The sequence below is a fragment of the Phoxinus phoxinus genome (assembly GCF_949152265.1).
Source record: "Phoxinus phoxinus genome assembly, chromosome: 4".
Classification (NCBI taxonomy): Eukaryota; Metazoa; Chordata; class Actinopteri; order Cypriniformes; family Leuciscidae; genus Phoxinus; species Phoxinus phoxinus.
The window spans coordinates 33,401,380-33,535,604 of record NC_136879.1 but is presented as its reverse complement, the minus strand read 5'-3'; the positions used below and the strand labels follow the sequence as shown (position 1 = coordinate 33,535,604).

At 37.3% G+C, this 134,225-nt stretch overlaps 9 protein-coding genes across 20 annotated transcripts; 6 read left to right on the top strand and 3 right to left on the bottom strand.

Moving 5' to 3' along the window:
* The first annotated feature begins 16,373 nt into the window (after window positions 1–16,373).
* diabloa (diablo, IAP-binding mitochondrial protein a) lies at window positions 16,374–19,530 on the top strand. Its single transcript, XM_079610649.1, has 6 exons — window positions 16,374–16,914; window positions 17,038–17,161; window positions 18,122–18,247; window positions 18,352–18,462; window positions 18,667–18,763; window positions 18,852–19,530. Exons 1-6 carry the CDS (start codon window positions 16,787–16,789, stop codon window positions 19,055–19,057), a joined length of 792 nt encoding a protein of 263 aa, XP_079466775.1. The 5' UTR covers window positions 16,374–16,786; the 3' UTR covers window positions 19,058–19,530.
* Window positions 19,531–21,068: 1,538 nt separating this feature from the next.
* Window positions 21,069–53,546, top strand: nectin3a (nectin cell adhesion molecule 3a). Of its 2 annotated transcripts, XM_079611544.1 has the most exons (7): window positions 21,202–21,329; window positions 41,698–42,045; window positions 45,954–46,253; window positions 47,697–47,814; window positions 48,542–48,693; window positions 50,097–50,721; window positions 52,129–53,546. In XM_079611544.1, exons 1-7 carry the CDS (start codon window positions 21,239–21,241, stop codon window positions 52,130–52,132), a joined length of 1,638 nt encoding a protein of 545 aa, XP_079467670.1. In that variant the 5' UTR covers window positions 21,202–21,238; the 3' UTR covers window positions 52,133–53,546. The 2 variants fall into 2 exon arrangements, with proteins under 2 accessions (XP_079467669.1, XP_079467670.1); XM_079611543.1 differs by lacking the exon at window positions 52,129–53,546 and having other exon boundaries at window positions 21,069–21,329; window positions 50,097–51,488.
* An 8,044-nt stretch (window positions 53,547–61,590) lies between these two features.
* Window positions 61,591–79,499, top strand: LOC306997915 (uncharacterized protein). 5 transcript variants are annotated; one of them, XM_079611511.1, is made up of 15 exons: window positions 61,641–61,686; window positions 62,327–62,382; window positions 71,140–71,463; window positions 71,956–72,264; window positions 73,461–73,748; window positions 73,830–73,977; window positions 74,136–74,305; window positions 74,398–74,685; window positions 75,055–75,366; window positions 76,294–76,581; window positions 76,688–76,844; window positions 77,843–78,003; window positions 78,100–78,175; window positions 78,509–78,539; window positions 78,639–79,499. In XM_079611511.1, the coding sequence occupies exons 3-15, from the start codon at window positions 71,286–71,288 to the stop codon at window positions 78,783–78,785; spliced, it is 2,553 nt and encodes an 850-aa protein (XP_079467637.1). In that variant the 5' UTR covers window positions 61,641–61,686; window positions 62,327–62,382; window positions 71,140–71,285; the 3' UTR covers window positions 78,786–79,499. The 5 variants fall into 5 exon arrangements, with proteins under 5 accessions (XP_079467636.1, XP_079467638.1, XP_079467637.1 ...); XM_079611510.1 differs by lacking the exon at window positions 62,327–62,382 and having other exon boundaries at window positions 61,591–61,686; XM_079611512.1 differs by lacking the exon at window positions 62,327–62,382 and having other exon boundaries at window positions 61,601–61,686; window positions 78,642–79,498.
* On the bottom strand, window positions 77,610–85,367 carry rrp8 (ribosomal RNA processing 8). Of its 4 annotated transcripts, XR_013797474.1 has the most exons (10): window positions 84,626–84,671; window positions 84,326–84,420; window positions 83,978–84,245; window positions 82,860–83,898; window positions 81,476–81,605; window positions 81,282–81,388; window positions 81,075–81,171; window positions 79,761–79,885; window positions 78,275–78,359; window positions 77,610–78,172 (listed from the first exon to the last, which is right to left on the bottom strand). XR_013797474.1 is itself a non-coding variant. In XM_079611518.1 (8 exons), the coding sequence occupies exons 2-8, from the start codon at window positions 84,407–84,409 to the stop codon at window positions 79,772–79,774; spliced, it is 1,839 nt and encodes a 612-aa protein (XP_079467644.1). In that variant the 5' UTR covers window positions 84,410–84,420; window positions 84,626–84,743; the 3' UTR covers window positions 79,426–79,771. The 4 variants fall into 4 exon arrangements, 3 of the variants coding, with proteins under 3 accessions (XP_079467644.1, XP_079467643.1, XP_079467645.1); XM_079611518.1 differs by lacking the exons at window positions 77,610–78,172; window positions 78,275–78,359 and having other exon boundaries at window positions 79,426–79,885; window positions 84,626–84,743; XM_079611517.1 differs by lacking the exons at window positions 77,610–78,172; window positions 78,275–78,359; window positions 84,626–84,671 and adding an exon at window positions 85,028–85,367 and having other exon boundaries at window positions 79,504–79,885.
* Window positions 84,659–88,031, top strand: med29 (mediator complex subunit 29). 3 transcript variants are annotated; one of them, XM_079611540.1, is made up of 5 exons: window positions 84,659–84,780; window positions 86,171–86,358; window positions 86,454–86,524; window positions 86,863–86,947; window positions 87,063–88,031. In XM_079611540.1, exons 2-5 carry the CDS (start codon window positions 86,200–86,202, stop codon window positions 87,285–87,287), a joined length of 540 nt encoding a protein of 179 aa, XP_079467666.1. In that variant the 5' UTR covers window positions 84,659–84,780; window positions 86,171–86,199; the 3' UTR covers window positions 87,288–88,031. The 3 variants fall into 3 exon arrangements, with proteins under 3 accessions (XP_079467666.1, XP_079467664.1, XP_079467665.1); XM_079611538.1 differs by having other exon boundaries at window positions 84,754–84,910; XM_079611539.1 differs by lacking the exon at window positions 84,659–84,780 and adding an exon at window positions 85,520–85,658.
* Window positions 88,032–88,654: 623 nt separating this feature from the next.
* On the top strand, window positions 88,655–106,787 carry c2cd3 (C2 domain containing 3 centriole elongation regulator). Its single transcript, XM_079611507.1, has 33 exons — window positions 88,655–88,843; window positions 89,134–89,400; window positions 89,961–90,118; window positions 90,249–90,439; window positions 90,942–91,069; window positions 91,554–91,680; window positions 91,787–91,924; window positions 92,084–92,231; window positions 92,965–93,050; window positions 93,224–93,418; window positions 93,530–93,639; window positions 94,286–94,404; window positions 94,500–94,631; window positions 94,737–95,186; window positions 95,337–95,488; window positions 95,804–96,035; window positions 96,119–96,296; window positions 96,379–96,562; window positions 97,254–97,426; window positions 97,538–97,673; window positions 98,054–98,322; window positions 98,739–98,819; window positions 99,139–99,759; window positions 101,403–101,714; window positions 101,814–101,952; window positions 102,085–102,149; window positions 102,264–102,469; window positions 103,140–103,273; window positions 103,356–103,499; window positions 104,207–104,397; window positions 104,472–105,297; window positions 105,594–105,702; window positions 106,450–106,787. The coding sequence occupies exons 1-33, from the start codon at window positions 88,792–88,794 to the stop codon at window positions 106,579–106,581; spliced, it is 6,585 nt and encodes a 2,194-aa protein (XP_079467633.1). The 5' UTR covers window positions 88,655–88,791; the 3' UTR covers window positions 106,582–106,787.
* A 634-nt stretch (window positions 106,788–107,421) lies between these two features.
* On the bottom strand, window positions 107,422–110,155 carry LOC306997924 (vacuolar protein sorting-associated protein 37B-like). Its single transcript, XM_079611527.1, has 5 exons — window positions 110,062–110,155; window positions 108,631–108,828; window positions 108,236–108,407; window positions 108,051–108,133; window positions 107,422–107,966 (listed from the first exon to the last, which is right to left on the bottom strand). Exons 2-5 carry the CDS (start codon window positions 108,826–108,828, stop codon window positions 107,508–107,510), a joined length of 912 nt encoding a protein of 303 aa, XP_079467653.1. The 5' UTR covers window positions 110,062–110,155; the 3' UTR covers window positions 107,422–107,507.
* Window positions 108,679–119,138, top strand: camkk1b (calcium/calmodulin-dependent protein kinase kinase 1, alpha b). 2 transcript variants are annotated; one of them, XM_079611523.1, is made up of 18 exons: window positions 108,679–108,857; window positions 110,237–110,340; window positions 112,586–112,930; window positions 113,482–113,529; window positions 113,636–113,689; window positions 113,868–113,919; window positions 114,014–114,147; window positions 114,256–114,292; window positions 114,388–114,409; window positions 114,490–114,578; window positions 114,684–114,883; window positions 114,970–115,023; window positions 115,114–115,187; window positions 116,477–116,564; window positions 116,638–116,766; window positions 118,652–118,749; window positions 118,842–118,868; window positions 118,983–119,138. In XM_079611523.1, the coding sequence occupies exons 3-18, from the start codon at window positions 112,685–112,687 to the stop codon at window positions 119,053–119,055; spliced, it is 1,425 nt and encodes a 474-aa protein (XP_079467649.1). In that variant the 5' UTR covers window positions 108,679–108,857; window positions 110,237–110,340; window positions 112,586–112,684; the 3' UTR covers window positions 119,056–119,138. The 2 variants fall into 2 exon arrangements, with proteins under 2 accessions (XP_079467649.1, XP_079467648.1); XM_079611522.1 differs by lacking the exon at window positions 108,679–108,857 and having other exon boundaries at window positions 110,218–110,340.
* A 7,036-nt stretch (window positions 119,139–126,174) lies between these two features.
* Window positions 126,175–131,702, bottom strand: ywhag2 (3-monooxygenase/tryptophan 5-monooxygenase activation protein, gamma polypeptide 2). Its single transcript, XM_079611535.1, has 2 exons — window positions 131,457–131,702; window positions 126,175–127,812 (listed from the first exon to the last, which is right to left on the bottom strand). Exons 1-2 carry the CDS (start codon window positions 131,541–131,543, stop codon window positions 127,156–127,158), a joined length of 744 nt encoding a protein of 247 aa, XP_079467661.1. The 5' UTR covers window positions 131,544–131,702; the 3' UTR covers window positions 126,175–127,155.
* Between the last annotated feature and the right edge of the window lie 2,523 nt (window positions 131,703–134,225).

Below are 134,225 nucleotides of genomic sequence, written 5' to 3'. Positions count from 1 at the left end.
GATCAAATTTCATTATTTAAATACATTATGCAGCATTATGGTTCTCTAACATTTAATGAAATACAGTCTATGACAAAATATGCAGGACCAGGGTTGAGAACCACTGCCCTAAGTGGCCTTTTCAAAGTCTCATATTTGTGATTTTGGACCCCCAAGCTCTAAACCCTTTGGTTTATGTCTTTTTTCCCCCCTCATTATTACTTTTTCACGTGAACTTGTTGAACTTTCTTGAAGCGTTTTATCACTCGTGTACAAAGGGATTAAAGGCATTGTGATGTTGAATGTAATTCAGGATAAGGAAAGAAGAGGACAGGGTCGGCTTTACTGAGGCTCATGCTTTATTCTACCCTGGGAAAACCCTGATGAACTTCCGGCAAATTTGAGATTTGCTCTGCAAGTCCGTCTGGCCAAGAGCCCATTCAAGCCCATTTCCAATTTTTCCAAATCGAGGCACCAATCACAAAAGTTGAGACAGGCTTTACACGATGACGATCGCTCTGATTGATTTTAGTTCTCTCCAATTGCGCCCAGAGGCTGTGAATGAACCCTCCCCTGACCCACTCTCAGTTACAACTGAGAAGGGTCTGGTGTCAACCAGGTTAGCTTTATTCACTTTCAAATGGTCAAAACAAAAGTCACGCTTATGGGGCTTCAATAAACTGAGTCCAAATACACAATCAATGATGCAGCTCTCCAGAACATTCAGCGCATACACAGTCAGTCTGTCTCTCTCTGATCAGCTCCCTGTTTCCCAGGCTTATATATAGTCTCTCCATGCTAAATGCTGCAACAAGACACAGGTGTTTGTCATTTTGCACTTGACCAACTTAAGGCAAGTTCACACTACAGGATTTTAAAACGTTGGGCTGAACTGTGCGGTTCACACTACATGACTTGCTCTCTGTGAAATCAGGGTTCAAGTTTTTGAGCTGTTCACACCACGCGACACAACGTGATTGATCCGCAACAGGAGGTAACTCACTACACGAGTTGACAACTCTGTCATCCAACGATTATATCTTTTCTACAAACCACGTTTTGTCACAAAAAATCATGCGATAAAACGAACCGGAAATGACGCAATACAGCACGCGCGCCACTACCCAGCGAAGAAGAACACAAGTACACAACACGCGAGTCTTTGTTTGAATGTGGACGTCAGACCGAAATTAGTGCTGCAAACTGTTTGTGCGCTGATTTGCTCTGAAAAAAAAAAATGCGTATTTTCCCGGTGACCTCAACCCATGCCTTGCTCTGATTGGCTGTAGCTCATGACATCACATGTGGTTGAGTCGTGCGACAGCTCCGGATATCTACATGCTAGGTATTTTTAGGGCTCTGCGTTCATCGGCCGCTAATCCCCCGCGATTTGCACGCAATAACAACCTGACCTGTCGGCGAGCTCAACGATTTGCAAATCGGCTTAAATCGGGCTTAAAATCCTGTAGTGTGAACTAGGCATTACTCATCGCTCGTCTCCAGACTTTCTCTCCTGCTGCAGACCTCGCTGAACTATGCCCCCCCTCGCTACATACTCCCCCCGCCTGACTCAGGCCAGGGAGCGAACTGATCGTCAAGCATCACAGCATTCACCTTGTATCGTACAGAGCCGCCCGTTTTAGGCACAAAAACTATCGGGCTCGCCCAATTACTGTCGGATTATTCTGTTACCCCCATGTCTGGCATCGCCTCTAATTCAGTCTGAACCACCTTTTTGTGTTCAGGTAAATGATAGAGCCGGCTGCCCACCACCACGCCCGGCTCTGTCTCAATATGGTGCTGAATGAGATCCGTTTCTACCAGGCATAGGCGAGAACACGTCTGAAAATTCTGCTTGCAAACTGGCTACATCAGTGAGCTGCGAGGGCGAGAGGTGATCTCCTCCTGGGGCCAGAGCGAGAGATTGGACTCACTTCTGGGCCAAGATCTTCCCTGCTCACTGCCGTTGCTTAAATCACTGACTCCGCCTCACTCTATTTTGTTTGAGGAGGTTGAGGTGATATATCTGACGTGTCTTGCTCCTGTCCATTTGAACCACCTCAATATTGATATCCCCACCCCACCCTTGCTGTAAGAGGGATCCACTGATGGCAAGTTTAAAGATGATAGATGCAAGATATGCAGCTATGGCTAACTATTTCAGATGCAAAAACTACTCGGTTACAAACGTGAGATGAGGGAACTAGTATTGCGTAAGGCTAGATTACGCTATGGGAAATCTAACTTCAGGATACTGAAGCATTTTTTTCAAAACGCAGTGTAGCTGCACAGCAGACACAGATGAGTGCGAGCGCGGTCATTGGCTTTGCTGCTGCAACTGCACAAACCTATGGCGAGGCGACTTAGACGCAGAAACCAATCCCTGACACGTCAGAGCCCAACAGAATGGCCGTGGTCCATGACTATAAAGGGACCAGACCTCGCCTAGGAAATCCAGGTTAAATCGACTGAAGCGGTCCTAGATCACAGCACAATAGCATGGCGGGTTACGCAATACTCGTTCCCTCATCTGGGTTACGTTAGTAACCGAGTAGATCCCTTTCGAAAAGTCTCTCGTATTGGATAAGGCTAGCTTGCGCTATGGGAACACCCTTCAAAATGCAGTGCGTGCTAACTTCACTCCTACTATAGCCCAAGGCAGCTGCCTGAGACTCTAAAAGAGTAAAGTATGAGTCCTAATATAAGCCGGGCTTCATATAGGGAATGTATATAATAACCTTAATTCAAGTGGCCATAACCAGACATGTGTTGAGCCCTATGGCTAGGGGGAATGTGTTTCACTGTTATAATGAAAGAACCCTCGCTTGCAAACCAGGCACTTCCAAGTTATAAAACTTTATAAATGTTGACCGCGAGGCCGCCTCACAAATACCTTGAATAGGTATTCCACTTGACCAAGCCCATGACGAGGCCATACTTCTTGTGGAATGGACTCTGACGCCTAAGGGGCAATGAAGGCCCTTAGACTCATAAGCCAGCGCGATAGCATCCACTATTCAGCGCGATAGTCTCTGCTTTGTAACAGCAAGCCATCTAGTGCGGCCATAGTAAAATCACGTCTCTCTCGTCGTCTGGCGAGGAAAGAGCTACCAGCAAAATAACCTGTGCTCTGAGTCGAGAGCACTTTAGGAACGTAACCATGCCTTGGCTTAAAGGTGAACTAAGTAACTTTTTTACCTTAACTGATCAACTTCGGAGTCGCTGGAATGGTTATATTACTTATTTTGGGTTGAATGGTGGTGGTTTCGCACCCCCCTGGTGCCCGTGAGCGGAAAAACAGCGTTTGCAACTTTGGGCCGGCGGCCCGCCGGCCTCTTCGTCTGGAAGTATCGTGTGATCCAAAGTCTCGCGAGGTAAAGAATTGCTTTACTGCAAAAAGAAATCTGCTATAATGCTTTCATTATTGCGCTCCCTCACGCTGTTGGAACCCGAATGAAGACGACGTTGCAAAGAGTTTCCCATATGCTTTGATGTCGTTGATCTACTAAGCCTCTAGTGTCTGAGAATAGCCAGCGAGTTTTTAATAGTTGTTGTCAAATATCTATTCCGAAGCTGCGGGGGGAGCTCTAGAGAGAAACCTCCGAGCAAAACGTGAGGATACAACAAAGAAATCCCGATCTTACTGAGGGCTGCTTTAAGGACGACTCTGGAGTCGTTAGGCCCAAACTCAAGGCAGGAAGCGCTAACTTACAGCGCTTGCAAGTCGCCCACTCGTTTGACTGACGTGAGTGCCAACAAGAAAGCGGTTTTGAACGAGAGGTGCTTTAGGTCTGCAAACCTCAGCAGCTCAAATGGGGCACCCTTCAGGACCGTGGAGAGGTCCCAGATATGTACAGAGGGGGGACGTGGAGGGCTTAGCCTCCTTGCCCCTTTAAGTAGGGAAAACACTAAGTAGGGAAAACACCATGGACGCGGGAACTAAGGGTGCTGCAGGTGCTGCAGCACCCCCTGTTGGCGCTGCAGCACCCCCTTTGGCAAACTGTGATGACAATAAAATGATAGCTTATAAATATTTCTGGTTGTTGTTTCTGTTCCACGACATTTTGTATGTCACGTTTGGTGTGTGGGATGAAGAGATGGATCATTTTAGTTATTATTTAATTAAAAATTATTTAATTTATCTTCAGTGTGTAGTATTAGCCAATCAGATGTGCCTTGACGCGCCTACGCAGCATGCACACTCACGGCCCACACACAAGTTGCGCAACTACTACGAGCAGGACAAGCTACTGTAGTTCCCGCCGGCGAACTTCCCGGTACCTTTGGTGTACCGAAATCATCGTAAGGTAGAGACACGGTGTCTTACATCTCTGCATCTTTTTCCTGCCGCCATGCAGGCCCAGATTTATATAAAGGATCGTTAAGCGTTTAAAGGCTATGTTGCAGGTTAGAGTACCCAGTGAGCCAATGTATAGAAAAATAATGTAGGAACTATATTTAAATATGAACATATACTTATAAAACGCTATTTAGGCTTCTGGAGTCGTTTTTGTGAGAAAATTTTACTTCCGCGTTTGAAAACCGCCAAACCGGAAGTGACGTAACATGAGGCAGAGCGGTCAAAGTAAACAATAGGAAAGCAATGGATCGCAATGACAGATCGGACGCTGAGGAAATTAACAGTGTTACTAGCTTATAGATTTATTCACGTTAGCCGACGATATGTATAACACTATGCTCAGATCACAATATTGTACAGATTATTATCATGTATCAGGCAAAAGTAAAGCTATTATTTAGACCCTTACCTGCATGTGTTGTGTATGTCAGCCATTAGGAGACAGTTTCAAGAGGAAGAGGGACTTTATAAAGGCTTTGAATGGCCCCATTTGGTGACAATGAATACAAAAATAATCACAATCACAACTGTCTTACTGTATAAAAACTTTATATGTAGAAACAGCCAACACAAACATTAAAATTCGGAGTACAGATTGGAAATGAACTTAATATATTATATTTATAATAAGATCGGCTGCAGACTAATAACAAACACATAAATGCATTACATTACAAGTTTATGTAGGATATTTAAATTAAGACAAGGCACAAGACAGGTAGGCTACATGTAGCCTATGCATTTTGTAAAACAGAAGTACAATAAGTGATCTCTGACGGATCCGTGACCGTCATGTTTCCCGCCCGCGGCCGAAACACAATCTGACGGCGGACCGCCGGGCGACCCGATGAAGGAGCCGGGACAGTGTGCACATATCGCCGTCATCATATAACTCCATGTCGCCGAGATTAAACACAAGATTTTGACGCGTATCCGAGAGTGGAGCGGAGTGTGAGCGCGCACTGCATGGCACGGACGCGCGGGCGCGAACACTTATCAACAGTGAAACAATTTAAAATATCATTTCTGGTCATACAGAAAATAATAATACATTATTCGCAACTACTTTTATTTGTGTAAACTCGCAATAACAAGAAAGCGTTGTGCTTTTGTCAAATAAAATAAAACAATCAGGCGCGCTTTCATGATCTCCGTGAACTGGAGCGCGAGAACTGAAACTAAATATGTAGGCTAAAGCTTGAAATGTCCACTTCAAAACGAACAAATTCGAATCGAAAGCTAATACCTTCTGATTATGTAATGCGTATGAAAGGTGCATTTCTCTCTAAAAGCGCACCCGCTTAACAGCGCAGATGGAGATATGTTCACTGCAAAAAATGCGTTTCTTACTTAGTATTTTTGTTTTGTTTCCAGTCCAAATATCTAAAAATTATTAAATCAAGAAACATTTACTAGAGAAGTAAAATGACATAAGAAATTCTATTTTGTTTTAAGATAAAAAGAAAGTAATTTAAGTAATTTTTGCTTAAAACCAGCAAAATTATCTGCCAATGGGGTAAGAAAAAAAATCTTAATTAGAATGGAAAACAAGAAAAAAAATCTTAATTAAAATGGAAACCAAGAATTTTTTTCTTACCCCATTGGCAGATAATTTTGCTGGTTTTAAGCAAAAATTACTTAAATTACTTTCTTTTTATCTTAAAACAAAATATCATTTCTTATGTCATTTTACTTCTCTAGTAAATGTTTCTTGATTTAATAATTTTTAGATATTTGGACTGGAAACAAAACAAAAATACTAAGTAAGAAAGTATTTTTTGCAGTGTTTTTAACCGACACTGATTTAGAAAACAATAGTTTATTAATGAACAATTAAAATGCCTCGTTATTTTTTCAGACACATTTATCATTAGCCTATAAATCACCTTTCTGTAGGCTGTGGTTCCAGAGACATATGGCTCTTCTCATTCAGCACTGCGGGATTAATATCATTTCCAGGTTCTAATTTTGTCTCAGAAAAATAAATCAACAACAACAAAATCCATATTATTTTGTGAATATTTTAAATGTTTAATTAAGGGGCAACAAGTAGCCTAATAAACAAAAATTCGTCAATATTAATTTTTTTGCGCAGCATTTGGTGTAGCCTAGCCTACAGTTCAAATTAAAATTTTGCCTTTTAAAAATACAACAACCGTTTTTGTTTTGTAATTACGGGTTAAAAATATTTTTTTTACCACTACACCTCTGACCACGACGATGATTAATAGAAATACAATAACCACCGAAAACACACTGAATCACGACCGCTCCAACTGAATACCAACCTATTCTGCACTGAGCGAACGCACAACGCAGAGCCCGGCGGCAAACGACTACCTCATGTGACGCAATATGACGCGATGGTGAAAAAAAACGGTTTTTCAACACGGTCAAGGAAACGGTCACGTTTTCTACTAAATTTGTGCCCTTATGTCTTGCAAAACGATTTTAAATCCTGCATTTACTTTTCATATGGTATTTTCATACAAGGTTATATATTAATTTTGAAGAAAAAAAAAACCTGCAAGATGGCCTTTAAGAATGTCCCTCGGATAAGACAGATTTGCATAGTCTGTTACTTTGTGGCACTTAGGCCTTTTTTTGGCCGTTATGCGGTTTATGAACACTTAATCTACTTGTGGTTGTTTTAAAATAAACATTCCTGCGCGACAGAAATCCATGTCCGTGCGCGTCTGTGCATGTTTCCTAGCGACTGCAGTGCGCGCACATCTGAGCACACCGAAACGCTATTGAGCTATGAAAACATGACGAAATAAAAGTTTGTACATAATACAAATAAACGTATTTTTATTCATTATTTGCTTCTATTGTATTCCAATTTTTTGGCCTTCAAACACCTTATAATGCACATATGTAGGTCCGAGAAATCCAAAATTTCTCGGGGGAGCATGCCCCAAACCCCCCTAAGCTGCCTAACGACCCACCCTGTTTTATAAACAAACGCCCCTGCCTGCAGAACTGTATAGCACAGGGAATAAACTGTACTGTCTTTGATTATGTGTCAGTATCCACACCCCGCCGCCGCCGCCAGCACCCCCTGTCGAAAATGACTTCCCGCGCGCCTGGAAAACACTGTCCATTTCTGAGCATAGAGGCCTTGTTGAAGGTGCTCTTGCTTCAGTGATGGTTTTCAGCACCCTATCTGTTTCATACTGTTCTGTTATTCCCAACTATACAGTATGGACGATTAAAGCAATAGATATGCTTACTGTGTTTATTAAGTCACAAGTGCTCACCGCATTACATTACATACATGCCAGTCTGGCGCTCTGTCTTCACATAACAACATCCGTTCGTGCGTCACTCTAATCTGTCCCCTTGGGAACATGACAGTAAGTTAAGACTTAACAATCCTCTTGTAACATCTTTTCTCTTTTTTTTTTTTTTTTTTTTAACAAGTTAAACATTTTCTTTGTAAACAAAACCAACCTTTTCTTTGTAAACAAAAATTACAATTTCTTTGTAAACAAAATCACTTCAGACAAATGCATGTAATTACCTACTCAAAAGTAAACTTAGGCTATATGTCCTCTTAGGACACTAACTTCAAGTGCATATTTTGTAAACTCCTTGACAATGTATTATTTGCAAATTAACTATGCAATCAATAACTCGTTTATCCTTTTTCCCTCTCTTTTACAATGCAACCGCAACTCACCATCAAACCTAGAAAATGACCAAACATGTCATATAATACTCTCACTTAGTATAATCCTTCAAATATGTAGGCATTTTAACCTGACGCCCCGACCTTGTAGTAACAGTGTATTGATCACTACCCTGACCCCGTTCAGCAGCAACAGTTTGTGTGTTTGTCAAAACCTCTGTTTGTGCAGATGTTGACGGTGGGCAGTAGTTACGCCTGAGGTGGCGACGATTTCTCCTCAGAACACTACCCGACTCTAGCTCAACCTCATAAGATCTGGGACTCACTGGTCTAATCACTCTTGCTGCTTTCCAGGTTTTACAAGGCTCGAATGGTTGGACTCGAACACTGTCCCCTGATGTGAAACAGTCCAAGTCTTTTGCTGTACGGTTGTAATATTTCTCCTGTCTTTGTCTGTTGTTAATCAGTCCCTGTTTGTTGTTTGACACTTTAGGCTCCAACAGTGTTTCTTTAGTAGGAAGAAGAGTCCGGGTCCTCCTGCTGAGAAGTCTCTGTGCTGGACTGGTGGTGAGACCTTGGCTCGGTGTGTTGCGATGGTCCAGCAGGGCTAAGTATGGATCCTGTCCAGCTGCTGCAGCCTTCTGCATAAGACGTTTTGCTGTTTTGACAGCTGACTCAGCCTTTCCATTGCTTTGCGGATACCCGGGTGATGATGTTCTGTGCACAAATTCCCACTTTTGGCTGAACTTTTTAAAGTCGTGCGATGCGTACTGTGGTCCGTTATCCGATATGAGCACATCTGGAATCCCCTGACGAGCAAAGTGTGCTTTCAGTTTGTGAATCACTGTTGTACTTTTGGTGTCCGGCAAATAATCCACCTCCCAAAAATTTGAATAATAGTCCACAGTTACTAGGTAGTCCTTGTTGTGAAAAGAAAACAAATCAGTTCCTACCTTAGCCCATGGTCTGTAGGCAATGTCATGGGGATGTAATGTCTCTTTTGGTTGCTTGGGGTCCACTGACCTGCAGATGTCACATTTGGAAATAAACGTCTTTATTTGCTCACTCATCCCTTGCCAGTAAACACATTCACGTGCTCGTCTGAGGCAACCTTCCACTCCCAGATGTGTTGAGTGTATGCGGCTGGTCAGATCGGCTCTTAGTGTGTCCGGAATAACTGCTCTTTCACCCCTGAACACTATGCCATTCTGAAAGCTCAGCTCATCCTGAAAAGCAAAATAGTGTTGAATGTTTTGCTCCATGTCTTTTTTGTTCCGTGGCCATCCTGTAAGAATGCACTTAATCACTTCCTGCAACTTTGTGTCCTCGCTGGTTGCATCGCGAATGGCTGACAGTCTTTCTGCCGAGATAGGTACGTATGTAATCATGTTAACAGTCTCTAGATCTGCCTCTGTGTCTCCCTGTTTGCTGTCAGGTAGATAAGCTCTGCTGAGTGTGTCAGCTAGTAGCATGTCTCGGCCTGGCACATAGATCACATTAATGTGATATTTCTGCAGTCTGAGTAGCATTCTCTGTAGTCTCTTTGGTGCACTCAGTAGAGGTTTTCTCACAATATTCTCCAGTGGCTTATGGTCACTTTGAACAGTCACTTTTCTACCATAAGTATATTGGTGAAACTTTTCCATTCCAAACACTATGGCCAGACATTCTTTTTCTATCTGTGCATAACCTCTTTCTGTAGGGGTCAGCGCTCTACTAGCAAATGCCACAGGTTTGCCTTTCTGTGTCAGGGCTGCTCCTAGTCCTGTCTCTGAGGCATCACATTGGAGGGTTAACTCCTCATGTTGGTCATAGTACTTGAGCAGTGGTGCGTTTGATATTTTTTCTTTCAACCTTCTAAAAGTGGTCTCGTGCACCTCAGTCCATTCCCACATGTTGTCCTTGTGTGTAAGTTGTCTCAAAACCTCACAGTCATCAGAAAGATGGTCACAAAACTTTGAAAGGTAGTTCAGCATACCTACAAGTCTCTGTACCCCCTTAACATCTGTAGGCCTCGGCAGCTCCCGCACTGCCCGCACTTTTTCCGGGTCAATGCGGAGGCCTTCTGCTGTCAGCAAGTGTCCAATGTAGGGTACCGACTCTCTCCTCAGTTTAAACTTGTCTACATTGAGTTTAATGTCTCTTTCTCTGCACCTTATTAGAAAACATCTCAAGTTTTTTTCATGATCTTTGTCTGCTTCCTCTAGTGTGTCACCTTCCCCTGTGATCAGTATGTCATCTGCAATGATATACAAACCCGGTAAGCCCTCTAGTGCTTGCATGAGTTTTCTTTGAAAGACTTCCGGAGCTGGGCTTATCCCCATTGGCATCCTGAGCCACCGATACCGTCCGAATGGGGTCGCAAACGTGGTGAGGTAACTTGACTCCTCATCCAGCTTGACGTGCCAAAATCCGTGCTTCACATCACAAACCGTGAATACCTTGGATTTTGCCAGTCCTGGCAGGACGTCATCAATGGTTGGAAGCGGAAAATGGCTCCTTTTAAGTGCTCTATTCAGTGGTTTGGGGTCTATACAGATCCTTGTCTTTCCATTTGGTTTTGTCACTGACACCATACTGCTTATCCAGTCAGTGCTGCGCTCCACAGGTGCTATTATTTTTTGGCTTTCCAGATTCTTTAATTCCTCTTTAAGCGGGGTCATCATTGCAACAGGCACTCTGCGTTTAGGCAGTTTTACTGGTGGTACACTTTTGTCTATTTCAATGCTGTACTCGCCTTCTAAGCAGCCAACGCCTGTGAAAACATCTACGAACTCTGACTTTATTTTCTCCATATTTGTCAGCTGCACACTGTTGTCAGTCGTTTTGTCTGTACATTGTGTTTTCACTATACTGTCAATCGCCAGTATGTTCTCATACTGCACTTTAATTAACTTCATGGCTTCACTAGCCTTTCTTCCCAGTAGCGGGATCCGGTCATCCTGGTCCACCACTTGAAACTCAAGTCTGTATAATTTATCATTTCTTGGATTTCGGAGTTTGACTTTACATTTTCCAAGTGGGCGTAATCTGCTTTTGTTGTACATGACAAGTACTTTCTCTGTGTCTTCCAGTTGTGTATTTGGGTTTAACAGTTGCATTGGGATAACGTTACAAGTAGCACCACAGTCTATCTGAAAGTTAACTAGCTTTTTGTCCAACAACATACCTGCAAATAGATGCTGGTTTTTGCTGTGTGCTTCTTTGACTTGATTTATTGTCTCTTGGCTTTCTCTGATGTCTGTAATTGTCATGATGTCCTCACATGAGTCACTTGACTCCGAAATTGTGTGTACCGGTCTGCCTTTTTTATTTTTCTCCAACTTGGACTTGCATTTTGCAGCGAAGTGGTTCTCTTTTCCACAATTCTTACACTTCTTTCCATAGGCTGGACATTTGTGTTTATTTTTCTCATGTGTGTTGCCACAAAATTTACAGTTAATCTCGTCATTTTTGTCTCTTCTTGGATTCTTCCTCATTGCATGTATTTCTTCCACCGTTTTACCTTGTATGGTTTTACTGTTCTCTTTTGAAAGCTCAGTAGCTCTGCATATTTGTATGCACTTATCCAGCGTTAAGTTTTCTTCCCTTAACAGTCTTTCCCTCATCGCAGGGCTCTGTGTACCACACACAATCCGGTCTCTTATTAGCGAGTCTTTAATGTCACCGAAATTGCATGTACTGGCCAATACTCTCAGATCTGTGACATATCTGTCAATATTTTCGTCTTGTGCTTGGTCTCTGACAAAAAACTTGTAACGCTCAACAGTCTCATTCAGTTGTGGATTACAATGATTATCAAACTGCGTCATCATTGAACTCACTGTCCCCCTTGCAGATGTATCACCGCTCGTCAGCGTTGCTAAAAGTTCTCTCCCTCTCTCTCCGAGGAGGTAATTAAACAACTTAACTTTAGTTGTCTCCTCTGCATCGGGCATCGTGAGCTCCGTATAAAGCGTAAACTCCTCCTTCCAACTTTTCCACGTTTTCGCCACGTTGGCTGAATCCAGACAAAGTACTGGAGGCGGCTTGAGACCCTCCATCGCGACGTCTGGCGCCCTTTTTCTGCTCCGGCGTAGTGAACACTGTCTCTTGCTCGAGCTCGCGAGCTAACGTTAGATTCGCGGCACTATTAACTCTTCACAGCGCGGTACTAACTTCGGCTGAATTCACGACCGCTGCCACCATGTTTCATACTGTTCTGTTATTCCCAACTATACAGTATGGACGATTAAAGCAATAGATATGCTTACTGTGTTTATTAAGTCACAAGTGCTCACCGCATTACATTACATACATGCCAGTCTGGCGCTCTGTCTTCACATAACAACATCCGTTCGTGCGTCACTCTAATCTGTCCCCTTGGGAACATGACAGTAAGTTAAGACTTAACAATCCTCTTGTAACACTATCCGCGAGACACGGGGGTACCCATTGAGGGGCCATACATGGAGGGCCCACAAGTCGGGACGGGGATGCCAAATCATCCCGTTTGCCTGCGTGAGGAGATTCTTCCTCAGCGGTATCGATCGGTCATGGGGCTGTTTTCATCATCTGCGCCAACTCGGAGAACCATAATTGGGTCTTCCAGAGGGGGGACTATTAACAGCACTGCGCACTTGCTCTCTCTGATCCGTTCGATGACTTGTGGTAGCATCGTGACCGGGGGGAAAGCATAGCGGGCGACTAGGCCAATCGAAATTAAAGGGATAGTTCACCCACCCTCACCCTCAAGTTGTTCCAAACCTGTATGAGTTTCTTTCTTCTGTTGAACAAAAAAGAAGATATTTTAAAGAATGTTGGTAACCAGACAGTTAACAGGCACCCTTTGACTTCCATAGTAAAATACTCATACACATAGTATTCATACAGATTTGTAACAACATGAGGGGGAGTAAATTATGACAAATATTTCATTTTTGGGTGAACTATCCCTTTAAGAGTGACTATATTCCATGTAAATATCATCCAGAGTTTGCATTTGTCTGGCCAATGGTGACATAAGGTCTTTGGACGGTGCCTCTCAGAAGCAGTATATTGCTTAATAGTGACACCTATTGGCTCGATTGAGCCAATACACAAATAAGCAATGATTCAAGCTCAACAAATTTACATTTTGGATTTAGAATTTCTGTTGTTTTGGTTTTCCAAATGTATTTCATGTGTGATGTCTGTAATGTTATGCAGCACACATAAAATATGAAATGTGAATATGAAAAATATGAATAGGCCTATCAGCAGTTACTAGTGTCACATGTCCTATTGAAATATTGAAACATATTTTTTTTTTACAAATATTCCAAAATGTACATACATTACACATGCAGCTTTGTTGTTAAGCAACACTATCAACTCAGTACAGTTTATGTGATGCTGCAATATCTCCTTTAATATAAACACATATTACTCACAAAATTGTTTAACACGCTACTTTGTAGGTATGTTCATTGCAATCATTAGATTATAAAATTACAAAGAAACAGCCCTTAAGTATGAACCAGCGTGGTTTCAGCATCTCAAACATGTACTGTATGCACAATACATAAACAAATACCCTAATAGAAACGTCATGCAAATAAAACTTAAAAGTGATAATGCCTAAATGTTTGCTACATGTCTATAATGTTTTGTGGCCTTTGTATGCCACTGTGACATGATGCAATCCTGACTTCCAAACAGCCTTTATTGTGATTTCTGTGTATTCTTGTGGTTTGAACCCTGAGCTCTATAAACTCTTTGTTTATGTGTACATTCTTATACTACTGCATGAGATAAGTGCTTTCTGAACTCGCTTGAGAGGTTTCATCACTCTCTAAGGGTCTTCTTTTTGTTGAGTATATTTTACTTTTTTTTTTTTTGGAGCCAAATGGTTTTGTGGGATAGTTTTTTTCACCATTAAACTTACAGACAAACTGATCTTTCTATATGATAAAAATGTAGTTAAAAGTGCAGCAACAATTATACTGCTAAAAGGAAATATAATTGGGACCTAGTTGCATTCATCAATCATCATAGTAAATGAAACTTATAACTAAAATTGCAAAAATGTCCAAACACTCACACATTTAATATGTAAATAATAATAATAATAATTTGTTACTTTTATATAGAGCTTTTCTCTCAAAGCGCTTCACGTTGAAGGGGGAATCTCCTCAACCACCACCAATGTGCAGCATCCACCTGGATCATGCGACGGCAGCCATATTGCGTCAGAACGCCCACCACACACCAGCTTACTGGAGAGGAGACAGAGATGAAGCCAATCAGTATATGGGGATGATTAGGAGGCCATGATGGACAGATGCCAATGGGCAAATTTGGTCAGGATGCCGGGGTTACACCCATACTCTTTTTCGAAGGACATCCTGGGATTTTTAATGACCACAGAGGTTTAAGGACCTCGGTTTAACGTCTCATCCGAAGAACAGTGCTTTTCGACAGTATAGTGTCCCCGTCACTATACTGGGGTATTAGGACCCACATCAGCTGAGTAAAATGTCTATATGGAGGGAAGTGTGAGTAGCCTAGATTATAATATTATAATGAAGAATCATGTGACACTGAGAAATGAACACATTTTAAAATATAGTAAAATAGAAAACAATTATTCACCAAGTGCTGATTCGCATGAAAAGTTTCCAATGCTCAGCTGATACCCATATGGTAAAAAAATATATATTAAAATATATTTTCACATATATTTCACATTTGAAGAAAAACTTTATTTGTCTATAACACATGTGAACATTTGAATAAAAATCAGTAAGGAACATACTTTATAATGTAAAACTAAAAATTACAATATTTTTATATATAAATAAAAAAATTATTTCAAGCAGCGAATTTCCCCATTTTGGACACATTTGGCTTTCCATGGTTGAGCCTCACATCACCAAGTACAATGCTAAGCGTCAGATGGAGTGGTGTACAGCACGCCGCTACTAGACTCTGGAGTAGTGGAAACATGTTCTGTTGAGTGACAAATCACGCTTCACTGTTTGGCAGTCTAATGGGTGAATCTAGTTTGGGCAGATACCAAGAGAACGTGACTCCATTGTGCCAACTGTAAAATTTGGTGGAGGGGGAATAATAGTATGAGAGTTTTTCAGGGGTTGTGCTAGGCCCATTACTTCCAGTGAAAGGAGATCTTAATGCTTCAATATACCAAGACATTTTGGACACTATGCTTCCAACTTTGTGGTAAGAGTTTGGGGAAGGCCCTTTTCTATTCCAGCATGACTGTGAACCAGTGCACAAAGCAAAGTCCGTAAAGGCATGGTTGGAGGAGTTTGGTGTGGAAGAACTTCACAAAGCCTCGACTTCAAGCCCATCAAACATGTTTGGGATGAAATGGATCCCAGATTGTCTTCTTGTCCAACATCAGTGCCTGACCTCACAAATTTTATACTGGATGAATTGGCAAATATTCCCACAGAAACTTCAGAAAAAAATAAAGAAAAAAGAAATCTTGTGGAAAGCCTTAGAAGAGTGGAAGCTGTTATGGCAGCAAACAGGGGACCAACATATGTAGATTGAACAGTCCATATTGGTGTCAAGTTTCCCAATATTAATGCCCATATATATATATATATATTGTCATGACAACAAGGACATTAGCCTACAAATCGTCCTGATTAATTGTGTCACAACTTGCTAGATGAGCAACTTGATGGGAAAGAGCCGAGAAACTGTTCTGACCAATTCACTACTATTCAAAGCTGAAAGATAAGTTGTTGGTTGAGGTCGATTGAATTGGTTTATCAAGAGCTTTCTTCTGTTATCTAACCCAAAGCAAACACACAGTAACTATGGCTCCTTATGTTGCCTTGATAGATTTTTGCCCACTAAGTATTTTTTTCTTATCATGTGGACTTGTTTTTCTGCCACACCCCTTTGAGACGTGTAGGTAGGGTTGCCAATTGTCCCGTATTAGCCGGAACGTCCCTTATATTGGGCCTAATTGATTTTTCCCATACATGACCTCTCTGGTCACGCTCATTGAATCTAACCACCGATTAAGTGGCCGTTATTTGTTATTTTAAATGTAAACGAGCAACAAGCGTGCTTAAATTAAAAGTTCAAAAGAACAGCATTAATCTGAAATAGAAAGCTTTTATAATATTAAAATATCTTTACTGTCACTTTGATAAATTTAATGCATTATTATTATTTTATTTTTTTTATTCTTACTGACCCCAAACTTTTGAATGGTAGTGTATAATGCTTCAGTGATTTGTTAATGCTACGTGACATTTATTTCTATGACGTTAAAATTATTTTTAGGATTAGCCTAAGTTGTGTATAAGTAGGTTAAGCCTGTTTAGCCTCTACCTAACACTGAGCTGCGTGGTATTTTGATTGTCACTTCTTTTCCCATAAAGAACCACGATTGTCTATTATTTTACTTTTCTGAAACTGGCAACCCTAGGCTACTTACTGTACGTGCAGTGCAGGCCATGCACATCAATGGCCTCTGTTCTCAATACACATTGTTTTGAGATAGCTAGCTGCATCACTGCAAAACAACCTAAGAGCTCACTGTTTACCACAGCCTGTTATACAACCTTTGTGCTGACGCAGTGTGTAATGTGCGTCAAACCCTATCTTTCCTTGAACTTAAACGCTAAAATCAAGATTAAAGGTCCGAAACGGATCAATGCATGCAGGGCAGAGTCCTTTAGCAGTATATAAATACTGGTGGGCAGTGCTGTCAACTTTAAAAATAGCAAGAGCTTTACTTTAAGACAAACACCGCCTTAAGGGATAAATCTACGAATATTATTTTATTTTTTATTAGTAAAAGACTGTAAGGCAATATGCAGGCTTTTAGAAACTGTGGTTTGTGTGCTAGTGGGAATCTTCTTAAAGGTCGGACCGACTTCCTGGTTGCCCGGAGAAACATGTCTGTGCTGCGACTCAGCGCTGCCTGCGTTCAACTTCTCAAGTAAGATTGCGTGCAAACATTTTTTTTTTTTGCGATTTTATTGTCGTGGTGGATATATGCATGTTAGGGTGTTATTTTAAATTAAATCCTATGCTCAGTCTAATTTATTTTGTTATATCAAAGGGACAAGAATGTGTTCTGCAGAAGCCCCGTTCACCAGCGTCTCCTGCGCCTGCCGGGGATTGCCCGATCCAAAGCAGTTGCGTTCAGTGTCAGCAGCGGCCTCTGTGCGGTTCCTTTCACACAGGTAATTAATGTAAATATGGTTACATTTCGCATTTACGCTATAGACACTGAGCAATTGACAAACTTGTAAAACGCACATGGAGAGCCGAGCGTTGGCAGTGGCAGCATGGGGTCGTTAGGGTGAATTCAGGTTGATTGGGACACTTTTCCAAGTTATGTCCCAATCACCCTGAATTCACCACTACCTACAATTTTAAATGTTGACATTCAATCACCCTCAAGTTTTTCCAAACCTGGCTGTATTAGTTTATTTTTTTTCTGTTTAACACAAAAGACGATATTTTTTAAGAATGTTGGGAATCAAACAGTTAATGGGCCCCATTGACTTCCATAGCAATTTCCCCCTGGAAGTCAATGGCTACAGTTAAGTAAACTGTTACCAACATTCTTTAAAATATCTTATTTTGTGTTCAACAGAAGAAATAAACTTGTATAGGTTTGGAACAACATGGGGGTGCTTAAATGGCGACAGAATTAAACATTTTGGTTTATTTTTAACTATCCCTTTAATGATTCTCTACTTTTTAAATAATTGTTGCCAAATCAAATGGTTTTCTTATTTAATGCTGCCTCTTTGTAATTGGTTTGATTTAAGCATAACAAAATGGTACATTTGAAGTCTTGCAAAAGTTTATAAAGGGACATTTTAATCAAATAACTGCCCTAGCTGTGTGCTTTATTATATATTTATTCATCTTTCCCTGAGAATACCACTTTTTAAATGTGTGGTTATGCGAGTCATGTTAAATCAGTTCCGCTCTGACTCAGTTTTATGTGTTGTTGATTCACTATAAATAATCGTATCAAAAGAGTAATTTGTCTCGCAGCTTGTCACACTACATTTCTGATTCATTGAAAAGAACCAACTCAAGAGTCATTTACAAAAATCAAAAAAAGAGTTCACGGTCTTATTCTTGACCATCATGGCAAGTGTAATGAAACGCATCCCTTTTTCCTCCAGCAAGCTGAAAACCTCTCGCATGAATCCCTGATTCGTCGGGCCTCTTGTCTGGTCACAGACAGTGCCAACACATACCTCTCTCAGACAACGCTGGCCCTTGTGGATGCCCACACACAATATGCAAAGGTAATATTTATAAACACTGTATTTTAAAACTATAGTCCACTCAGTAAAACTTCACAATGTGGAGACTTGAATGATGTCTAAAATATTGTTTAAACTTTTCTCAGGCACTACATACACTCATTGCCCTTCAGAAGCGATACATTACCTCAATAGGAAAACTGACCCCTGTTGAAGAGGACAGCATTTGGCAGGTGATCATTGGCCAGCGAGTAGAGGTATTTTCTGTTCCTTTAAATGTTTGTTGACATTTTGTAGAACAAGGTCTGCTTTCGTTTATCTAAGTGTTGTTTACCTTTTGCAACAACATGACTAATGATTAGTAAGACTGATTAGCAGACCTTATTGATATCGGAAGTAGTTCTATCTAATCGAAGACGACTCCATTTCAGAGATTTCACAAGGTTTCTCTCTTTTGTCAGGTTAGTGATAGATTGGAAGAATGTAAACGCTTTGAGTCAAACTGGATGAATGCCATCCACATCTGTGAGTTGTCAGCAGAGGCAGCCTACAATTCAGGTATGTTTATCAATTGGCCTTATTTATTACAATCCATTAAAAAAAGCATTTCCTGTACGATATTGATTAAATCCTGATATTTTTACAGGGGCAGAGCATGCATGCACAGCAACAAAGACTAACATGCAGGTGGCACAGTCCAAAGTGGAGGAGATTAGAAAGATCTCAAGAGAAGCAAAGAAAAAACTGGCTGAGACTAAAGCAGAAGAAATCCAGAGAATGGCTGAATATGTGTCCAGCATTGACATTAATGACCTGGAAGATATTCCAGAGGCCTACCTTCGTGAGGACTAGAAAAAAATACAAATGTTTTTGCAAGCAATTCTGTTGCAAGCAATGAGAATAACTGAATCCAGAATGCACCTTGAAATTAATTTGCATTTTGCAATGAGTATTGGTTATGGAATTAAAAAGTCCTGATTTTAAAGGCCTCATTTAATCCATATACTGTATGTGTTCATATAGAACAGGTTAAAGTCCAACAAAAGTAATTTATTTAAAATAACTTGTATTGCCTGTTAAAAGTTGTTAACACAGCTTTTAAGATCCATAGTTTGCTTTGGAAATAACACTTGTTTTGGTATTTGTATATATTTTCATATTGTTTATTTTTTGATGCAATTACATTATGTGAGTTGCAACATTAAAATTATATCACAGGATGATGTGATATTACAATGTATTCCTACAAAGTTGCAATCAATCTTTTTATATTTTAAAGAGATCGTGCTATTTATTATCTTAATAAATGGAAAATGTATTCAGAACAGTTTTTGCACATTTTTTTTTTAAATTCCATTCAATGGAACTGAATTATGGTGCTTTGCTGTTTGACAGTGAATTGATTTGTACATTTATAATATTTTGTGTCATTCAAACATAAACTTGTTTAATGACATAATTATGTGTTTTATCAATAAATTACAGTTAAATATGCTTTAATTTAGTGAGTTTCATGTTGAAGTTCAAAGTTTAAACCAACAGAGGGCGATGGCATGCTTTATTGTGGAAAAGAATGGGAGAATGATGTCAGAAATAAACATTGTTTACAATTGTAAACAATTACAATACAGAAGTCTGTTTCTTCAGTTATTAACTTTAATAAAGATGTTGAAGGGATACTAAAAAATTGATTAGATTTCCAAAATCATTTACTATGTGTTTTTTTTCTTTCTTTCTTTCTTGTTTTGGACACAACAATAGAAGTTATACAGAATGTAATGTTATTCACTTTCATTGCATTTGCCCATATAATAAAATCATATATAGATCAGACATATTAATTGATTCTCTAATCATTCAAGGGATAGTTCAACCAAAAATAAAAACAATTGTAATTTCTACTCACCCTCAAGTTGTTCCAAACCTATGAGTTTTCTTCTTCTGTTGAATACAAAAGACGACATTTTAAAGAATGTTGGAAACCAGACAGTTGACAGTCAACTTTTTGATAACCAACATTCTTTAAAATATCTTATTTTATGTTCAACAGAAGAAAGAAACTCATATGGGGTTGGAACAACTTGAGGGTAATGACAAAAATGTACTTTATTTATGAACTATCCCTTTAAGGCTTAATATCCTGTATTTATTACTGAGAATTAATACAAAGAGTTTTCGACCTTTACGAACTTTCCCTCTAACACTGTAATAACTATCTTTAAAAAAACATTATTTAATGTCCTGCAGATCGAAGTTAGAAATTATTAAAAAAAATTGCTTAAAATGCAGGCTAATCAAATTCGATATGTTCTCTCTTCTCCAAGATTCACGAAAATATTTGTCTGTATGTGTATCAAGTTCCAGAAGTCTTTGCATTAGAGTAACATACATTCAGAAGACTGAGGACCAATAAAAATGATTGATTGGTGTAAATGGCACCACTCAGCTGGGGATTTATCACTCTTGGAAGACATAAATAAAACACAAGGATCATGGAAAGCGTGCCCAGCATGGCTCACTCTTTAATCTGAGTGAACTGGGCGACATCTCCCAGCACCCCATTGAGCCAAGCCATTCCAGTATGTCCAGTTTTGTAATATTACAAGCAACATTTTAGTAAATGCATTCCAGCACGACCAAATGAAGTTGAAGGAGACAACTCTAATGCACAGCGTGTAGACTATTGAATATAATATCAATTGCTAAATACCCTAAATATATCCCGGGACACTCTTTTGCTTTTTAACTTTGCGCAGCGTTGTTTTTTCCCCCCATTAATTGGAAGCTGTTGCTATTATAATTCCATCAATCATTTGCCTCTGAAAGAGTGTAACTGCATTGCAAGCAATGCCCTGCGTTTTTGACGAGTTTATTTTTAGTCGGAAACAAACCACTGCTGGACTGAAGGTTCCGCCCACGCGCGGTTCGGCTGCTGTGTGTGTGTGTGTGTGTGTGTGTGTGTGTGTGTGTGTGTGTGTGTGTGTGTGTGTGTATCAGACACCGAGGAGGAACTCACTACTGCAGTCAGAAACCATGGCTGAGGAAGTAAGACACATCTTTGGGAATAGCACGTTTTTCAATGGGCTTCTACCTCTCCTCGGACTTCTATTGAGCGTATGCACCGGTGGGTACTTTATATTTTCCAGGATGATAACAAGTCATCTTGAATTGGACTTACCTTAAAGTTTAACATGCAAGTTTTGCGGTGAAGTTTACCTAGCGAGCTTGGATTGGATGTCTGTGATCTAGTAGCCTATCCCCATGTGTAAAAATGCTCTGTTAGCAGTTAAAGTTAAAATGAACTATTAGCCTATTAAACTAACAATAGCCTAAGCTGTTTATTTTATTTTCAAACAGTTCAAAATTTACCATTTTACCATTTAGGATGCTTGGGTTTATGAAACTGTGATTTATTATTAGCCTATACAAACGTGTGTCCAAGTACTGATATTAATTTCGTTAAAACGCTTTCATGATAAAAATTTTTTTATAAATGACTTATTATATAAGTTTTTGTGACATGGCAAGATAGAAACATGGCTTAAAATTACTTTAAAGATGCATTTAATGGCTAATTCTTTTTTAAACACATTTTGTTATAAATTAATAGGATTTTTATTTCTCTCTCTCTCTTGAAATAAATATCACTATCATATTAGCATTCAAAATAAAATGTACAATCACAATGAACAACGTTGTGATGTGGAAACAGTTAGTTAGTAGGCTAAACCAACTTAATGCATCCTGGCTGGTAGGTGTCAGTAGTATGAAGTTCAAAACGACTGGTAGCCTATTATGGAGAACTAAACATAAACAAAAACCTACTAGGTAAGTCCTTTAAATACACTGTCTATGGGTAAGTCCCAGTTCACTTTTCTATGTTATTTTGTAATCTAAATAGTGTGAGTAGTTTGTTCACACTGAAAATTCCAAATAAAGAAAGCACACTTCAAATACCCGTATGATGCATGTAATTAACAGAAAAATTATCACTTTGTGCTCTTAACTGTTGCAGCTTTCCTTACATAACATATGGGCTATCAGACTCCTGGATCAAAAAATAACCTTCTCAAATTCATTCACACTTGATGGAAGAGTCAAGTAGGTCATTTGGGACACAACTTCTATGTTCAGAGAAGTTTCAGATTCTGCGGTTTCGTGTAAGTTATGCTGAAACACACCGAATGATGAACCAGAATGGAATGGTTGTAAAGAGTTTGAGTAAATGGCGAAGAACAAGTGAAAGGTTGGGTGTGTTTAGGCAAGGGGGTGGAGGGCATACTTTAGTGCCTGAAAGGAAAAGGACCGAAGCCGCAGAGTCTGGACGTATTGACCTGTTATTTGGCACCCTGCCAGTGGGACCTTCCACTTTTGTTGCCTTAAATATTAGGTTAAAATAGGAGAAACTGTCTGCCTGCCCCTTAGTAAAACACTGCAAGAGGAAGTGGTACTGTATGTCACACAGAAAGACTATAATCATGTCGTTTGTAGCCCAATGGGAAGGGTGGAAAAATGGATGCAGCAAGCAACTTCAAGCATAAATAAAGCATTTGCTAAATGGTAGGTTTAGGTCATGGGTCTTGGTAGTTCACTTTAACACTTTAAGATGCAGTAAGATGTACTATATGCAGATTCAACATTAGCGTAGTCTGTCAAAGCAAACTACCATGACTTTACCCTACCATTTAGCAAATGCTTTATTTGTGCTTGCTGCATCCATTTTCCCACCCTTCCTATAAGCGATTTCTGAGAAACACTGTTGAAAGTGGATCGGACCAAGCACCACAACACACTTGTAGCCAATCAGCAATAAGGGGCGTGTCCACTCATGATGGGGGAGGAGACAGAGTGAGCAAGAGGGAGATTTGAAGAAAGACTGTAGAAAGAGAGATGGCTGAGAGACATTACTAAAGAGAAAAGGTCAGAGAAATATCACTGGAAAAAGGGTTTTGATCAGGAAAGAGCTTTGGGACCCTCGTTAATATTAGAAAAGCTTTCAAGCGCTGGAAAAACTGAAGCAGGAAGGCCTTAAAACGGATGCCAAGGTTGCAATGTTTTTATGCTCCATATGTGAGTAACATTGGTTTTGCTGTGTTTCACAGGACCAAGATATGCTGTTGTTGTAATGTTAGCTATAGTAGATGGACAGTTTTGAGTGTCATTGTTTGTCTGGAGCTGGTGTGCTGCTGGCAACTAACAACCAACTCTTGCTTGTATATACCCTGTATGTTCTTTTTTTTCTGTATCATCTTTGCTTTATTTTTCACAAAGCAGTATTTTGCTTCGTTTTAGCTATGATAAAGAGACATCCAGTATTGCATTACATGGTCATTCATTTTGGGGACAAAGCAATGAAGGGAGGGGTGTGTTTGTTTTGGGTTGATTTCAGTGTTTCTCTGATATCACTTACTGCACCTTTAAGCAATAAGGAACATAAATGGATGTAGAAATACCAGTTACCAGACTATATCACAGACTATTAGCCTAGAAATCTAGACGCACCCTAGTCGCAGCAAATTTGATTTTACAGCCAGTTACGTCTAGCAACTCTTCGTTGGCTTGCGAGCTGGAAAAACCAAACTCTAGTCGGGCCAATCACATCGTGTATAGAGTCTGTGGGCGGGCTTAAGATAATGACTTGAATTCCCTGCTATTTGAAAATGTATGGCTGCTGCTGCTGGCGAACAGCGGTCTTTCGAATCGTCTTTGGCCCAGCTCTGGAAGACTTGGAGTTAAGCTTTTCTTTGAGAAAAGAACAAAGACCGTCTCTGAAGTCATTCTTAAAAAAGGAAGATGTGTTCGTAGTTTTGCCGACCGGATACAGCAAAAGTTTCATCTATCATCTAGCTCCGCTGGTGGGATAACGAATACATAGTGGCTCTTACTACGTCACTTTCTTCGTTGCTCTGGTTGGTTGTAGCATTTCCTATTGCGTGTAGAGGGAATTTGAAAGACAACCGTTTATCCCGCCCCTCGGATTGAGCCCTGCCAATGGTGTGTTCCTAGACCCAACATCTTGATGTGGGTCTGGCTTGTCAGGCTGACTATACTGGATTGAATTTAGTCTACGGTTATTTTTGTTGACAATTTCAAGGGATTCTGAAACGTTTTGTGTGGTTTTTAATATATCAGCCTGGTCCATTAATGATATAGCCTATGCATATAAATGTATTACATTTATAAAAAATACAATGATTAGAGACGGAGTAGAATGAATAACAAATAAGTACACTATTTGTTCTTTTAATTTCAACAATTTTGCCTGGGTAAATTAATCTTTTTAGACGATGAATGTCTTTGAATCATAAATCCAACGTGTATGTAATTTGAAGAGAGAATGAGACTTGAGGCTTTTTCAAATCAGCAGTTTACCTCACGTGTTTTTCTGTATTCTGCAAAGTGATTTCATAGGGTCATTTCAAGTATACATTTAGTAGACAGGCCATTCACTGCAGTCACTGTCGGCAAATGACATGCAGGCTAATCCAGGGTCACGTAAGGACAGAGAACACACACACACACACACACACACACACACACACACACACACACACACACACACACACACACAGGGTGTCTGTGATAGCCTCTCTGCTGTAGATTGAGAGAGATCTATGTTATAGAAATGCAGTCAGCAAGTGTCACCCTGACCGGGCAAATTAGACCAAGGTGAAAGCAATGCAAGCTCAGCTCCTTCATCATGCTGGTGATGCATCACAAAAAATATAGGTTAGCCTATGTTATTTCATTGCTGCATGCTAAACGGATAAACCAGAGTGTGATTTAAGCTAATTGTTTTTTTTCTGTTGGCTTCCCTCTCGAAAAGATAGGCTAAGTTCTTGCTGCTTTGTAGAAATTGCCAATGCATGTCAATAATGATCCAGAATGCATGCATACTTTCATCGGCCAATTTAGACGGGCTGAGTCTTTGTTATGTGTACCGCATCATCCAGCCCATCTTTGTACTTCAATTTAATCTCACTTAGTCTACATAACTGCAGGCTGAAATCTGACAATCACATTAAAAGATTCTTTTGAAGGAGGTCCATCAGGAAATGACTGTTAGACTTTATTGTGAGCTGAGGCAGCACGGAGGGGAGCAAGCCATGACCGCAAAGAAGCATTTTGCTGTGAATGTCTTCCATCCTGGAAAGATGTGATAATCAGAGTCTCTGTAACTGGGCTGCTCTCCATTAAACAATGTAATGCCGTAACCTACAGTCCTGGGAAAGTGCTGTTCCCTGTTATGTGCATACTTTGTTGAAAAGAGCAGAATGGCTGATTACCAGCATATGTTGTGTTTTGGATGCTGGTCTCCCAATCAGGCTTCTTAACTGGTCAACCAGCTTCATCAGAACATCACTGTTAACATTTGTTGCTGGTGAATATGACAATGTAGCTGGTATGATGTATTGCTTTTGCAGTTTTCTGTCCAGCAAGACTTAGGTCAGTGACCTGATGCTCATTTTCCAGATATATTGATTAAAACCGTGACTTCTTCATTGATGAGCATGCTTTTATTTTCTGAATTAAAATAAAAGGAAGGAAAAATTAAGAAAAAAAGGCTCATTAAAATAAATTATAGATGAAAAAAAATGTATAGGGTGGTTTAACATCTTTAATTATTAGTATTATATAAGAAAAATATATATTATTGTTTTCCGCTAAAAGTCATGTGGCGCAACTAGCAGTCATTTGTGGTCAGTAGGTCTTTTAAAAATCATATTATTTTAAGTTGGCATTAAATGAAGATTCACATGTATCTATTTTCCAAATGCATATTATAAGTCTTATTGTGAACAATTCACCTGTGCATGTTTCATTTAAAAAAAATCTGATAAAAATGTCATGGGATATGATTAATTAAGAATTGATTAAAAAACTTTTTACCTTGTAAAAATAAATAAATAAATAAATATATATATATATATATATATATATATATATATATTATTTTTAAAAATCATCAAAATATATTTTAATATTTTAAGAATTTGGCATGTTTTTATAAAAACATTTTTTTAAAGATATTAAAATGCAATTTATACATACATTGACTGAATTCTCTTTTTGCCATTTTTTTTAAAGTAAAAAAGATGTCGGGGTGATATAATTGTCCTGACATCATAGAAAAAAGTCGTTTTTTTAGAAAAAAAAAATAATTAAATTATTGTTAAAAATGTATATTAAACAAATTGTCCGCAAAGTCATGCAGAAAACTTGCAGGGAAAAAAAAACACAGAAAAATGATATCATATAGAGGACCCCTGCAGACCATTATAGCCTGTGCATCATTTGGGTTTGTCAAATTGTCATTTACCCAGTTGTTTTGTATAAATTCATAGCATAATTTTAATAATTTGATGTTAATTTCCCACTATTGCGATACACGATGCTTACACAATATATATTGCTTACACAATGATATCAGATCAGTGCGGTTTCCATTTTCAATTATGGGATTGGTGCTGAAGAACGTCCTCTAGTTTCCTTACCGAACCAAATCCATCTGTTCTCCCAGCGCTGAGAGCCCCCTCTGTCTGGGCATTGGAACAAAGAGAGCATTTTATGTGCAATGATCTTCCATGCTGTCTTTGTAATTGTTAGTCGCTGTGGAAGTTTTTAACAAGGGCTACCGGGCAGGTACACAGTTCATGTGCAGTGATGAGGATGAGGCCTCAGCTGCGTTCTCTTTAGCTATTGATGTATGAGGTAATCCAGATATATGAAGGTGGTTCTGCTACATTATATTTCTATCATAAATATGAGCGCATGCTGCCATGAGAGCACTAGTCCATGATTTTCTTATGTATGACAGGGCAGTTATATTGGAGAACTTGCAATGAGTATTCAGCAGCCTTATAAGGATCTCCTGTTGAACTTCTGACAGGAACAAGCTTTGGTTCATGAGTGAAGTGTCCTGTAATACCACCATTTGAGATAATGTGATATGGGTCAATGACATAAGAGTGTCAACAATAAAGAAACTTAAAAAATATGAATGTATAATAAATAAAAATATATAATAAGTTATAAAATATATATTTTTTGAAGATAAAATTTATTTTTCAAACATCATGAATTATTCATTTATAAATATCATAATGTCTTTCACAAGTCATACTCCAAACTTATGACATTTTACAGCCTCAATTAACGTTCTTACATCATCAGAAACATTTAATTAGATTTTTTTAAATACCTATTGACCTTGACATACATTATGCTCTCTGATATCATTACCTGTTTTATGATACATTCATTATTTTTAGTTGATATTATATTTCTTAATGTATATGTATCTGCCTGTTGGTTGGACCACATGATTATTGTTTCTCTTTATATCCCTCACATTTTTATCTTTATGCTCAGAAAACAATATCTTAAAAAAAAAGTATGGAAAACAAGCGTCGTTGGCCTGGTTCTTGCTACATTATCATTTTCATCAGCATGAATTGTTGGCCAATCAGCATGGTGGGTTTTTTTTTTGTGGAAGCTTTGTCATCTATGTCAAATGTGTACCAAGTGCTTGATTTGTTGGGCAAACTGACTCTATAATGCAGAAGAATCTTTCTCACCTGTGCTAATATTGCTTGTTGACTTTATAGCCAATGGTCACACAGGTGGGGAAGGTATTAAATCGATGGAATTTGATATGCAAACAAACTTAAGGACAAAGCCCTCAAGGTGGGTGGTATTGGTTATCAATACAGATTAGTGTTCTGGTCTGCCATTTCGTGGACAGGGTGAAGAAGAAAAGGGGAGTGTGCAGAGAAAGTAAACTAGGCCTCTTGTGTTTCATGTTGACCAAACTGCTGCATTACTTTCCTCTTTAAATCAGTCTTGTTTGTGTGTCCTTCCCTTTGTGACATCTTGAGTGTTCTGTGTCTTTTTTTGGCAACATTTCAACCCCCTGAAAGCCTTGAGGAACGACATCTCATGCTTAGATTTTTGGCACCTCCTAGACTTGTTTCAGTGCATTTTATGGAGGACATATAGAGGGTTTTGACATTTCTGGTAATGTTGCATAAACTGAATCATTGTGCATGCAGATCCTAATAATGAACAGATTTTAACACGTATTTAGTTGGAATAGCCCTATCAATCGAGCTCTGCTTCCTGTTAGTGTATGCATGAACACTGAGACTCAGAAGGGAAGGAAAACAATTCTCAGGGAGTTTGGGAAGAAAGTCAAAAACCCAGCCCTTGTATGTTCGGATAGCGTGCTGTTCTGTGAAGCCTCATTAACAGCTCACATTCCATACCATAGTCACCTCATTTCGAAACTCTCATTTTAATTCTAGAGGAACTGCCTGATGCTTAATGTAGTGCGTTTGCAATGGTTTTCCAGCTTGGATTTCAAATTGGGATCTATTTTCAGAACAAAGTGGTATTCTGAGAAAAGTTGTTGACTCAAGCAAGAGAATAGTGCCTCTTTAGAAACTGCTAAAGGATCTTATGGGTCTGGAAGGTGCTAAATTAGAAGTCTCCACCATTATTGAGAATGAGCGCAACTATACTTAAGCTTAACTTTGGTTGCTGTCAATATTTTATTTCATTCGCAGTCACTAAAAACATACATTAGTAAAAGTTTCATATTTAACAAAATGTTTGGTGTCTGTAAGATATATATATATATATATATATATATATATATATATATAGCAGATCTTTAAATACTGAATACTTATAAAAGTATAAATAAATTAAGTATTAAGTATAAAAGTATTAATTTATTCTTTAAAAAAATATATATATTTATATATTTATTTTTTTAGAGAAGAAATTAATACTTTTATACTCTAAAGATGCATTAAATTGATCAAAAGTTACAGTAAAGACAGCATAAGCAGATGCAAACACGATCATCAACAATAAACAGCATATAAATCAAAATCCCTAACGGTAGTACGGTACCGAATGAAATGTTGACCTAGGAGGATGAGCTACAGGACTGTGCAAGCTTTGAAGGATGTTGATTATGATCTACTCCATCAATGTTTTAATCATCACTTTTTGCTCAAAATGTTGCTTTTTTAAAATAAAACTTAGCTCAACACTTTGAATTTATTCAAGTGTTGACAAAAAGCAGAGAGTCCGTTCTTTCTTTTGATACATTGCATCTTCAGATGGCATGCAACAAAATATTTTTGGGGCCATAAAACTTTTGTGAAAATTATCAAAAATGCTGGCACTGGCTGGCAACTTTTTTCAAAAACACTGGCGGGGAAAGAGTTAATTATGGAGAGTAGATACAGTATATTGAATATTTGATATTTGGCAACAAATTTACCAAGATACCATTCGTGCAGAAGCTACCAATTATTCCAAAACGAAGGAAGACACCAATCCTAAGTTAGAAAGGCCTATAGGCCACAGAAATCAGCTTCCCTAAACGGCCGAACAAGCTTTTTTAACACAGACATTTAAAAGGTCAGAAGGATGGATTTTTGCTTTGACTTTAGTGAAATTATATTTATATTGTATTGCTGTATGTGTAATTTTTGCATTTTATGTCTAAAAGTGACACAAAAAAAATATATTTTAAAACGGTTTATAAAAAAAAATTATTTGGAGAGGATCCCCAGACGCCAGAATTAGTGGGCCTGCTATTTTATAATCCACGAGCTGCCCTGCCACTGGTAATAGTGGTGCAGGTATTACGTCTAAGCTCCGCCCCCTGGTTCATTCGAGATTTCCCAATGGAGTTTTATAATAGAGTTATAATACTCAATTTATGAGTAAAATAGAGCCTGTGGTAAACATAACTTGATGATATTTTGATGTTTTGCTCTACAACGTAAATTACACGCACCCATATTAAAATGTGAATTTTGAGGCAGTTGTTGAAGCAAGCTGACCAATCTGAAGGATTTGTTAGAGTTTTATCAACACAAGGAAGTCACAAGTGTAAAAAAAATAAAGAGATAAAGTTCAGAAGAAGCATAAAATGTGTGTTGCTATGGCAAAGTTACATTGTCTTCTGGAAAGATAAACTGTTGTGAACCATTGAGAAGTCCCGTCCATTTCCGAGCTTGGTACTAGGGGATTCCTTGCCCTCTCCGAGGTGTCTGGCAGTTGTCCTAACATCCTTATCTGATGGTTTTGGACATTTGTTTGCATTAGTCCACAATGGTCCAATCAAAACATTTCTCCACTGTTGCCGTCAGAGAAATACCCCCAGAAAACTGTGCCCTGGAATACCTTAGGATATGCTGTTCACTACACACCTTTAAATCAAACATTGCTGTTTCTTTTTTTGCTTTACGTGCTGGCCTTAAAGGAAAAAAGACTTGCAATGGAGAGGGAGAGGAAGCGTTCCTCAGGAAGAAGGAAATGTTCAGGGAGTCTGACTGAGGAAGGAGGCCTGTCAGAATGTTTGTGTTTTATTTGAATTAAGTTGGAGGCTTTCTTGGCACTCTGAGAACTGTTGCATTGTTTCCAAGGAAGTAAAGAGATCTGCTTTCAGATGTTTTATGACTAATAAGAATATGATTAACATATGTTACCAAATATCAATAAACACAGGTCAAGTGGCCTTGAAACATTGATTTGTTCTGTCAAAAGTGTATGACGTATTAAGCAAAAAGGTGTAACCTACAAAAAAATTACTTAGTTCTTATAGATTAGTTCCTATTACCTAGATAGATTATTATTTTTTCAGGTTAAAAATAATAATTGTGATTATGTTTGGAATAAAATGGATTTGGTAAGCAATTTTAGGTAACACTTTATTTTACAGTGTCCTTATTACACATGTTACATGTACTTACTATAGTAATAACAGTAAATTATGCATAATTACATGCAACTAACCCTCAACCAATTCCTAATCCTAGCCAAACCCTATAGTAAATACATGGTTATTTTATATTACTCAGTACTTAAATTTGCAATTACACTGTAACAATGATACCTTAAAATAAAGTGTAACTCAATTATATATATATTTTTTTATTTATTTTTCTGACAAAAATACGAAGCGTTTTAACAATAATGCAACAAAATGAAGCCCAAAGGCTGTGAATTAAGGTCTGTAATTTTTGTAATTTTAGCATTTTGCTTTATATAGGTTTCTGGGTAATAAAGCTTTATTGTTATTCTTCAATAGAGGTACTAAAAAATGCATGTAAAAAATAGTATGATCATTACTTTACACCATAATTTAATTAGCAAACCCCAACTTATATGTTCACCACCATTGTGGATGCGTGCCTGTTTCATAAATATTTGAATAGCCTAATAGTGCACTGCAGGTTCAGTAGACTAAAGTTATTCTTAATTCACAGCGTGTCAACATTTTGTTTTTGAGCAAAACCAGTTTCAGCTTTTTTTTGTTTTTTTGTCAGCCAGTAGTTTTATTCCCCAGTAGAATGATTCTTGGGACAGAGAGTTTTCTTTGGGGCATCCAACCACAAAGATATTTAAATATTTATGATTTCCTTTTGGAACCCATTATAATCACCCTTAATGCATTCAACATTTGTAGGTCCAGCAATCAGGTCCTAATCGGGGTCATGATGAACTATGATAACTTTTTTCCTTTTCTTTTTTGGCAGTATATGAGGACTGCGGTTGAGCTAGTAAGACCCTAGCAGAATGGTTGCTCTCACTAAACTCAATGACCATAGCACATGGCCACAAAACAGCACAACTAATTACCATTGGTATGTCAAGTACAGCTGTTGCATGTCACGTCTCTTTAGTCTCTGACATTCTTTATTACACTATTGGCAATGTGACCAAAGGTGAGGCAATTCCATTGAAGTCACTCTGTCCTCTCACTCAAGCTCCCATCCAATGAAGACTGATGGCAATAGTGTATCCGTCTCTTATTCAGTATAGCTGCTTTAGCGACAGTCACGGATTCACAGTCGGTTAACCACCACTATTTCTTTGTTTTTGTTTTTTTGTGGTCAAATTTCTTTTATTTGTTGGTTCTTCTCATGTCACCCTTTTTTCTGCTAGGAAATGAGCCACTTCTTCCATATTTATTTTACCTTCATATAGTTCCAAATATGTATTATTTAATCAGTGTTATTTTAGTGTTATGCTACAATATCATTTATTAATTTAGAATTAGCCTTTATTTTTAAAGTAATTTTTAAGTTTTAGTCATTTTGTTATGTCCTTTTGTATTTTTTATAAAGTATTATTTATAAGTATTTCTATTTGTAATTTTATTTATTTTTTGAGCTATTTTAGTACACTCTAAAAAATGCTGGGTTGTTTTAACCCAATTTTGGGTCAAATATGGTCAAACCCAAATGTTGGGTTAAAAATGTAATTATAAAATGTAACCCAACGGCTGAGTTTGTCCATATTTGACCCAAAATTGGGTTAAAACAACCCAGCATTGTTTAGAGTGTACTTAAACTTATTTGATCAAATTCTAATTAGTTTTTCATCTAATATTTATATTTTATTTTTATTTCAGCTTTATAACACTTTACAATATAGTTTTAGTTCACAATAACAATATTTAACTGTATTTTTTTCTTTTTTAATGTGGAAAGTAACTGTGTTGCAGTCAATGCAACATTTATTTTAATGCAATACTATATTTGAAATCATTTACAAGTCATTTGATAGCTTTGTTTAAGGAACAGTCTGAATTTTAAGCCGTTATTCACTAAATTCTAGCTTTTTCTTGGTCCCCTTTCACTTTTATTGTATGGAAAAGAGAAGTGTGAACAAAGTGTTCTTTTGTGTTCCACAGAAAGAAAGTTATACATTTATGGAACAAGATTATGATGAGTAAATAATTTTTTTATTCGGGTGACTTGATGACTTCACTCAAGATGTGTTGTCAAATCTCACCCTACCCTACCTCAGTTTGATTTCTCATAAGATGTCTTATATCTTTTATAGTGCACTTCTGGTGAAGTCACCTCTCCACTGCTATTATGACGTTAACAAAGCCTTCATTTAAAATCCTCTCATTGGTCACGTCCTGCCACATCACCGTGGTCCTTAAAAACAACTCTAATCTGAGTGCGCTGTTGCGTGCGAGAGAGGAGTTTGGCCTCATATGTTTCCTGATGTTTTTTGAGAATCTGAAAATAGGGGATGCATCAGCCGGTTCTTCCCTCCCAGTGACCTGACAGAAAGACCAGGGGCTCTGGGACAAGTCTCCCCGCACCAAAATCAAGTTAAGATGTTTCACAAGAGGGTGAGGTCAGGTTCACATCTCGGTTCACGCTGGGGCATTTGGCGTGTGAGACGAGAAGTGGAATGCGTAGTGGAGGGCTCGAATGTACAGTTGGACCCCGTGAACAGCTTGTTGCAGTTAGTGATGTCAGGAGAGAGAAAAACAAACACGGGGAAAGCTTCAAAGACCAAGCATATCTCTTTCATTAATTCATTTCTGATTTGTTTCCCCTCATTTCCTTCTTGTTCTCACTCATCTTCGCCGTTCCGTGTAGCGACCTTTCAATTTGTTCCTCGTTACCTTTGCCAATTTTTTTTTAATTTAATGCAGTCATAGTATACCTCTCATTTCCTATTGAGTTTCTAAAATCTGATTGGCAGAGCTGGGCTGGCCCTCAGATGACTTTCGCCAGGCCTAGATGCTTTTTGAAGTTTTTTATGTATTGTTAAGCCAGGCCTGTGTTGAGGTAATGATACAATCCTCCACATTATGGTGTCCTCAAGCAAACTTTGCATGCTTGCAAGGGAACAATGGTAATTGTATCCATTAAATGGTTACATTGCCTTTCAATAACTTGAATAACAGATCAAAGACTTTGTTCGTAGTCTTTGTTTCATTTTACAGGTTTACAACAAATGCAATGAACACAAATTTGCCTCGCTGGCCTTGATTCAGGTATCTGAGGCTGAGGCCATCTGTTCATCTCTACTGAAAGAGCACGACGTCTATAGCTGTACTGTTTCTGAACATAAGACTGCATTTAAATAGCTTTTTACCGGCACACAAGTTGGTTAAATGCAACTTAGGTGTTATTGACAGCATTTTTGGCCAGAAAAATAATAGAAGTCTAAAAGGCAAATATTACAACAGTTATTATAATTAATTCTAGGGCTGCACAATATATCGAATTTATTGAAATATCGCAAATGTATAAATCACAATATGCATATCGCAACAGCTTGCAATAAATGGGGTCATGAACAAATGACAAAGTTTTTTTTAGCTTTAATAAGTATCAGGATATATTTAATTAATACAGTGAAAACTAAGCAATGTTTTATTTTTATATTTTATGATTCAGTATCTTTTATTAAATAAACCTAATGTAAGATAACCTGAAACCCTGTGGTTTACACTGATGTTAAAATAACACTTATTATGCTACAGTAAAACGCTGATGTTCACTTTCCTTATAAGTTATAAGGATGTTTTCTTGTCATAAAAAGAATGTGAAACACATGTAGGTTATATCATTTTAAATATATTTTAAAGATAATAAGTTTATTTTACACACTTTAAGCATTATCGTATCGCATATCGAATATCACATTATTTAAGGAGTTATTGCATATCGCATTTTTCTTCAATATCGCACAGCCCTAATTCCCATCGTTAATGTCAATAGAGCCTAGCCTGCAATATATTCCTTTAATTCTGGTTTAATCAGGGTGGTTTTGGGGCAGAATTCAAATACACTCTTTTTCTGAGATTCTAGACATGTGGAACATGTGCCATTTGTGGATGTCCAAGCTGTGTGTAGCATGCCACGCATTTTATCATGGTGGTGATGGGAGGTTTTTGGAGTTGTTTTCGCAGCCGACTGCGGGCCGATATTTTTGTCAGTGTGTGTTCGCTATCCTCCCTGATGAGCACCATTGGATGTTGTTTGTAGAATGCATGTGTGTACGTGACAGGGCAGGGTTGCGAGGTCAGTGGTGGGTTGGCTGGTAGACAGGTGACAGCTGCTCCCACAGCTCAGACTGCAGTGAAGTGGAGACAGCACACACTCTGTGTTGTTCTGCCCTAAACACAACAAACATGCACAGGGCAAACATAAACGGAATTAACAGGCCCAAACTTTGCATATGAAATGCTGCCAATTGACTCTGATTTTTCATTGATAAAGTAATATAACTGTATGCAGTTAGATATGAGCATCAGGGTTTACACATTCATGCAGCTCGAGTGCTGTTGTCATTGAAGCAAAAAGGGGACCAAGAGTACGAATTATGTTGCCATGCATCCTAAGAACTTTAAATCCCCTTGCTCTTACCTGAGTTTTCATGTGGTAGCTTGACATCAAAAGTCAGACCACATCTGAAGTTTGCCTGATCTAAAGTTGTGTTGATAGTTGAGCACAATTTTAAGCTCCATTCATTATAACTGCTCATTATAACTCTTGGTAAAACTCTTGGTGTTCTTTACTGAACAGCCTCAGTTTCAGTTGAATCCCACTTCACATACTTTTTTTTTTTTTTTCATTTTGTTGAAAGGGTTTGACACTTAAATAGCTGGAAACCTTGTAGTCTGGAACAGGACAATGGTTTTTACCCAATATTTCCTCTTCATTACTATTTGTTGCTGTGTGTCATTGTTCTGGTTTGTAGAAACACTACTACACTGTAAAAAAAAGAATGCACGTTTTTAACTTAAAAAAAGCAAGTTACCTTGTTGCCTTAAAATTTTGAGTTCGTTGTAATATTTTTTTTTAGTTAATACAATGGAGAAGAATGGTTTAACTCAAAATAGTATGTTATCTTCACACATTAGATATCGAAGTTGATTTGACAAAAGATAAAAAGTTGTGATAACAAATCATGAAATTTCGAGGTACGAGGTTCCTCGTTGTCCAACACAGTATTCAGGAACACCTATATGGGTATAGACAGGGATATTTCTCGTATGTCTGCTGTAATTATGATAAATCTGATTCAGTCAGTTCTGTTTTTTAACCATATAAATATTTGTGACAGTTTCGTCTCACCTTGTTTTGTTCTTTTCAGCATCTTGCATGCATTTTTAAGACTGTCCCAGTAGGCACGTCTCAAGACCCCTATATTTCGCTCCATTCTGTTGTGTTCGAGTTTGTTAACAAAAGACATGTGACGTGATATTTCCTGACTCTATTTATAAATAGCTTGCTGAGGTTCTGACTATAGTTATGTAGTTTTCCACATCCCTGGTACTTTATAAAATAAATGACTTCCGGTATTCATTGGAACTTAGAGCCACACTATGTAATGTTGGGCACTCTAGTGGTTAATAAACAAAACCCCAAAACTTGCAGAAGAACATTGTAGCTGGAGCTACTTCTCTCTGTATATGCATATGATGAGTCGACTACTAGTAAAGGTATAAGTAGTGTACCTTTAAAGGGATAGTTCACAAAAAATATATAATTTCTGGGCTCAAATTTTTGCCACAAAGTAGTAAATAAATAAAATAGGCCTAGTTATTGTCTTCCTTGCTTTTGACCCATTACCTTGATAAATAAGGTGACACCAAAAACGACTAGCTTAACTTATATAAATTTCAAGTATTGTTAAAGACAAGGAAACTGTCAGTAATACAATAACAAATAATCAAATTACGAACAATGGCACAAATACAATAGAACAAACATGCAAAATAAACACTGCTTTTCATGCTAGTAACAGTAATTTTCAGGTAGAGAGCATGAATAATTAAAAAGTAAAATAGCACTGCTGAGTCTTCAATGTGTAAATTAAATGAAGTTATAAAAGTTATTCAGTCACGAGCAGTGAGTCATTTTTTTTTTTCTTTGTTTGATTAACATTAACATTCCCTTCAAGAGCTGCATGGATCCAATATACTGTTACACATAGGTTTGGTGCATTTAATATATAACAGATTATGGCTGAATCTGAAATCACTCCCTAAACCCTCATTCACTATTCCCTAAGTTAGTCCACTAATACTGTTCACTTAAAGGAGTGAATAAAAACGAGTGAGCGAATTCGGATAGCCGTTGGACGTACTCGTTATTGCAGTGCAATGTGGGATTGAATAAGTGCGCTCAATAAAGTCCACTATGGTTTTGGACACCACTACAAATGGCTGTCCCTTCAAATAGCGCCCTATTTGAGGGTATAGGGGGCGATTTCAGATTCAACATGTTTACTAGGATAATCATAAACTTGACCGTCATTTTTTAAGGTAATTTTGAGTGAATATATCCATTCAAGTGCAAGAAGACGTAAAAGAGAGCTCAATTCAGCATTCGCACGCTGTCTGAGAAGTGGGCGTGCGCTTCGGATGTGTGCACACATCACTGCCAAGGCTTAAAAACACCTGCAAATGATCAACTTTCGTGATGCAGCACTCCATCAGGCAAGCGACATTTGCCTCAACTGTCTCAAGCGACGTTTATGCTGGCCCCGGGCCATCGGGCAGTCCTTATTGTCCAGCCCTGCATTTACTCTCCTTCTTGTCATTCCAAACCTGTATAATTTTCTTTCTTCTGCGGAACACAAAGTATGTTGTTATACAGAATGTTTTTAAAGGTTTGAAAGTCATGTACAATGAAAGTCAACATCGGACCTCACTGACATTCATTTTATGGACAAATATTCCACAGAAGAAAGTCAAACAGGTTATAATTGAAATTAGGGTGAGTAAATGAAGACAGATTTTACATTTTTTGGTAAACAATCCCTTTAACAGAAGAGTCCTCCCTTGGGGCTTACAGGTAAACGTGTGCAGCACCCTGCTCTCTGTTTGCTGATTGGCGTAAATGACTCTTTAACGATCTCAGTGTGAATTGAAATGGGTGATCCTCTGCTCTCAGCAAATTTGAGATTCAAGCAGTCAGCCAGATTGCAGTGTACTCTGTCTCTTTCACACACACACACACACACACACACACACACACACACACACACACACACACACACACACACACACACACACACACACACACACACACACACACACACACACACACACACACACACACACACACACACACACACACACACACACACACACACACACACAATCTCTCTCTCCTGTCTGTCTTTGTGTGTGTGTGTGGTGGTATTCTTGCAATTACAGGGTGGGTAGGGGAACAGGCAGAGGGAGAGCCTGCACCCATACAGGCAAGATATAATAGCAGAGGTTTACCACTAGTATGCAGCTGCCAAGGTTTCAAAATATCAGCCACTATTTAGTGCCTCTATAGACCCACTTTTTATGATATGGTCTCGTATACCCATTCTATGTATTTTAAATAGCATAGGTTTTACCTTGTGTTTTGATGGTATGAATAGTTCTTAGAGCAGTCATTTGTACAAGCAGCATTAACCGTCATGAGAGGAAAGCTTAGTGTCTCGATTAACAAATTTTCCATCTGAAATGCAGCAATTTGTGGGCTTTAATGACTGAGGAGATTTTTATTTTCTCTGCTCTGTGTTTCTCTCGTAATATGGTTTGCACAGCTCTCATTCTGTAACCTGTAATTTTTCTGTTTTCCAGTGATCTTTATGGAAACGTGTTCATTTGTTTTGTTTTCAGGACGCCATGATTTCTTGAATGAGGCTAAGCTGCAGTGTGCTGTTGTTTACTCACCAGAATTGACCGTTAAAGGGATAGTTCACCCAAAATGTAAACTTCTGTCATCATTCATTCACCCTTATATTGTTCCAAAGCTGCCGGACATTCTCTCTTCTGTGGAACACAAAAGATCCTATGTTGTTTTGGACCCTATTGGCTTCATTCTTAATATTATCAAATGTTGTTATATTTCTCATATTTCAACAAGCCTTGTAACTTTTGCTTCATATCCGTGCAAGGATACTAGGGAAGCACATGCAATGGAAGTGTATCTGTAAAGCACTGTTTACATGAAGCAAACAAGAATTACATCAGTAATGCAGAACACAAAGTTAATCTTATCACACATTGCGATTTTGGCCACAGTCTGAGACAACTTTTTGCAAATCCTAAAAGATTCCTCTGATCCTTGGCTAAAATCTAAAGTCTTTGATCGCTAGTTTGACATGTTCACCGACAGCCGATTAATGACCATTGCAATACAATTTTACCTTAATTCTGGCAGTGTCAGAAGATTTGACCTGCAGTTTGACTTCTCCTATGATGACCATCAAATTGTCTTAGTTTTTTAAGACAAACCATGACCAAAATTAACGTTAGAGATCTGGATCTGGAAGAAAACTCTGGAAAAGTTTTCTTGCGTGCGTCCGTTTTTAATGCGCCTTGACTGTCGTACAGTCTGACATTAATGACAACTGAGATCTTACAGTGTGACATGGATTACAGCGATGATTACGTTCGTACAGTCTGACAAGCTACAATCGTGAAGGACTATTATAAATCTCACAGTGTGCATTAAAAACTTTTACATTGTTACAAATTTTTTTAAGTAAATACTGGTCTTTTCTTAAAATAGAAAACATTTTTTTTAAATTGTGAAAATATTGTACTATGTTACAGTTTTTACTACATTTTCGATCAATCAAGATACTTTTTCACAAAAAAGGTTACAATAAAAAATCTTACCGACCCCAAACTTCTGAATGATAGTATACATATACTTAAGGTATGTTTTGTAGAGGCATATAATTGGACAAAAAAAAAAACTGTGCAGTGCAGTATGAGTCATCAATATTTTTGCTATGTTTACTGAGAAGAAAAAACGAATGTGAATTTTGCCAACATTTAAGGGTTTCACACTTGGTTCGACTGCCTGGTCTGAACCCGAGTTCGATTGCTCCCCCTCCCCCTGCTGGATTGTGTTCACATTGTATTATTTGGGTATTCATCTCACTATTACATTTTGGTTTTTGAACTTTTGGTTTTGTTTGCTTTTGGTCTTGCGCCTATACTGCGCATGCAAAAGCAGAAAGGAGATATATTCTCTCTGCTTGCAGGGCATCAGTCATGCATGTCAGGAAAGTGAGTGAGAACACTCAGATTTATCAAATCATACATCATCAATAGTGGTTCACTTTAGTATGAATTAGTATGGTTGCGCTCATTCCTGATGTTCTCCTCTTTCCAAAACATCTTTATTTAATCAATCTCAACGTTAACTGCCAGCTCACCAGAATATCATGTTTACATGTATCAGCAAATAACTCCGGTGTGTTCACGTAAACATACAAAGGGCACAGACGCAGATTAAAGAGACCCATTAAACCGTAAAATAACTCCCAAATTGGCTGTTGGTGTTTTTCATCTTGTTCCAGTGGCTTTTATTTGGCAAGGTGCTCAGACGGTTAACTGAGAGGACAGTCGGAGCGTCCCGCAGCGTGACGCGGGGGTCTGCATGGTGCTCATTATGAATGTGAAGCACGGGCTGTGTGGCACAGCACTCTCAGTCTGCTGCAGTTGAGAAGGAAGGCCTCCCGCACGGGGCGTAATTAAGGCTGGGGAAAACACGAGCCCTCATTATCTGCCTTACTGGATCTCCCACTACTGTACTTCAGTTATGACCTTTCAAAGGTTCTTCTGATGTAAGTGATGTCAGCAGGATTAGACAGATGGAACTGTTTAAGCGCATATAACATTTTAAACTGATTCACGGTATAATGTGAGATGTATATCTGTGAGATGCTTCTAAACTGCTTTGCATTATTTATACAACAAGTTAGTAGGTTCGGTTCTCGAATCAAGAGTGTCAATATAACACTGGGACTTTTTACTGTTTGTGTCACTGGACCCCATTAAGGGTTGGGGAGGGACACTGGAAGCCATCAAAGGATGACAGTGTGGTCACTAAGAAGCCGGGAGTTGCTAGTGTGTCCCGAGAACCTAAGCTCTCTGACTTCTTTTCAGACAGGGGCACCCCAAATTTAATGATTCAGGACTTGTATTATTATTTTTATTTCTTATGCATGATATTTTAACTTCTTATGCATCAGATGTGATTATTTTATGACTATTTTAATTCCTTTTCTATGTAAAGCGTTTTGAATTACCATTGTGTATGAAATGTGCTATATAAATAATCTTGCCTTGCTTCACTAGTCTGTGTTTGTTCCCAACAGTCCCATCAGTCTGTGCATTAGTGGTGGAGATTTTTCAATGACTCTTCGCTAATTACATAGTTACGCCAGTAGGTGTAGTGTGCACGTGAGTCTTCATTCAAAAACTCTTGATTTGTTCAGGAACTAAGCACTACTACTGTGTGTTGTTCGAAGACGCTGTGGCTTTGGGTTTGTTTGGAACTATTTACAAAAACAGAAAAATTAACTTGAAATATTGTGTTTAAAATGTGAGTTACTCAATATTAATTTGCTTATTAAACTGTACCATGCTGCCTCCTTGTTAGCTCCTCAGAAATGGCCCAAGCTGTTTCTAGTTCTAACATGACATATTTTTATTAGTAATGGAGGCTTGGACACAAGGTTTTATATAACCAGGAGGATAAGAATAATTAAAAAATCGCTTTTGTAAGTGTGACCTGTTTAAGATGGCAGCAATACAAATGACATGCAAAAAAAAATCTTTAGAAAAAAAGTTTTGTAGACTGTTGATCTATTTCCTATATCATTATTCCTGATGATTTGTATCTCACCAGGTGTGTGGGCCAACAAGGTGGTGGTTCCTGAGCAGGTGACGGCAGTGCTGGGGAAAAACGTTACTTTGACCTGTAGGGTGGAGGTCAGCACAGACCTCAGCCTGACCCAGAGTTCCTGGGAACGCCTGCTGCCCTCCGGCACCGTCACTTTGGCCGTCTTCAACCCCCAGTACGGGACCTCCATAGCTGAGGAGTACAGCAGACGGGTGCACTTCCTCAAGCCTTCAATGCATGATGTGTCCATCGTCCTGGAGGGCATGAGTTTTGCCGACATTGGGACCTACACTTGTAAAGTGGTCACCTTCCAACTTGGAAACATGCAGGCATCTACAACTGTGGACATTATGGGTAGGTACATCTTTGTGATCTAGTTGTGAATTCTTTCAGGTGAATCATTTGAAATCCTCCTGAACCCTATAGCTTGTTGTGTCATCCATCCATCCATCCATCCATCCATCCATCCATCGTTTATTGGTTTTAAGCACAAAAAAGCATAAGCAATAACAAAGCAAAGATAAACACATTTATTTATTTATGCAAGGCACAAGGTGATTAACTACCATTCCAAAAATTCTCTATTGAAAACAAGACTGGAATTATAGGGATGTTTTGATTTAGAAACTTGTGTTGAAATGGTTTATTTCTGTGTGTTGTAATTATAGAAAGGGGTGGAAACACCCTTCAAACAGCCCCTTTTCTGCTCGAGTGAAATGAAGTGTTGTCAAACGCCACAGAGATGACAAAAATATCTGTCACACACTGGCATGATAGTACATTCCTTGTTCTATTTTTGTATTGCGTGGCGCCATTTTTTTTCTCCTTGTTTATTTCCTGCGTTCCTGCAAAACATTAAAAAAAAACAAAGCTAATCTTTTCCTCATTGTACGTGGTAACCAAAAGTTTGAATTTGATCAATCCAGTCTGTAATGGCATTACAGATTCAGACGTTATAGCAACGGCGTATTTTTTCCGTGGCATTTTCAAAGAAAAAGGAGAAATTTACTCATAACCCTAAAACTATAAAAGTCAGTGGCCAATCAGCTGCTTCGAGCTTGTGTGTTTTTTGCACACAAGCCTAAAGCCGCCATTCCTATTCCTGTAAGTTTAACAGTGATGAGTCATCACTGGAATTCTCAGTGACCGTGTGAATTTTTACAATAAAACACATCAGATGTTGCACGCAAGCTAAGCGGTGTAATTTGTACCCACAATTCATTCTCTTCCTCTTTTTTAACACAATTATTTTGCTTTCACTTGCAGTCCATTATAATGACATAAACTGTTTGAGGAACAGCGGTTTTGGCGACAGCCGTGGTGCAACCCAGAACAGGAAGGTTTTGGGTCTGGATTAATGCAGGCGACAGTGACCCAGCCCTAAATCCTGCCCTGTTTGATGATAAATCAATATCCCTGGCCCTCTCCAGGGCCTTCGCCCACCCACAACCTGCGCCATCAGATCAGCTGGCTCTTTCTTCTATCAGGAGGGTTGGGTGTGAATGAGTTGCCAAGATGCCCCTGCAAGCTCTGAGTCAGCAGAGCTCCGGTGTGATGCAGATGGCATAGGGTTCAGGTTGGATGAATGCAGGGTGGGTCTGATCTTGGCACTCAGATGTCAGCGTTCAGTGATGCACTGTGGTTCCCCCCCGTTCAGGTGCCGCAGGGCTATATTTAGCATCGGGGTCCCTGGGGTTATTTCGATTTCTTGTATACCGGAGCGGCCTGTAAACGGAGTAGAACAGGTGTGTGGAGCAGACGGCCTTGCGTGTAGGATTAAGTTGACGTTCCTGGCCCACATGGTAAAACTGTTTCTTAAGGGCACAGCTGTTGCAATTCTCTAGAGAGAGTATGGAGAAAGGAAAGAGGGAAAAGGACAAATGAAAATTGGATTTATACGTTTTTATTAATAAAGGACATTATGGCTGCGTTCACGACACTGTGGATCAAATCTCAAACAGCAAAAATCACATTGTATCTGAATAATTTTGTGCCGATTTTCATTTAGTACACTAATAGATTTTTACACTTTAATACTTTTATCCAGCAAGGATGCATTAAAGTTATTTATAATGTTACAAAAGGTTTCTATTTAAAATAAATGCTGCTCATTGCTATTCATCAAAGAATCCTGAAAAATTATGTATCATGGTTTCCACAAAAATATTAAGCAGCACTGTTTTCAACATTGATAATATGGTAATAATAAATGTTTCTTGAGCAGCAAATCAGCATATTTCTGAAGGATCATGTGACACTGGAGACTGGAGTAATGATACTGAAAATTCTGCAAAAATATTACAAATAGAAAGAAAAGTACTTTAAATTGTTATAATTTTTCACAAAATTAATGTTTTTTTCTTCTGTTTTTTTATACAAAACGTTAAAAAACCTTACAGGCCCCAAACTTTTGAACGGTAGTGTATGTGGAAATACTAAATCAAAAATGTGTCAGATTTGTATGCTGGGTGATTTCTGCATCCATTAATGGTGAGACCTATAAATGCATTATAATGTCAATATTGCATCATGATTCAATATACTATTGTGGTTTATATGTTTATTAATATATAGTTATTCAAATCTGTTGTGATTTATTATCACTTGTCATTTAAAAAATAATTGTATTTGGGAAAAAATTTTTACTAGGCCTATATAAAATAAAACGGAAATGTATAAATGTATCGGTTAAAAAAAATCACAGATTTGCAGTAGGCCTATATAGTTATTATGATTATTTTAAAGAGCATGTCACAGTTGGTAATGGTAATCCTGATGCATTTAAGTAAGACTATAAGATATTCTTATTTCATGTTGAAATATGATATCACATTGAGTAGCCTACCTTATAAACATACCAGAGTAAGGTGTTATATGCATGTGGGATGCAGTTATATGGGCCACATTTATAAGGTCCTGTAAATATCCTAAAAAAAACTTTATAAAATGTAAAAATTAATTTGAAAATCGAAATTGGACACCGTCTTGTAGTGTGAATGCAACCTTTGAGGTGAGTGGTGGTGGTCTAATGTTTTTTTCTTCTTCTCAGAAATAAAAATAGTTGAAATTGAGTCAGTTGTTTTAATTCAACAAGTGTGGGGTTTTATTGCACAGGGCAGCTGAACAAATCATGGCAGCACAGCATTTCACAATGATTGATTCAGCTGTAATACACAATGTGGATTTCCTTTTGTTCTCTGTAAATCCATGTAGACTCTCTCAGTAATATTAAGACACTATTATCCCTCTTATCTGTAGAGACAGAAGCCACTCAGATGCACTCAGTGATGTTGTGGTACTTCTACTCAGTAATTTTAAATCATCTATTTTTAATGTGAATATGTGGGGTTGGGGAAATCAATACATTCTGAGTGTACAAAGGCCTCTTTCCACCCTTTACATGACTCTTTTTCCCTCTTCCTTATTTATTCATCTTGTTGTATATCATCCTGTAGGTATAATATCAATAACACATTTTGAACGGTTCTTCCTGACCCTTTCATATTTGTATTATTTATTTATTGTTTTCTTGAGGGATGTGCATTTAGAGTAATCTTGTAGTCAAGGTCTGTAATAAATAATACAAAAAATGTATTCATTTTATTTCATTTTCTTACAAATGTATTTTCTATACAGTACCATTCAAAAGTTTAGGGTTGGTAAGATTTGTTTGTGTGTTTTATGTATTATAATGTTCACCAAGGCTGCATTGTTTAAAAATCAAAAGTACAGTAAAAACAGTAATAAATACAATTTAAAATAACGGTCTTCTATTTTAACATATTTTTTAAATATAATTTATTCCTGTTATTCGAAGTTGAATTTTCAGCATCATTACTCCAGGCTTCAGTGTCACATGATCTTTCAGAAATCATTTTAATATGCTGATTTGCTGCTCAAGAAACATTTCTTAATATCAAAGTTGAAGACCGTTGCTTAATATTTTTATGGAAACCTTCAAAAGAACGGCATTTGAAATAAAACATTTTGTCACATTATAAAGGTCTTCACTGTCAATTTTAATTAATTTAATTTGTCTTTGCTTAATAAAAGTATTCAGGTTTTTTGTTTAAATCTTACTGACCTCGAAATCATAAATATATATTGTTTAATTCTCACCAATATGTAAAAAGTAGAACAACCGTTTTTTATAAAATAATATGAAACCGTTTTTTAAATGTGGTGAAAGCCTGTTGGCATTGTTTAGTTTAGAGTTTATTGTTCAGTTTGGTTTCATCTCTTTCTCTTTTTTTTCCCTTTAGTGGAGCCAAAGGTCTATGTGTCTCCTGGCTCCTTGTCTCTGCTGGCTGGAGATGGAGAAACACTGGTGGCGACATGTACGGCTGAAAGAGGTCGCCCAGCGGCAGAGGTGTTCTGGGAATCAGACCTACCGGGTCAGACATCAGTCGTCTCGCAGGAGGAGCCTGAAGGCACTACCACCACTTTAGTGCACTACATCTTGGCCCCCACCCGGGATGCATTTGGCCGTTCTCTCAGCTGCGTTGTTCGTCACCCTGCCCTATCCAAAGATTTCCGCATTCCCTACAAGCTCAATGTGTTTTGTGAGTGTGGATAGCTTTTATTGACGTTCTTACTTTACTCCTGTTTTGTGTTTCAAGAGTTCCATTGGTTTTCTGTATGTTACAATGAGCAATGATATCTCACTTTTGCCACTCTCAATATAGGAGTTATTTTAACGCCTTAATTCTCAATGCGCTTTCTTTGCTTTGGCATCTTGAACTGTTGGCTGCTGTCTGTTCGAACAGCGTGCAGCTTAATGGAGGCGCTTTATGAAATATTGATCTGAGCACAGCAAGGGCAGCAACAGGAACGGAAATACAAGAGGGAGAGTTCATACTGACAGAGAGAGGCTTTAGTACTTAATAAATCACAAATTGCCTTCCAAAGTGTTTAAAAGTGAGAAAACTACTTATGAGCTTTACAACCTCATTCATGTATTAATACTACTAATGGTTTAATCATACAGAGCTGACCATGCAAAAATGTTATTTCCAGTAACAATATATAATATATCATTAAAACACAATATATTTATTTGAAGCTAAATTTTAAGATAGTAAGTCTTGTTCAAAACATAAATCTTACATATGGTGATATCTATGCTTACAATAAGAGCAAAACAATTTGATATTGTGGCAGGAAATCTAAATTTAATGCAAGATATATTTTCTTAATATAAGTCTTAACATCTTATTAAATTATTCTTCTCAAGTAAATCTTTTACATTTTAAAAATGTTTATATACAGTATTTTACTGAAAAATATGAAAATGTCTTATTTAGATAATTAATTTATTTGCAATGTAGCATTTAAATGTGCAACTGTGGTTTGTTCAATAAGAAAGAAAGTATAACACTGCCCATGTTGATATGAATTTGATCATGTTGATGTTATATAGACTGCTGGGGCGAATCTCAAGGCTCTCTGACTGTTTGACTCCTGAATCTTCTCTTAATATTACACGTCAGTTTATTTTCTTTGCCACAGCTAAGCCTCAGTATCCTGAGGTTTTGTGTAATTGAGTTAGCCAATCACATTTCTCCTTGCTGTTTCTGGGACTCAAGTCCAAATCGTGAGAATGGTGACATGCTCAATTTTAATGTCTCGTTAAAATAATTTTCGTTTTATTGCTTGGAAATAAAAAAATGCTACAGAAAACAGTTTATTGTTCATTTTAACCTTTAATATTGTAGTAATGGACCAACTTGGGGTTTCCTGTATAGTTTACAGCATTATATTTTTCCTTAAAGGCTTAGTTCACCCAAAAGTAAAAGTTCTGTAATTTACTCACCGTCATGTCGTTCCAAACCGTAAGAATTTCGTTCATCTTCGAAATACAAATGAAGATATTTTAATGAAATAAAATATATATAAAATTTGCTAAGCACTATATATTTTTATAGCAAGGTGATATTCATGTTCTGCCTTTTAATTTTATGCAACACTGAATTTTTTAATAAATAACCTTTTAAATGATGTTACAGTTGCTCCAGATATTACCGTGATGGGCCAGGAGGACGTATGGTACGTGGGACAAAAACATGTACAGCTGGATTGTAGAGCCAGTGCCAACCCACCTGCTCTGTTGCACCTCTGGACCAGGTCTGTGCTCTACACTACATTATAATCTTATTAGACATGTCAATTCAATGGTAAAATCTAGCTATGGTTGTAGATGAGAATAAAAGCCCAGATAAGCTCATGGCTTATTTTTTGCATTTTGCTAAGGGGGGAAAGAGAAGTTTGAAATACTGTTAAGTATACTGTTAGGGAACAGCCCACGCTGCTGAGAATGACATTTGGATGAATATGTAATGTGCTACGTGAAAAAAAAAAAATGACAGCGGTGTCGTCTTACATTTTATTATATAGCACTTTATACAATAGATTACTTTAAAGAAAGCAGTTTTAAAAATCATGTCAGTGTCTCTTTCAATTAGAATTACAACTCTAATTTCCACTATAAAGCAGCTCTCCAGTTCGTTCATGTTTTTACGCGTGTCTGACCTCGACGGACTGAACAAAAGAAATGAGCCAGAGAAGATTTCCATGTCAAAGAAGGTTGAGCCTCAGAGCCACACCTTCCTATTACTAAATCGCCACAGATCAATGGTAGTTCGAAGGTGTTTTCAAGTTTCGAACTTTTCAGAAAGTACGCTTTGGCAAACTTTGTTTTGACCTGATTTTGTTCTTAATAATGTCAAGTTCTTTCTTCGATTTTGCTCGAAGTATATCAGGGCCTTCAAAGGTTGCTTCAGGGTGACTTCCTTCTGCAAAACTTGTTGTCAACAAGCTCTAAACTGATAATCTGTCTTTTGTCACTCCCCAGGCTGGACGCACCAATGCCTGCAGGTGTGGACACATCTAATGGCAGCCTAGTGTTTACTCGTCCTTTAAAGTCGAGCGACTCTGGACAATACAGGTGTGAAGTTCAGAATGATGTTGGGCAGAGCTTTCAGGATGTACGCTTCTTGGTACTAGGTGAGAAGTTTCTTGTAACCTTTCAACACGCATACAAGTGATGATGTTTAGTCCATGAGGGGCTGAAGCTTGAGGAAGGATCACTGGGTGATAAATTATATCCTGACATTTACTCTTCCCTCTTGAAATACACACCATTCATACTTAACCACACAGTTATTTACTCAAGTGAGGCATTGAGGCATAAACAAGATACCAAGTTGCTGACTCAGTGAAGCTGGATAAAAATGACAAGGTTGACAGACACTGTTTTTTTGTGCACCACACACACATAGTTCTCCATAGTGCATGAGAGAATTGACTCAATTGATATTTAGCTTGCTATTAAAATGTTAAGTTGGCACAGAAATAAAATAGGTAAAATAAATGTATGATTTCATTGTGCTACAGGAATGAGTTTTAAAACCCCAGAAATAAGTGTTTTTGCACATCCAGTTCCATCGTTCAAAAGTCAATGTTTTTTGTTTGTTTGTTTGTTTGTTTTAATGGGGTTTAAATGCCTGAAATAAGGTCTGTGGCTAACATAAGCTCAATATATTTTTATGTTTTATTCTATGACATAAAATACAGCAGTAATAACTCACTTTTTTAAGCTGTTTATATCAAAATATTGTGGCAGGTTTTCGACTTCAGTGATGCACAAACATGGATGTCGGAAAGACAAATAAAAACTAAATGATATAGGGAAAATCAGGACCTGGGCTCCAGTTTTTTGAAGAAGTTTCGAGTGACTTTCTTAAAATGAACATTGTCCCTATTTGACGTGCCATACAGGATATGGAAACACCAAATAGTTCCACGTTTATACGAGCCAAAAGAGCAATATTTTTAACATCCACTCCCTTTTTAATGTCCCCAGAAAATCTTTGTTGTACTGATGTACCAGTCTTTAAACATACAGAATATACGGACAGAATTTTTAAATTGGTGTTGTTGTAAGCATAAACCTATTTTTTTTGTTTTTATTTTTATAGGAGTCAAGCACACAGTACAAAATTATGAAGAAACGAGATACAGCCAATCCAGCTGACTTACTATAAATGTAACACTAACCATAAATATGTAATACCAACAGAACCGTAAAATACAGAATTAAGACCGAATATTAAAAAAAAGAATACAACCAAACATGGTACAGTACAGTGTACAGCAGCATCTGTCCTGACATCTATTAAATGATTCCTAATTCTCTGGCTTCACAAATTCCCTCCGTTTTCTCCATAAATTAACCTAATTCAGGATGTTTAAAGTAATTTTACTTCTCAGCTAAATTTATTTAGTTTTAATAGTATACATTTAATAGCGGCCTATCAGTATTGGCCAGAATTTTCTTCAAAAACTTGCCTCTAATGATCTATTTCTTTGTCTGTATTTTAACGTTCGTCCATATTTCGCCCTCTCAGAGCCGCCACCGACCACTGCAGCCCCCACCACCACCACCAAGTCCATCCTGCCTGGCACCAGCTTAACCATCACAGCTTCTATCCATCAGCGTGCCCACTTCACCTCCCCGACTCGGGCCTCTCCGCCGGACAGCAGTCTGGGCACCATTGTGGGCGGTGCTGTCGGTGGGATCCTGATCCTGGTGTTGCTGATGGCACTGGCGGGAGCTTTCTACATGCGCCAACGCCGAACATTCAGAGGAGACTACTACACCAAGCAGTACATCGGCCCATCAGACATGCAAAAAGAGTCTCAACTGGACGTACTTCAACCCCATGAGCTTCACGACGTGTACGGAGACGACTCGGGCAATGGCAGCCAGGACTTGAAGCCCAAACCAGAAGGAGACATTATCTATCCCGATTATCCCAATGACCACAAAGACATGGAGGCCTGGAGTGACAATCTCAGCCTTAAGAGAGAGGACACGTATTACTCCGACCACCACAACCATCATAACGTGAACCCCAGCGGGCCGCCTCTACACAACGGCTCCCCTTACCTGCAGGACGAGTGCTACGACAACGGCACAGACAGCGACTACGTGTCTCACGTGGATGGATCTGTGATTTCACGCAGGGAATGGTATGTTTGAAAAGGCAGGGGAACTTTTACTGGACAACAATAATTTAAAAGTCAGCGGAGGAAGTGTTATTTAACTCAGCAGAGTGAGATAAAGTGTAGATGTATTTTATGTATTCTCCAAACTCGGTTTACGATTTCATCCTCACGTTTCACGCGTAGCAAACGGCTGTAATTTACTGCAGATATGTTCTGAATGGGTTTCGTTCGGTGGACTGCTGTGACTTCAGGATGTAAAGGGAGAGGTTTACATGGTTTATGATCACAGGGTGGATTTACACAAAGAAAACAAGTCTGCTAAAATTAAGCTACACTGTGTGCGTAACCATTCCCGTTACCACATTGCACATAACTGTTAGCTTTAAAACCAGGTGCAGCGTATTCTTAGTTCTTTCCTTTCTTTTTTATTATTAAATATATATGTATATGACTTCTCCAATGTCGGAGCAAAACATCACTTTAGTTTCACATGTAGAGTCACAGAACCTGACCTGTCTTGAGTCTTATGTTTTGACTGCAGGGAATTTTATTTTATTTTGTAATCAGTATTTTGGTCTAGTTTTTTAGGGAAAATGTCATAACTTTTTCTTGAGAAGCAAAAATATTGCACAAAGAATATTAAAATATTACATTTGGTGTTCCTTAGAAGAATATTTTTATTGTTTTTGTTGTTGTTATTAATATTGATTTGAGCATAAATCGAATTTTGGTAGGTTTTTGTTTAAAACAAGAATAAAAAGCCAGTGGCATACGAAAATAGTGTGAATTTTACTTCTCAGCTAAGTTTTCATATATTTGAAATATTAATATTATTCATATTGTAATAAATATAAATATCTTTATTCTGTTTATGATATTATTGTAAAGAATATTCCAAAATGTACTTTTGGTGTTCCAATAATTTAGCTTCTCAGCTAAATGTATTCAATATATTCATATTATATTATAATAAATGATATAGATATACTTAAAATAAGACATTTTTTAAGAAACAAAATTTCGTAATTGACAAAGAAATCTTCAAACATTTACTTTTAATGTTACATGGAAGAAAGTTTTGATTGTTATTAATATTATGATTATTATTCTTGTTTTAATCATAAACATTTTTTTTTTGGTTCATGATTAAAAAAAGATGCCAGTGGAATAAGAAAAATAAACTTTATTCAAGATATATTATGCAAATTGTACTTAGCTAAATTAAACGTATTAAGATCTGTAAATATTTTTACTGAAAAAAAAAAGACTAAAATACTGATTATCAAACTTTTTTGCTGTATATGCATACAAATACAGCATGTTTCACTCAACTCAACACTTGCAGTTTAATTTGAGCCCAGCTTGTCTATATTTTGACATATTTCATCACACACCCCTCTTACGGCAGTGTCTTTTTCATTAATGGATAAGTTAGAGAGCAATGGAAGGAGTCTGCTTCATGTGGTTGTGCTGAGGACCTGTCACAGGATGATGGGGGGTTGACGTTCGCCACGACAGATCAAAAGGACCACGGTCTGCCCCTGAGGTTTTTACCGAAGCCTTGTGGCCTTTGCCAATTTACTTCACTCCTTTTAATTTTATGCTGATTTCTTTTTTTTCTCTCCATCTCTCCACCCTTGCTACTCATACACTCCCATCTCTGTGTCGAGAGCTTCGGATTTCCCAGAATAAACCGTCTGGCGCACAGCAGACATGTGCCGCATGGGCTTCCTCTAGCATGCTTTACCTCAAAGATCGAACTTTGTAATTAATATTTTCTGCTCTCTTGCAAACAGACCTCGTTTCATTCCATCTTAGAGTTGTGCTGAGCATCTGTTCGCAAGCACGCAAGGTTGTTTTTCTCCATAAGTCTCAATGGTCACACGTTGCATGCCTTTTGAAAAAGATATGGCAGTTGCTAACGCCTGGATTCATTGTTCATAAATCAGCTGCAGTGTTGCTACAGCTGTGGGACAGTCTGTTTTGAGCTTAAGACAAAAATCTTTTTTTTTGTTCAACAAATTGGGCTGCTTCTCATCTTTAAATGAATGGGGCAGTTATTTGTATCACTAATTATCAAAAAGATAGTCTTGACTCTTCTTAAAAAGAATCTTGAGTCTAGTATTTTTGTTATTTGAATTGCCTTTTTTCTCATTTCATTCAGAAAGTATTTTCAAATTTAAAAAATTCTTGACTCTTGCATGCGTGTTTAATGTAACACAATTTCATGAAGTTATAGAAATGGCAAAACTGAGTGAAAGTTGGCGGTTTGGTTATAAGGTTAAATTTCTAGCTTTTCTTCTTATATATTTACAAGCATAGTGCCTTTGGACGCATCAGATAAAAGCATCAGATATTTATTCTTTCAACATTCAATGACACGCTTTTGTCTTCTGTATTCCCGAAGTGTTATTTGTGTTTCCCACCATTACTGTATTTTCTGATTTTTTTTTTTTTTGCCTTTCTTTAACAAGATGATTCTTGGTGCAAACTCACTGGAAATGTACAACAGTAGCACTTGCAAGTGTTACAGAGGCCAGTTGTGGTATATAATATTTTTTTTGTACATATTCTGGCAGGAGATATTTGTCTATGGAATAAACATATTTTTATATGAGGCCAGAACATTAAGCAGAGGATATTCATGCTTAGTTAACATGTGCTTTTTATCTTCTCATGTTACTTTTTTTTATATTTAGTTCTCAGGAGTTTGAAAAATTATTTTGTACATATTAGAGTTATACAAATGATTGATGACTTGTAAATCATTTTGGAAATGAGGGACAGACATTGCTTTGTTTTTGATGCCTTCTGTTTATAATAAAAAAGTTCTCTTGAACATGTCAAAGCATTTGTGTGGCGTGTAAAACACTAAGAAATTTTTTTATACAATGTGTTTATACTTTGATCCATCTTGGCCACTGTCATTATTTACGTACTTTCATACCATTCCAAGTCATTTACTTTTCCTATGCAACACAAATGGAGATGTCCAGCACAATGTACAAGCTTCTCTTTTCTATACAATAACAGGAAATGGGGATGTTAAAAAATGCACCATTATAGTAGTCCATGCTAACAATATTCCAAGCGCTCTGAACTTTGTAGGAATACATCAAAATGTAATTCATTATTCACACTCATAGCTTGCTACATATCTTGAGGTGTCAAGTGCGATTGAGATTGAAAGCTACAATATTGCAAAAAATATATTTTTATAAAATCTGAGCTTTCTGTCCCTCCATTGACAGTCCACGCAACTACCACTTTGACACTTCAAAAAGTTAATAAAGTGATCGTAAACTAACTCAAAATATGAATTGAGCAGTTTAGTAAAAAAAAATCTGAAGATACACAATCACTTTATATGATGAACAGATTAAATTTAAGCTTTTATTCACATAAACATTCATCAAGGCACACATCCGTTGTGGTAAACAGAAGCTTATGCATGATTGCTTGATGTGTGAGAACCAATGAGGTTCATTCTCATATGTTACGCAGCACTTTGAGCTTCTGCAAGAACCAATGAGGTTCATTCTCATGTGTTATGCAGCACTTTGAGCTTCTGCAAGAACCAATGAGGTTCATTCTCGTGTTACGCAGCATGTTTGAGCAATAAGCTTTGTTCTCGCGCATCAAGCAAGTACACTTGAGTTTCTGTTTATGAGCTTCTGTTTTGCTGATCAATGTTTATCTGAATAAAAGCCTAAATTCAATCTGTTCCTCATATAAAGCAATCAAGTCTCTTGGACTAAACCACTCGATTACCGTAATATGGATTACTTTTGCAATCTCTTTATGAACTTTTTGAATCATCAAAGTTGTAGTTTCATAGCTGTCAATGGAGGGACAGAAATCTCTCAGATTTCATTTAAAACATCTTTCTTTTGTGTTTCGAAGATGAATGAAAGTCTTACGGGATTTGACCGGCATGATAAAATGTAAAAAAATTATTAGGGTAAACTAACCCTTTAAAACTATCAGTGCAGTACAATAAAAAACTTAAATTCAAGATAGAATCTATGGCAATAACATTTTATGCAGTGTTGCAGAGTAAATTGATTTAGTTTTAAAGATTATTTTATTATTTTAAGCAATTTAACAATGAACGAAGAAAGATACTCAATACAATACAATACAATACAATTTTATTTGTATAGCACATTTAAAAACAACTGGCGTTGACCAAAGTGCTTAACAAGGCCAATAAGGGAAGACAGTAAGACCAGTAAAGATACACATCAAAGAGAAGTATAGTCGCTCAAGTCAGGGTATATTGAAAGCTATTGAAAAGAGGTGCGTTTTCAGAGAACTTTTAAAAAGTGTCAGAGTTTGAGTACATCAGAGTACTCAGCAAATAACTTCTTGATAGCTCTTCACTTTTTCAGAATGGAAAAGAGCGGTTTGGACTTTTTCATTTTGTGTTCAGTGGAAGAATTAAAATTATGCAGGTTAGAAATTATATGAGAGCGTTGGCAGAATTTTCATATTGGCTGAACCACCCCTTTAAATCTTCAAATGTTGTCAATATACCAGACAAAGCTGTTGGAGGCAGTGAGGTCCAATCAGTCACGGACACCAACTATGCGCTTTTTTTGTCATCGATTTGTACCATTTGTGTCAGCAGAATGTTATGTACCTTTGAAAGGATTAAGGACATTTATATTTTGGAATACCAACAAAAGTCTGTTTTTTCTTCACTGCAAACTTGGACCTGATTAGATTTAAAAACTGAAATGACCCAAAAGCCACATCCCCAAAGCCCCCACGTAAAAGAAGGCTGCGCACCTGTGATTATTGGCTACTGACCCGACAAATCACCCTCCATTAGGTCCAACTCAGCACCCTCTCCATCACTGGGGAGGGAAATAGATTTTTGGCAATGAGAGGTAATCGATCACATCAGCACAGCCCTGATGCATCATGCTGTCTATTCTTCTCTGTATTGACCAACCACACAAAAACACAGACACAACCCACACACAACGTCAGCCCTGGATCTGCCCCACCGCTACAGTCTTGAGTATTTCTCCCTGCTGTTGATTGATCCTGTAATGTGATCCTGGTAAAATGAGACCCCCTGAAACATTGGCCTTATTCCAGTTGCCTTTGCCAACATCTTTTGTAGTAATTTACATTAGGTGAGACTTTAATCCAAAGTGACCTATTTCAAAATAAAGTCATTTAAAGTTAAAGTTGACATCAAATTCATCCTTGTGGTTAATCAGCAGCTTCAAAGTTCTTCCAGGGAAAGTTACAGGAGGTAAGCAGACCCTCAGTCACCCTCATGTCCTACCCGCTGTCTTGCTTTCAACACTCAAGTGGCTTTAGTGTCTTCTCTGCAGCGGGACAGCTTTTGTGCTGTCGTGTTGTTTCACCGCAGTGGCCCCAATCTCATCCATCACTGCTTTCAGCAGCACGTTTGTCCAGGTTGAGTATAAATATCTCTCTGCTGGTGGCCTCAAGTTACCTTCTCACTACTTCTCTAATTTCAGAATATCTTTCATTAGCATCATCTCCTCTATGTTTTACACTTAAAACATCTAAAAAAGAAAAGAAAAGTGAAAGTGACTAAATCTGTGTCACACACACACGCGCACGCACACACACACACACACTTACCGGTAATTTGATGTTTTTATGAGTGGTGACCAATAAAATTTTACTTTTTTTCAAAATCTCGAGATCTAAAGTCAGATTCTGAATCCCAGATTTTCAGTGTGGTCTTTTGGGCCCCACTGTATCTCCACTCACAGGATCAGTGTATCAAGGTATTTTTCACCATGCGCTTCTGTAAGTACTTAAGTGTTGTTCAAATTTTCTCAGGTCAGAATTTTGGGACTCCCACTGGGTTCCAGTAGCTTGGATTTAAAGGTTATAGAGCAGACTACACTCATTCTTGTTATTCTTAGAAAAAATGAGCACAAGATCACACCATTGTTGGCTAATGAACACAACCCAAGCATTGGGGAGTTCACATCAAAGGCCACAACTGACACAGCAGAACACACAAATTGTCTGAGCTCATGGATTTGGAAATAATGAAATGCTTCAGAGGGTGAGAGAGTGGGTGATAGTTAAAACACAAAGTGGGGTCCCGTGGAAAGAATGCCTTATGTGATTTTTGGTTGGAAAATTCATCCAGAAAACTAAATAGAGTTACACTCTACCTCTGTCTTGAAAACGTGTTCCCCATGGGTCAATGCTTTGCGTCTGATTATGTGAGTGACTCTGGAGGTAAATGCGGGAATGTGGGGGGTTTGAAGAGGTTCTTCTTGCATCAGCAGAAAAATGCTGTCTCCATAGAAACTTGGCTTACTGCACTCTGTGAATGAGGACAAGTCATTGAGCAAGACAGGCCTCTCCAATATTTACCAAATGACTCCCACGACTGTTTGTTGTTTAGAGTTTCTTCACCGAGAGCAAAAAAGAAGCCAGTTGCATGCTCATAAACTGTAAAAAATAAAAATTAATTAAAAATGCATCTAAATTAACAGTGAAGAATTACCAGCCGTTTACCGTAACCTTTGTATTAAATATCTCTCGGTGTGTGTGTGTGTGAGTGTGTGTGTGTGTGTGTAGTATATATACCAATTACAGTTAACTAAACTAATCACTTGTAGCATTTTTTATATTTTCATTATTTGTTTTATAAGACATTTAAGGAATACTATGTGTAACTTTTACTATACAGATTTATCCTAAACATTTGCACGGACAATCAAATGAGACTTGACTTGAAATTGCTTTCTAAATGAGCCGTTTTATATACCGAAACCTAATGAATACAAAGCTACAAAAGCCTGTTTTTTTTTTAACCCCAGTGAGATTGAAAACAAAGACGATGAACGGGTTATGTTTCATCATTGCATTGCTTTCTGGAGGTTTTTCAGGTTTTTCAGGGTGAAGACAAAATGTGAGAAGTATGTTTAAGTTTCTGCAGTATCCATGTGAAACCTCAGATGTCTCACACATAGTGGCTCCAACCATTTGACTAGTCTTGGGATCGGTTGAGAACCAACACCTAAAAATACAGTTCAGTAGTTTGTGGTTGTGCTAATGAGAACATGTGTGATTTAAAGCTTCTCTCATGACCTGGGCTCTAATTGGGATCATGGCATGTAAGCCCTGTGAACAATTTGGGTGGGCAACAATTTCACTGAATCTACCTCACAGTGTTTCAGTGCTGAGGCAGATATAATCCTACATGAATATACCACCCAATTCCTGAAGTTCATGACTTCTTTAATGTTTTCTTTTTCAAGCCAAAGTCTATTGATTGTAATACCATGTACGCCTGTCAATCTTGTCATGTTTCTTTCGCCAGTGAGGCACTTACTGGAACAGTTTCCTTGTGTCGCTGAGGGATTTTAAAGCGTTTTTCCCACCTGTTAGCTGCTAACAGGTGGACAGTAACCAGTCGAGAACCACAAGAAAAGACAAAAGGGTTTTACACAGCACCATCTCAGAATAAGCATTATGGGGGTTCAAGGACTGTACTGTATAATTAGAATATGTGTGAGTATATTAATAATAGTGTGTGTGTGTGTGTGTGTGTGTGTGTGTGTGTGTGTGTGTGTGTGTGTGTGTGTGTGTGTGTGTGTGTGTGTGTGTGTGTGTGTGTGTGTGTGTGTGTGTGTGTGTGTGTGTGTGTGTGTGTGTGTGTGTGTGTGTGTGTGATCAGCACTGCTGCTATCATTAAAACACCTATCAACGTCTGCACTACTGATTTTTAATGTCTTGAAGCCTCTTTTGCCATTCCCTTGTTGTAAGATTTTACATTGTCTTCCATATGTCACATATTGCTACAAATCTAACTGTCATCTTTGGATATTAAAAACATATACACTGCCGTTCAAATGTTTGGGTTCAGTAACAGCACCTGCACCCTTACAACATTACATTACAGTGGTTTAGTGAAAAGAGGATGCGTGTTCCGGCGCAAGCGGTCCCTGGTGCTATTTTGCAGTTTGAGAAAACAATTCCGCCACTGACCAGGAAAAACAAGTCAGTGGCGTGTTATTCAGATGTTTTTTTAAGGGTTCATGCTTGGCCATAATGTAGCATGTGCACAACGCGCACACTTTGCTTCTCTCATACACAGACGCAGCAGTTCATATTTTTGCAAACCATACATAATTACAAGGAAAAATATAACCACACGAGGGAGATCATTGTGGTGTCCATGAAGATGTGAAAAAATAGGCATTAATCTATACACATTTACCCAAATTATTCAGGTTAATTGTAGTAATGGCGGATAAAACCTGTTTGATCAATAGTGACAAGGCACATATATAAAGACATCTGACAAAGAGGGTTGTCTGTCAAGAACCAGGAAACTAAATTCTGAAGACTGCGAAATCACCTTTACCATCATGTAAGTTGCGTGCGCTGGCAAATCCGCCGTTATAATAGCAATCCGCTATGGAACAAGTGCACCTGCTCTTAAAGGGAATGTGAGAGGACGCTCTGATTGGTTTATTGCACGTTAAGCCCAGACCACACCTATGTTTAATGTAGTTACTTCAGGCCGACCCATTTTAGATTTGCTTCAGGCATTTAAAAAATTATAAATGTTTAAATTTAAAAGCATTAAACAGACAAAGAAAAATAATGGACATCCAAAAAAAATTCACAAAGATGTACAATTACATTACAGTGCAAATACATTTGCCCACTCCCCATGTCCCCAAGCAACATAGCAGCTGTTCAGTAAAAATGTTCTTCTTCAGTAAAAATGAAGTCATTTGCTTTGATTAATTGGTGTTCCTTTTTTATTCTTTTAATGAAAGCTTAAGACACCAGTGATTAAGGAACCCCAGTTTTAAAACGGTTTCGCTATATTTTAAAAGTGGTTCACCACAAAATACATTTCTACAATGGCAGGGAGGAGAATGAGGTTAAGGAGTCTAATAAATTGCTTATGATAGAATGTGAGGGGAACAGCCAGCCTTTAAAAGCCATTAAAGGCAAGCAGCTTGAAGCCCTAATTACAGGGACTTAATGTTGGGCTGTGCTGCATTCATGCTGTGACGGTCAGAAGTTAGCCTCTGTTTTGGCCTGCTGCGCTAGAGGAAGCAAAATAGACTCTCCCTGTCAGAGCAATGAAGAGTTGCGCAGCGCATTGCTAAGATTTTTAATCGCATTGCCAAGAAACCTAATGAGAACAAAAATGGTAAGAATGCAAATTCAGACTTCAGCGTTTAATAGCACTTGACTTTATCCATGGTTACACCCCCAAAAGCCATTAAAACATATAATAAATAAGTCTAAATTGCCCCGAATGCTCTATTATGTGCCTGTGCCAACTAAAATTCCACTGGAAGAAAGATGAACTGTGCAGGAGACGGGGAAGAAAACATTTGAGCATTACTCTGCGAGTCGAAAAAGTAACTAAGGAAGCATTCATGTGACACCTCTTAACCTTGGCCTACTCTGTTTTCTTCAATGTAATTTCTCCTCTGGGTCCCTGTTGCAAATTCCAAATCAATACCACATTGAGGGAAAACGAATGTCATGCTCTTTATGTAATGTTATCAGTTGCCAAAATGTTTTAGATGGTGCATTAATTTTTTGAAATTCTATATACAACATACCCCCCAAAAAAATGACCTTGGAGTCCGGACCACAAAACCAGACAAGTCGCACGGGTTTATTTGTGGCAATAGCCAACAAAACATGTATGGGTCAAAATTAGCGATTTTTCTTTTATGCCAAAAATCATTAGGATATTGAGCAAAGATCATGATCCTTGAAGATATTTTGTAAATTTCCTACCTTAAATATATCAAAATTTTATTTTTGTGAGTGGATGCAGCACAATCGCCAACAGAAATGGACAACTTTAAGGGCGACTTTCTCAATATTTAGATTTTTTGCACCCTCATATTCCACATTTTCAAATATTGTATCTCTGCCAAATATTGTCCTATCCTAACAAACCATATATCAATGGAAAGCTTATTTATTCAGCTTTCAGGTGATGTATAAATGTACCCACTTATGTACCCATAAGACTGGTTTTGTGATCCAGGGTCACAAATATAAAAACATTTTGTGTCTTATTCAGTCTAGCATTGTTTGACAAAGTATACAGGGCTAACTATTAGCAAAATGCAGACGCAGTTTAATTTGCCTGTCAAAGTAGTCAGTGTAGCTCAGGTTTAAATTTGTCAAATGGCCGATGAGGACAGATACATTAAATTTTGCTCTTCGTTTGTAGAATTACCATGTAAACGAGAAAAAAAAACTAAAATAAACAAAATCCAAAGTGTAAAACAAAGGCTGCATCCGAAATCCCTTCCCTACTAGGCGAAAAACAGTAGGCTATGTGACAAAAAAGTAATAGGCTAAAGGCCTATGTTCGAATTCACAGTACCTACTCATAAAAGAGGGAAAAAGTACCCGGATGAACTAGTCCAGACAGCCAACATTGAATAAATATTGTATTTTCCATCGGAATCATCATTATGGTTGATATTGAAATTTCAATGCAAAATAAATGTTGAATCACCATTACCATATCAATGAACTGCTAGGCTAGCCTAGGCTACTTCTTCCGTCAAGATTCTTAAGTGTGCATACCATGTGATGAGACCACGGGAGAGGATTTATGAATGGCAGTGAAGCCACATAACTGATGCGGTAGGTCACGTGATGATAACATGGCCAGCTACGTCCAGACTACACACACTAGGCTACTACACACATTCATATAGGCCACTATTTAGAACTGTAGGCCTACCTTTGAAGAAATTGCTTATTCAAAAAAATATCTACTTGCATACGAGTATGATTTTGGACACAGACAGTAACTATGCTCAATAGAAAGCCTACCAATTTCACGCGTTTTTCGGAAATCTATACGCATTCTCAGCGCTGCCGCAAGGGGCGCTTTAGCGTAAATTTGTTTATAAGTTTTTCCTTCTTCTTTCAACTACCGTCATGGCGGAGCTACAGTTTGAAGAGAATCTTCTGAGCAAGGTAGTGTCAATAGCTATGTGTATAGCAACTTACCTAAAGAATATAACATCCAGTTTAATGGCAGACAGACATCTGCATGGAACTGTATCGCCCCATTGCGAATGCGTATTGAGGTTTGTCCGAGCTCGCGTAGCCCAGAGCGTAGCCGTACTTGCGTAAAGTATGTTTACTTTACGCACTCAAACAAGTAGGCCCAATTAAATAGCATATGAGACGGCAAAACCTTAAAGCTAAATTTGTAACCCCACTGACTGTAAATCACTGAGTTATATAGTGCTTTCAATTAGTTCCGTCTCGCTAGTGGCACCTCTGGTGTCTGAGTAACAAAAGGCTTTCTGACAGCTCTGTGCGTCCCCTCAGTTCCTGCGTTGCCGGGGCGCCGAGTCATGTTATTAAATTCACCACTGGCAGCGATACCTAGAGGGCTCGTGCGTTTATGTCACTCCTTCATTGGGGATAAGGGCCCTGGGAGCCGTGACAATGCAATTTCATTTCTCCCTGCTTTTGTAATGCCAGAATGCAATAAAACTGTCTGGCTCCAGACAGACCATTTTACTGACCTAAAATTCTAGTCCTGAAAACTATTAGTAGCGAAATGTCAGACTCTAAAATGTAGAATAATGGCGCCTTGTTCCTTTAGGTTTAGCTGTTGGACACAGCAGCTGCTGGACAAGTGAGTCACTAACTACCTAAGAGGTAAACGACCTCACATGTTTTAATGACTAACCTATGCTGATGGTTGGGCTACAGCTACAGGTCAAATTAAAGATCTGTTTAATTTATTTGGCAATCATTATGTTGGTGTTGGAGGTTTGTGTGTGGGTATTAAAGGTCTATTATCAGTTAAAAGTTTATAGAGTCATTTTGGTTTCTTGCTTTTGGTAGAAGAATATTGAAGTGAATAGAGGTGGCAAAATGTTCCACTGTGGCCCGTTTTCAGTTTTGGTGGTTTTGCATGATTTGTTGGAAGCTGCCGTTACAAAATATCTGTATTCAAGGATTTTCCATCGCTATAAAGAAGCACTAAAGTGCTGCAAAGTATCAAAAAAGTCTCAAAGCCCTTCTTATCTTGTAGATTAACCATGTGGATCTTAGAATCATGTATGTCTTTATTCAGGAATGATTTAAGCAAACAATAATCAATTTGTCTGTTTAGCCAGAATGCCCGTGTGGAGAGAAATGTATTCACTGGGCATATCAGCCCCACTGATGCATGGCATTTGCTTTAAATAATTAAATTTCTGGGAGTGTTCTGTATAGAGGTGTTGACTGAATTATGGCTGCCTTTTGCCTGAATTGCAAACCAGGAAGGTCATTCAGAAGCCCTGTAGTACAAAACTAAATTAATATAAATGTTGTGATTTACCGCCCATTGATCAGAACTTCAGCTACTGCTGTGACAAAAAATCTGCAATATTTAGTATTTTTAACCACCCAAGATGCTGTATCAGAGTATTAATCAACTCTTCTTTCTTTTTTTCTTTCTTTATATAATAATATTTATAATATAACATCTAAATATTTTCACTGAACCTTAAATGTATTTAAACAATGAAGATTATTTCAAATGTTATTTCATTATATATACATTTTATATTATATAAAATATATGTATTGTATGTTTCATATTGTGTGTGTGTGTGTGTGTGTGTGTGTGTGTGTGTGTGTGTGTGTGTGTGTGTGTGTGTGTGTGTGTGTTTGTGTTTGTGTTTGTGTTTGTTTGTGTGTGTGTGTGTGTGTGTGTGTGTGTAAATATTGACACATTTTATTTATTTATTATTTAATTATAAATATTTATTACTTTAAATGTATTTAAATTATACATATATATATACCTTTATATATTATTATAATAACAACACTGTATATTTTTTTGGGGGAAGGGGGAGGGATTATGAATAACATTTATCAGGACTAATTTTACAGTAAAATTGTGTATGTAAAAATTGTGATTCAATTTTAAATATTTAGAGAAAACAGTAAAATCACACACTGCGACAGTCCTGGTGTGGCACATTTGATTATATTTCATATTTATTTCATTATGTATTATTTTTATTTATATCAGTAATGTACATTTTGTCACAAAATCTACTGTAGGCAACGCCCTATATAACAATATATAAAGGTAAATATATATATATATATATATATATATATATATATATAAATACAAATAAAAATTAGAATTTTAAATTATTTAAATTACAAATATTTATAATAAATAAAATAAAATAAAAAAATATTTATATACCGGACCGGATTTTATTTTATTTATTATAAATATTTGTAATTTAAGTGTATTTAAATAATTTTAAATTAAAAAAATGTATTAGTACTTTCTCACTATGCTGTTCAAAGCTGTTACATTTGTGTTAATATGGCTGTTGTGGCATTATTTTTTTATTTTTTATTATTCTGAACCATTCCTTTCATTTTCTTATTCATTCAGGTTAATTTTCTGAAAAAGGGTGCATGGTTGTTTACGTCTTGAGCTGAAACTACCTCACATTGAGCATTAATAGCACGACTAATTACTTCCAATTAACATCGGCCTATTAGGGAAATCGATCTTGCCATCGGCAACGATTTACTACAGCTGTGGTTTATAAACATCAACGGCAAGTTGCTTCTGACTGATCCTCCTGGCCACATGTATTTCTACAGTCAGCACAAGGAAAGTAAATAGAATCTTTTGTCTCTGTTGTATCACATTAAAGGTTGAGTAGGGAGTATGTGGGCTGGAAGCTACAGAAGCAGACAACACCTCTACCTTGCGTCCACTCTTTCTAAACATTTGATTTGTGATAACATCAGTGCAAGGTCATCGTTTAGCCGTTTGACACTATCAGAAGCCTGATAGTGAGCTAGCCTATAGTTGTGGAACCAATATAAATGCATTTAAAACATTACAGACGCTGACAGTAAAGGCTGACTGTAAGGTCATTAGAGCCAGATCAATAATGTTAATGAACAGACAGTTGCAACAGCAAGTGTGACAGACCATTTAGATGAGCACCACTTTAAAACTATTAGATCAGCACAGAGACGCACCCATGGGAAGAACTGTTTTAGGGAGATTTGATGTTGGTTTATTCATGCATTTATTTATTTTTTAGAATATGAGGGTATGAGATAGAAAGCATTAATGTGCTTTTTTTTATTCTAGCCACACTGCTGATTACACCTAATGTATGCGGTTAATACGGTTACAACTGCTAAATTAATAAATGTATTTTCCTCCGAAAGTTAATCTAATGCTGTTTTTGAAGTGCCCCTAATGGACATCTGTGTCAGTTTGAGTTTTTACCCTTAGATGGCAGTCATACTGTAGGTTGACTGATGACTTGTATTATATGACTTCAAATTTCCTTCTTAAAGTTACACTAGTTTGATTATGTGCCTATCATAAAAGACACATTTTGGAAATTATCAGATATATTGCTGAAAACAATAGGCTATATATAACTTTTTAATGGCCTCATAAAAATACATGATATCTGGTTGGGCGGTCAGGTGGAGTGCTGACTATGTTTAAAGTACATTCCCCAGGGGACAAAATATAGCTCACTTAAGTGAGCATTTATGTATGATTCGACTTCAAGAAATGTATTGATTCTTCTCTCCAATGCCCTGCCTCTACACGCAGCACTTTATGCTCTCATTCACAGGTTGCGTGTGGATTTTCTGTTGTGTCAGCTTGAAGAAATAATAAGGAATGCTTGCATGAAAGGAGATGTAATTATAATTACTTGCCACTTAATTAATAGCATTCTGTTCTCCATCTACTCATGCAATACTGGACTTTCATCAAAAAACACTTCTTTTTAAAGCGTAGATGTATGAATGTTTTCTTTTTTTATAATTGAACAGCATGACATTGTAACCCATTTTACTTCTGTAATCTAAGATTGGCTTTTTGTATCATTTTTTAAAATTACTTATGTTTGTTTTGTTTTATATTTTATGATGTAGTTGTGTAAAGCAAATTGGTCAGCTTTCGCTGTATAAATGGTGCTATATAAATACATTTTGACTGAAACTTGATTTGATTTTATCCACTGGGCATCGAGAGGACACAGAAAAGTGCAGGGCTTAGTAAAATGTCCCTTGAGCTCAACTATAAGAAGGGTGTTCTGTTGACATCCTCCCTTGGCTGGAGAAAATGTGGACATCACATTTTGGGATCATCAGAGCTGGTTGGCATGATAAAAGCTAGTTTTCTGGTTTTACACGGGAGTGAACGGCTTGCCAGGCATGGTGGGCGAAAGTTTGGCGTTCTCTCAGATGTGTGGACACCAAATCTTCTGCCATCTGTTACCGTTGTCACCAGTACTTTCTATGTCAACATAATTCTTCCTTTAAAAGTACACATTTAATGTTCCCACTACCATTTCAGATGAATAGCCAACATAAAAATTGAGGTGGTAAACTTGAAGGCCACAGATGTGGATTAAAGTTCTTGGCCTTTTCATTAACAAACATGTAGTCAGTGCATGGTGTTACCCAACTAAACAACATAATTTACATCCAAATGTGTCACGTTTCTTCTTGTTTCATGTTTGCAGGTCATGTGTTCTTGACCTTTATTTAGAAGTTTGTCCGATGCTGCGTCTCAATTCGCCTACTTATACTACGCCCTAAAAGTATATGTGCTCTTTTTGTGAAGAAAAAGTGTGTAGAAGAGTGTGTAGAAGAGTAGACAGGCTTTGGGACATACTATCACGTCATTCAATTGCGTCTTTAACGGTTGCTCTCGCATCCTGACACAGTAAACTGGCCTGTCAATCATCTTGTCAAAGATAAAATCCTAAAATTTCATTTCCTACCATATCAGAGAGAAATGCAGTAGCACTTTGATCTGCAGTCGCGGGTCTTTCATGCGGAGAACTCTCCTCATGTTATTGCATAATGATGCATTTCAAATTTAATGGCTGAACGGATCTTTATGAAGGTCCACATTGTTATTGCAGATGAAATATCACACGAATAACATTAAATAAATTATTTTCTATCAGGTTGAACTTTGATTAGTCACTCAAACCTTTATCTAAACCTCTCACCGTCGCCCGTGCCATGTTTTGTAGTTTTTTTAACACTTTCTACTCGTGTTTGTAGTTCCTCCCCCAAAGCGCAATGGGTTGTGGGTAATAATAGCCTTTCTAGTGAGCATGGATCCACAAATCCACTGGAAATAGTAGACCATCCGGTGACTTCTGGTATACTCTTCAACATACTATGCTTCGGGACACACTTATTTTTATCTCACATACTGTTTAGGATGGATAGTATGGACATTGAGACGCATGGATAGTCGTGTTTTCTGCTTGTCATGTGATTTCCTGTTCCCCTCATGTGATCTTGTCACATGGTTTCTTCTTCTTCTTCTCATACTTCCCTACTATATAGTAGCCGGAAAACAGTATGTGACAAAATAAGTATGTCCGAATTTACAGTACTCATAAAAGAGTCGTCAAAAAGTACCCATATTACCGGCAAGATTCTGAAGTGTGCATATAATGGACACTTTCCTATCCCACAAGGCCACGGCAGAGGATTTGTGAATGGCGATACTACAAAACAATTTTGATTCATACTATAGAACTTGCTTTTTTAGCACTCAAAATAAGTATATGCGATTTTGGGTGCAGCCTTCTTCCTCGTTGGTTCATTGTCTTGTTACATTGATATCAGTTCTGTCTTTTCATTGGTTCTTGTTTGATTAGTTCTACTTTGTCAATGGTTTTTGTTATTGTCAAGTGTTTCCCCATGTATTTAAGCCCTCATTGTCATGTTGCCTTGTCGTGTATTGGTAACTTGTGTCAACCTGGTGCTATAGTTTCATGTTTCTCAAGTCAGTTTATAGTCTGTTTTGTTTTGTCTGTATGTGCTTTGCATTTAACAAACTGCACTTGGGTTCGTACAACTTGCCTACAGTATATTTTGTGACAAAATGTACATCACTGATATAAATAAAAAGAATACATAATAAAATAAATATGAAATATAATCAAATGTGCCACACCAGCACTATCGCAGTGTGTGATTTTACTGTTTTCTCTAAATATTTCAAATTGAATCACAATTTTTACATAAATGTTCTTGATAAATGTTATTCATAATCCCTCCCCTCCAAAAATGTACAGGGTTGTTATGAGCTTTTCATTTGCATTTTGTCAAAGTTCATCACAGCATTAGCAGTACTAGCAGACCTTATCAAAGTTTATCCCCAAAAGCCATATAGCTATTGCAATTATTACAGTCCCTCCGAACTGGTGTGACAACGATACAGTATCATTATATACCAATCTAAGGACATTTTAAACATAAATTAAGTTATGAACTGGAAAAAAAAGACCCACCAGAAAACGTATACGTGGAAAATTTTGCACAAGCTCCACTGACTGCCTTTAAAGGAGATTTTAACAGTGACTGACAGGAACCCTGTGCTGAGGTTGGCTCATAGTCTTCCTGTTTACCTTGATAACCGTCGTTCTGTGGTGTAAACGTGTGAGAAAATATGTCTATGAGTGAATGCGTAAATCGTTCTGTACTCATCTGAGACTGTTTTAGTGCACAGTAATACTCAGCAACAGTACATCTCAACAAAACAGCTCCAGACACCCACTATTTGAAGTAGGAAACTGAGAAACCTCAAGCGGTGTCTGCCGTGGACTGAAACTCCTTTCTCATTGTACGGTGAATGAGTGAAAATGTCGTTGAAACCTCAGTATGATGAGTCAACAGATTTAGTGTTGTTTCCTAAACGGTGACCCTAAATGGGACTTACTGAAAGGGGATGTATGACTAAGAATAACTGACAAATTGACAGTTACTTTTAGTGACGGGGTTTCACTTGACTTGTCTTGACTGCTTCTCCACTATGAGAATTACTTACTATAACTATAAAGAAAAAATGAGTCTATTAATCTAGTAATTTAATGTCTTTTTTATTTTTACACAAAATTATTTTAATGGGACCAATCCAGTGTCTCTAAATATGACTTTGGTCTGAATGGTTGGCAGTAAAATGTAAATGAAAACTTTTGTGGTAATCTTTTTAAAGTGTGTTTTTTTATTTATTTAAACACCTACAACTCATTACCGTAACGTTATTATAATTATAGTATATAGTAATTATAATTTCATTACCGTAAGATCATAACATGTTGTTGCACTAGACCATACAGGAAAAAAAGATATATATCAAATCTATGTCCATAATAAATGGGCATGAGATTCATTTTGAAGTAATGATTTAAAAATATAGTGGAGACAAGCAGTTTGTGGGTTATTCAAAGCGCGAGTATTTTGGGGTTTGGGGTGAGGAACATTTACACAGACACACACACACACACACACCATTGGCAGCTGACTATGACCTCTTCTGCCCCACAGCCTTACAGATTCAACCACACACACACACCCTGGCACATACATTCAAGTGTTTTTTTGCTCCAGTTGCCTTCTTTAATGACTTCAACATGGGCCTGCCAATATTTTTTATTTTAGGAATGGTTCTGAATCTTGCTCACAGCATGGAATTGCAAGGTAGGTTCATATCCTCTTAGGTTTAATCATTTTTGGCTTAATTTGAGCAGCTGGTATCAGATGATGCTGTTGTATTTTCTGGCCCTTTTGAAGAGCTTGCATATTATATGGTAGGCTATATATATATAAGAACAGACAGCTTTTGGATGGAATAATGTAAATTAGAAGCATTTGGTAAAACATGTTAACACAACCTGTATATTTAATTTGGATCTGCATCAGTTTGTTCACACTGAGAAGACATTTCCAGAGAAAACGGGTGGGAATGGCAATTTTCTGCAGTTGTGCACCAAAAAAATCGTATTGTTATTTCTTTAAATTAACATGCTGTTTGATTTGATGCTATTGTTATTTTGAGATTTGGCTGTTATTGCAGCATAATTTTGAGTAAGTGATGCTTATCATAATGATAATATCTATAGCTAATTGAGAAAAGCTGCATGCAATGAATGAAGATTCTTTCACAAATTCTGCTTTAGGCATTTCCACTGTCCTTTCGAGAAGAAACATTTAACCACATGTCCCTTTCATTCTGAAACCAATGGGGCATGGAAACAATAAATTCTGACTGTATTTATTAGGAAGTTCTGATGAAACTAGATCCCTAGTAAAGATTACATTTAACAAATGGTTTAAATTGTTCAGTACATGTAAGGCACTATTCATCTTTTTTCAGAAAATAAAGTGAATATACATAAAAATGTCTATTGCAATTGTTTCTTTTCTTTGTCTTGCTGGTGTCAAGATTTGTAACGGTATCAAATCAGTGTAGTGATGACTGCATTCAGCAGCTGTGATTTTGAACACTGAATTGTGTTTGCATGTAATCATTTAAATGACGATGAATCAGGTACAGTGGTATGTGTGCGGTTTACAGCAGCACGCAACATGTGTGTGTGTGAAAGACCTGTGTTGGAAAGTCGTGTCACATGATTGAAAAACCAAAACCATCTGCTTCCTTTCGTGCAAAGCAACTCAATCTCCATCCCAGACTCATATGCATGCTGCAGCTGATGTCACTTTTTTTTTATCAGGGCCTTATGCATATCCTTTAAACATTGTAAGCAATGTTCCCGATACATTGCATTTTTAAGATAATTGTAGCTTTTCTGAACAGTGCTAAATTGTGAATGGTCCCTATAGTTCACCTAGAATTAAAATTCTGTCTTTTATTTCCCTCATTTATTGTCATTTTTAAATCTTTCTTCATTGGAACACAAAAGGAGATATTTTAATTATAATTATTTTCCATCACAATGAATGAAGACTGGATGCAAAAGCACCACAAAAAGTAGTCGACCTGACCTAAAGTTTAGTATAACTTAAGAAGACTTGCTGTATATCACACAAAATTACTTTTCTATCCTTTTTATTGTGCTTTTAGTTATTTTGGAGCTTGACAGGCCAAATCCCCATTAACTTTCAATATATGGAAAAGCGCAGCTTGGACATTTTTTTAAAGTGCCTTCTTTTACCTTCCACAATGAAAATGGTCATTCAGGTTTGAAACCACATGAGGGTGAATAAATAATGACAGAACTTCTGTTTTGTCTGGGTGAACTGTCCTTCTTAATTATGTTGTTTCTTAATTTACTCTGGGTTACATAATGCCCTTCAGGATTAATTTCACAAAACGTTAGGGAGTGTTAAATGGACATGTCAAGAAATCCTTTTGTTGGCCGCCCCATCACGAATGAAGAAATCTGTCAAAGTTTATTAAGAGTGCCAAGTGCTGACACTTCCCCAGACTGTGCTTTATATATGTGGTGTTAGCAGGGGACACGTTGAACGTAAATAACAAATAAAATTTGTTGTTACCATAATGATTACTGTAATGGACTATGTCATTAAATCTTTGAGTAATATTCATCTCCCTTCTTTTTTTTATATATACATGTATAGATTCAGAGGCCAGAGACTTGGTTCTCAACCAAACTGTGACAGGGATTTTGGGAGAGGATGTCTACCTGTATTGTCTGTACACTGGACAAAGTAAAATCCTTTACTCCTCCTGGAACCGGCTGGATTCTTCAAAGAAGTCAAAGAAAATGGCAGGCTATCTGCTAAATAAGCCTTTCAACAGAGACAACTTTGATATCCCGGCATTACTTACAAACCTTACCGTAAAGATAAACGTGACAAGTCTCGACCTAGAGGGAGAATATGCATGCATCTTTAACTCCGAAGAGGATGAAATAAAGGACACCATGTTTTTCAGAGTTATTGGTGAGTATGAATAAAGATTGAAGTGTCAAGACTGAATAAGCCACGGATTTCTGAATAGTTCACCAGAAATGAAATTCAAATAATTTATTCACTCTCATATTGTACTGAACCTACTTTTCTTCCTCTATGGAACACACACACACACACACACACACACACACACACACACACACACACACACGTATTTTGCTAAATTTTGTGGACAATATTTTCCTAACAATGAAAGCAATAACAGTGAGCTGTTAATATATAAGACATGTCACGTCAGCTTTGACATAAAACATTGGAACAACTGGTTCCTGCAAGGCACAAGTCAAATGGTTTACATTTATGTTTTTTTTATGTAAGTTTTGGAGCTTGACAGCCCAAGTCCCCCTTCACTTTCATTGTAATTTGAGCTTTTTTCTCAAATTTTTTGGTGGGTGATCTATTAATTTCATTTTGAGATTACATACATGCAAAACTCATCAGTATCTCTGTTTTGTCTCTAAGCTCGGCCTGATATTGACATAACTGTGAAGAAGGAAGTTGTGAACAGGACCCTCTACCACGCTGTCACTTGCTCAGCCTCCTGTGCCAAGCCTAAGGCTGTGATTAGATGGGAGATCTCTGGTGCCCTTCCAAGAGATGACATATTCTCTGTGAACATGACTAATACAGTTCATCCCAATGGCACAACCAGTTCAATCAGTGTACTGCGCTTCCCTTTAATTATGAATAATGAGAGCACTGTTAGCTGTGTGGTCAATCATTCAGCTTTTACTGAACCTGAAAGAGTCAACATTGAGGTGGACACATTTGGTAAGTTCAGTTTTGATGGGTACAGATAATCAAAAGAGATATCGCTATTAGGAAAAGCCAGAGAGTGTCAGACAACATCAATTACTTTTCTGTTCTTGTGCATTGGCTGAGTTTTTTTATGAAACCTGAAAGGTAGAAGTGAGAAATCAAGTTGGTATACTGTGTGCACTTTACGCCAGTGTTGCAAGTGTTTCCTGCGGTATTTGCAGCTGCTGTCTGACCACAAAAGTCACATACTCTATAGCTATACAGCATAGAGGGGTTTCTTAAAGAATACAAACAGTTAGGTATACTGTGAAGAATAAATGTCAGCACTTCTATTTCTTACAGAACACATAATATATATATATTTTTAAATGGCTGCTAACCAAACGTAAGAATGGTGGTGGACTCAGCAAGAACTGTTCTCGGAGTTAGCATTTTTAGCGTGTTTTAGCAAGCAATTCCCTGGGATCAAGGCACATGAAACTGCTTTCTAAATGCAGAAAGTGTCATGCATCTTGATATATGCCCAGTTATAATGCTGTTCTCCATTTGTTCAATTACTGCAGCCATTGTTGATAGAAAATGTACATAAACGTCTCTTTATAAAATTCTGTTTACCTCCTGCCTTATGTTAGCGGGAATACCGCAATTATTTGCAGTAGATTTTTAACTTGTAATTTAACATATTTACTTGTATATAAGTCTTAAGACAATCTATAAAGGCAAATTTGACATGTAAATAGCATTAGCGTAGCGTAGCGTTAGCGTAGCGTTAGCGTAGCGTTAGCGTAGCGTTTGGCCTGAAAGCATAGCGTTTGGCCTGAAAAGAACAACATCAGCTTAATTTGAATACTCACTGCGCTATTTCAGTGCATTTAGTGCCTAGCAAAACTAGATTGCATGTGTTAGGTGAATAGGGTTTTGCACTGAAATACTGCACGCAAAAATGCTGCTACTTTTTTTAGTGCATTCACCCTTTGTTATTTCTTGAAACATGACATCTAAACCAATTGTCCTTGTTGGAGCTATAGTTAGCATCTCCAACAGCTTGGTAAACAGAAGGAACAGCTGATAAAACTCAGTTAAACTCAAATGTCAGCTTGTTTAACCTTAAGATCATACTAACAGATACACTTCTCAGTTTTCTAAATAGGATAGTCTCTTTCATGAACTTCCACTGTTTATATTGGCACTTTTCTTCTTTTTATCAGTTTCTCCTATTATGAGCATGGAGACCGTCCTGGTCCAAGAAGGAGAAGAAGACTTTCAAGAGGTCACCTGCATGGCCACAGGGGGGAGGCCACATCCAAATATCACATGGAGACTGCCTGAATTCAAAAGCACACCACCTTTACTGAAAAATGACTCCAGAACAGATTCTGTTTTCAGTTCTTACCGGTTCCCATCAGATCCTTACAAAGGAGAAAATATCTCTTGTGTTTTTGGCTACATGTTTCTCCCTTTCATAAACACCAGGACAATCACTTTGCCAATGTACTGTGAGTATACCAGCACTATTTAAACTGAATATGTAGCATGTTTGAAGCGGTCTCTCACTTGTAAAACTTTGTTCCCTCTAGATCTTTCCTCACTCCAGCTGAAGGACGTTGATGATCCCATTAACAGTGAGAATCAGACTTCACTGGCGTTTGAGGAGGGGGACGCGGGCATTACAATCAGGATGGATGTTTTGGGCAATGTACCAAGTTATAAAATGAACTGTTCCAGGTAAGTTATTAATAATATACTGATGCAACACAATGATAGTTATAGGCAATTTCCTCCACATTATAAAAATATTGGATTCTAGTATATATGCTACAGTATAAAGACACTGAGACAAGTTGTGAAATGCTTGCTCTGCACTTTTGTTTCATTTAATCAAGGGAAGGCCAACCACTGCCTGAGGATGTGGATGTGGTTGGCAGCGATATCTTTATCAGAGGTCCTGTAGAGCTGCACCTTGCTGGACAGTATCTCTGTCAGGCCTCTTACCGTAGGCATCAAGTTTCCTTGCAATTCACAATTGAAGTGAATCCAAAAGTTATATTGCCAGGTATTGTATTTGCTGTCATAATATTTTCTCATAAAACTGTATTCACATTCTACACTCTATTTACATTTTAAATATGTTTTTTTTGTTTTTAGTGACATTTCCCCCAAGCATCAGTGTGAATTTAGTAGAGGATTCAGAGTACATTCACATTGAGTGTTTGGCCTTCGATGCTGTTCCCACTGCAAACGTGTCCTGGATCATTTCACAAGAGATGAATAGTACAATTCAGTCTAATGTCACATCCTATAATGGATCTTATTCTGTCAAAAGTGTCTTGACTGTGCCCAGCTGCATGGCACGCGAATATGTAGCTGAGTGTGTAGTCGACCATCCTGCTTTCATGGAAAAAGAGAGGCGGCAGATTGCTCTTCCTATGTGTGGTAAGACACTGATGGCTACAGTCATCATGAACAATGCCTCTTTATTCTCTAAATTAGTTCTAGATGTTTAAACATGTTGCAGGGTTGTGCACCATTCTGAACCTGAATGGGAATGCCTTTTAAATTCGATTCCTGAATTTGAATTGTTGTAGCAAACAGGATGTGGAATTGAGATTCAAATTTAATTGTATTTGAAATTCAAAGACTCAACTGTAGTATTTACTAGAAAAGCAAAGTTTGTCATACACAAACCATTGAAAACAAATTGTCTAATGTTTTTATGGATGGATGGATGGATGATAGATAGACTAGGTTTTATAACAGCAATCTATCAAACATTCTGACATGTAGTTTTGGTCTTTTTTGCAGCACCACCAAATATAACCTTGCAGTCTAGTATTAAATGGGACAGTGACGTTGCATACACGTGGCTGGTGTGTTCAGTGCAGAGCCAGACTCCAGCAGCACCCATCACCTGGGCCATAGACTGCCATGGCAATGACAGTGGCTCTAGTGAGTTCGTAATGAGTCAGCCTAACTTTCAGCAGAGTCATATGTTTGCCGCCCAGAGTGCGGCACGTATTCCTATTTACTCACATGCCGGATGCAGCGTGACCTGTGTGGTTGAGCTTCAACGGTTAGAAAAACCAGAGAAGACGACTATTGACCTCCCACGCTTAGGTAAGTTTTATTATTATATTAACCCCAAAACCCCTCTTGAGCCAAAATTTATTAATTTCATTGGGAAACTAAATGTCAAACCATTCACTGACCTAACTGTCACTGTATATCACTGTGAAACTGTACCAATCTGTATGCTGTGCTGCTTATTGCTGGAATTTAAAGAAATTTTATTGTAAAAGTTAAGCTTAGTCAACAGCAGTTGGCATAATGTTGATTGCCAATTAAATTAATTCCAAAAATCTGGGTTACAGTGTATTTACAATGGAAGTGAATGGGGCAATCTTTAAACCTTAAAATACTAATTGTCAACAGTATAACCACAAGATATGAACTGCAGTATGGTGACATTATTTTAGTGTGAAAAATTTCTTCCTAACCTTTTCTGTGTAAAGTTATATTCAATTTGACTTCTTCATTTCCATGACAATGTAACACTTAAAACCTTAAAATGACCGCAGAAATAATAAGAGCAACTTTACAGTGCAAATAATACGCTTTGACAAGAATTGTAAGTGGCCCTATTCACTGTCATTGTATAAGGGCCTCACCGAAATCTCAATTTTTGCATTTAAAAAAAAAAAGGGACGAGTCAAAATAATTTTTGTGCTAATTAACATGATACTACAAATGCACAAAGGCGCTTAACCTGTCTCGAACCCTATTCCTTTAGTCACAATGTAACAGACGTGCCGACAGATCTAGTCTTTCGTATTGTGGTGTACATCTAACTGAAACGGATTTACAAAAAAGAAAAACCTAGAACAGAGCTTAGTTCTGTGCATTGATCTTTTTTTATTAAATTAAAAAATATATATACATATATGCATTATGAATGGTTCACTTTAAGATTAACAACATGCATTTAGAAAATAGATGGGTGACACTGGCCGATACATCAAGTAATGAAAACCTCTTTGCTATTAGGTCCGTCTGCAAGCCGTGTGTTTTTGGGTGAAGAGAGACACACTCATATTTGGCATGCTGTGTGCGAGTATAGCGGCGAAGGGGTGAAACCCAACATATACTGGGTCCTTCCTGATGAAGACACCGCAATTCCGGCAACTACTGAGTCCAAGTACGACGGAATTAAAGTAAAAGTCAATTCAACTTATGCATTTGAACTCAGTCAGTATGAGGGAAAGAATTTAATATGTCTGATCCAGAACAAGCTCGGCAGGGATGAGAGACTGGCGATTCGGGTTCCAAAATTCTGTAAGTGTTTCTCAACTTAAAAAATGGTGATTGGCATGAATTCTGGCTGTTCATTCAGTAAATGTATTTTATTTGCTGAATGCAATCTGCTGTTTCTTCCACTTAGCTATCTCATCTATTGAGGTTGTAAACAAAACCACATTTGATCGTAGAAGTCATGGCCAGCATGTGCACCGATTAACATTGCAAGAAAACCTCCCTAATCAGAAGATACTTCTCAGAGCCCACGGCAATGCATCTTCATACATGACAACATGTTACAGGTATGTTGAGTCATGCATGTTTAAATAAGGCACAACATACTCAAGAATTCATATAGTGCCCATCGAAAGCGACAGTATCACGGCCTAAGGTGCAGGTCCACAGCACTCTCTCTTAAAGCCTAAATGTGGCACATTTATTTTTCTTTTATATCAGACACCCAGAGGGATAAATAGAAAAGAAAAGGTCTAGTTAGTTTTCACAATAATGTTTCACTGCACCAGACTGTGAAGTTCTAGAGTATTCGCTTTGCTTGAACCGTCACATGCTTTTACTACTCTTATCACAGAGCAATGTTCCCTTAAGTTTGTCATTTTTAATGAACACTACATTATCTTACCCTCATTTCATCCCAAACTTGTATGATTTTCTATGAAGCTCAAAAGAAGATATTCAGCAGAATGTTCATGCTGCTCTTTTTATCATACAATGAAAGTGAATTGAGACAGATGCTGTCAAGCTACTAGTGCTATTGTCAATTAAAACCAAAACAAATTTGTTTTTGCTAATTGATATAAAGCTGAAATATTAGATAATAAAAATAGTCAATTTAAATGTTCACTTAACAACTCTGAAATAAATAAAGCTAAATAGAAATATTTATTATAATAATAATAACAAAATCAAAGTAAAATTAAATGTACAAATTAAAATGTAAAAAGTTAGAAGCTTGACAGCATGCTTCACTATTATTCTGTTCAGAAGAGCAAACTGAACATGTTCCATGAACGAAAGAGAGGTTTGAAATGACATGAGGGTGAGCAAATGATTGCAGAATTGTTATTTGAGCAAATAAATTCGTTTTTTTGTTTGTTATTTGTAATAAATAACTTGCAATTTGTTGTGCAAATGTGCTTATGATATGTGCTAATGACAAATTAACCAAAATTCTTCTCTATGTTCCATCTATTAGTTTCTAGGGAATAAATTGACTTTTTTTGCACACACACCAGTGTTGTTTTTTTCTCTGAGCCATGCCTCTAAATTGTTCTTATCCCAGGGAGGACGGGTCAGCAGCAGACACTGTTGCCATGGCATTAGTTTTTACAAAACCAGTGTCCGGACTGGACGCAGGACTGTACATATGCCATGTCTCGTACCAGCACCACATGGCTAAAGTTTTCATTCGTGTGGATGTGACCAGTGAAGAGAATGAACACAGTGAGTTTTGCACATATCAGCCCTAGTCTAGATGATCAATATTGGTAGTATATAGATGTGCTGTGAATTAGCTCAGAATTCTGTCTGTTTTTCCAGTGATATTCATCACCATCTGCTTCACGTCAGCCGCTGCAATCACCCTCATCTTGACCATCGTTTTGTTTGTCCTCTGGTGAGTAGAATTGCTTTTTAACAACCTTCAAATTTTGTTTTATATATATTACCATACAGGTGAGATTAGTGGAGACAAACAGGAAGCAAGGTATCTTACCTAGACCAATAACATGCACAGTGTTCATAAACAGGATACATGGTGGCTTGCGCAAGCTGGCAGGCAAACCACATCTACCGCTACTCTGCAATTCACAAGACACAAACAGATTGTTCAAGCCTCAGTGGTAGACTGATGATGTCAATTAAAATTGCTAAAGTGATGAATTTTGTTGTACAAAGAAACAGACCTATATAAATTAACAAGTCGTATCCAATTGTTATTTCTTTCTAGTAAAAGTGGGAAAAGTCACTCATCCCAAAAGGTAATTAGAAGTGTTATACGATTAGTTTGTCCAATAAGATATCAATGGCTCATTTAAATAAATTATTAATTTTTTGTTTGTTTGTTTGTTTAAAAAAAGAAGAACAGGAAAGAGCGCGAGTCTCTATCAGCTCTGATGCAGGACCCTCGCTGCCCAGAGAGGACGGGGCTTCCAGGCGAGGCTGGGCCGCACTATGCTGAGCTTGTGCGCTATTCTATTGTTTTTGATGCTAAAAGCACTGTGTGAATTGCCAATTGGGTTTTATGCAGGTAATATATCAGTTTTTGCACACACTTTTAGAGTTCAGGCCAGCTTGGGTGCATGGTTTCAAAAAGGGGAACATACCTAGACAATCATTAATTTTCATATAAAATAATATAACTGGTAGTGAAAAGAGAAATTGTTAATATGGACATTTCACTTGTGGTCTCAGGCTTTTGGACACCACTGTATATTTACATTGAAATTGCCTTACATCAGTGTTCTTATTCCTCAATTACCAATACCGATTGTATGGCAAAGTCCCAGATTTAAGTAGCTTGGTATTACTTTCAGCATTACAATTAAGTAGCATTGTTTTTGTGAGCATGTTTGTAATAAATATTTTCTCATCTTTTTAGATTGTTATTTTGATCTGATTTGCACAGACATATACTTTAAACGTCTGGTTGTTGTCTTCTATCTTGTTTCAATTCCAACTGGACTTGTAGTGCACAAACTGACTGAATCTGTAACGCTGTAGCGCCCTCTGGTGATCGTGCAGTATATGGTGGGGGAATATATACATCTGTAAAGTACTGCAACTGTCCAGTCTGATTGTTTTACTAATATATTTAGTCTTTGTCGAATGAAGACTGGTCTTCCTATGTGTTGCTGATGTTCTGTTGCAAGATGTTGAGGTGAAATAATGTCACTGTGATAAATACTTGTAAAACGAGAATAAAATACTTGACAAATTTAAATACGTATGGAGTCAGTTTGTTTTGCAGGTAAATGCTTATTCCAATCATAAGAGAATATATAACAATTTTCACAAAGGACAAAATTATTTGAATATCACATTAAAGCCTTTTTTATACAATTTATTTTCCTGTTAAATTGATTTACAAAAGTTACAAATACAATGTCAAGAGGACATTTGCCCCTTGTTTTAAACTGAATTATTGCTGATAAAACTTGTCATACACACCACACAGTCCAACCATAAAGCAGAATATGTACTTTATGTATATTTATCGTTTCTTGTACAGGCAAGGTTTCAGCTGAAGTCCGGCTTTCTTCGCATTCTCTAGTACTTCTCCTGTCTTTGTGAATTCAAAAGAGTAGAAGTGGCTGTTTTCTGTGTCCTAAAGAAAAATTAGTGGAAAAAAAATAGCTTACATTCATTATATAGTAAATTGAAGCTACATTTTGATTAATAAATTATGATCTGTTGCAATCTCCATTATTTTACTGAAAAGCTGAGGAAGTAGAACATTTTGTTAGTGTGATTGTTAATATATTCCATTATTGATTCGCATACTTGCAGAACAGCACAATCCTAGTCTGCAACAGTGCAGTTGGCCTGACTTTCCATCCCTAATACAGCATTAGACCTGCAACTAACAATCATTTATGAAAATTAAGGAGATTATTCTAATGATTGAATGGAGTTTTGACAGCTGTCCTTTATTGTTTGCATGTTTTTAACAGTAAGTGTGCAGAAAATGTTTTAATGAGTTTTGCACAATCATCTGAAGATTAACGTACGTTTACACAACAACAATGATGTGAAACCGGAAAAGTTATTCCCTTTTTTGCATACAGACGACAACGTTGTCAAAACGATGCAGGTTCACACGGATCCGTGAAGTTGATTAAAAACGCTATATTATGTATGCCAGGCCAGTAATTGGCAGTGTTACCTTTGTAAAGAAACACCACGCGCCTCAACTCACAAATTCACGTTTTTGTAGTATGGTTTAGTAGTGTGGTATCGTTTTACAAAACTTTCACTTTGAAACCCGGTTTCAAAAAGTTAGCATTTTCAGGCCCCCAAAACATTGTTTTATTGTAAATAAACAGCCAAAACGCTTAAAGTTTAAAGTAAATGTTTCCTGTTTTTAGTTGAAAAATTGTTTTTTGCAGTCCCTCAATCATGATCCCCAGCTATCAAGTCTTTCAACTACTATTTGCCTCATGACAAACTTGTGAAGCCAAGGCACTCCGGATCAATAGATCTAAAAAGCCATTATTAAATAATTAAAAAACATAACAAAAATGACTCCGCCTTCCCCTCGCTACAACCAAAGACAGTACGAAGTGTTAAAATACGGTAATGACTTTTCATTAGTTAAACTTGATGCAATCAACTTTCGAATTCGTTCTCTGATAAATATAAAGTTCAAAAGAACAGCATTTATGAATTAGAAATCTTTCCATTTTAATCAATTTAATTCATCCTTGCTGAATAGATTGTTCTATAAAAAAAAAAATCTTACTAGCTCTAAACTTTGAACAGTACTGTACGTACACTGGAAATAAACACCACATTACCTTATTGACTATCTTGAAGCCCAGACTTGACAGTGCACCAATGAACGAACGTATGTTTTCAAATCTACTGGCCACTTCAGCAATTTTAAGAACACCCCTGTGTTGGAAAAGAGCATATATAAGGGCTAATGTTAGACACACAATGGGTTTGGATTTTAAAATAAACTTTTAAAGGAATTGTTAATATCAATAATATGAGGCAGTTACCCCATCACCAGGACTCTGTTTGCTTCTTCCAAAAACTCTCCCAGATTTGTCCCCATCAGAGAAAGACAGAAAACAGCAATATCTACTGTAGAATCACCGAGCGGGACCTGTGGACAAGAAATAAACAGTGCTGCCTTTTTTAGTATTTTGTCAGCATTACAAATCAAAGCTTTATTACTATAATAATAACTTACTTCTGCCATGTCACATGCAATGGCAAGATCACAAACCGGAGCCAAATCAAAAGAGTGTACTTTATTCTTTACACTCCGTGCAATTTTACAGTCTCCACAACCGAAGTCTGCAACAACTAAAGAAGGTGGCCTGAAAAAAAGAATAAAAGGAAATTCATGGTTATTTAGAGACATCCAAAAAGAAAAAAAACCTTCAAATGTTGCATTTTAATCATGGAAGATCTTACAATGTATGACCACTGTGGCTGAATCTGAAATCACCCTAAAATAGGGGCACTATTTGAAGGGACAGCCATTTGTAGTGGTGTCCGAAACCATAGTGGACGTTATTGAGTGCACTTATTCAATCCCACATTGCACTGCAATAACGAGTGTACAGACGATGTACGTTCAACGGATGACCGTATTCGCTCACTCGTTTTCATTCACTCCTTCAAGTGAGTATTAGTGGACTAATGTAGGGATCAGTGGTTTCGGGTTCAGCCTGTGACTTAAGACAAGTTTGGCGTGATGTTTTAAAACAAACAATTAACTGTAGAACAAAAAAACTATAGTAGCCATGGCAAAAGGATCATATAAAGCAAAACAAAAATGACCATGCAAAATCCATCTGTCTTATGTTTAATGTGAATGTATATTATTTTCTATTCTTGCTATTTTAAAAATATAAAAAAAAAGTATAAAAACATAATATAATAATATATAATAAACACACACACACATATATATATACACACACACTCACATATATATATATATATATATATATATAAACATATGTGTGTGTGTGTGTGTGTATATATATATATATACATACACACAAAAAAACAATTGTATAAATAAATAAATGTATGTAGTATATTTACTTAGAAGTCTATGATTGTATCCATATTGCAGTGATTATTATGTTTCTAGTATGTTAAATGTTTGGCAATAGTTCTTCTAACCCTAATTGATGGAGTGTGTAACTTTTCATTTCTTAAACAACCATGTAGGAAGACACATCATGTCCATATTCCAGGACGACAATGTCAAGATTCATCAGGCTCAAATTGTGAAAGAATGGTTGGGAGGGAGCATGAAGAAAATGTATGCACCCCTTGATGGAAATAACATCACAAGAGATGCATATATTTTTGGTCAAGATCTTGTACTGACAATGCAGGAGTCGAGGACTCTGTGAAGTTTCCTCCAGCACATCTCAAAGACTTTCAAAGAGTTTAAGGTCTGGACTCAGAGGTGCCAATTCATGTGTGAAAATGATACTTCATGCTCCCTACCAACCATTCTTTCACAATTTGAGCCTGATGAATCTTGACACCGTCATCCTGGAATATGGACAAAATTCTACATAAAGAAATCAACAAAAAGCATGTTCGCTCACTTTTGACAAATATAGGAAATGATGGAATCCACAGGGTTTGTGGGCCAGTGCTGAACTTGTGTTGTGTAGCCCTTGTGGTAAACCGCGATGGCCTCTGGGTCCTGCTGAAACATGCGTCTGGCCTCACCACTGGTCGAAGTGTAAAGCTGCTCATTGATGTAGCGGAATCGAGAGGCTTCTAACTGCCTCACCATCTTTGTCCTTAAAGCAGTTGAGGGGTCAGTTGGCATTTGCTCTTCATCACTCTTCAAATTCACTATTGTACCTTTTGGTTCTTCTGGTTCCTCTGGTTCCTCTGTGGCTTTATTACCGTCATCAGTATGACTCAAATTTAAAATACGACGCAATTTCTCTGCCTGTAATTGTGATTTTTTCATCATTTTAGAAGGTTTCTCTTTTCTGCCCACTTCATGTGAGATGTTACCGTTGCTAAGAGAGTGATCTGCTATTCTGGAAGTTTTATCTGTTTTAAAGTCTTTGCAATCTTCAACATCATCTGTAGCAGAGGAAATACCATTGTTGATGTCCTGTGTTTGTACTAAGGGTTCCTTCTTTACATTGGCTTCTCCGACACCTGTCAGTTTTTTGGACTTTTGCTTCTGCGCTTTCTTGGATTTGTTGATGTCCTGTGTTTGTACTAAGGGTTCCTTCTTTACATTGGCATCTTCGACACTGGTCAGTTTTGTGGACTTTTGCTTCTGCGCTCTCTTGGATTTGTTGATGTCCTGTGTTTGTACTAAGGGTTCCTTCTTTACATTGGCTTCTCCAACACCTGTCCGTTTTTTGGACTGTTGTTTCTGCACTTTCTTGGATTTGCTGATGTCCAGTGTTTGAACTAAGGGTTCCTTCTTTGCATTGGCATCATCGACACCTGTCGTTTTCGTAAGATACTTGTTCTTACACCGTTTTTTGTTCTTCATCTTGTTCCTCCACTGCTTTCTGTTTAGCTTTGTCTCTGCTTGACTTCCGTTTTCCTCCAACAGAAGGCCGACTCCTATGTCATTCTTATCTTTTCTGGACTCTTGTGACACCTTAGAACCTGCAAACACAAATTGATGTGAAAAAGTCAGTAATGTTCAAGATGGTGGACAAATAAAATGGGTAGCACATGCTCTCACTTAATCCTTTCACAGCCTTCTTCATCAACTTCTGCTTCTTCTTCGTAGGTGTTTCAGGTGAATCGACTTTATCCTGCTGCTTCCCTTCATTATCAGCATTAGATCTTCTTTTACGCTTTTTGCATCTTTTCTTTTTCGTAGTCTGGACTGCAGTAGAGGCGTCTTTCTCCTCGTCACTATCCTCAAAAACTTTCTCAATTTCCCAGTTAGCAACTGACCCCAATGTTTGCAAGGTTCTCAAAAGACTTTTTTTAGCCACAGACTTATCCTGTTGGGATAAAAGTGCCAGGTGAAAAATGAAATTCAAGTGACAAACCTCTATTAAATAAGGGACAAAAATAATAATACCTTGCAGGGGGCAGGAGACAGTTTAACAGTGTGAGATGATCCATCTACTGATGGAGAATCAGTCCATTCCTCTTCAGCAAACATGATTGCAAACGCTGTTAATGTTGGATAAACACAGTAAACCGTGATAAGTTTATGGAGTCTGCAATCTAACAGTGAACAGTTATGTGACTGGTTATCTGATCAGATGGTAAAACTGATCGTACTGTTGGAAGAAATTAATTTTCACACACCCCAAAACATACGACAGTAGTATTCCACAAATAATTTCAGATTAATTTACGTTTACGCCGTACTTACATCTCACTCCCTCTCTCACACGCGCAAAGCACCGACACGTGTTTTTGTGTACATCCGGGTTACAGTGACAACTTCCTTTCTACTGGGACGCTGTTGTTTAAATGCGCTCAATCTTTCACTAGTAAATTATACATGGTCCATTATATTGGCAGAAAGTGAGCGAATTTGGAGTCTGTTTATGTTGAGTTTAACTGAAACCACTGCAATTACCGTTTTTTCTCTCAAAGTTTTTGGTTGTAGTGATGGGGAGTCCAACTCGTTTCCGCGAGACGGTTGTTTCAAACGGTTCGTTTCAATGAACCAGGATTTCATGACACACGGTCCATTATATGGGTAGAGAGAGTGAACGAATTCGGCAGCTGATTGCATCAAGTTTAACTAATGAACTGATAAAGTCATTACCGTGTTTTCGTCTATGGTTTTCGTACAGTCTTTTGTTGTAGCGATGGGGAGCCCGAGTCATTTTCGCGAGTCGGTTCTTTTGAACAGTTCGTTTTAATGAATCAAAATAGTAGCAGTGAAACCCGATCATTCTGTTCAAACTTCACACTGCTATTAGTGTCGTGTGTCCCCGTCACATTTTAAGCAGATTGTGTGTAGTCTCGAATCTCGATAATCAAAAAAGAAATTGCGTGAGTCTCATTACAATAGTTCAGCGCGTTGTCGCATAGACAGTATAAATTGTCACAGACTTTCCTCTAGATGGCGCCATCTCACAAACAACTGTAATCAAACATCTGCCGTTTATCAGATTGTGACTACGTTATTTGTATTATTTATAGTGAGAAATCTAAATTTGACAACTTAATATACATAGGCAGACAGTGTCCCGAACTGGTTGATTTTAGCAAATCAAAAACACTAGCGGTTACTATATTAATCTGACTCGGATATTTTACGTTATTACTTTCATCATGCCTGACTCTGACTCGAAAATAACCATAGACAGTATATAAAAAAAATAACCAGTGTTGCTGTAACTTAAACGTTCACGAAACTCAAGCTCGTAACTGGTTGTTCGTATGACAACGTGGTGAGTTATACTGAGTGATTTTATATAATTAATAAATTAAGTCTATTATTTTCTTCTGAAACCCTTATTTTATTCAACCCTTGACACCGATTCAGCAATCAACTGATATGGACTACGGAAATAGAATAAGCTAGTTGAATGGTATTTTTTGGTAATGTATGTATCTAAATATTTTTTCTCTTTTAAATTTTTTTAATGTTATCGTCCAGCCCTTTTCTGTAGTAGCGCGTTATCACGTGGTTCTTGTTACTTTTCTCAGCGCTGATAATATGAAGATCAGAATGAGTTAACGTTAATCATTTGTGCAGGAAGATTTTACAAACGGATTACGTCATATAACAATAATTTCGATTCTTAAATATGAACGATTACACGTTTTAGTGCGCAGATATCCCCACGCGACTCTGTCTTCTTGTGGAGAATACTTTTTTTGTTGGTCTCTAGACAACATTCAGCTAACGTTACTTGCTAGCAACGTTTTCCGCTTGATTTGTTCACATCCGTTGCTGTAGCTTCAAGCGGAAGTGGTCGAGTATCAATAATGGCGTCGCAGCAGATGAACACCAACAATGCTCAGATGGGCGTTCAGCAACCGGCTGTTTTACAGCAACCGCAAGCTCAACAGCTCAGTCAACAACAAGATTTTGACCCCGTTCATAGATTCAAAATGCTCATTCCACTGCTCAAAGATAGTTTACAGGTTTGTTTAGTGATTTCATTGAGCATGCGAGCTAACAGTAACAGTTACTTGTTTGAGACAGAAACTAACTTTCATGTACAATTGTATGTTTTCAGAATGTCATGACCATTGCTTCATTAAATTTTGGGCATAATACTGCTATTGACAACGGCTTAAGAACATCAGAGTAAGATCCCATTTAAATTATTTCTGTAACTGTTAGCCTATTATAGTTGTCAATTGATAGAAAGATATGTGAAGGACTTCAGAAGCAAAAGCCTCATATAAAAAGAGCATTTTTAAGTTTTTAATTCTATTCTTATCAGTGATATTTCTGAAAATAAGGCATTTCAATAACTGATTAATAACCTTTTAATTGTCTTTTAAGTGCAATTAAAGTCAGGTGGACTTTTTGCATCTGAAGTCTTTACATATACATATATATTATGGAAAATGTTATGGTTGCATAACACAAATTTTATAATATATTATATAATAATATATATTTCACCTCTCATAATGCAGGAAAGGTAATGATGCAGCAGTTCAGCGGTTTGACAAAAGTTTAGAAGAGTTTTATGCTCTCTGTGATCAACTGGAGCTCTGCCTGGTAAGGAATTGTTGTTTCTGTTGAACATGTCATTCAATTATATTTTATTAAATTGATGATTTCGATTTAAATCATGGCTCAACTTCTTAACATGAACACATTTATTTTTCTGCAGCGGCTGGCCCACGAGTGCCTCTCACAGAGCATCGACAGCACAAAGCATTCTCCAAATCTCGTACCTACAGCCACCAAGCCAGACACGGTGCAAACCGAGTCTCTATCTTACTCTCAGTATCTCAGTATGATAAAATCACAGATTTCATGTGCTAAAGACATTCATAATGCTCTTTTAGAGTGTTCAAAAAAGATTGCTGGGAAAGGTCAGGGAGCTTGTAATTAGTAGCTGGCAATTCTATTTAGCTTCCTTTTTTGTTTGTTTTGCATAACTTTAATGCTCATTGAAGAATATATATTTTTTGGTATTTTCAATTCTGTTTGACTATTTACTACTGTGACAAATGTACTTCTACAATTAAAATGAGTATTTTTGAAAGGTTGTGTGTTCGGTGTCTTATAATCTACTATTTTGATCTAACAAGCTACATATATATGGCTCCGTTTCTAAAAGATATATCAAAACATCTCACACATTTAACTCATTTTTTGTGTTATTTTTGTATATATACTGTATACGAACTATTTTTTTATATTTTGAATTAGCTTTTGTTTTCATACTTTGTTTTATTAAAAAATTTAGTAATTTAAGTAGCCTAATTTTTAGTTTTTTTAACATTTCTATTTAACTGTAACTTTTTATTTCTGTTTTAGTTACTTTATTTTTAGTATTATTATTATTTTTTTACAAGAACTTGTGGGTTAGTAATTTTACTGTACTCCAGTGATTAAAAGAAAAAAGATAATTTGCTACAGATTTACTCGTACTGGAACATCACTTCTGAGTTGTTGACTGCTTATTTTGTTACTGAGCTTAATTATTCCAAATGCAAACATAAAACCAATGAGCAACAACACAACCATAACACCAAGATTCATCATTTCTTTTATACTGTATATGTTTTTGAAATTTATTTGAAGTATTTTAAGTCCCACTGTTCCAGCACAATAATTATTGGCTGGATTATGTAATTCAATAGAGAATTTATTATGAAGCAGCCTCTTCGTTAATGACCTGCCGTCTTAAGAGCTCAATGCAATTAAGCAAGTTGTGCAGTAATCAGTGTAGGCATCATTTTGGTCTAGTTAATTAAGAGCATTCGTGCCTACACATTATACAAACTGGCAATGTTAGCACAATATTATTATAAATCTATTATTATTATTAGCATATTTACAATTGCGTTCAGTTAAAGTGTCACTTGAGGCCTATCCATATTAACTTTGCATAATATTATAAACAACATTACCTTAAATCCTCCTATTTAATTGTTACATGAAATTATTTTATTATTATTATTATTATTTACAGTTTAAGTGTCAGTTAATGCCTTATTAACTTTGCATAATATTATAAACAATAAATCATGAGTGTCATGTCGTGTGTTATTTATTATAGGCTACTAGTTAATGTAAGTGTACGTATGAACTCTATAAGTAGAATAAGTGGGTTTACATTTTAACATTTTGGTTTTCTAATTTGTTAAAACGTCTGCGGTGTCACTTTTCTCATTTTTGTTCCCTTGTAATTTAACGTAATTCCACTTAATTCCTTTAGCGGCGCTAGAATATCCCCTGACTGATCGTCAAAGCAAAGAGAAGAAGTTGTTCTGCGCTCTGATTGGTCGTGTTGTTGCTCAGCGGTATTATGTTTGTTAATGCAACTGTCAACAAAGTATGATAGTTTTGATTCATTGATAATATTATTTAGTACACTCTCGATGTGAGGAATGAAGAACAAAAAGGTGAAACCCTCAAAGGGTGTAAGCAACAGAAAAAGAGGTCAGTTACATTAGTGTGGAGGTGGTTATTTGTCGCTAATCCAACAGTAACGCTATTAAAGAGATTTAAAATCTTGTAACCCTAGTGAGGACAAAAAGCTGTGTCTCAAAATTTAGTGAGCTGCCTACTTAGACAGCATTTGTAGGACATCATTGATGGGACAGTCCGACAGACTGATGCTTATTAGTTGTTTGTTGCGTCGAGGAATGTTTATTGAAAAAACTATAGGTTTGAAATGGCTTTTCGTCTTGTATGACCTTCATATCTGTCTTATTCTCCACACTCTGCAGTGCTCAGTGATGTGTCTCCATCCACCAGTATTCCTCCTCTGGTGGAAGGCCAGCTGAGATGTTTTCTGCGAGTGACAGTGAGTAAAGTGCTGTGGACCATCATCAGAGCTCCTCCTGTGACTCTGATCAGGCTCAGATGGTGGGGAGAGTCTTCCAATGGCACCTTCTTCAGGCCTAGAGATGGACACGTTGAACAGAAAGGGGTCAAATCGACAGCCCGCTTTCCAGTTCGATGTGGACCAAAACAGCTGACGTCTTATTTGACTGGTTAGACTTGGTTGATTGCTATTACAGATCTATATAGTGAATTTTAATGGTTGATTGTTGGCAGTCCCTTTTTAGAGAGACATATTTAAAAGGATAGTTGGTTCACCCAAAAATTTCAATCCTCATCATTTACCCACCCTCATGCCACCCCAGACATATATCACTTTCTTTCTTCAGATAATCAAATAGAAGATTTTTAGGAAAATAATAAATGGTTCATAAATTTGGTTAAAATAATGCAATATAATGGGTCCATATAATGCAAGTGAAGTTTGATGCTTGAAAAACACAGCGTTTATGACAATAATCCATACGACCCCAGTGGATGGATCAGCGTCTTCTGAAGCAAAACCCATTCACTTGCATTATATGAACTCATAGAGATGGATTATTTTTCTTAAGTTCAGTAGTGTTTTTTAAGTAAAAGTTGTGTATATTTGAAGAAAGTCATAAACTTTGGGGATGGCATGAGGGTGAGTTATGAACTATCCCTTTAAACTTATGTGTAGATGTATTCATCATATGATGCATAACTTGATATAATATTTGTTTGTTCACAGATATGGGCTCATTGGTGCTGGATGTGCTTACAAAGGTTGATCATTTGCCTATAGCTCGAGCTCAAATCCCTGGCATTGCCCGGCTCTCTTTGTCTCACTCTATAAATGGATATTTCACACTTGTTTCGCCGACTTCAGAAAAACTTGGCGAGCTTCAGGTTGGTGAGATGCTCAGCTGAGTTTGCATTTTTTCATCTGATCAAATTCACTGTTTTCTGCAGAAGTATTTTTTTTTCTCACACTAGGTTCTCAGTTTAGTTAAGTGTTATTGTTTCACGTGTACTGTAGGTCATGCTTGCCCTGGAACCGTTAACAGAAGGATATGACAGCAGTAGTTCAGTACCCACGACTGATATGAGCCTCGACGCACATGCTCCTGGAGTAAAAACTGACCAGAACATGCCTGTATATCCATCTCTGGATCAGGTTCCCCCGAGTGTGAAGGAGACAGCAGGCAGCAGCTACGGTCACATGCCCAGGTTTGTTTTTATGTTTTGGATGATATGATTTTTGATTGAACAGTGTGGAACAGACTAGATCACTCAGTTGACATGCTGTTCTACTGCAACAACATTCCTCCTTGACAACATTCCTCCTTGACTGATCTTGTAATCAGTTTCAGACTTGACTGTGGTTTATGAACGGACAAGTTCAATGAAAATATTTAAATGTTAAATACAAAAAATTTAGATTAATATATATTTTTTTTAAATAATTTGGAAATAGGTTATCCCCAGTGTTATTTTAGAAATATTTATGTTACCGATATTATTTTTTATTATAGTACTTCAACTTACTCTATTTCAGTTAGTGGCCAAGAAACTTTTGATTTTCTTAAGCAAATTTTTTTCATCTAATATTTATATTTTATTTTATTTCTGTTTTATTTAAATTAATGAAAATAATTTTTAACAGATTTGGCTTTAATTAACAATAAAAACATTTATTTGTTTTTTTCTCTCTCCAATATTCTTGTTTTAGAGGGAAGGATTACTTGTATTTTCAAGAAAGTGGGAATGTCTTGCCAGCTTCTTCCACTGGAAAACCTAAACCTGCTTCCGGCCAAAATCTCCCGGCAAATAGCCATACACCTGTTGACCTTTTGTCAGGTAAAACACATTACCTTAATTCACTGAATTTAAAACATAATATTGACATTATTGTTGAACACTGCTAAAGTTTATATGAAATACTTTGTTTTAGTATAGAATAAGTATAGATTTTAGAATAAGTAATTTTAACATTGGATCATCTGCCAATCACTAAATTAATATTGCTGAATTCTGCTGACTGAGCCTGAGTTCTTTTAAATTCATTCAAAATAAGGGTTAATAAGGCACTATTTTTTAATAGTGCTCAGATACAGAACTATACCAATTACAATTTTTTTCTTAGAGTTGTTTGCAGCCATTGTGGCAGTTCTGTTTTGAAATCTGTTAACAAAAAGACCAGGTAGCTCTTTATATTCATGTGACACTAATTAGTTAATTACCTGATGCATATGAATGGTGTTTATTATTATAATTTTTTTCTTTATGTAGTTTACCTATTTGTGAAATTTTTTACTTTTGTTTATTTCTTTGTATTTTTCAGTTCTTCTGGAGCGTGGTAGCAAACTCAGAAATGCCATGGTGGTTTCCGCCTTCAAGTCTGATGTGGAGTCAGATGTTCCAATGAAGGACGTTCCCCCGACCCTCTTTAAAGACAACATTGACGTTTTGTATGATCACTTCTATTTAATTTACATACCAATCAGGGGTCATAATAGACAGCAAAATAGCAGAATGTTAATGATAATAGTGTTAAACATCATCTTCCTCCAAAAGGCCAGATAGGCCCTCGTCAGGACAGTTTCTGGAGAACATCCTTCAATCGGAACTCCAGCATCCTGCTCAGGACCTCGAAGAACCAAGTCAGAATAGAGTCAACACAGAGGACATGGCAGTGGACTTGCTACTGGGAAGGTAGTCAACGCTACTCTTACCTTTAGATTACGTGAAGATAATGTAGCTTTGCTCACAAATACTTGAAGGAAATGCGGAAATCTTTTAGAGTGAGTTTAATGATTTTGTCTGTGTTTGGAAAATATACGTTTTAGTATTTGTAATGGCTCTGTTCCTCAGTGTTAATGGATCTGTGCTGCAGTTTTGGGACGGCGAGGGTTCTCTCCCAGATTCTCTTTCTGATCACAGCAGTGTGCTCATGGACAGTGAACTCAACGACCCTCAATATGATCAGAGTCTTCTGGAAAACCTCTTCTACAAAGCTCCTGTAAGTCATGCAATGAAGAACAGCTCACTATTATTTGTAGTTTCCTTAAAGTGCCCCTATTCTTTTCTGTATATTACCTTTCATGTAGTGTTTTATAGCTGTTTGTGAACGTACAGTTAAAGTTCTGCAAAGTTTCAAAGATCAAAGTGCATGATAAATGAAGTCATTGTCTCCCAAAAGAAAGAAGCTCACATACTGCCTTCATTGGCTGTCTTCGAATAACGTCTACTTTGACCCGCTGTCAAACACTGTAGTTCTATCTGAGGCTTGAAAGAGTTTGGTTTGTGTTATCAGCATGTCAAGAAGACACTGTTTTTTTGTGCTGTGAAAGCAAATCCCCATTGCAAGCACTTCTAAAGGATAAGGACTCAGGCTCGAATTGATACGGTAAAACTGACTCCATCTTTAACTGTTCGTATCAATACAAGTGCTCAGGAAGAGCTGACATCCAGATATGGTAGCAGTTGACCATCACATCAAACTGGGCCATCTGACCAATCAGAGAAGTGTAGGCTTTTTGAGGAAGGGTTCAGAGAGATTCTTTATCAATCTGTTTCTTCTGACACTGAGAAAAGAGGTGATGCTGTAATGTATACGATGAGAAGATGAAGGTGTTTGGATGCATGTTAACCTTTTGTAGGAGACCACCAAAACAAAATTAGGAGCCTTTAAAATGGCATAATAGGGGCACTTTAGATAAAACTTCGTAATTCTATATTTCTTCTTATTTCAGATGTCAAATGAATGTTTGGAAGAGGAACATCCACAGAAGGGCCCAGCAGGGAAACCAGAACACAAAAGCTCAGCTAAAAATACCCGGTCAGTTGCACTTATGCAGAAAACAATGCTCAAAACTCAATATCCTGAAGATAAAATAAAACTACATAGCATAATAATAAACACATATGTAAAAGGTACAGAATATAATACAATACATTTTAAAATAATTTGTTCGTATCTGCTGTTGTGTAAATTTCCTCTGTTTTTTGAAGGCTTGATTCTGATGATGTGCAGCATTCAAAAGCAGGAGATGATCTCTCTGGACTTAGCATTGATAAAATATCTTTGCTTGGAGATATTCATTTTGCCAGGCTTACCATCAGTGAGTTAAAAGTTCCCACTGACAGTACTTCAAGAAGTCTATCTAGAAAAGGAAGACCACCTCGGCCCCTCACCACAAAGAAATGGTACGACATTTAGAATATTTCATATCAGATAATATATATAGATGGCAGTAGCTAGAAATTTGTTTTAATGTTTTAAAACTAACCTGACTTGTAATTGTCCTGTCCATCTAGCTTTTATATTGTAGAATACCTCTTTCCACTGGTTTCTGCTGGATATGAGGATGTTCAACAAGTACCTTCAGAGATTACAAAAGTTGTCTCTAGTAAAGTAATAGAGGGCGGTGAGTATATTTGTTTTAAGCCAGGTGCACACTGTGCGATTTTGGCCGCGATTTGGCAGTCTGAGACAAATTTAGCAAATCCTAAAAGATTCCTCTGATCCTTGGCTAAAATCTGAAGTCTTTGATCGCTAGTTTGACATGTTCGCCGACAGCCGATTAATGACTGCTGTGATCAAATTTTACCTCAGACGAAATTCTGGCAGTGTCAGAAGATTTGACTCGCAGTCCTGCAGTGTGACTTCTCCTACGACGACCGTCAAATTGTCTTTGTTTTTTAAGACAAGCCTTGACCAAGATTAAAGTTAGAGGTTTCTTTGAAGCCACCATTTAAATCCCGAGTGAAATCCAGCCCACTGTCACCGAACGTTTCATTGATTAATGATGTAAAACTTCGGACAAGTTTTCTTGCGTGCGTCCGTTTTTAACACGTCTTGACTGTCGTACAGTCTGACATTAATGACAACTGAGATCTTACAGTGTGACATGGATTACAGCGATGATTATGTTCGTACAGTCTGACAAGCAACAATCGTGAAGGACTATTATAAATCTCACAGTGTGCACACGGCTTTAAATAACTTTAACAAAACCGAATTTAACCAAGAAGTAGTGTAATGATCTGGTGATTCTTTTTTTCGTTTTTTAGTGGTGACGTTTCAGCACCAAAGTTTGTTTCCAGTGAGGTTCAGTAGGTCGTCTATTAAACAGTGGTGGGAGATGAAAGTCACTTTCAAGATCTACTCCAGAAATAGCCTTCAAAAGACAGTAAGTGCAGTGTGTGCCTACCACTAAATATACTACACACCTCAAACAAACCTTAAAAAAAACAAAGGCTCTTATTTGTCCTGTTTGTTGTTTAGCCCATTCTCATTGGGTCAGCAATGTTTCCTCTGAGATCCATGATGCAGAGTGAATCGCTGAGCATTTCTGCTGCCCTGCCTGTTCAAAGGCCGGAAGGGAACTCTGATAAACAGGCAATTGGTCCTCTGAAGGTAATGCATCACTCATAAGAACCAAATCTAGGAGATTTTATTAAACCCAGCAATTCGTTCCCCACATATTCATTCTGTACTTCACCATGTTCTTTGTTCGTAAAGGTTTCCTTCGAATTAGCGGCAGACAAGAATGATTTCTCCACCAAAAAGAGACCCGCAAAGCACATGCTGAGTCCACAAAGACCTCTCTCTTCTCGTCTGACTGAAGAGCATGGTGGGCAGAAGGGTTTATGTGTGAGTGACCACAGGAGAGACCCGTCTCCTCGTGCAGGTGTTCATCAAGTCCAGAGTATTCTGATACCTCCAACCAGATCTCGCTCCACATCACCACACGTCAGATACCAGAGCTCTCTTCATGAGCCTCTGCGGCAGGAAGTGAAAGACACTGAGATTTTGCTTCATATGTTGCTCATGGTGCCTGATGGGAAAGATTTTAACTGTGCACCCATGCAGCCCAATATCTACTTGAACTGTAAACTCCTCGAATCTGATGAAACCGCTCGATCGTTGGTGAGCTGGGGTCATAAACATCCAACTTTCAGCTTTATTCAGGTTTGTGCACAATGGAGAATTGAGGAAAGTTCACAGGCTTTAGCCATATTAGTTAGTAGTGGAAATCATCAGGAATCCCATCATTATTTTGAAAATGTGAAAATTTAGTGTATGTTATTTGTTTTTGACCTAATTTTTTACATGATATAGGTGACTCCAATCGCACTGAACAGCAGACTGTTGGAGAGAATGAAGAACAACATGATGGTCATTGAAGTTTGGTTGAGGGCCAGCACCTCAGATCATGATAAACTCCTTGGTTTAGTAAAACTACCTCTCCACCAGTTCTACATGTCCTTCAGGTAGGTCTATATATATATATATATATATATATATATATATATATATTATACTGTGTGTGTATGTGTATATATATATGACATCTGTTACTATATTTATGTGCAGTATATTAATTTTAAAATTGTTTGAATAATTATTGTATATTCCTAACATTTCGTATTGAAATAAATATTATGAAATAATAGTGAAAATTATCATTACTAAAATTAGAATTAAAATAAAAAGAGAAAATATCAAAAATTACATCTAATTAAAATTTTGATTAATAATATTAAAATTACATTGGAACATAATTTGTCTTTTTACTTTGTCTTCAGAGACCCTAAGATCTCTGAGCTGCTCTTGCAGTCTCAGTATCCAGTGGTTGGAGTGGACAGTTATATGCCCGTGGTTGACGTATTCACTGGCAACACTCGTGGAAACCTAAGGGTGTGTCTAGCAATGGGTCTATCACAGCAGATCACGGCACTTCAGCAAATGAGGGATGACGAGACACCGCTGCCTCGACCTGCACACATGTTAGACCACCGGCCACATGTAGAAACCAAGGCTAGTTCACTTTAAAACTCCCGAAAGCAGCACTGATGCTTAAAAATAAAGCCTAAATTGTTTCTAAATCAATGTTCTTTTAGGCCAGCACCACTGCAGATGTTCTGCGTGAGCATGTCTTCATGATCCGAGTAGAGAGAGTGAAGGGTCTGACGCCTCTGCAGTCCACAGTGTGGGGAGAGGCTGACTGTTACATCCAGTACTCCTTCCCTGCACAAAATGAGTCGAGAGAGGACATGGACCCACATGTTGTTGAGAGCAGTAAGTCGATTTCTTGCTGACTGTATCAAAGAGCTTTAAATCATCTGTTTCTGTTTAGCTCAACCAACTTTCTTTTCCACAGATGTGGACATCAAGGCATACCGCACTGAGACCACTCTCTGTGTGCCTGACCCTGTGTTTGGACATAATGAGACTCATGTCCTACTGGCTCCTCCTGACTTCCCAGTGCAAAGAATACTGCTAAGCTCACTGGCCAATCAGGGAATAAGGAATGGAGGAGGAGTGCAGTTTGAGGTTTGGTGCAGGTACAGTAAATGTAGAAATGATTTATTCTTGGACACTTTTATTTACATTTTAGCATTTAAAAACGCATGTTATAAACAACTCTTTTGTTTTTGGCAATATTTTTATTAAATTTTATTCATTTATGTTTGGCATTATAAAGCATGCCTCTTATTTGGCAATATTTAAATTTATTAATTAATTTGCTTTTACATTTTATCATTTAATATCTAATAATTTATCTTTTATTTGGCAGTATTTTTATGATGTATTTTTGTTCTTTATTTATATTTTAGCATTTAAAAACATGTTCCTTATTTGAAAATATGTTTATTATTTAATTATATTTATTTATTTATTTACTTTTTTACATTTTAACATTTAAAAACATGTTGCTTTTATTTCGGCAATGTTTTTATTATATTATTTATTTATTACAATTTGGCGTTTAAAAAAACGTTTAAAAACCGCCTCTTATTTGACAATAATGTTTATTTAATTGTATTTATTTATTTACTTTTTACATTTTAGCATTTAAAAGCATTAAGGTTTATTTGGTAATATTTTTATTTAATTTTATTGATTAGTTTTTTTTTATATATATATATATATACATTTGTAGCTTTTAAAAGCATGTCTCCTTTATATGGTAATTATTTGATTGTTTATTTGTAATAGACCAGTGAATAAGTCATATTTTTCATTGTTTTTCAGGTATTATTATCCAAATGTTAGAGATCAGCTAGTAGCCAGAGGACTGCTTCCCATGTCCAAACTGTGTGCTATGGTAACCATGCAGAAACAGGGCCAAACCGATGCGCAACTTTTCTCCCTCCCTCTGGTCCCAAGAACTGACCGACCTGTTGACACGCAGCCTCAGTCCCCTGGTAGTCATGTGCCTATTTCATTTAAAACTCCATACAGATAGCATATAGAGTTTGAATTTGTATTTGAATTTGAAGCAAATGTAAAAAAAAATCACTTTTACTTGCCTGTAGGGCTGCTTGAAGTGAGCCTTCAGTACAAGTCTCGACCAATGAGGAGTGTCGGAGTGAAGAGTGGGGTTGTGCCGTCCCGCAGAGTGGTACTGGTTGTGCAGGTGCACAGAGCAGCCGGGCTGCAAGCTGCAGCCAAGTGAGTCAATCTACCTCAAATCTGACCCTTAAGATGTTTTAACAATTACCCCACACATCGATTTAGCTTAAATTGATTTAAAGGGGTCATGACATGAGAACTCAAATTTGCCTTGATCTTTTGATATACTGTATAATGGTCTTTGTACCATCCTGCAAGTTTCATAGCTTAAAACGTTCTCATCATCATAAGCAAAGCATTTATTTAATTAAGCTCCAAAAATGACTTGTTTGGATATTGTGGGATTTAAATACATTTGCATATGACTATCTCCAGTGCAAAACCTCAACGAATAGTCATCATCTTTAACATTACATGAAGTACAGTTTATGCATTTTTTTTATTTATTTTTTATATAGCATTTTTCTATTGTTTCTCAGGGTTCTTGCAGATACAGACAGATCACTGCAGTATTACTCTGAAGTGGGGCTCAACTCCTTCATCAGCATGCAGTTGTCCTTCCTGCCGGACAGTGAGGTTCGAAGCACACGTGTGGCGGCCAGAAGTTTCTGCCCAGAGTTTGAACATCACGCAGAGTTCTGCTGTAACCTGCTGGTGCAGAGAGACAGCGGGGAGAGTGTCAGTCTCGCTGAACTCCTGCAGGAGGCAGTGGCCGTCTTTACCATTTACAACAGAGACACGCGCAAAAGTGAGTTACCCAACTTGGAAAGGTAGACAGATATGTGATGTCGTTTTGTCATGACACACTTCTGTCAAGGATGTTTTGATACCTTTAGGTTACAAATGACTCCACAAAAACATTACAAGCAGCCATTCATTATATAATCCCATCTTGCAAACTATGTGTGGGTGTTGTTCTGTGTTGTAAGGAATAAAAAAAAAAAGAATGAGTGGACAGGCTTTGTATGCCAGTTCAACATATCACTGTATATATATATAGAGTGATTCAGATTTTTTTTTGTTACTATTTATTTATTTATTTTTACAAGCACATTTTTTGTAATGTCTTTAGACTTACCGTTTAGTATCATGTTAACATTTACTTTCACTCCATTTCAGCACTATAAACACTATGTACTGTAAGTTTCTTTTATCTCATTGTAGTGGTCGATACAACAAGATCGAAGGATGCTGTCCTGGGCACTGTGAAAATTAAGCTTGCAGATCTGATTCAGAAAAGAAGTGGTATGGAAGTGTTGAATATTAATCAGATATTTTTATCATATTCATTTATTTGTTTACATTTTAGCATTTAGAAATGTCAATTTTATTTATTTATGGTATGAAAGTATTCAATTTAGTATTTAAATGTTTGGTTGATTTTAACATTTTAAAAAAGATATAATTTTTTTGCCATATTTTTGTTATTTAATTATATTTATTTATCTATAATATGAAGATATTGAATATTAATAGGATATAAATGATGTAAAATATATATATACTGTAATATATATAATATATATATATATATATATATATTTTTTTTTTTTTTTTTTTACAGGTATATCTGGCTGGTACAGTCTCTCTCTACCTCCGAGCACAACGTCACCTCACAGTCTGACTTCAGCAGGAGGGCTTGAAATCTCCATCAGTTTTTCCCATCATGCAGATAGAGAGCGAGTCATCAGTTCGGCCCTTGGACTTGGATGGGACGTGGGACAAGACAGTGAAGATGAGGCCGATATAGAGGACGAAGATACTTTAGAAGAAAGCACAAAGTCTCTGACATTATCACTTTCCATGCCTAGAGTGTGGCTGCCCATCCATTGCCTGCTGCTGCCAGGACATGAAGACTTGCAGCGTTCCACCTACTGCTACTACAGATACAAACTGTACGACCAGCAGACCTTCTGCTCAGAACTTAGACATCCTGTTCCAGAAGAGAGTGACGGAGAAGAGGGTTTAGCCACGGTGGCATTTCAGGGCAGCAGAAGCGTGGTGTTGAGAAGGACTCAACCCCTGCGCTGGTACCTGAGGGAGGAGAGGCTGGAGGTGCAGTTGTGGGTGGCCTTTGGGAAGGAGAAGAGAGTCCGGCCTCATAACGCTGACCGTCTGGTGGGCTCTGCCTTTGTGGATCTCTCTGCTCTTTCTGGGACCTTGAAGCACCATCAAACAACCAGCGGTAGAGTTATTTGATCTTTTGGTTCTTTATCTGTAAAGTGGCAATTTTATTTTCCCCCTAGTTCACTATAATATTAGTCAAAGCAATAAGGGCACATATCATTTAGAGAGAGGGCTACTGAATTAGATATTATAGATATCGAACTAGAAAACTAGACTAAATTAGAAAGAAATCTTATAATACTTTATACTATAATACAATGCTGGCATATTATATAATCATTATAAAATCCTTATAGGCCTACAGCAACAGTGTTACCACATGATGAATTCCCCTTTATTTAACCAAAAATTGCAAGACAATAAAATATAGAAAATATATTATCGTTCAAAAGTTTTGGGTCTGTAAGCAGTATTTTATGCTCACCAAGGCTGCCTTTATTTTACAAAAATACACTGAAAACAGCAATATTGTGAAATATTATTACAATTTAAAATTATTCAAATAATTGTTTTCTATTTGAATATACACTATGTGGCCAAAAGTATTGGGACACCTGACCATTACACCAGTGGTATCATATTCTAAATGCATAGACATTAAGGACTTGGTACCCCCTCATTTGCTTTAAAAGCATTCCTTTTTGGAGTGTTTCTGTGAGAATTTGTGCCAATTCATCTGGTAGAGGATTTGTGAGGTCAGGAACTGGTGTTAGACGAGAAGGCATGGCTCGCAATCTCCGTTCCAGTTCATCCCAAAGGTGTTTGGTGGGGTTAGGGTCAGGGCTCTGTACGGACCAGTCAGTTCCACACCCAACTCATCCAACCATGTCTTTATGGACCTTGCTTTGTGCACTGGTGCACAGTCATGCTGGAATTTAATTCCAGAATATTCTGCCGTCAGTCTGAATGTCTGGCTACGCGATGGAATCAGCAGACCATTGTTGACTTTTACACGCCATGCGCCTCAACACTCGGTGACATCGTGGCCGAGTTGCCGCTGTTCCTAATTGCTTTCACTTTCCTATAATACCACTTACAGTTGACGTGAAATATCAACAGGAATGATATTTCACAAACTGACTTATTGCAAAGTTGGGTTTTAGATTGACACTTGAATTCACTGAGCTCTTCCGAATATGTTCCTTTAATTTATTGGAAACTTAAGTTTATGTAACTACAAACCAGTATTTGGGCCAAACTAGCCAGCCCGTACTGAATGACAGCCTTATTTAGGTAACCCTGTTACCCATCCTGGTGTATTTTTGACTTTAACCTATGATTATATAAATGTTTATTTATATATATATATATATTAGATCAATGTTTATTACTAGAAAATAATTAGTCACACTAATCTGGGTTGTAAACTTTATTTAGTGTCACAAATTTTGGCAACAGGGCTGAAAAATAGCAAACTGCATGTAAAATAAAACTGAAAATGTGATGTAAATAAAACGGCACCACAAATATTTGGTTGGACTTTTTTCTAAAGGTTAAGCACTTCCCTTTTCTGACACTAAATTTGACTTAGTTTTAAAGAGTTTCATTAGTTTTCTTATTTCATACACTTTTTTGTTTTTTTGTTTTATTTTTAAGATTTTCCATGATATGTCCTTTGCTCATATCTACTAAAATATTTTTTGCAACATTGAAACTGTATTTCATCTCCTCTGGCTAATGGCTGTTTCTCTCTCATGGTAGGTGTGTATCCTCTGTTCAAGCGCTCTGCTGTAAACCTGTGTGGTGCTGCTGTCAGAGTCCATATCACTGTGACGACAGAGTCTGTACCACATGAGCCTCAAGCCATTGAGGAGCTCAACAGTTCAGGAGAAGAGGAGGAGGAGGAAGAAGACATCCCCACCACAGTGCTGTCTAGACAATCTCAGTCCCTCAGCAAACAGCTCATCAAATCAGCCGTGAGCTCTGATTCTCCACCATCCACAGAACTCCTCAATGAGGACGCCTTCGTGGCCAACATTACTGTGGACAGAGCCATGCATCTGAGTCTGAAGGGTAGAATAACCGTGATGTTTGATTTATTTATTTTTTTGCTTCATTCTCATTTGTAAGTACCTTGACTTTATGACATTTAAATGCTGTTGTCATCCTCAGGTTGTCCTCTTGCTGAGCGGGGTGGAGGGTTGCCTAGTTGCTGTGTTTCCTACGCCACCATCGATGCCCCAGGCACAGTGACCACAGAATTGATCAAAGACAGTGACTGCCCTGTGTGGGACCATCAGCAAGAATGCCGGTAAACCCTTTTAAACCCATGCAATTCTCATGGACATTTTACACAAACTGTGAAACATCGTAAATCTAAAAATTATATAAACTGTATATGAAAAGGGTCCATGGTAAACACATGGCTGATTCTTGTTTTCAGACTGTCGAAGGAGCTACTTTTGGATCCCCAGCAGTCCTTGGTTTTTAAAGTTTGGCATAAAGGAGGTGATGACACATAATCATCCACAACACCCTAGCATTGTGGCGGCAACTTTTATACTGGCTGGCACCTCTCATATTTTCTTCAGAAATTGTTCTACAATGTATTTTCCTTTGCAGAGGTCGAGCGGGTGATTGGATTCGTGTCTGTGGACCTGTCACCACTTCTGTCAGGATTTCAGTCCGTTTGTGGCTGGTATAACATCACTGATTTCAGCGGGCAGTGTCAGGGACAGCTAAAGGTGTCTGTGTCTCCTCTGAGGGCAGTGCATGACCTCCGGGCACAGAGACAGGCGGCCCACGAGACTGTTGCTCCAGACTCGAGTGTAAGCCATTAATGGATTTTGTTTTCTTGCTGATTTGGTGCTCAGGAAACAGTTGTTGTTGTTATTATCAATGTTGAAAACAGTTTTGTGCTACTTAATACCTTTGTGGAAACAGTGACACTACTATTCATTTAAAAGTTTGGGTTTAGTGAGTTTAGAAAAAGAAAGAAATTAATACTTTTAGTCAGCAAGGATGCATTAAATTGATTAAAAATGACAGTAAGACTTTTATAATGTTACAAAAGATTTCCATTTAAAATAATCAGAGAATCCTGAAAAATGTATCCAAGTTTCCAAAAATATATTAAGCAGCCGAAATTTTTTTCAACATTTATAAAAACAAGAACCTTAATTAATAATTGAACATCAATAGTAATGGAGCAGCAAATCAATGGATAATAATGGAGCAGCTTTTTATTCCCCTCACAGGAATCCATTACATATTAAAATATATTAAGAAATAGAAATTGTAAAAAATATTTCACTGTTTTTACTGTATCAAATAAATTCAGCCTTGGTGAGCGTAAAATACTTCTTTCAAGAACATAAAAAATGCTTTATTATTCTAGACTTTTGACCGGTTGTGTATAAAAATAAATAACCTGTTTTTTTTCCAGCTGAAAATTATAATACTGTTGTCACACATGATGATGATGATTGTCTTTTGCAGGCTCTCTTTAGTGCACTTCCACTCTGCTATCAAACAACAGCTTCGTACCACAGCTTCCCCAGCCACATTAGTCGATTCTCAGAACAGAGGATCAACACACCTCCTGATCAGTTTGAAAAAATGCTCTCTGACAGGTATTTATTTTGGGGAAATGGTATAGAATCTGCCTTATCAGGTTTACTATCTGAAATAATACCTATGGGGATGTTTTCTCAGATCCAGTGTGACAGATCGCCACGACGAGCACATGGACAACGTAAGAATGTTCCATCAGACTTTGCATGAGGGTGAGAAAGCATCTCGCTCCTTCTTGGCTGGAGATCCCCACCCATCCAGTTCAACACTCTTCTCTGCACTCAGGTAGCCCTCACACTGGCTTAAAGGTCAAGATGTCACATCAGATGATTATCAGAGTCCATATGAAGTACAAATATCAGTTTACATGTTCATCACATGTATTCCAAATAACATTAAAAGACTGTCAATTGATGTCAGTGAAACCATATCATAAGTAATAGTAAATACATGTACAGTGTTACAAATTATTTCTATTTTAAACATTGTTTTAAAACACTTTCTTTTCATCAAAGAATCCTAAAAATAGCAGCAAAACTGTTTTCAACATTGATAATAGTAAGAAATGTTTACAAATCAGCATATTAGAATGATTTCTGAAGGATCATATGACACTGAAGTAATGATGCGAAAAATTCAGCTTTGCATCACAGGAATAAATTACACTAAAATATATTTACAGAAAACTGTAATAATATTTCACAATAACACTGTTTTTACTGTATCAAATAAATGCAGCATTGGTGAGCATAAGTCATTTAAAAAAATCTTATGAACCCAAACCTTTTGAACACGAACAGTAGTGTATTTTTCAGTCCAGCTGTCAGATTTAAGGTTTAGTTTACTATGCTATTTAACAGATTAACTAAGCAATAATATATGGATATAATATCTATCACAATCAGTTTTTTTCAGGTTTTTATGTAGACTGCCAATTAATTCCAATTCATCTGTCATTTTGATTACTAATGAAATTAATGTTGTGTTTTAAGGAAAAACCTCAGCGAGTTAGATGATATTCAGAGATATTTCAGCCGGAAGTTGTCCACTCCAACATTCCCAAAGCTGAGTGAGCTGAGAGGAACCTCCAGGCAGGAAGAGCACAGAGACTCAGAGACGGACTCCACACAACTCCTTCTGAAGTCCAGTCAGCTGGTGGGAGAGGTCAATAACATCATTAAAGGCGAGTTGTTCTCTGTTTGTGTGATTCCTGTTTATTTAGGGGCATTTTTTAATTCAGTATTTATTTTAAATCAGGCTTAAGTGAACACCAGACGGAAGAAGCACCAACTACCCTTAAAAGGTCCACCACTCCTGATCCGGTTGATGAGCATGTAACCTATGGGGTTGATCAGCTGATATTATCGGAGTCTGACAGCTGTGAGACTGAGCCACGCTTTCATAAAGACTCAGACATGATGTTGGAGGATGAAGAGGAAGTCTCGCCCATTAGCTTTCCTGCTCATGCAGAGATCAGACAGCCACCAGCTGCTCCTGAAGATGAAAAGCTCCATCACAGCTCCAGCGATCACTCATCTGATGAAGATGAGTGTAAAGAAGAGGATAAAGATGAGGATGAGCTTGGAGAATTTGAGGAAACTTTAATACAGCCCAGAACACTCAATGAGGTCACTTCAGTCACAGACAGAACCAGTCCCTGGACCAGCCTACTGTCTGACCCAGATATGGGATCTCTGGAGAGTCTGGATTTACTGCAGCATCACGTTCATGACGACACCGTCCACACTCGAGGAGAGGAAAGGAACCGCAGAGAACTTGTGTTAGACGTTAACCCGCAGTCACTGATTGCAGAATCTCAAGGTATCGTTTCTGACTCCGATATCTGTGAAGGATCTGAAACTGATCTGGACACATTTAGGAGTGAAAGCGCTATTGCCACAGATCATTGGGAACAGCAGCCTTCTCCGGATGGAGACGGTGCTCTTTCTAGCATTAGTGAGGTTGAAGATTATGACCCAAGTAACAGTGGGCCTGAAGAAAGGGAGGAGAAACCGAACTCGCCTCCCTTTACAGAGTCTGGTTCAGAAACGGATAATAAAAAAGTTGAGAGGAGAACAAAACCGTATCCTTCCAAGCTTTATATGATTCAAAACAGCATTTTAAAGATATGCAAGTTCTTTTGACAGCATATGTGGCATGCTGTTGATTACTTCAGAAAATTTCATCATGTGCCTCAGTTTATAAAAAACAAAACGCTTGCTTTGACACTTGCCCCATTGACTTCCATTATAAGTGAATTTACAATTGAAGTCAATGGGCAGTGTTCAAAAAAAGCTGACATAGACAGGCAATATCCTTCAAACTGCTGTTTTTATTATACAATATCTTTGTTATTTTTGGCTAAACCCCTCCTTGCAGTTCTGAATCTGTAGAGATTCCAAATTTCTTCTTGTCGGCGCACCATCTGGAGGCGTCCATGAGGGCTTTGAGGATGGCACCTGTCTTTCCATCAGCAACAACTGAATCTGTGAGTACTCTCCCATTTTTAGACGTTTCAATAAAGCTAGTAAGCTACTGCTACCGTTTGGTAAAAAAATATATATTATAGATAAAACAACACTTTTTCAGATTTAATTAATGCACTAAAAATACTTTAGTTCATACATTTTGGTTCTTTTTGTTGTGATTTTTTTTTTTTTACATCATTGTTTATGTTATGAATCTGCCAGAGAATATAAGTGTGAAGATTAGCCCCAGGGCAGTGTTATTTTAGTTTTTATTTATTACCGGTTTATAAGTTAGTGCTTCAACTTAAATGCAACATTTCTAGGTTTCATTTATTTTAAGTTTTGTAACTATTTATTTTATTTTAGCTTTATTTCAAATAACAGAAATGTGTTTAATAGGTTTAGCTTTAGTTAATGATAATAATCCTGTGACCCATCCCAGGATGTTTCATATATAGGCCTATATATATATTTTTTATTTTTTTTCGTTACTCTGTCCGTTCGCCCATTCATCCATCCATTTATCTGATCTGTTGTTCATATACTGTACATTCCATTTATGTCTATACTTTTTGGGGTCATCGTAGTCATCAGTCAGTAGATATGAGTGAATACATTTTCAAATGTGGTCCATAATGACTAACTTTTATATTGTGAATACAATCTCCAAAATTTTGGTATGCTTTCTTATTTTTAAAATTAAGTTACTTTTTTTTTTTTTTTTTGTAAGGTGTCATGATTTGGTTATTCAAAATTATTTATTTTAGGAGACATTAAATCCTGTAAATCTATATCGAAGAATGCCTCGATCAAGACCCAGCATCCCTCCAACACAGAGGAGTGAAGAGACCAAAAGAATTGCAAAAATATTTGCTTCAAATTTTACAGAAGGAAGTTAGTACATTCTTCTGATTTATGTGTGCTTGTTTTTAATTACATTTTTTTTATTTGTATGTAAAGTATGTGAATTTTTAATGATGCTTATTTATTTCTTAAGTAATGCAATATGGCTTTCTAACAGGAATTTTGGATAATGTAAGCATTAAAAAAGTTGTTTATTTACAGTAATAAATTATTTTTGTAATAAATAATTTTGTATTTCCATATACGGGTGATTTGTTTTTAAAGGTCCCGTTCTCACTGTTTAGTTTTACATTGTCAGTTGTCTGTGGCAGGTAAAGGCTGTCAGACTGAGCTGCTCAAAGGCTTTAAGCATTTAGCTGACAGATGAGAAAATTGCCCAATTTGAGCTGCTGCAGACAATAGCACATACTGACAGTGATGTAACCAAAGTATTATCCAGAGACAAAAGAAGCCAACGGTCAGACAAAAGCCTCTCTTTAACCTCTCAGCCTGTTTAATGAGCTCTAATTAGAGAGATGAGTCTGATCAAGGAACTGGATCTCATGCTGACCTTCTTTTAAACCAGATCAATCAATTGACAGACTCGAAGCCATAGAGAATGGCAGGCTAAATACAGGCTAAATACAATAGATGAAAACTATTAACCATATCAGAACAATTTTACTACTTAGAGCAGAACCTGAATTAACACTTATGTAAAATTACCAGTAGTTTATTTAAACAGTAAATGTAGGCTTTGATTATAGAAATGCAATATTTACTTAGCATTTGAAATGGTGGTATTTTTATTTTATTATTTTTTTTTACTAATATGTATTTAGAGACCAGGCCAGGCAGTGACTGATATACAGTATATACGTTAATGATGACCAATGAGACACATTTCTGAAATGAAACGGACATTAATTTTACTCCAAATTCACAAAATATTGTTTTTTTCTAGAGTTCCAGCACAGCTTTACTAGGGCTTCTGGTGAATGTTAGGTTGAATCTTGTCGAGTGGCTGTAATGCAGCATGTCTTTGTGGCCATTGGCGAGTCTCTGTGCACTTACAAAAACCTTGTTTATGGCTCGGTTCGTTTTTGGATATCAAAGTCGAGCATATATCGATACAGCCATGATGCTTCAGAGGAGGAAGATATGATGTCGGAGATAAATGCGGATACTGGAAACCAGGCAGTAAGAGAACCGGATAGATGCCACTGAAAACATTGACCATGGTCGGCGAGTCCACGAAGTCTGGATGATGCCAGAGACGGGAGAAATCAATATCTTGATTGAATATTTGTGCTTGCAGGATGAGGTTCTGGATCTTCTCCGCTTGAATAAAATGCCGATGGCATAACGTCTGAGAGTTTTGAAGCGATTCCACGAAATCTGTCAGCAGAAGTTTTCCTTCTGTGAATTTTAGCCAGAGGTTCTGAAGAGTGGAAGACAGAAATCTCAATCAAGCTATGAAATTATAGATAAATGATGAAAAGATGAAATGATATCTCAGATGTACCTCAGATTGACTCAAGGAATGATTGGTCTTCTCCTTAAGAAGCTTATGAATCGCTCTAAGGCTGAGTCTCTGTTGTAAAGTTTCTGCATGTGGCACAAGAAGCATTACATTGCATTACAGAAGCATTGTACAGTAGAAAATAAGCATCATATTACAACCATAAGCTCATCACACAGAGAACTTACCCAGCTTTCTCTGTTTGCGTCGCATTGAAGACACCATTTGACCAAGAATCTGGTACTTTTCAACTAAGAGAATTTTAGAATTGTTCAGATGCGGCTGATGCTCTAAATTCTGCTCCGCGAGCCAACAGTTGGAGGCCATCAGGATCACTTTACACCTCTGAAGATGCTGTAACTGCAAGTCCTTCACATCAAGCAAGTCATGTACTATGTACTTTCATTTTAAAATGAATAGATTTTTATTTTTTTTACAATTTAAAAATCTTTTTGCAGTGCTTTTTGAAGTTTCAAAAATAAAAAATAATTTATATAAATTTCTAAATAAATATTTTTTTATATAATAAAATCACCCCCATCAAAAATTATTCAGCATTCTTGACTGTGTATTTGTTTGGTACCTTTGAATTGATCCTGACAGTTTCTCGCATCCTTTCCTCGTCTTCCAGGAGCTCCAGAAGCTGAGCAGTGTTCAAACACTTGAGATGGTCCAAATTTAGCATTGAATCCCCTTCATGAGGCATTGCAGACCCTTTATAAAGATACTGCCTCTCACCCAGGACTTGAGCTACTGATGCTCTCATGGTGCATTTGTACATCTTGTAACATGATCACAAGCTCCGGAGAGGTTGGTTACTAGGGATTTCTGAGCTTACACTGGAGCCAACATATGCAAGCACACAGTACTACACATTCTCTACACACTATAGAAATGTAGATGAGACCATGCGCAAAACCAGAAGGCAAGACCTCTGTAGGCCTTCAGCACCTCGGACAGCTCTAGAATATTTCAAATAACCTTAGAAAAACTTAAGAAAATATTACTTGTATTTTTTGTCTTTGACTGTTTATGAGTTATTCTATGAAATGTGTAAATAATGATAAAAGAATCACTCACATTTACTTTCAGTTATGATTGATTGATAGATTAGATATAGATAGACATTTTTTATCATTATTTACATGTTTCATAGAATTAAACATATAACTCATATCTAAACAGTAGAATATGTATGTATTTATTATTTAAGCGTTTTCAAATTCTCTTTGTTATATTAGCAAATTTGCGCATTTGATTGGAAAGAATATAAAACAGACATAAAACTAGTATATTTATTATCTTGCAATGTATTATTAAAAGACTATAGTCAACCCTGTTTCCATTTAATTTTCTCCTGATTTATATATAAACAAAACTCATAATGACATAATCATCCTTTCAAGAAGTAAACGCTGCAAGAACAATAAAGTGTTTCTTCTTCTTTCTTTTTTTTTTTTTGCATTGTATATTTAATTTTGTACTTTTTTTCCCCACACAATTTACACTTTTTTGTGACACAATTTACACAATTGGACACAATCCTAATTAGACACACAATGATAATGGCCAAATTAATTATAAAACTGTCAGCGGTAATATCGTCAACCTTGTTACTTTACATTTAGTTATATTCAAACATATTACTTTTCATTAATTTAGCTTAAAATTGTAATATTACCCAATTGAAATGGAAGTATTAAGGATACGACAAATGCCTTCTAAAACTCGCAGAACAGACAATGCTCTGATTATGAAGAGCTTGAAATGCTGTATAGAAGTGTCTTTGTTTTGGATTAAATACAAACTTGCTGTCCAGTAGCACGTCCTTTATGAGGTTATGTAACACTTGATCTGCTTTCCAACCTGATAAACTGTCTCAAGTTTATATTACTTTAATCTTAAAGTGTTATCCTGTTATACTTTGACTTCAAAGGATCCAAGCACTTAGCCACTTAGCCATGCAACAGGAACAACTTGTCATACTTGGGGTGTTCACACCATAGGTTCTTACCTAGGCATAACCACACATGCCCTCCATGACGTAGCTCAGCTCATTGATTACTGCTGTTCATGTCCTTTCACTGACTGCAGCCAGTTACCGTAAACAGTCTTTTGGAACAGATATAGCTACAGTAGACTAAATATGTCCATGCTAGCTAATCCTCTTTGCTTCTGTGATCCCAAAGAGTCTGGAGTCTTCCGGGCTTCAGAGACTCAAAGGTGTTTTCTGCCTGATGAGTGGAAGAGCATGCAACACTATGGCTGGCGATACAAATTCTTGTTGCTCTATGTAAGTAATTACAACCCCTATACATACTGTAAGAAAAAACTAGAAGCCTGTACAAATAATGCTTTCTTGATTGAGGTCATATCAAGCATAAACATGTGTTGTATACAAGAGAATACAATTGTTTAAATTTGTTGATTATTTCTGTACCAATATGATGTATGAGGTTAAACTGATCTGTTTAGAATATTTTATGTATGTTTTTTGTTTTTAGGATTTTATTAAGGTGAAAATCTGTGTTGTTTTAGTATATTTGAGATCCGATTATAGTTAATATTTGGAATTAGATTTTGTATTTTAAGTTTAGTTTTTAGTGATTTTTTTTTTCAATTTTTGTCTTTTTTGTTGTTTTTGTCAATAGTTTAGTCTTCATTATGTTAATACTTAAACTAAATGTTGCTTTGGCAACTAGCTGAAATAAAATAAGTTTTTTTTTTTTTTTTTTTTAAGTAATACATAATACTAAAAAATATATAGCCATTATTTACAATATATTTTCTCTGTTTATGCATGTTTATAGAAGAACACCAGTGAGTTATTCTCTTTAGCAGTGTTCCATTTTTCTGTGCTTTATTAATAGCATAGCAGTACATAAACGTATATAAAGGGACTATGTAATAATTTTCATGTATCAATCGCTTTTTATTGCCAATTAGTGAAGTTGTGAGTTTATAACGAAACTTAAAAAAACGAGACCTTACCCGACTTCCTAGGTTGTCTATGAAAGCCTGTAGACAGATTTTGAAGGACTCGGGACGTTTTTGCCGGGAAAATTAAAAGGATGAGAAATACAGTATGCGCGCTGCCGAGAGCATATCCGTTCAATGACACGAAATGTTTAATGTCCATGAAAATGCAGATAGAGCAATTCTGTGCTATACTGTAATGTCAATTAAGGTGTCATGCAAAGAAAATGTAATAATTCAAACTACAGTCTCATTAATTCAAACAGTCTAGTCTCAAATATACTTTATTATCAAACATAATAGCGTAGGCCTATGGCATATCGACGTGATGCCGGTGAATTGCAGAGCTGGTGAAAACATATCTACATCATCGCTTCGATCAGATGCTTCCTCCTTAATTGCTGTTTGCTTACCGCTGTCATTTTTATTGTGTGTTTATTTTGTTTTTGAGAGGAAAGCAGATATTTACATAGGTAGGCTACCATACAAACGTCTTAGCAGCGTCTGGATGTTTGTTAACAGTAGCCTATGTCGCTGCAAAGGTATTTCCAACTTATTTTTACTTCCAAGCAAAGAACAAAAAATAACTTCGCCGTGAGTACATCGGGGCTTAGAGCTATATCAAGCCTTCATTATGTGTGCAGTGTGCACGAGTACAAACACGAGCTGTAAGTTCCTGGCTGCAGTTCACTTAAAGGATAATTCCGGTATTTAACACCTTGAGTCTATATTGTAGTTTGTTTTGGATGAACAAGAGTGGTGGACAACATTTTTTTGACAATGGTTCCTCTCTCGAGTTTTTGACTATAATAGAATTGGCCATGGACCCATTTAACATTGGAGTCAATGTGCATGTCCGAAAATGTCATTAAAACAGCCAATAATGTTCGTTTACAAAACTGTTAAACTCACCGAGTGGTTAGTGGTGTTCGTTGATGATTATAAACAATATATCGTTGCAATATATGATTCCAATCCGTTTATTTTGCTATAGTGGAACTATTTTTTCAGACACTTCACAACCGTGTAACTTACAAAATGACGAATAAAACACGACAGAAACTGTATTTCGCAACACTTTTTGTTTCTGGAACATCAACGAACACCACTAATCACTCGGTGAGTTGCACAGTTTTGAAAACTAATGTTAAAGGTTGTTTTAATGACATTTTCGGACATGCACATTGACTCCAATGTTAAATGGGTCCATGACCAATTCTTTTATAGTCAAAAACTCGAGAGAGGAACCATTGTCAAAAAATTGTTGTCCACCACTCTTGTTCATCCAAAACAAACTACAATATAGACTCAAGGTGTTAAATACCGGAATTATCCTTTAACAGCCACCGGTATTGCTAATAACAAGGGTTTCTGAATTCTACAAAGAGTATAGCCCCTTTAACCCTGATATAGGCCTATGTGGCTCAAAATGTTTAACAACACAAGCTATGTTGTCTAAAGAGAACAGTGCATCACTTAAATGTGTTTGGGCTTGTGAAATGGCAGTGAGTGTTGCTTGTATTGCTGTCAAACTCAACTCTCATCTCTTTCTGCTGTGACAGTTTGATGTGGTCGTGGACTCTCTGAAGAACACGGGACTCTGCGATGTCCATTGAGATGTGTACTTTGTTATAAGCAGCTCAGACTGAGACAGGACAGTCATGATGAGTGCTGACACCGCTAACAGGGTGGATCTGGACCCTGATCAAGCTGAACTGTCCGACATGGTAGCAGCCATGAACAGACTGACCCCTCCAAATGGATGCAGGACCACCCCACATCGCCTCAATCTCTCGGATCGCAAGATGTCACTGCAGGAGCGATCAAGTTCTCTGAATGGCTTCACCCCACGAATAGCCAGAAGACCCACTATTGAATCGAAGCGGGTGTCTATCTCTGATGGGGATGTGAGTTGGGCATGAGATTTTAGACTTTTGCAGCATATTTTACCTCAGACCATCAATGAGGATGTTCAGCAAACTGAAACTCATTATACAAGGGCTGGCACAATATCAGATTTTCATTACATGATTATTGTGGACAAAATAATTATCACATTTCCACATAGAAAAAAAACATCTAGTGTAGGATTTACTTGGAAACAAAGTAAATTTAATATACAAAGAAATTGTAATACATTGGTTTATACATGAAGTTTTGTAGTAGAAAGACTGAACTAGTAGGCTATTTTCTTCTAAAACATATTTCAATGATCAAAACAGATAATTGGAGTATGTTTATAACAAATATAACAATTCTCCACCTTGAAAAATCAAGAAAGTAAATAAACAAACAATGCTTTAACTTTGAATTAATCTTTAACTTTATTTAGTGTATTTTCTTATTTGACTAAGACACAAAACACACAAAATATGAGTGAAATTAAATATCAATATTTCATTTTTTGAAATATCGCTATATTGTGAAACTCCTAACAAACATACTTTTCTACCTACAGGACTGTGTCCAGCTAAACCAGTACAAGTTAAAGAGTGAGATAGGAAAGGTTGGTGATTCTACTTAAAATCCTAAATTATTTTAAATATTTATGATTGGTTGGCAAAATCACACATGCATAAATAGAAACATAATGTTATCTTTTTTTTACCCAGGGTTCATATGGGGTGGTCAGATTAGCATATAATGAAGATGATGACCAGTATTATGTAAGCAAATATGTGTTGTAAAAGTGTTTGTTTTTTTGTCAGCCTTTAATCATAACATGATCATTTGTAACATATATAGTAATGATTAAAATATGTATGATGTTATATTATAATGACTAAATGCTTCCAAATTGCAATAAAATGGCATAATTTATAATAATATAATAGTTTATTGCAGGCTATGAAGCTGGTATCCAAAAAGAGGTTAATAAAGCAGTTTGGATTCCCACGTAAGCTATACACATTTACATTTGAAACTTGTGACTTGTTTGTTCTTGTCTCATGTCTGCAGAACATTAATAGTAACTTGTGCTGGTTGTGTAGGGCGACGTCCTTCCAGAGATTCCACTGGTTCACAAGAGAATCTTTTAAAGCATTCTGGCCTGTTGGACCAAGTATATAAAGAAGTCGCTATTTTGAAGAAACTTGACCATCTTAATGTTGTGAAATTAGTTGAGGTGAGTTAGATCTGTACTGTTTCTTAGAGAATATGTCACTATACAAGTCAAATAGTAGTTACTTGCTATAAAGTACAACTGTATCTGTCCTGCGATCTTTAACTGAAGGTTCTTGATGACCCAGCTGAGGATAACTTGCACATGGGTGAGTAATTCTGTCAGTCAGCTCAGCGATATAGAAGACTTTGCTTTTTACTCTTTGATCTGTTTTTCTAATTATTCTTTGTGTCCTTTTCTCAGTCTTTGAGTTGGTACCTAAAGGGTGAGTATGTTTACCTACATTTCACAGCCGCACTGTATGCTAATTACATTTTTCTCATAATTTGTTTCGCCTGACCCTAGTCCAGTGATGGAGGTCCCGACAGACAGTCCGCTAACAGAAGAAATGGCCCATTTCTACTTTAGGGATGTCATCCTTGGAATTGAATACTGTAAGTTTCCCTAGTCTAGTGTGTTTTATATGGTCTTGTAAATTTTGCCAAACGGCATCTATAAACTAAGGTTTGGTGCTCTCTTTTTCATGTTTTATTTTTTAGTGCACTATCAGAAAATCGTACATAGAGACATCAAACCGTCAAATCTGTTGCTGGGGGATGACGGGCACATCAAGATAGCAGATTTTGGTGTCAGTAATGAGTTTGAGGGGAATGATGCTCTCCTGTCAAACAGTGCAGGAACACCAGCTTTCACGGCACCCGAAACTCTGATTGATCGGGACCAGAGATTCAGTGGAAAGGTTAGAAGACTTCTAGAATATTCTGGTTTACATACAGGGAAGACATTGATTCTTTATCATTTACAATCGACTCTCGTTGGCTTCAGGCTCTAGACGTATGGGCAATGGGAGTGACTCTATTTTGTTTCGTCTTTGGAAAGGTAAGACATTTACCTGTGTATATATGAAATATAATATTGTTTTTCAAGTGTTATTATTCAAATACAATGTGTTAATATTTTGTTGTGCAGTGTCCTTTTGATGATGATTACATCTTAGGCCTGCATGGAAAGATCAAGACTATGGCAGTGAAGTTCCCAGACAAGTGAGTCACAAACACTGATAATAAACCATTTTACGTATACATTTACGTATTTGGCAGACGCTTTTATCCAAAGCGACTTGCATTGCATTCAAGCTAAAAAAAAAAAAATCTTCTTGGGTATCAAACCCAGTCTGGTGTTATTCGCACCAGTTAGTTTGAGCAACAGGATGGCTTTTCTAAACCTTGCTAAGAAAACATGCAGTCGGACAAAACACTTTGTCACAAATTTCTAGAGGCTTGTTTTTACCACTGAGTAAAAATAGGTCATTGTGTCTTTTTATCTCACAATTCAGACTTAACTCATAACTCAATTCAGATTTTTTTTTAAATTGTGAGAAGTCACAATTACCTCAAATACCGCTTTCATGCCGGAAACAAACTTCCATACTAATTTAATCAGAAATAGCCTTTGTATTAACTACAGTCACAGAATAATTTGACTAAATTTTTTTATTTTTTTAAATATAATTTATATTTTTTGGTGCTGGATGCCTATTAGTCAATACAGTGTTCCAAATTTACATGTATCTTCTTGTGGAAGAGTGACACTTAATGAATATGCTTAAAAATGTTTAATGTTAATCAAGCTTTTTTATTTAGTTTTTATTATATTCATATATAGCTGTGATTTTATTCATAATATAGCACACAACACAGCCTCTTATTACTTAGTAGTTATATATAGCTTTCCATTTCATTACTATATGTACTCAAAAGTTTACTATTTAACTCTTATTCTTAAAAAAAGGTTGGATTTATTTAATCAAAAATACAGTAAAACCAGTAATATTGTGAAATATTATTACATTTCAAAATAACACTTTTCTATTTGAGTATATTTTAAAATGTGATTTATTCCTGTGATGCAAAGCTGAATTTTTCGCATCATTACTCCAGTCTTTAGTGTCACATGATATTTCAGAAATCATTCTAATATGCTGATTTGCTGCTCAAAAAATATTTCTTATTATTATCAAACGTTGACAACAGTTTTGTGAAAACCGTGACACTTTTTTTTCTTCATTATTCTTTGATGAATAGAGATGTCAGAAGCCAAGCATTTCTTTGAAATATAAATGTTCTGTAACAATGTAAACGTCTTTCTTTTTTTTCTTTCTTTTTTCATGGATAAAAGTGAGTAAAAAAAAAAAATCCAAGCTTTTGAATAGATGGATATATAGTGGAGATCCATACTTGGACACTCACAGGTTATTGTAAGGTTGAGTCCCCCTCATTTACTCAGTTCATTTGAAACAGCCCATGTAATTCTTTTTGTATTATTTACACAGGCCTGTGATCAGTGACGGGTTGAAGGAGCTCATTGCCAGAATGCTGGACAAAGCCCCAGACACTAGAATCACATTACCAGAAATAAAGGTAAAATCATAATAAAAGATTGCTGAGAAGTACATTTCAGTATTACTCTGTGTAATCTGCTCTCTGTGGGCAGTTGCACCCATGGGTGACGCTGGACGGCACGGATCTCCTGCCCCTGGAGGAGGAGCACTGCACAGTGGTGGAGGTCACTGAGGAGGAGGTGCAGAACTCGGTCAAACTAGTTCCCAGCCTGTCTGCTGTGGTGAGTACATCTGACGGGGAAAAAACAAGGAAAAGTTATTTTAAAGAGTTAGGTCACACACACAAATGTATTCAAAATTATTTTACAAAATTTCTGATTTAGCCATCTATCAAGTCGGCAAACCAATAATGCTATAAATTTAAGTTTTATTCATGCAGCATGTTTTTGATAGAAATCTCTTATGCCCAACAAGGCTGCATTTATTTAAGCAAAAATACAGTAAAAACAGAAACAAAACAAAAAGTGTCAGGTTTTGGTGTTGAGGGAGGAGGGGAGGACTGATGCACTTTTATTCAGAGTAAAACAAAAACAGTAGGGGGGAAAACATAGTCTACTGGTGAGGTGAGGCAAGGCACATCATACGACGTCCTGGCACAAGACCGAGAATAAATAAGGAAGCAAATGAGGAGGATAATGAGGGAGGGCATGTGGGGTGATTGAACTAATAATCAAGAAATGAGGAGGACGGACCCAAGACACTAGACAGGGGAGCACATTGCACACAGAAGCAAACATGACAGAAGCCATTTGGCCTGTTGAATGAAACTACCTGAACAATCTCTGAACAAGGGCCTGTTTACACCTGGTTTTAAGAGGCGTTTTGGTCGATCGGATCACAAGTGGATGATGCTAAATACAGGTGTAAACTGGGTTTTAAAAGTTTTGAGCTTGTCCACTTTCAACCACTTCCAGAGGTAGTCGAAAACACTTTTCGTAGTGTACGATTGCTTTCGTAGTGTAAACGCTCATGTGGTCGAATGTGTTCGAACAGCCACAATATACCACCTTATCTCCACAAACTGACCTAATGCGTAAACATTATGGGAAGCGCGCTAGCGAGATGGGATTTAAACTTTGTCGGCTGGAGACCCAAGTTTGGTTTGAAGACGAAAAACGTACATGCTCAATGTCAGAAACTAAAGCTGATGCTCTTAGTCTCCGTGCGCGTTCATATGTAAATTGCATAGACTCTTCCCTTGAAGAAATCAGGACAGAAGTGGTTGAAAGTGGACAAAAGAGACGGATTACAACACCAGGTGTAATCGGGAATGTGTCTCCCTCGTCTACAAGTGATCCGATCGACCAACGCGCATCTTAATACCAGGTGTAAACAGGGTCTGAGTTTCAGAGTAGGTTTAGAGTTGACAAAACCTTCCAAATCCGACCATAAAGCCGGTTTAGGTGGCTAGTCAGGTAAGGTTTAAGTTTAGTTCGTGCCTAGCCTGGTTTTTAGGCACTATGAAAGCAGCTCGCTTTTAGCTGTGTTCTTGGCTGACCTGCTCTGGGGCCGGCTATGTTCTGGGTAAGAGATCTTAAACCAATATTGGACCAGTCAACAATTCCCCCCACCACACACACACACCCGCCGGTAGGTGATCACGAGGGGAGCCCGATTCCTCCAATTATCACTGGGCCTGGCTCCATGCTTGGGACGGCCCTGTATACAAGACCAAATAAGACCATGAGGGGACCATGTTCTCACAATAAAGACAAGACATGAGCAGGGCTGTACTTGGGTCGGTGCAACTGTTGCGACCGCACCGGACCCCGCACTTTAGGGGGCCCCCATGTCGAACGAACAGACTGACCGAGGGGGGCTCTGCTTCCTCTAACTCGCACTGGGCCCCACCCACACGGGACGACCCTAAACATGAGCATGAATGTCCGGACCCCAACACTGAAGTGAAAACTGATACAGACACCAAAAATAACAAATCTTACTGACCCCAAACTTTTGAAGGGTATTTGATTTGTACATGCAGATTCAAAGTCATTTGCATTCCATAAAATATGCAGCTCAAAAGTCCCACTTGTTTATATGTGTAGTTATTAATAACATGTTTTACTGTGCATATCTACAATTTGTTTTGCACTGTATTTTAAGATCCTGGTGAAATCCATGCTGCGGAAGCGCTCCTTCGGTAACCCCTTTGAGGGCCGCAGGCAGGGCAGGTCCATGTCTGCCCCCGGAGGTCTGCTCGCGTAAGTACACCACTGCATGTCATCGCTACCTACTGTATGCTGGTACTCAGAATGATATATGATGCTCTTATTTCTCTCCATAAATTCTGCAGGGATATGTCACTGTTTCGCCCTTTAAGGTATTACACAATAGACCTCACTGCTAATTTTAGTATTTCAAACTTAATGCTCATGTTTGAGTGTGTGTTTGTTCTACTACATATTCATTTATTGATGGTGTGTGTCTTCAACAGCAGAGGGAGTAACATTAACGGGAGCAGAGAGGGGGAGCTGGAAAACCTTATTGAGGATGAAGCTTTTTCGTGAATTTGCTCAAATCATTTGTCAGATTGGCCCAGTTGTGTGATTAGATTATTTTGGTCCAATCTCCATTGGAATTATTTTTTTTTTATAACAAAATCCTATATACTGGACAGCATGATATAAGGGTTTTGAGGTACCTTTAAAATTAATGTAATGCTGAATCTGGTAATAAGTACTTTTTAGTAGAGTAATATTTGTGTTTCATTGCATTTAAGTGCCAAATTTAAAGAGATTTTGATTTAAATGCATATTTAAAAAGAGATCCGTGCATTTGACATTAGCATATAAAATGGCAGCAGCTGTAATGACTTTGCTGTGCAGTGGAAATCAGCAAAACTTTGCATGAGATGTAAAGAAGTCTGTGTTATATAAAAGGTCTTTATGTTGTCTTATTGTCATTTTGTGCTCTTGCAGTTATACTGTGTCTGTGGTATCACAGAATGGTCTGTAGTTCGTGTAGCTGGAACGTTACAAATTTTTATTTTGCACCAATTGTGAATTTGTTTTTCTTTCCTTGACAAAACTACTTTACTACTACATACATACATACATGCATACATACACATACGTGTGTGTGTGTGTGTATATATATATATAATCCCATAGAATTTTTATGAAAAGGGCAAAAAAATTGTCACTGGTGAAACATTGTTTATAATGAAATAGTTTTTCTTATAAATATATGTATGAAATATATCTATATAATAGGATATAAACATATCCTAATTATAGGCCCCAGGCTCCTTTAGTGTGCACTATTAGCAATCACTATAAAGTCCTCTTGTGCCTTTATGAGGTTGTTCTCTGATTAGCAACACAAACCCCATGCAGGGACTCTGTGTGCCACTCTTTTTCTAAATAACTGTGTAAGGGAGATTGTATATCAGGATAAGAGCTCCATTATGGCCCATGTGTCAACATATAGTGAAGTTCACTGTTGATTCTCTTTAATGTTATGATGACCCCACTTCAACAGTCCACAAATGAGCAATGGTCTTTATTTCATTACAACTGCAAATTCAGGTTGTATTAAGAACTTAATTATATCAAACATAGGCTAAGTGTTTTTATCTGTGAAAGAGCATTTATATTAACTAGATTTTCTGAAGAAAATTCTAATGGTTGTTGGCTAGTTTGCTTTGCTATGCAGTTACTAGTGCGTTCCAGGCATTGCTGGGGTCTCGGCAGTTGCTAGTGCATGGGATTTAGAGTCTATGGGATTTTATCCACTCCGCACCATTTGAGTTTCAGCCCTTTAGAAGAAGAATATGGCAGTTAGTAACAGCAGTACCACTATTAACTTTATTGTTCAGCTGACATTTTAGACTGACGCAAAAGACCTGGTCTGATATATGGCGGCCCATTACTATAATAAAACAATTTCATGTAAATATACTCTTGTGGCCAAATAAATCGGTTGATGCATGTGTGCGTAACTCAGGGTGTACATTTGGACTGATGATCTGGAATCAGTAATTAGATTCAGATGTTATCTTTAAACAGTTCTTATCTTTACTGCCTGTACAGTGTCAGTCCATTACACTGAAGAGAAAACACAAATGTAAGGAACTGAAAAGAATACATCACTTTGTCTTGACAGGGTTGCCAACTCTCACGCATCTGGCGTGACACTCACGCTTTCAGCATCAATCTCACGCTCTCACGCACAGGCAAGAAATGTCACGCTAAAATCCATTTTTCTCCCCTCTCAATCCGTTAATTTTCTATTGATGACTATTGACTAGACCACAGTGTATTATTGACAGGAGAGGAGTTTAGGCCCGCAGCTGTAACATCTGCCAACAACGTTCTCACTGCAGTATTTTCTGATCGTTGATTCGCTGAAAATCTTTGAACCTGATACGTCAGTTGCGTGTGAGAAGTTCAGAGAGAGTTCGGAGCATCTAGGTTCGGAGTCGGAGCCGCTGATGCGCGTTTGAAAGTTTGGATGACAATCAAGGTAAGCAGATAATAAAATGATGTGCCTTGTCACTACAGACGTAGCCTTCCCTAATCAGTCTGTGTGCCGAGAGTACCGTTGTCCGAGAGCGCGCTCGACAGTGCGCGAGTGAGATCGAGTGTGTCCGAGAGCGCGCTCGAAAGTGCGCGAGTGAGATCGAGTGTGTCCGAGCATAATATAGTTTGTTTATAAATTAAATATACATTTCCGCATTAGGATGATCTCTGTATTGGTATAATTTGAAGCGTTTTAATTAGTTTACATGGTTATAAAATAAAACTCTAAAATAACTTGCAGGGAACGTTCAAATAAAATCTTTGTTTGACTGGTTGTGAACACGTGCGGCAAACACGACTAGAATTTGGCTTAAATAACCTCTGATGATGACCTGTAGGTTATAAAAATAAAAACCCAAGATATTATATTTTATTATTATTATTTATGTTGGTACATTGTTCAGTATTATATTGAGAGCACTTTTTGTTAGTGCATGTATATAATGTTTTATAATAATAATTAGTTCTATTTAGTGTACATTGCATTCATTTAACATATTTAATATTGGGGGTATTTTTATTTTATTTTTTTTAAGTAATGCAATAGTTACTTTTTCCCTGGTAATTAGTTACTTTTTTTTGGTACATTTTGAAGAAGCGTTTCCATTCTTTTTTTCTTTTTCTTTTTTTTGTTGCATAAATCAGGGTTTATTTTAAGTAAACAAGGACTGACATTTTTAAAATTAGGGTTACAAAAAAATTTCTCCGCTCACGCGCACTGAAATTTTACAGTCTCACTCCAGCCAAAGCCCCGAAGTTGGCAACCCTGTTACTACAATTGGCCCTTTACTTGGCTTTGCCCTGGCTAGCACAATGATGTGTAGGGTGGTAGGCATATATGCTGAAAGAATATGAAAAAATGGGCCACTGGAATTTACAATGTGGATTTTTATATCAGAGCTTCAGCCTCATGGGTAATTCAGGACACATGATGCATATTAATATATACCGTATATAAAGCAGAGATCGTAATAATAACAGAAAAGTGCAACACAACTGCTTGGCACCTAAATCTTTTGAAAGCACTTTACATTATGAAGCCTTCAAATCCAAACACAGTTTTCCGTTTTTAATGGTCATTTTATCTGTTGACATTTGAGCTATTCAGAACAGAGAACATGAACAGGGTGTTCTCTTGCATAACTCACATTCTCAGCCAGTTGATAGTGATCTGACTGCATTTTAAATTGATTTCAATTTCTTCCTGAGTGACGCTTGACAGCAGTCCGTTGACTTCACTTTGTCAATATTCAGATTACAAGTTTGCTCACCTAACATATGGTAAGCATCCATGTGATTGCCTGCTGTCGTATTTTCCTGGGTGTGCATGTATTTTCAAATTGCAAATCATTTAGTGTACACTTAGTAACCTGAGGTTACAGTACTTTACTTTTGTTGACTGTAAGCCAATATTTAGAGAAAATATTTCTGTACCGGTTCTAGGATTGGGTGACTTACTTGGTGGGGCACCATTATCTTGCAATGGTGGATTATAGGTTATTGATTAATTCCAAAAGCTTTTTTTTTTTTTTTTTTTTTTGGAAATTAAGAATGATTCACTTCAAATTGTGATGAAATTGTATTTGATTCAAATAATTGTAATGATTTTTTTTTTAAATCACTTTCTCTAATGCATCTAGTCTAGTGCAAAATAAATAACTTTATTGCACCAAAAGTCATTTGGAAAATCATTATACAGACATTATAGTTGAGGTAATAAGATCACCCTTGCAAAATGTTAATAATTAAAACAATTATAATAATAATTTTGTTTTTTATTTAGTACATTTACATTTTTAGTATTTTAATTTAAGCTGAGGCTCTGTTCTTTCTTTTGATAAATTGGATGTTGAGATATTCAAACAACAAAATGTTCTGGGGGCAATGACAATTTTGTGAAAAAGAAAAAGAAATGCTGGCGGTGGCTGGCAATTTATTTTATTTTATTTAATCACTGATGGGAAAGAGTTCCTCTTTCAGAAAACATGTTCAAATCACCAATGCAATGTCATAAGGCTGTACAGACTTAATTACAGGTTATTGTTGTATTTTTATTAGCAACCCGAGACCTTTCTAACCTTTCCAGGCAGACAGTTGGTAAAAACCGTGGATGAAGAGGTCAAAACCATTGGTAAGTGCTCTTTATAGTCTTGTTACATAATGAAAGACTGGCGGAAGGGTTGCGGCTTCTTTTCCCTTTGGACTATTCAGAGACACTTCTGTTAATACCACTGCACTTCAATGCTTTCATATTATAAAGGCTGTTGCAACAAATCTAAAAGGCCCCTTTTTATTTGAATTAAGTTCAAAAGCTCAAATTTAGGCTATATTTTTTTATTTATTAGATTTGCTCAGCAATATGCCCTTTTTCTGTGCATTCAAAACATGATAGCTGAAAAACTGTAATCTCATATCTGATCATATTTGCTGCATTAGTAAAAATTAAGATCATTATCTCACCTTAAGTGTGAAATATTCAAACACTAATTGTGGCCTACAGTGAAATTGATGTGTGTACGTGCGAAGTTACACTCAACACAGCCAGTATACAGAAAGCTTATTTAATGTATAATCAGATATTGAGAAAAAAAATGGGGATGGGCGAACATAAAAATGAAACTTCAATCAAACCAGTGACAAAATAGTGAAAAGTCCCAGTGCTGTTCAACTAGCTAAGAATGCCATTTGGCCAATCAAATCGAGGACTGGAACAACAGTGCGTGTTGCATAATGCTACTGAGACAACAAGACATTTAGCTTTAATATATTTATTAAATTGTCTACAAGCTTTTAGATGCCATAGACCCCCAATATGATCAAGTGCGATTCTAAAATGTAGAAGGGATCTATTTATTTTTCATACATTTATACCCAGACCCAACTTATAATGTGATTTTTTTTATATATATATATAATTTTTTATGCATTCAATATTTTCTAAAAAAAAATGTTTTACTTTATTTTTAATATTTATCTTTTAACTTTATAGTACTGTAGTGTTAAATGTATTATTTATTTATTTAAATCAAATGTTTATTTTAGTTGAGAATTATTTAGTTACTTTTTCAAAATACTTTTTTAAATTATTTAGTATGAAGATATTTTGAGAAATGTTGCAGTGTTTTTTGTTTTTTTTGTCCATACAATGGAACTTAATGGACAGAACTGTGTCTGGTTACCAGCATTCTTCAAAATATCTTCTTTTGCGTTCCACGGAGGAAAAAATGTCTTGCAGGTTTGAACTCCATGAGGTTCTATTTGGGGTATCCCTTTAAATATGCATCTTTAAGTTGCTCACCTGAGTTTCATCTGTAACCATAAGGGCCACGGTTATAATTTACCAATGGTTTTTATCGAAATGTATATCTCAGCATCTTCTGTTATTTATTTGGAACTCATTTCTACAATAGGCAGATGGGATCTTAGGCTGAGCCACATCACAGATCCTTGCCTTTCGGCTTAATGCAGATGGTACAATGTGTTAATAAATGTTCTTCTCTTGTCTTTCTCCATATTAAACTTTATATGTGTGAACGCCCTTGAGGGCCAGACAATTGTACCTTAGAATGTCTCATCAGATGATGAAATCAATTCAGCTGAGTATAGCCTTATCTGAACAATTTAACAAAAAAAAAATTCAAATACTACACGCTTTCTATCTTGCATCCGATCATAATGCAGCAGAAATGGCTGTCTCCTTTAGTCTACATGACAGAGTCCCGGTGTGAACGAGGGGAGACAGGTTTCCCTTGAATTTTAATGTTGTCTCTGATGTTCTGATGTTTATCTCTTTGCAGGTTGTTCTAGATGTCTGAACAGTGCCAATGGGAAAGGGGATGTTTTGTCTCCAGCCCTAGCAACATGCACCGGATTGGTGGATATGACAGCTCGCGCTGCCTGCGATTGGCCGTTATTGTGGAGCATTTTGAGCAGAGAAATTCATCTCTTGCTCTACTGGGTGTGGGTTGCTGTAGGAGTCTGCAGCAGAATGCTGAAAGAGCCAGCAAATCAGGCTGTAAGTTTGTTTTACCTCCGCAATATGAAAAAGAAATAGAATGAATGCAATGAAAGTGTCACTTCAGCTGGTCCTCGTGCAGTTTTACGTGGCAGCCACACGTCAGAAGAGATCCGAGTTCAGCGGGATAATTTTTCTAATAATTAGTCATGCTGATAATGAATTCAAATGGAAATGACTAAAGGCATGCAGGTTTGTCATGTGACCTTCAAAGGAAGAAAGTCAGCCGTTTCTTCCCATAAAATAATTTTGAATGCATGCATACTCAAAAAGCCAATAATATGGTCCTTATCAAGGCACATTCGTACTATGTCAAGCACATTATTATAGTTTTTGAGAGGTAAGCTCTGCAATGCAGTGCTGAACACTAATCATGGATAGAAGGTGCAATGCAGAGGAAAACCATTTGGTCTTCTTAAATTCAGTTGAGGATTCACCACGGCGTTTGAACCTGTTAAATCATTTACAGTGCTGCTTAACTTCAGATTACAGTGGGCAAAAAACGACAGGACTTGGAATTGAGCACACATTCCAAATATTAATTTGACTTTGGTGTAATTCAGCATTTTGAGTAATTGTTTGTTTTTTTAGATGAGTAAATAATAGAGGAACAATACACACAACCAGCATTGACATGATGCATCTATGACTACTTGAGTTAGTTTTTTCTGTCTTTTTATTGTTATAATTATTTTGGCTCTTGTGCAACTGCTACATAGTTATTCACATTCAAGATATTGTCACTCAGGATACAGCTAAAAGTAAAAAAAAGAAGAAAAAAAGAAAGAAAAAAGAAATCGAAAGGAAATAAGGCAAATAAATGAATTAAAAAATACTGCCAAAGACAATGTATGGTCCATGTTCTGAATCGGTCACGGAAACACTGATTCGGTAACTTCACTTGTTTAAACCACACGTTCAATGTGCATAATATGACAAGAAGAGCATATTGTCCATAGAGCAAAACATTGCTTAACAATGTCATGGTTACAATTTTCCAAGAAAAACGCCGTTACATTTAAGTGATCAGTAGTGTTTTTCAAAAGTCAGCCTAGCTAAAGAAAAAAAACATTCCATGTCACAACGGCAACGCCCATAACAGATCGATTTATTGTTAACAACCACAATTTTGGAATAGCAAATCAAAACGAAAACTGATAAATTATAAATAAACAATAAGAAGCCAGTTTACTCTTCAATTATAGGAATACATAACATCCAAGATATAAGTTAATAAAGTCAAGCTATTGTATAAATACATCACCAGCATGCACAATATTGAATCATTGATAGTATCGTTGTAATTATCTGACACTGACGAAACAGTATACTTGGCAAGTGCAAAAATAAATTAAACACAGAAGTAAACCACAAACTTTGAAGCTGCAATATTTTTCCTCTTTTTTTTTCTTTCTTTGTTTTTTTTTTCTGATCAGTCTCTGCCTTTTCCCCAAACTGTCCTTCAAAAAAGTCAATGGTTCCAGTAGTATCAGACTGATTATGATGATTATATGACAGTGACTGAACTTTATCTGTTTTGGTGCATTCAAAGAACACAATTTCATTCGCTGCACTTCCGTCTAATAACTAATTGAATTTCCAGTTCAATCAATTGAGCGCAAACAAGATGATTCGAACAGATCAACTTGGGACTAATACTGGAACCATTTAATACTATCATTATCCTTCGAACACCACCTAACCCTCTTTTGAAATGCATTTCTACGACCCAAAACATAAATAAGCAGCATCCCTTTGAAATACATCAGTCCATATGCCAGTGTGAGGCTGCCATTCCCAACCAACAACGACCGCTTCCGGCTGATTGACTGACATTTCAGTGGTTTTGGCAAATGTCAAAGAGAACCAAGAACAGGGAGGCCCATTCAACTATATATATTTCTGTATATATTCAAACTAGGACTTCAGCCCCCCCTTTACCACCCTTGATATTTTTTTCTTTTAACTCGTGGAAAAATAAAGAACTGCTGCTGCAGAGGAAACCATGGCAAAAGCTGCTGCCAAAGTCCACCAGCCATTTTTATGTATCTAGATAGAGAGGCTGTCTACTTTTAATTGTTGCCCTCCCCAGCCTCATCGTCTTGCTGGTCACTCGTCCACAGTGTTAAGTTGTCTCGGAGGAGCTGCATGATGAGGGTTGAGTCTTTGTAGGAGTCCTCATTGAGGGTGTCGAGCTCAGCGATGGCGTCGTCGAAGGCTGTCTTGGCCAGATGACAGGCCTGCTCCGGAGCGTTCTGGATCTCGTAGTAGAAGACCGAGTAGTTGAGGGCCAATCCCAGCCGGATGGGGTGAGTGGGCTGCATGTGCTCTTTGCTGATCTCGTGAGCCTCGTTGTAGGCCTTCTCGGAGGATTCCACCACGGTGGAGCGCTTCTCGCCTGTGGCCACCTCGGCCAAGTAACGGTAATAGTCTCCCTTCATCTTCAGGTAGAAGACCTTGCTCTCGTGCTGGGTTTCGCTGCAGTTCTTGATCAGGAAGTTATCCAATAGGTTGAGCACGTCCTGGCACACGGCCTCCAGTTCCTTCTCAATCTTCTCGCGGTAGGCCCTCACCATCTCGATCTTCTTCTCGTTGCCATCCGCGGAGGTCTTCTGCTCGATGCTGGAGATGACCCTCCAGGACGAGCGACGAGCACCTACCACGTTCTTGTAGGCGACCGACAACAGGTTCCTCTCTTCGTTGGACAAGGCCTCGTTCAGCTCGGTTACCTGCGAAGGAGACAAATAGAGCGCCGTTTGAGAAAAAAGACGTAAAACATCCAACAAGGTGATTACAGATATGGTTTCTTCATAAGTTGAGCAAATTTACATTAAAGTCGGCATGAAATCAAAATGGACAATTCTTGTTTTTTTGTGGAATATTGCAGTGTTCATTATAAATGATATATCCATGCATACTAGGACAGTACGATTAATGAAATCGCAAAGGCTGCGATTATTTTTTATGTGCAGCTTGTCAGTGACGTACGGCTCTGTGATCTGTAGTAAATGCTACTCCATCTGAAAGCACTGTGAGTTCGCTTATAACGTGCATTTGAAAAAGCTACACGTGTCAAGCATCTTTCAAAACACGAGAAGCATTTATGATCCTCTTGTTCAACAAAAGACAACATTTAATAAATCAAAGCATTTCAATCTTCTGTTTATTCAGCTACAGTGATAGTATGATGCCCATAGCATGTTGTCTACTTCTGGGGCGGAGCATATTTGGCGTGTCTGTGTGAGAGCGCCCTCTAGCTTTCAGATGGAGCAGCATTTACTACCGATCCGCTGTGCTGCACTGACAAACTGCGCATAAAATATTCGCAGCCTTTGCCAAATATTAAGCCAGTGCATACCGTTATTTTATTTTTTTCATGTGCTCTCCAAATCTTTAATCAAAATAACTTCTTATCCCTCTTGCAGCAACATCTCTTCTCTGATGATGTGTTTAATGGCACAATGGCGATAAGGGAAAACCTGTCACTCACATGAGATCGACCAATAGCAAACCACAACCATCCAATGATCCAATCAATTCTCCATTGAAAAAATCCAGTCCTCCCCTACACTTTTTCTCATTCGAGAAACCGTTTCACTCAGATATACATCGCAATAGGGAACAAAAGACTATCGCAACAGTTTCATGCCGACTTTAGCATTAAAATGGATGTACAATGCTTAATTTTTCAGTTGCATAATGATAATATCCACACAGAGCTTCATCAGCTGGCTGAAAGCATTGTGCAGCCATGAGCTCAAGTTATATGCGAAGTGCAGTTTCCATGGCAATAGTCTCATTTTGTACAGTAGTCCAACTCTATCTAGCGAGATGACGGAGCGCTAGCGCTACACAATGCACTAGAGGTGAAATCACTTCAGCTGAGAGTGGGGGCAGGGTGAGGATAGGGGGCAGGGGCGGGAGGTGAAATGTTCCCACATACCCCTCAGGGCAGCTGCAGTGTAAGTTAACACGATCTCTGTGTGGCAGTTCATGTGTTATGGTGGCCTTCTCTCTGACCTTTCTCTTACCAAACTGGGACTAACATACTACGTATGTAAAACTAGGTTGATTCCATATTTTAACAAAAATCACTCATTTCAACTACAGATCTCCTTCTAGCCACAATGTCAGAAACTCTTTGTGGTGCACTAACATAATATCACATGTGTTTTCTTTAATGATGAAGGTATGTTCAATTAAACACTTTTCAAAGGCCATGCGCCTCAGATCAAGGTTTCTGATTTTAGATTTCAGCTAAAATTATTCCCTCAGAGTACAAAGAGAATTGAATTCAAAGAAAAAGATCAGAGCAGAAAACAGGAACAGTGGTAGGACAGGAAGACGAGACTCATAACGAAACACAGGCAGGAGGATATGAAAGAGTTTTATTTAAAAAGGAAACAACAAACTTATAGCTATTTATGTCTGGGTACACAAGTTCTGTGCAACGCAGATTTGGCATTCCTCTCGAAGACCGATAGTAACGGGTAGTTGTGGTGGGTGACGGGGTAACCTTGTTACCTTGTTACCTTGGTAGCCGTGTTGAAATCAGATACAAATATTTACACATAAGAAAGCCGTTCACAAATTTTAAGTAAAAAGCCGGATGATCTTACTCAAATGTGAAGTTTTAAGCTCGGCCTATTGCTGCTCATCTCTTTGGCTGAATGCATCAAGATAATGGAGGCCTGTGGGCACTTTCCCATCAGGTCTGTGGTGGCTAAATGGGCTTTTATCCATGGGACCAAAGTAACTAGAGTCAAACTGCTTTTAAATCTCCCCCACAGATCCATGAAGCTAAAATTTCCTGTCCGGTGTACAAAACAATCTTTGCAAGGATGGGAACCTTCCCTTTTAACAGTCATTTGGGATTTCGATCAAGGTAATGTGGCGGTGAGAAAATATATCCATTTTAGCTAAATTGATCTGGCAGATCTTTGCAATCAATACACTTATTGTACATTCTGGTATCCAATTAAGACTTTATTTTATGTAAAACACCGCTAATGAGTACTAACACATCTGGTCGAGATAAATATGCAGATTTTGCACTGTTCAATTTTAAGTTGTTTTATGGCTGTTTCAATATGCAAATCTTTCTTTTGAGGTTGTAGTGTAAAAAGTGTTGAAGTAGACACATCTACATGTTATTTGTAATGAAGTCAAAAACATATTGCCATGGGCAAGAAGCATTCAATCACTCAAGAAATAAGAGAAGAGATGCTAGATGACACACCTCCAGAAAAAAGCATGATGTCAACACTTGACAAAGCAGAAATGGAGGGGTCCTCCTCAATCTCCATAAACCTATGTAAGACTAGAGGCTCCTGAATGCCCTCACTCAGATGGGAATATAGTCAGGATGCTGACGTGAAGAAGTGTTAGAGCTTAAGATGCAGATGTTTGCTCCCCCCTCGAGAAGCCCTAAGGCCTTGAATGATTTCATTATGGTGCCCTGTATGCTCACCCCTCAAACACTGTTAAAAAATTCAACAGAAATAATATTCACTAGAAATAAAGACTATTGAAGAGATACATTTCCTTTGATAGGCTAATATATAGATCTATGGGTTTAGAACAAGAAGGAATCATGGACCTTACTGAATCATGGACCTTACTGCAATATGACAAGGATGGAAGATTCTGGAAGGAATGCTGCTGCCTCTAACGTTGGTTTAGAGGAAATATCTTAACAACTCCTATATGTAGAAAATGAATATGGGAAGACATAAGTAAATTATGAGAATGCGTGAGAAAAAAACAAAGGCATTTTGAATTTATATATGCTGATGATGGAAAATGAATAGGCCTATCTAATGTATTTATGACAATACACTATAATGGACAGCAATGATAAAATGTCTATTTCTAGTGTAAATTCAATATCCAACACTGCGTTTATGACTATGAATATGTAGTATGTTCAAAGAGCAACAATTTAAAAAATAATAAAGTGCAAAATAGGGATTTTTTTTTTTTCATTAACTCTGAAAGCTATGTTGAAACAAATCTTTATTCATTTGTCATGTGTCGTCTCATTCGAGTGTGGGTTCGGGTAAGACAGGAGGCACCGCCCAAGATCCAGACAGTCTACACCCGATCCACTGCACTCTCAATAATACAGCTCTGATTTATCATAGATTAACACCCCCACAATTATTATACGACACCATATTAATGCATTTCGTTACATGCAATATTTTACTGTCACTTCACACATGTGATCTTTCAACATATTAGCCTACCCCTTTTCCTCCAAATGCATCGAGCTAATAGTAGGCTATGCATAGCCTAATACGACAATTATATCACCATATTATATTATATATAGTATGTTATATTATAGAAATGAATTGAAAGAGTGACTTACCGATTTCATGGCTGCTGCCATATCATCATATCTCTCTGCCTGTTCAGCCAGCCTGGCTTTTTGAACCAGCTGCTCGCGGTCAACCATGTTGGGTGGTTATGGTTTGGACGATATAATTTGTTTTTGGGGAAGAATTGGTAATATTGTATGAGCTATGCGGTGTAATTGACTGAACGAGAGCTTGTCTGCAGCTGTTCCTCGCTTTCTGCGCTCGTGCCGACGGGCCACCCTCGCCCCTCCTCAAGCGCTCGAGGGCTACGTCAGGGTTCTATAAACGTGGGTGCTGTGGCAAGCTGGCACAACATTTCTAACAGTTCCTAAAACTAGCAACTAATGATATTTATTTTTTAAACTTGCAACTATTGTTATGTTACTAGCACATTTTTAATTATTAGTAAGCAATCCAACAGTGATTATCTTTATATAATATCTATAATATAGATATTATATAAAGTAAAGATACTAGTCACTGTTGGATGCTACACACTCTGCCGTCAAATGTTTGGTACACACACACTGCCGTTCAAATGTTTGGGATGGTAAGATTTTTAATGTTTTTAATGTTTGTAGTCTCTTTGCTCACCAAGGCTGCATTCATTTTTTTAAGGTAATATTGTGAAATATTATTACAATTTAAAATAACTGTTTTCTATTTTAATATATTTTACAATGTAATTTATTCCTGTAATGCAAAGCTGAATTTTCACCATCATTACTCCCGTTTTCAGTGTCACATGCTCCTTCAGAAATTCTAATATGCTGATTTGCTGCTCAAGAAACGTTTATTATTACAGTTTTTCTCAGTCGCTTTGGTACATTTCTCAGATCAGAATTTAAATTCTCAAAACTACTTGTTCAATCTTCACATCATTGTGTCACTTGTGCACATCAAAAAAGCAGTTTCTCATTTCTATGAACAAGTTGAAAATGCTTTGGTACATCAATGCAAATGATTATGTGCAATTCTCTGCTGTTTCCTACATTATCAATTGCTTACGTGATCAAAATGTATTATAATGGGTCTCTGTTGAATAGTCTCACCCCCCACAACATTTAGGCATTAGTTCATAGCATAAGTCTTTACATGCAAAATGGTTGAAGTTGTCATAATATGTCATAATATATGTCATACAGTTTTTCTCAGTCGCTTTGGTACATTTCTCAAATCATTCTCGACATTTGCAAAACAGTAAGTGCATTTCTCAAAACAATTCGTACAAATAGCAAAACACCGTGGATTACCTGCAAAAGCCTAGCATGGCTCCGCCCTCCTACATACTTCCGCTCAATTTTAATTTTCCTTCAGTACTACGTCTGGGATTGCGGTATATTCTTGGGTTTTCTGCAGTCAATTTTTTACCAGTCCAATCATCGAACAGAGGGAGTGGCTGAGAACGATGACGTTGAGGTCGTGGGCTAGTTTGAGTTGTCATAGGTCACGACCAAACGTTAGCGATTGGTTATGGCAGATCCAATAGTTTTAAACTTCAACAGAGTACCCGCCTTCAAGAAAGTTAACGCTTTTCAATGGAGAGAGGCCAGACTCTCTGTACAAATGAATTGTACGAGAGTCTGGTAGAACCAGGCTAGCAAAAGCCAGTCTCTTGCTCAAAATCATCTCTCAAAAGTAAATATCTGTGTCAATGAGCATGTCAGTGCCATCAGAATGACAAGTCCTTGTGTCATTGTGTATGGATAAGACAGTCAAATTGCTTAGTCATGTTGTCAATATAACAGTGTACTCTGGAGGGATGTTCTGATGTAAACTATGGCTTTACAACTTTATATTCACCAAATAATCCTGGGGGGGAAACATTTCCACAACTGTTTTCAACATTGATAATAATAATGAATGTTTTTTGAGCATCAAAACAGCATATTTGAATGATTTCTGAGGGAACATGTAACACTGAAAACTGGAGTAAAAGAAAAGAGTTATTTTAAATAGACAGACCGATAGAGCGATAGATAGATCTTCTCCAAAAACGTTTGGTTGTTTTAAAGTTTAGTTTTAATAGAATAAATGTTAAATTGGCTTGCCATATGGGTGCCTCACTCATGATGTAATAGTCCTTATATGGGAGTCAAGAGGCCACATATCAGCAGTGATGATGATGATGGCACATTAGAGGTCTTCTAAGAACAAATGCAATATGGGAGAATGAGTCACCCACTATTACCAATTCTAGCACCCCTCCTGTATGGAGTGGAGGATTTTGGGGATGACACAATTATGGAACCATTTAGGATAGTGTGTCTCATGTTTTGTCCATGCTCAAAAAGGTTATAGGTTATTAGACCAATGGAACAGACAAACAACTTGGTCTTTCATATGGGTCATTTTACAAGAACGGTGCAATGTGTATCCCTGTAGACTGGGGCTAGTTGTCATTTGGGAAATGGGCACAATGTTTAACTTATCTTTAATATTCTCTCTATGAATTAATTTATTTTACATTGTTCCTTATAAGTAGGTAATTTGAAAGTATCACAGGAAATACCATAATAGAATAGAATATGGAAGTGTCAGTGAAATGGTAATTACAAATAGTAAATTCCAGAATAGAATAGAATAGAATAGAATAGAATAGAATAGAATAGAATAGAATAGAATAGAATAGAATAGAATAGAATAGAATAGAATATGGAAGTGTGAGGATCATGGTAATTACAAATAGGAAATTATAGAATAGCATAGAATAGAATAGAATAGAATAGAATAGAATAGAATAGAATAGAATAGTCAGTGAATGGTATTTATAAATAGGA

Coding starts and splice junctions, on each gene's coding strand:
- diabloa (XM_079610649.1), top strand. CDS start 16,787: ATGCAGGCTTTTAGAAACTGTGGTTTGTGTGCTAGTGGGAATCTTCTT. Junction 16,915..17,037: donor GCCTGCGTTCAACTTCTCAA/GTAAGATTGCGT, acceptor GTTATATCAAAG/GGACAAGAATGTGTTCTGCA. Junction 18,463..18,666: donor TCATTGGCCAGCGAGTAGAG/GTATTTTCTGTT, acceptor CTCTTTTGTCAG/GTTAGTGATAGATTGGAAGA.
- nectin3a (XM_079611543.1), top strand. CDS start 21,239: ATGGCTGAGGAAGTAAGACACATCTTTGGGAATAGCACGTTTTTCAAT. Junction 42,046..45,953: donor TACAACTGTGGACATTATGG/GTAGGTACATCT, acceptor TTTTCCCTTTAG/TGGAGCCAAAGGTCTATGTG. Junction 46,254..47,696: donor CTACAAGCTCAATGTGTTTT/GTGAGTGTGGAT, acceptor ATGATGTTACAG/TTGCTCCAGATATTACCGTG.
- LOC306997915 (XM_079611508.1), top strand. CDS start 69,171: ATGGGCCTGCCAATATTTTTTATTTTAGGAATGGTTCTGAATCTTGCT. Junction 71,464..71,955: donor CATGTTTTTCAGAGTTATTG/GTGAGTATGAAT, acceptor TTTGTCTCTAAG/CTCGGCCTGATATTGACATA. Junction 75,367..76,293: donor TATTGACCTCCCACGCTTAG/GTAAGTTTTATT, acceptor CTTTGCTATTAG/GTCCGTCTGCAAGCCGTGTG.
- med29 (XM_079611538.1), top strand. CDS start 84,868: ATGGGGAGTCCAACTCGTTTCCGCGAGACGGTTGTTTCAAACG. Junction 84,911..86,170: donor CGAGACGGTTGTTTCAAACG/GTTCGTTTCAAT, acceptor CCGTTGCTGTAG/CTTCAAGCGGAAGTGGTCGA. Junction 86,359..86,453: donor TGCTCAAAGATAGTTTACAG/GTTTGTTTAGTG, acceptor GTATGTTTTCAG/AATGTCATGACCATTGCTTC.
- rrp8 (XM_079611517.1), bottom strand. CDS start 85,157: ATGATCGGGTTTCACTGCTACTATTTTGATTCATTAAAACGAACTGTT. Junction 84,421..85,027: donor AAACCATAGACGAAAACACG/GTAATGACTTTA, acceptor CAACATTAACAG/CGTTTGCAATCATGTTTGCT. Junction 83,899..83,977: donor GAAGGCTGTGAAAGGATTAA/GTGAGAGCATGT, acceptor TTGTGTTTGCAG/GTTCTAAGGTGTCACAAGAG.
- c2cd3 (XM_079611507.1), top strand. CDS start 88,792: ATGAAGAACAAAAAGGTGAAACCCTCAAAGGGTGTAAGCAACAGAAAA. Junction 91,925..92,083: donor GTGGACTTGCTACTGGGAAG/GTAGTCAACGCT, acceptor TCTGTTCCTCAG/TGTTAATGGATCTGTGCTGC. Junction 97,427..97,537: donor CACGCAGCCTCAGTCCCCTG/GTAGTCATGTGC, acceptor ACTTGCCTGTAG/GGCTGCTTGAAGTGAGCCTT.
- LOC306997924 (XM_079611527.1), bottom strand. CDS start 108,828: ATGTACAAATGCACCATGAGAGCATCAGTAGCTCAAGTCCTGGGTGAG. Junction 108,408..108,630: donor CTGTCAGGATCAATTCAAAG/GTACCAAACAAA, acceptor AAGGACTTGCAG/TTACAGCATCTTCAGAGGTG. Junction 107,967..108,050: donor ATTCCTTGAGTCAATCTGAG/GTACATCTGAGA, acceptor TCCACTCTTCAG/AACCTCTGGCTAAAATTCAC.
- camkk1b (XM_079611523.1), top strand. CDS start 112,685: ATGATGAGTGCTGACACCGCTAACAGGGTGGATCTGGACCCTGATCAA. Junction 114,579..114,683: donor CATCCTTGGAATTGAATACT/GTAAGTTTCCCT, acceptor TTTATTTTTTAG/TGCACTATCAGAAAATCGTA. Junction 116,565..116,637: donor TCACATTACCAGAAATAAAG/GTAAAATCATAA, acceptor CTCTGTGGGCAG/TTGCACCCATGGGTGACGCT.
- ywhag2 (XM_079611535.1), bottom strand. CDS start 131,543: ATGGTTGACCGCGAGCAGCTGGTTCAAAAAGCCAGGCTGGCTGAACAG. Junction 127,813..131,456: donor TGGCAGCAGCCATGAAATCG/GTAAGTCACTCT, acceptor TCTCCTTCGCAG/GTAACCGAGCTGAACGAGGC.